The following is a 144,179-nucleotide window of genomic DNA, read 5'->3' as shown; positions in this document are numbered from 1 at the left end:
TGTGTGGTGGTGGTTGGGGGAAATGAGCAAAGTAAGTACTTGCTTCTGTATGATGCTGAGATACTTTGATCTTGTATAGTAACAGCTAAGTGATATCTCTATTTTGCAAGGCAATAATTCTCAATGGCTGTTAAAATCACAGAAGAAGAAGCAACTTGATGTGATATGCCTTCTGATAGAATTGTGCAATAGCACTTATGAACTAGTCTTGCCAAAAAAAAAAAAAAAAAACCAAACTTGACACAGACCAAGCCTCTAGATCTACTTTCTAACTTACAGGAATGGCAGGTAATAGGAGAACATATAAAATGATATTAAAATATAGATAATGGGAAACTCTGAGAACAAATGGACCAGTTTTTTACACAAATAATTTGAAGATGGCAGGAGTACAGAAAACCAATAGATTGAAAGACTTGAGAGAGAAATATAAAAATTAATTACTACCAATGGAATTTACTTAGATACCAATTAAAACAAAATAATTTTTTAAAAATGAGAATAAAGAATATTTGTAGCTGTGTGTGGTGGAGCATGCCTGTAAGCCCAGCACTGAAGAATGTGAAGCAGAAGGATCACAAATTCATGGCCAGCCTGAGTTGCATGTAAGATTCTGTCACAAATAAATAAATAAATAAGGGACACTTAAAGATTATTTGGGATTTGAACACAGGATATTTGATATTTTAGAGAATTACTGGTGATTGTTTTAGGAGTGGCAAGGTTTTTGTGGTTGAAGCATAATAAATAGCCCCAAAACATAGACTTAAAGCGGGACACAATTAAATTTCATGATTTTGTGGGCCAACACTCAGAACAGAACTCAGCTGAGTGACTTTTCTGCATCACATGGCATCAACGGAAGCCACTTGGTGGCATTCACTTGGCACATGGCAGAAGTAGGAAGTCCGGGATGGTCTTCTTTACATGCATGGTACCTTGGAGAGGAAAACTAGTCAGCAGGACTCCACTGAAACTTCTAACCAGAGCAGTCACATTGACCTGTTCAGCACGGGGGTTCTGAGCCATCAGACATGTTATATGACATCTCAGAACTCTCAGAATATGTACTGAGAGGTCCAGATTGAAGTTTCAAAGCTTCTTAAGATCTAACTATGGCAGTGCCAGGGCAACACTTCTGGACTATTATACTAATTAAGCGGGTGACTCTGGTCAGATGCAATCCAAGGTAAGGGGAACTAGATGCTACCTCTCAGAGACAAGAGTGAAAAATGAGAGGTCATCTATAATCTCCTTCAGGGTTTTTTAAGGAGATACCTCTGGGGGCATAGGGCTGGGGAGGGCAGCACAGGCCTGTAATTCAGGAGGATCATGGTTCTAAACTAACCAGGACAAAAGAGTGAGACCCTATCTGAAAAACAAACTAAAAGCAAAAGGACTGGGGGCATGGCTTAAGTGGTAAGCCCTAAATTCAATCCCTAGTACCACAAAAAAAGGAGAAATAGAGATTTCTTCTAGAGGTATGTACTAACTAAAGTATTTAGAGATGAAAAAATACAACATCTAGGATTTACTTCAAAATATTTGGTGTAGGAGGGGAATAGGAACATAAATGAAAATATAAAACAAAAGTAACTGAGAATTTATTATAGCTTGGTTGAACAATAGGTACTTAGGGGTTCATTACATTATTTCTACTTTCATACATGTTTGACATTTTCCATGAAAACACAGTTAAAAAATTAAAGATTGAACTGTCTTTTAGGCAAAAGCTATGGAATGTGAAAAACAAGGGCATGAGAAATACCTCTGGTACTACATATTGGATGTGGGTGTAAAATACATTTTTACTGACATTAAACATTGACAGAAAAATAGATTCCTACTATGGTCAGGTACTCAGATATTTGAAAATTGAAGGAGAACATTTGCATGCCTTAGGTTGAAAATGTGAGTATCTATCTATCTCTCTATTTATATATATACACACACACACACACACACACACACACACACACACACACACAATTTGAATTTACAGATACATTTGAAATACCGTCAGTCATTTTATCAGTCTATAAAGTGCTTTCAGTACCTACTACAGTCCACACCTCAACTGGGTACTTGGTGATGTGGTTTAAAAGCTTAAAAGACTTTCACTGGTCTTCCAAGAATACAGTCAACTATTTTTCAGTTAACAATTAGCATGCTTTAATAACCACATTTTTCCTTAAGGCACAATGGCATGACTAGGATTTTCCTTTCTGATAGACCTGCCACTTGCAAAATCTGAAATTCAACCACAACTCAGATGAGTTACTAAATGAAAACAAGCATTGCATGATATCAGAGTGGTCAAAGTGTACATAGTGTTTTCAGTTTCTCTGGTGTATCACCACTTAGTCTTACATTCACTGCAAACATTGACTAGTCTGTAACTCTACATAATCTGATTCTTGTTGCTCTATTTATGCATAAAAGCAATGGAGGCCAGGCCACTAACATTTACATTACGAATTATATGACCAAATATCCAAAACTACCAAGTTGGTATTGTATTTCAATGTATCAACTCTCTTCCCAAACCCAGCACCACTGCCCTGTACAGAAGATCCTCCTTCCTACAATGATTCTACATTACACTGAAGAAGGAAAATGAGAGAAAGAATTAGAAATCGGAGTCATGCGACCTTGAGAAGATACTTATTCTTGCTATACCTTAGTTTCATCCACATTATAATAAAGATAACAATCTCTGTTCCATCCACTGCATAGGATTGTTAGAATCATGCTTATAAAATATTCTATGAAATAACTGTGAAAACATTTTAGGTCTCTATAAGATATCCTTAGAGGTAGTATTCCTCATACATAAATAATATCTTGAACCAGGCTCCTATAATCCTAGCTAATTGGGAGACTGAGATCAGGAGATCATAGTTCGGAGCCATTGATGAAATAAAAGAGGAAATTAAAAAGTTCCTGGAAGTCAATGAAAATGAAAACACAACCTACCGGAACCTATGGGACACAGCAAAGGCAGTCCTGAGAGGAAAGTTTATAGCCATCAGTGCATATATTAAAAAGACTGAAAGATCCCAAATCAATGACCTAATGATACATCTCAAACCCCTAGGAAAACAAGAACAAGCAAATCCCAAAACAAATAGAAGGACAGAAATAATAAAAGTAAGAGCTGAAATCAATGAAATAGAAACCAAAAAAACCATACAAAGAATTAATGAAACAGAAAGTTGGTTCTTTGAAAAAATAAACAAGATTGATGGACCCCTGGCAAACCTGACTAAAATGAAGAGAGAAAAAACCCAAATTAGTAGAATCAGGAATGCAAAAGGGGAGACAGCAACAAACACCATGGAAGTCCAGGAATTCATGAAGATTCTTATTCGGTAGAACAAAAATCATACCAATTTGGCCTTCTCAAAATCCAACTCCTCAAAGTGTTGCCAAATGACCACTCATCCAAAAACCGTAGACCCCTCCACGTGAAGGCAAATACTTGACTTTTAAACAATATTTGAGGATCACACTCCCTCCAGGCTCAGAACAACCATGTGTGGTAAAAAATGTCAAGATAACCTTTGGAATGTGCTCAAGAATTTTGCCTATTAAATGATGGTAATGCTTTTCTCAAAATATCTAATTTTCTTTAAGGCAACAGATGTGTGTCCCAGGGTTCCAGAGCTTCTAACTGACAGAAACTTTAAACTCTCTGACTTCTAATTCTTCTATTTGGTTGGTCCCTGCTTTTCTTCAATTTTGGGCTTATATTTAACTTCCTCAAGACATCTTTCTTACTGTTCAACCCACATTTCTTTCCTCTTTCTTGTAGAGTCTAGTTCCTTTTCTTCATATCACAATGTGTTATGAATTTATTGCTAGCTTACTAACAAAATAAAAATTTAAATATGAAGGGAATCTAGCAAATGACTTAGTATCCAGAAATTTTTGTAAATGTGGTAAAAATTCCACTAATGTTGAATATTGAAAGCTAAGTCAAAACAAATGCAAACACACTGACTATTGTAATTAAATAAACCTAAAGTTTCAAAGCACTGTTATTTAGTGGTCCTTATCATTTCGGTGGGAGTAGGGATATCATGTTCCTCATATTTCCATCAGGTAGAAGAGCTCTCCAGTGGAGATGGTTTTGAATCATCCCTCACAAACTTAAAACACCATGTCTAGAATGCATCCCAATGAATTCTGTGAGCACTGAAACTCTTATCCCTCCAAAAAGTACCTCAACCAAGCTATTGGATTCTGTAAGAAACTTCTACCTTCAAGAAGACACAAAGCATTTTGGCTTAATGAAATCAACAAAAAACAGCAATGCAAACAACAACAAAGAAACATACAAATGGCCTCAATGAGATCATAGGTCTAGCCCAACATTTTCTTACCAATGGATGCAAGAGACTATCTTGGACTGTCCGAGTGAATATAAACCAACAAACAAACCTCAAAACTGTTGAGATAGGTCTGGAAGCATGGCTAGATCACCTGCATGGCAAACAGGAGGCAATGTGTTCAAAGCCCACTACAGAAAAAAGCAAAAACCAAAAAGCATTATAAGATCACTTCCACAAAAACAAACTCTCTTAGAAGCACCAGTAAAATTGTACAGCCTTTATGCTTAATGCAACCTTGTCATCTGACTGCATCTGGGCCAAGTTAGGCAGTTGGCTTCCACCCTGCATTTTTCAATCTATCATGAGACTATATTAAACTTCCCCTTGCCAATCCCTCATCCAGAGGTTCACTATGCCTCTCTTCTATGCTCCTAGCTTTGTCATTTTCCAGGTGACCTTGGCACTTCTGAACCTGTGAGATCATAGATTTCTCAGTTAGAGAACAGTCTCGGAAGGTTATGTTATCAGGTTAACAAATATACACTGACATTAATGACAGTGCTTAATGTCTTCATCTGATAATGAAAGGAACTTCAGTGTCACTGTCTCTCACTCAGAATGAACAACTTTTGAAAGTTCCTTTGCTGCAAAGCTTTCTATGAAGTGCACATTTAGACAATCTTTCTTACCTAGCTAGGAGTCAGTAAGCTTAAGAAAACCATAACATTCTTTGGAGAGATGCTGGACTGTGAAGAAGTGCTAAGATTCCCCTGAGACTGTTCAAAGTGCAAAATGCTTATTTGACAAAATTAATTGATTTTTGTAGCTGGGTTTTACAATGAATTGGATAATTACTGCAATGAAAAAACATACCTTCCATTAACTTGTAAAGACTCAAAGAAGCAGACTACCAGGAAAGAGAAAGTCAAGTGATTCATAATCTGTCATCATTTGATTTAATAATAGTGCCTAAAAATTCACATGAATTTCAGATTTAGGTTTTGGGGAGAATGATGATGTCATTAAAATAAACAGGAAGGAAAGAAAGCCAAGTCAGTTTTAAGGGAAGGTGATGAGTTCAATACTGGCAAAACTGCCCAGTGCTTAAAAGTATTTCACAATCTTACTTTGATATTGAAAAACTCACTCTAGTAAACTATGGAAAAACCTGAATTTGCCATAACCATAACCAATTTAATCAGTTTTCTATTTACACCTTCCTAGTGAAATACTGGTTCATTGTTTTAAGGGATATTCCAATTTTAAATGTTATAATTGAAAAACAATGAAATGCATTCTCAGGAAGAAGACTGAAAACTCATTTTTATAAGAACAAAAATCAATAATATCATGCCATGAAAATGAAAATAAAGGCATCTTATTTTACTAATTAGCAGCACAATTTCCCTATTTCTTAGACAGATGCCTCAGCAGACCAAGAAGCTATGTCATTTATTATCTGAAGGCTTCCCTTGACATATGGTTAAGCATTCAATAAATGAATGAAGCTTGGATGAATATTTCAATACGAACTTGCCAATGATTTTAGGGGTATTTCTCCGATATTCTAATTTTAAAAAGTATATCTTTCAATGAGTATAATGAAATAATATACTTGGGTTATAATTAGGAAAATGATTAAATAAATTTAATTCATAACAAGTAAATTGCAGAGAATAATTCGCTGAAATTTTAGGTTATTGAATGAGTATTTCAATTAGCAGAAACTCCGGGAATGGCTGATTCATTTTAGCTACTATAGAATCTCCCAGGCACCTTTTTGTTGTCAGCCGGAGCTCCTTTACTTATAGGAACACATTTCCCCAACTCATACATATTCCTCTATGAGCTACCATACTTGATAATATCTAAGTGTAAAATGAAACAGATAGTTTGACTTAGTTGAAAATTGTTTCTAAGTAACCCTACTCATAAAATAGTTCATGTTCAAAATATTGGTCCTTAGAGAAGGCACATTTAATTTGGCTTCAAAAAAAAAATACTGCCACCTCATTCACAAATTCATTTATTTCTTCAACAACTATTTATAGAGCTTGAGTAGTGGCTGTCAGGCTCACCTCTAGAAGTTACAGATAAAAGCAGTTTACAAAACTAACAAAATTTCTGCTTCCATACAGCTTACATTTTTAGTTGGCAATGCAGACAATAAGCAAAGTAAGCAAGCATTACTTCATACTGTTTAGCAGGGACAAATTCTATGAAGATAAGGAAAAGCATAAGTATGTGGATGAGGCTGCTCTTTAGATAATCTAGTCCAATTCAGAATGAATTTAAGAGTAGAAACAAAAGAGTTTGAGGGAAATAGTGGTGTCAAGGATGACTCCAGTGGTTTGGCATGAAAAATTGTATGAAAGAAGGTGATATTGACCAACACAGGGAATACTGAAGAAAGAACATTGTTATGGGAGATAATAAAGAGACCATTTGGGAACCTACAGAATTTGGCATTTCTGTTAAATACTCAAAGGGAGATATTGAACATACAGTTGAATCTGAGTCTAGGGTTTAGCAGAGAGATCAGAATGGCTGATAAAAATTTAGAAGTTTCAGTCTCCTAATATATTTCAAAGCCGTGGAACAGGGTGTGTTTTAAAGACATGATATACAACAATTGGACCTACAGAATCAACAAGGAAAAAGAAGATAGAAGATTGAGTTCTGAATCATGCAAAGTTACTGGCAAAATGAGGAGAGTGGCAACAAAATAACCGGAGGAAAATGCAAAGTATGGTATGGGCAAAAGTCCAAGGAAGTGGTGCTTGATTTAAAAAAGTATTCAAAGAGTAGAGAACTATTAGTTGTGTGCTAAGGTCAGTAACTTACTAATTAGGCAAATAGACGTCACTGGTGAAATTGCCAGTGGGTGTAGGTGAGTAGAATAATGTACAACCCATGGAAGTGGGTTCAAGACGGAAGGGGAAAAAGATGGGAGAAGAATACATCCTTCATGAGTATTTTTATTCTGGAAAGGGAAAAATGATGTGGTGGTTGGAAAAAAATGGAGTTGAAGAAAGTTGTTTTACATCATTTTCACCACATCTGAATGCTGAGGGGAAAGATCTAGAGAAAAGAAGGCATTAGTGATTTCAAAGAATAAAGATAATGGCATGACACTAATCTTTAAACAGTGAGAGAAGTTGCAATTTGTATGAAATGGCAGGATTGATCTTTGGTAAGAGAAAACTTAGTTTGCTCTTCAATTCTAGTAAAAGGAAGGTAAAACGGTTAGTTCTAGATTCATAGACTGGTGAATTAATGAACTTGGAGTGAGAAAGTTCTGTTTTAATTGCTTGTATTTTCTCAGGGAAATGAAGTAAGATCAGCCTTAGAATAAGGAGGAGGAAGAGAGATATATGAAAACTCATCTAAAAAAGGAAGCAAAGAAAGGTCATTTAATCTATCTCACTCTTTCTAACAGGGCTGCCAAAAGAAGTAAATATACAACTTATATTTAAGATCACAATTTTCTACACTGTTGTAAGAAAGTCAGGTTAAATAGTATAAGTACCCAATGATGATATATCAAACTTCTCCCTATATTACCAGATGTAGTCTTTGTAACTGAATTATGTATCGTTCTAAAACCCAAGGAGTATTAAGATATAATTTATCTAGTAACACGGTCAGGATTATATTTCATGGAAGGCACAGACAGTATGTGCACTATGTGACTGCTACTGCAAATGAAAACACTTAAACATATTTACAAATGAAATCAAGGCCACAGATTTTCCCTTCACAGGACTACAAGGACTCTGGGCAGCTTGACTAAAAGGAATATGCAGAATGCCAGTCATTCCAGCCAGGGAAAACATGGATGCCAGGGGGGAGGTGGGCCCACAGGGCTTTATCTAACTATCACCACTCCATATTTTTTCAATCTCTGTTGGTTACAATTGGTAAGATTCTCTGAAATATATTTTCTTATAAGAAAAAACAGCTATTCTGTCTACTCTTCAGGTTTTAAGCTGTTTCCCCCTCAAGATTTCAATAGCTATATGCTTCTACGTTTTTCCTCATAAATAAGGGAGTAAATGTTATTTACATATGTGTATTTTGCCTCATCTATTTAATCACTTGCAATATCTATAAAATTTTAATGTGACTCATTTAATTTCATTTCTCGTAAGATTTTTATAATTTCAAGATAAGGAAAGAGACTCAATTTTAGAGCATGATATAATTTCCTGAACATCCTAAACTGAGGATTTATTTACTAGTTTGGTAGCTATTCTACAAAAGTCATAAAGGATAAAGACTCTAAGTCTCCCCCAAAGTACATATGCCACCATATGAATATAAACACAAAAGCTCAAGTGTATGTACAGGGCTGGCACTAGCTAACTCTCCAGTATACCGGTCTCAAAGATTATAATTTAAATCCAAGCCCTAGCAAATTACAAAAGATTATGCTATGAGTCTTTGGCGTTCCTAAGTTAATTCATCTATAAGAAGCCTGTAAATTCCAAATATGGGAATAAATGAAAATCCAAATGTGAACGAACAAAGGGAATTTACCGTCTCTATTTCTATGGGTTCTGTATCCATGGATGCAACCAACTGCAGACTGAAAATAATCAAGGAAAAAATTGCAGCGTAAAAATGATTTACATAGTATTTACTTTGTATTAGGTACTATCTAGAGATAATTTAGAGCATATGGGAAGATATATATGGGTTATGTGCAAATAGCATACCCTTTTTATATGTGGTACTTTGGGTTTGCAAGGAGCATCTGGGAACCAATGCCCCAGGGTTTGTAGTCACGGCTTGCTATAGTAAGACAGACAGTCACCATCACTTGAATTGGGCAGTGACTCAAAGGCAAACAGGGCAATGCAAAAGTTTTATAGTGGAACAAAGAAAAAGATCAGGGTATGCCCTTCATCCCTGACTGGAGGTAAGCCAGAGGCAAATTACAAAGCTAAGTGTTTGGTTAGGGAGGCATATTTGGCTTTCCCTACTTTAAGTTGGAAATGGAACAACTAGGGAGACTGGCAATTTTTGGTCATGTTCTGGCCATTTTGGGTTGATTGCTGCAGATGTTGTTACCTTTCTAGTCTGGTTGGTGCACGTTATGGGTCACAGTTCTGTTTTCATATGTACTCTAGCTATTGTCTATGTACTCAGTCTCTCCCATGTCTACTGTATAACTTCATATCTCTGTCATACTTACAAGGATGCTGGGCACACAATCGGCTTGATAAATATTTGTTCATTTGATTTTTTTCCAAGACATAGTTAAATGGATTGAGATTCACAATTTTCAAAACGTTTGTACTGTGTATGAAAGACTTCTTTTGAATTAGAAGCTTACTGTATTTTATGGAGTAAATCATATGCTATAGTAGAAGTCATAAACTTGGGAAGTACTGAGATACCTAAGGTATTAAGTGTTATTATGCAATCAGACCCTAGACTTCATGGGATTTATGAGCAAGTTAGAGGAGCAAGATAGCAGCAGCGATTTGAGTACAAGTTCCAAACATCTATACAACAGGCATCTCTAAGCAGTGCATGATTGATACCTATTCATTGTGATGGCTTGAGGACATGAACCAGAGTTCTCAGGGCACAAGTTCTTCCTGTAGACATATAGAGAAGACTTCAGAAAAGAAGTGGAATGTGAACTTCTTTTTGTGGTGCTGTGGATCAAACCCAGGGCCTCAACAAGCACTCTACCACTGAGCTACATTCCCAGCCCTGAGCGATTTTAATGATGGGTAAGATTTTAATAAGGGGAGTAAAAGGGCTTTTCCTAAGTGAGTAAAAATGAATGCCCAAAAGAAAAAGGTGTGTTCAAAGGCAAGTTATAAAACTGGTTTGGCAGAGCACAGTATGTGCAATGAAGCAATGGCAAATGAGACAGCTCAAGTGAGTTCTGAATCAAAATGTGCCCTGAAAACTAGGCAGGAGAGTTTGCACTTTCAGTTTGTATGTGATGAGAGGCTAAGGGCTTTGGGATGAGAGAGAACCACTCATTATTTTATTAGCATGTAATAGTTGCACAGGGGAATGCATTTTGACATTTACATGTGCTTACAATATATCATAGATTTATCCCCTCTATCATTAGAGAACCACTTGTAGGCAAATGCTGTAACTAACTCAGCTAGAGAAACACCTAGTAAACCAGACCTTATTGAGTATCCCCCCCAATGTCTACCAGGATGGTGGTATTATAGGAGCACCTATAGGGCTTTCCCTCAAGGAAATCATTTTGTAAACAAAACTGATTCTCTAATTAGGCCAGGTATTTGCTAAGTTAGAAAATGCTGAGTTCAAATGCATTTCTTCAGCATTCTCTATACCATGCTGGACCACCAGATCAATACTTATGTTGAAAATACTCTGGTTTGAGTGTCACTTCCTTTTTGATCTTTTATTGGAATCATAATTGGACAAGAAAGTATGAGGCCTATCTGATTGGTTCTTGAGCAATTTAAAATAACACTGTCCATGTCTATCTCTTGCCTTCAAGCAGCTGATCCGGCCATAAGCCAGCTGAGTGGCTCATGTCAGAAAACTAAAATATAGTAATGAGGAACTCATTTTCAGCCACTGCCATTTGCCAACATGCTGTTGTCTCCTCAGCTTCTAACTTGTTCACTCATCTCCATACACTCTTTTCCTGATACTACCCAGTACAACCTTGGCTCTGTTCTCATTGGATCAACACCTGAGCTCTTATCTGCTTGTAGTCACTAAAAGAATAATCCAGCCTATGTCTGATAGTCCCTGGAACTTTTTCTACACCCATGTGGTCCAAGTACAGCCTGGATTGCTTCTTGCCCCAAAAGAGAAAAATTGAGGAAAAAAAAAAAAAAAAAAAAAAAAAGGACTGTGGCCATGATATATGCAACAGGTTGTCATTTGTGACTCTTCCTGTTGTGTCTTGCTTTGGGCCACAAAGCACACAAAAACATAGGTAGCAAAGGCAGTTATGGTCTAAGAGGAGGTATTAGACTATCCATGTGAGACTTACAAAGCAAGTGTGCCAATCTAGTTTTACCATCAGCACAACATTCATAACTAGGCTGTATGAGTAGATGAAGAATCCATGAAAGGGGTTGTAGAGATAAGCGAGTATGAAGTTTGGGAAGAGTCATCTTGTGATATGACTAGCCTATCAGCATTTTTATAGGGATTTGGGAACTGTGCTCTCCCCTCATTTCTATGGCCAAGGAAGCGGGGAGGTGGATACCTCAAAAGAGCAAAGACCTTAGTATGTATTCCCTTGAGTTTAAGGATACAGAGTTGGTACCTGAGGTTGGGGGTGAGAGGATCTGGGAGCCATAGGAGGCTTGCTGCTCTGACAGAAAATAAGGAAAGGGAACTCTGATGGCAACGATGACCTGTACTTCTAAGCAGGACTATAGGAAGGGAGCCATTTTAGGTTTCTTAACAGGAATTCTATCCAGTAGGGCTGCCTAGAGGGGTATGGTACCCTTAACAAAGAAATACTTATAAAATTTGTAAGTAGCCAGATAAACAAAATAAGATCCCTGTTTCCCAGCAGAAACATTCCATGAAAACATAGATCTGCATTTGTTGTTCTGAATGGTTTAAAAACTCAGATTTGTAGTGTTTCTATGTTTTGTAGCATGATTCCATGGTTCCTGACTCCCAGTATGGCCAATTTCAGATTGCCAATGTGACATCCTCAACAGTTGGAAAAAGATGTGCAGTACAACACCATCATAGAGTATGCTCACCATACGGATACACTAGACATAAATAACCTCAGGACAAGAACAGAGACAATAGTCAAATAATTAAAAAGTAACGAGTACTTATTACCTTTGAGTTTATTTAATAAGTTCATATATAATTTGATTTTTAGTGATGGCTGGATTTAACAACCCCATTGCAAAATTCCTGGTAATTTAGCCATCAGCTCTTATGAGTCAGTACAGGCAAATTTCAGCAGTACCACTGTATATTCCCAAAAGGCAAATTATCGCCAGACCAGTCCACTAAGACCACCCTTCTGCTTACTTGGCCTCCTTCCTCTACTCTATCCCCTACCTATGGAAGCATCAGATTTAGCCTAGTGAGCAAGGAAAAGGAACAGAACAAAACAGGGAATAAAGAAGTGAGCCAAGGTGGAGGGGCTCAAGCGGTAAGAGCACCTGCCTTCCAAGAGTGAGGCCCTGAGTTCAAACCCCACCAAGAAAAAAAAATCATTAAGAAGTGAACCAACTTTCCCTTTCAGCCACAGGTTTTCAGATCAGAACCAGGCCTAAAACTGACAGAGAAGTAAGGTTTACATGAGTGGTAGGAGTTGTAAGATCATTCGATTAAAATGGACTTGCAAATATCTAAAAGTACCTGGTAAAGCTAAACAGCATGCTTACTCTCTCATTGTAGTCAAGGTTTGGGCTGGGCTGCCACCCTCTGAAGGCTTAACTGAGGCTGGATGATCCATTTCCAAGAGTGTTCACATTGCTATCAGTAGGAGCCCTCACACCATTGTTCATGTTAGGCAGGAGGCCTTAGTTCCTCCCCATGTGGGCCTCTCCACAGGCTTTGTTGTTTTTGTTTTTGTTTTGGTGCTAGGGATCAAACCAAGGGTTTTATGAATGCTAAGCATGCATCCTGCCCCTCCACAGGCTTCTTAACTTCATAACACACTGGCTTGTTGGCTTCTCCCAGAAAAAGAAGTATGAGAGGGACAGTCAGCGGGAAACCGTAGCATCTTTTATAAACAAACCTCAGAAGTCACACTATCACTTTCTTCATATCCTATTTATTAGAAGAAAGTCACTAAGCCCAGCTCACATACAACAGGAGGAAATTAGTCTCCACTTTTTTTGTAAGGGAAAGTGTCAAATTTCTGGACATATTTTCTTGTATTTTGTGAAACTGGGGTTTCAGTTTGAACTCAGGACTTCACACTTGCAAAGCAGGCACTCTATCACTTGAACCCACCATCAGTTCATTTTGTTCTGGTTATTTTGGAGATGGGGTCTCAAACTATTTGCTGGGCTGGCCTCAAACTGTGATCCTAACTCCTGCTTCTATTTTTCTCTTAAATTTATAATCCTAATTCTTAAGTGACTTAAGACTTGAACTCCCCTAATCCTAGCTTCTTTCAAATTGGACATGTGGTCTTGAGAAGTTCACTACACCTCTTGGGACTTTGTTTCCCTTACTCAGTGAAGGAACTGGATCAAGGTCTCTTCCAGCTCCAACCTCCAAGGTTTGGAGATTCTGTGGTGATGAGTCACTATATAAAACAGGAAATTCACCCAAGGTCACCTTTCCTTCTGGAAAGGACCTTGAAAATACCCAAAGACCCAACCCCCAAGAAAGACTCATGCTCCCTTTCTTGCTTCTTTCCTTGAACACTGAAGAATTTTGAATTTTATCATGTCTGTTTAATCTTTTGTCCACTTTTTAATTGGGTTGTTAATTTTTTCTTAAAACCTTTTCTTTCTTTTTGTAAGTACTGGGGTTTGAACTCACAGCCTCATACGTGCTAGGCAGGTGTGCTACTGGTAGGCAGATGAGCCACTCCCTCTGCCCTGGGTTGTTTATTATTGAGTTGCGAGAGTTCCTTATGTATTCTAAATTCACATCTCTCATTTGATATAGGTTGGTTTTTTTACTTTCTTTATGGAGTACTTTGAATCACAAAAGCTTCGTGCTTTTATTAAGTCCAATTAGTCCATTTTTCTTTTGTTCTTATCTAAGAAACAAATGCCTAATCAGAGCTGATAAAAACTTACATCTATATTTTCTTCTAAGACTTTAATAGTTTTACCTCTTACATTGATGCCTCTAAGCATTTTAAGTTTTTGTATATAGTATAAGGTAGGGGTTCAATTCCATTCCATTGCATTTACGTTTAGCTACCCCATTACCCCACAACCATTTATGGACAGGCACAGTATTTTTTATCTTTGGATTTCTGTAAATAAAGTGTCTACTGGTCATAAGCTATAATTTCTTGTTGAATATCCTGAAATCATTTATAATAGTGGTTGTCTTGTTTTTTCTGAAATTTCTAGAGAGTCATGAAACTGAGTAACTCTTTAAAAACTGAAATAGAATACAGAAATATCAGATGGCCTATTGTAGTTAGAATACACACTATGCTGAAGAAAATTAATTTCAGTTTTATACGGGTGTGTGCTCACATATTCATGTATGAATGCATGTGTGGAATGAGTTGAGATACAGAGTGTAGTTTTTATATTTTACAGTTATAAGCTTACAAATAAATTTGGAAAATATTAATCTGAAACAGAGTTCCCCTCAAAACAGCTGAAAAATGAGTTAGTAAAATGAACTAGCACAGACTGCTTTTTCTTTGCCTAGAAGTGTTTAGCTTTCCCTAAGAATGCCCTTCTTGGATAAACATGAAATTAGAGTTCCAAATATCAAGAGTTCCAGTGAACTCACCTTCTAAGTTCAGAGCAAACACTCTTGGACCTCTGTCAGAGCAGGATTCTACTTGTTCTTGTCTTTAGCAATTTCAGGTGATAATGAACATAAGGAAATGCTGACTCCCAATGGGGACATTGTCTTGCCTCTTGTTCCCACTCAAGTGTAATTTGGATTCTACATATGCAGGCAGAATCACAGAGTTGACTTCTTTGACCTATAGAGTGAGTCTTGTCACTCCTCTCTTCTGGGCATAACCTCCCAATAACAATAACCCTCCCCAAAGAAAAACAGCCCTTTAATTAGTGAATGAACAATGTGAAGTTGTTGTTTAAAGTAGATGCATAGGTACATACATGACTATAAAAAAACCCCAGGAAGAATATTTACAACAAAAAGAAAGTGCTATCATTTTAATTAACAAGTGACACTTGATAGAACATAAACCAAAATTGAAATAGTTACCAATTCAACAGTATCTAACACAGGCCTTAGCATTTCATTGAAGAAATACGCTAACTATAACCAACGGCATCAGGTTTAGACCGTTTAAATGCACACATCTTAGAACTGCATCAACTGAATCTATAAGAAACCTTGAATCAGAACTAGTCAGAAATGAGGACAAAGCGTATGTCATCAAGTACTTGGATAGGACTTTAATTAGAACACAGACTTCAGAGAGGGAAAGATTTTTCGAGGTATTTAGGGACTTGCCCAAGGTTACACGTCACCTATTGAGGGCAAAGCTGAACACAGAGTCAGGCTCTCCAGACTCCTCCTCCAGAGCACCTGCTACCCACTGCTCTCCACTTCTTTCCTTAAATTCATCTAGAAGCTACTTTAGCAAGGCCTCAATTATTCACTCATAATTCATTCACTGAAAATGAGTTGAATGCTTACTGTATGTCTGACAGTCTTCTATGAAAGTGCCTTTCAGAACTTCACTTTTAGCAGAGGTGACAGCAAATTAATTATTCATGAAAAGTAATAAGGAAGATCTCACAAAGATTGTACATAATGTAGCAGGGATTTAAGTTTTTCATTAATAGGAAATTATGATCATGGTTACGCCTTTATACATAGAAAATGTAACTGGAGTGAAATATGTAAGTCCCAATACCTGCTGAACCTGTCTTCCTCCATTCCAGGTGCTTAACTGCTCCCAAAGACTGGAAGACACTAAAAATACTTAGGCTCTTGTCTGCTCTGGGGCTACTCTACCTTTTTGAATTAAAGGAGTTAGGGAGAGAAATTACATCATAGAACATGAAATGCCTCAGATGAGCTGGAACCAAACTTCCCCTGTGATTAGATTTACTATGCTTTAAAACCCCAAAGAGGAGAAAGGTTCGCAAACAGACAAACAAACAAACAAACACCTAATAACACCACCTCCCTCAACACACACATACACACAACCACCCATTTTCATTTTACAGTTAATGATATCATGCTCGCTCTGACAGCACATAGACTAAAATGGGAACCATACAGAAAAGATTAGCACGGCCCCTGAGCAAGGACGACACGCAAATTTGAAAAGAGAATATTCAAAACTAATAGTCATATCAACAACTCCTAAGAAGAGGTAAATACTACTTGGAGATACTGTTGTTTGTACATAGCATCCTTTAGGAAACTATACAATAATTTCAATTGATGTGGGCAAGCTCCAACACCAAAGGAAACAAGCAAAGGAAAAAGGCGAAAGAGGTCCAGTTCAAATTCCGAGTAAGGGTAGAGGTGAGAGGTTTACTGCCTGCCCCATAACTACCTCATGGAGGACAGGTGAGCGACCCAGGAACCAAGAAGCAGGTCAAACTCAACATTGGAAGATCAGGATCCCAGAGGCAAAGACTTGCCTTCTTCCTATGGAACTAAAGTCATTGAGGCTAGCAGGGCAAATACTTTATTCAGAATTGGTTAACAACAATTTTAGAACTTACAGAGAAACAAATCTTTTTTCAGCTCCAAATCCAAAGACAATCCCTTGGATACAAGTTCTTAAATTTGCTAAGCACAAGATTTTTATTTATAAAACAGAAGTAATATTCATAATACCTGCCTCACAGGTGTAGCACACGTAATTTAATATGTAGCTCCTTAACATGGTTCCTGGTACAGGAGTCATTCACTTGTACCTTTTTTAGTTGCATCAGTACCAAAAATAAAACAGATTCCCCGTTGGGGAACTGAATCATCCAAACTTCTTGAGAGCCACTCTGGGAAGGGCTTCTGAAAACTTCACCAGGCAGATTTCTTCCTTAAGAATAACTCTGATGTAAGAAATAACAGTTTCCGTGTACATACATCTAGGCCATGGAAATGCCTCTCTGACATCAAACTTTTTGTTTAAAGCAGCAGAAGCAAAATTTGGTGGGGGGAATTTTCTTTATTTCAACTTATGAATATAAAGGAAGATGTTAGTAATACTTTTCATCTTTCACTGTTTTAAATTTGCTAATTCAAATTAGTATGAAATATAACTGCACTTTTTATTCAGAAGCCACTTAGAAGCAAACAGAGGCTATTATAAGAAATGAGGCAGAAGAGAGTATATTATAGTAGCTCAAGATATATACTTCCAGTGAAGAGAAAACAGTAGGAACTGTAAAACCTGGAACACTCAAAAATTAAATTGTTGAAATTTCTTTTACAGTTGTGTAACCTATAAAAACATAAAATTTTATCTGCAAAGAAACCTGCAGAGGTGCATGGTGAAAAAACTACCCTTCTTCCCCTACTCCTAACACACTTCCTGTTATGGGAAGGGAGAATACAGAAGCTTGTCTGAAGCCCCCTAGCAACTGCCTAGGCAAAAAGCCAAATTCCTCTTTTTTTTTTTTTTAATTATTCATTTATTCACATGTGCATACATTGGGTCATTTCTCCCCCCTCCCGCCCTCGCCCCCCTTCCTCCCTCAGTTCCAGGCAGGTCCTTTTCTGCCTTTATCACTAATTTTGGTGAAGAACAGACAAGCATAATAAGGAAGACAAAGTATTTTTGCTAGTTAAGGATAGCTATCCAGAAATATTCCTAGCATCGCTTTCGTGTACATGTGTTATGATCCATGTTGATTCACCTCTAACTGAATTTTACCCTGGTTTCTGATCCCCTTCTCATGATAAACTCTGCTGCTTTAAGACTTCTGTATTAGCTCCAAAAGTCAAATTTCTAATGAAGATTTACAGGTGTGCCTGCAAGATGTGGATTCAGGCACTAAGGCTTCTGCCTTGTGGAGATAGACACCTGGTGACCTTGACTGCAGGTTCCACACTTAAAGTGAGATCTATAATCACATCCTTATCCAGTGATCACCGTGGGGCCGTAAGATTTTTGAAAACCAGAAATTTCTTCCAAATGAAATTTTAATATTTGTGGTTCTCCTACTTCTTTGTTCCTTCCTCTCTCTATTCTTCCTTCATCTAGCAACTAGTTTACATATTCATAAACAGTAGGCATTTAACGGTTTCTCAGTTGACCAGACGAAAAAGTCATCCTGTCAGTAGTTAATAAAGAAATGTATCTTCAGTCTGTCCTGTGTACTATTACTGTACTAATCTCTGAAGAAAACACAGTTGATAAATATGTGTCCCACTCCTAAGACAAATATAATAAAATACAATTGTAAGGCTATGCATTTCTTTATACTAAAAGCATATGGTAGTTATGGTAGAAATAGCGAAGAGAGCAAGCTGGTGTTTAAAGGAAAACTTCAAAATAACTTCAGTTTAAAAAATGATGTGGATTTCCTTAGACTAAAAAAGGGGAGGGTATTTCAGTTTAATAAAATAGTATGCTACAGGCATTGGGAGGACATACAGAGGTTTCATAGTTCAAGTAGTGAAATGGAGCAACAGTGTGTAAGAGCAAGTTTTGAGAGGTGAGTTTGAGAAGGTGCACTGGCAGCCTGAAAATGAAATAATTTTTATGTTAAATTAAAAAGCTATACATTACACAGAGACATTGGGAAATTCTTATCAGATGAATATAAGTGAGCTTTGCATTGTAAAGCTAAACAAACAGATGGAAAGTGGATTGGTAAATGTAAATAAGGGCTCCAATGCTAGTTTCAGAAAATAAGTTGATTTCAAGTCATTATTTTTTGAACTAAGACACCAGAAGTAGGAATGATAAAAGAGAATGGACTTAAAGATTTAAGGACAACAGATGGTATTTGAAAACTGCATGTGATGGCAGCAAGCGGTGGTTCAATTTTGAAATAGAGAAGGCAGGAAATATACCTTTGATGGAGATAACATGCATGGAAGGAGATAATGAGCTCTATTTGGTTATATTAGAATTCAGGCATACATGGGGCATCTTTGAGTGAATGTGTAATAAGTGACTGAAAATAGACTGATAACACACAATGACAGGTCTTCTAGGGTATTTAGGAATTAATGGCATATAAAAGTAAACTTTTAAAACCAGAAGAGGGCTATTTCCTACAGAAATAATTTAGAGTGACAAAGCAACATGGCTGGAGCATAATAATATCTATTACACCTTAGTAACACCCAAGTGGAAAGAGCAGGCAAGAAAAAGGAGCTCGTGAGCCTTCTATGTAAGGGATTGCAAGACTACTCTAAGAAGAAGTAACAAAGAACTCTTCAAGAATAGAGTGTTCTCATGAAGTTGCACTCATGAAGAAATCCAACAAAATAAAGACCAAAATTCCCTACTGGATTCACAAATTACAGTTCTGATTTAGTGTTCTCGGTGCAATGTAAGAACTCCTGTGCTGTAATATAAAACATTTCCTACCCACCTTTCAACAAATTATACTATATACAAAAATTACTTGGCTTGAGCAGATTTTACCATGTTTGAATAGAAACTCCAGGAAAAGACCCAAGTTCCAAATATAATCTCAAAATTATGCATGAATGGGAAGGTGAAATTTTTACACAATCTGATTAAGAACATAACATCTCTGGACACACTGAGAAGTACACTGACATCAATGATACTCTAAGAAAATCAGAAAATTCTAGAGAATATTATTGAAGGTCTCGGACAATGTTAACTAGATCTTAAGGTAAAAGACATATTTGCATCTGCTTTGCTTAAATTACGAGATTAGAAGCCAGGTAGCAATGGATGGAAGAATGAAGAATAACAGAATTGGGAAAGTAAATGCAGTCAATTATGAAAGATGTTGAATAGCAAGGAAAGGATGGGGACAGGAATGAGAGCTCTAAGAAGAAGCAAGGTCTAGAGTGCATGTTTTCAGTGACTCTTTTGTTTTTCTTTTCATCTATGTGGGAGAAACGCAAACACTTTTAAACTACAATGTGAGTGACCAAACAAGTTGTGTTTACCACCTCACCCGTTAGAATAGCCATTATCAGCAACACCACCAACAACAGGTGTTGGCGAGGATTCGGGGAAAAAGGAACCCTCTTACACTGTTCGTGGGAATGTAAACTAGTACAAAGACTCTGGGAAAAAATTTGGAGGCTACTTAAAAAGCTAGACATCGATCTACCATTTGATCCAGCAATACCACTCGTGGGGATATACCCAAAAGACTGTGACACGGGTTACTCCAGAGGCACCTGCACACCCATGTTTATTACGGCACTATTCACAATAGCCAAGTTATGGAAACAGCCAAGATGCCCCACCACTGACGAATGGATTAAGAAAATGTGGTATCTATACACAATGGAATTTTACGCAGCCACGAAGAAGAACGAAATGTTATCATTCGCTGGTAAATGGATGGAATTGGAGAACATCATTCTGAGTGAGGTTAGCCTGGCCCAAAAGACCAAAAATCCTATGTTCTCCCTCATATGTGGACATTAGATCAAGGGCAAACACAACAATGGGATTGGACTTTGAGCACATGATGAAAGCTTTAGCACACAAGGGAGGGGTGAGGATAGGTAAGACACCTAAAAAATTAGCTAGCATTTGTTGCCCTTAACGCAGAGAAACTAAAGCAGATACCTCAAAAGCAACTGAGGCCAATAGGAAAAGGGGACCAGGAACTAGAGAAAAGGTGAGATCAGAAAGAATTAACCTAGAAGGTAACACACACGCACAGGAAATTAATGTGAGTCAACTCCCTGTATAGCTATCCTTATCTCAACTAGCAAAAACCTTGTTCCTTCCTATTATGGTTTATACTCTCTCTTCAACAAAATTAGAGATAAGGGCAAAATAAGTTTCTGCTGGGTATTGAGGGGGTGGGGGGGAGAGGGAGGGGGCAGAGTGGGTGGTAAGGGAGGGGGTGCGGGCAGGGGGGAGAAATGACCCAAGCCTTGTATGCATATATGAATAATAAAAGAAAAAAAAAGCTGTGCTTAAACGTATGTAAGAAAGAGGGGGAAACTGATGGATTAAGTGACAAAAGTTAAGCAGCGAGAGTTTAAAGACAAATGGAAAAAAATGGGTAAAAGAAGGTAAACTCTTCTGAAATGCGACCTAGAAAAGCATGGGTGAGTACAAATGTAAATAATGAAAAGTAAAAAGAGCATGTTGAAGTAATTGATTCCAAATGGTAACAAAACATATGCTTAGAAATGTAAAGCTCTTGCACAAGACTAAAGGGAATAGGGCAAGAAAATGTATTTTAAGAGAACAAAGAATGATGTTGAGTAACTTTTGAAAGGGATGTTCGTGGGAGTTGTAGCAGGTATTGCTTGTCCATCTCCCTCATATAAGTGTGATTTTATACCTGTATGGATCTTCAATTGTATCCAAGGTCTCTGTAAACCCTCAGTTCCTCGCACGAGAAGTTCTGTAAGGACCCAAGGCAAATCAAAGTTCCAGGAGAGATAACATCATGCCAGCATACCACACTGTCCCTGCTTCCCATGTCCCTTATCCTAGAGGCTTCTGCCACACACTTTCACTTCACTCAATTTTCTGAAGCTTGTTAAATTCTTCAAAGGATTGATGGTCTTTCTCTTTCTGTTTCACTTCTCACTGCCATTACCAAAAGTGAAAAAGAAAATGCAGTAAGTAACAAACACTTTCAGTTGAATCATTGTTTCAGGGTTAGCTTCTGGGAAAACACAAGATAATTAAGGAGTTAACACGGAGAAGTAAAAAGTGCTGAGTAGTATAAGGGACTATTTAATAGGGGAAACTACACACATTCATGTGGAATGAATTTACACTATTTTTAGATTGCTTTTAAAGTCCTGTAATGAAGTGAAGTTATGGATGGTACTTCTGGGGATAAAAAGCGCAGTGTTTGAAAGTAAGTCTACAGTAATCCTAAAAGAAATTTAGTTTTTCCCTTCCTCCCTCCCTCTCTCCTTCTTCCCCCTTCCCATCCCTATTCATATGTGCATACAATTCTTGGGTCATTTCTCCCCCCTGCCCCCACCACCTCCCTTACCACCCACTCCACCCCCTCCCTCTCCCCCCCACCCCCTCGATACCCAGGAGAAACTATTTTGCCCTTATCTCTGATTTTGTTGAAGAGAGAGTATAAGCAGTAATAGGAAGGAACAAGGGTTTTTGCTAGTTGAGATAAGGATAGCTATACAGGGAGTTGACTCACATTGATTTCCTGTGCATGTGTGTTACTTCTAGGTTCTTTTTGACCTAACCTTTTCTCTAGTTCCTGGTCCCCTTCTCCTACTGGCCTCAGTTGCTTTTAAGGTATCTGCTTTCGTTTCTCTGCGTTGAGGGCAACAAATGCTAGCTAATTTTTTAGGTGTCTTACCTATCCTCATATCTCTCTTGTGGGCTCTCGCTTTTATCTTGTGATCAAAGTTCAATCCCCTTGTTGTGTTTGCCTGTGACCTAACATCAGCATATGAGGGAGAACATAGGATTTTTGGTCTTTTGGGCCAAGCTGACCTCACTCGGAATGATGTTCTCCAATTCCATCCATTTACCAGCAAATGATAACATTTCGTCCTTCTTCATGGCTGCATAAAATTCCATTGCATATAGATACCACATTTTCTTGATCCATTCGTCAGTGCTGGGACATCTTGGCTGTTCCCATAACTTGGCTATTGTGAATAGTGCCACAATAAACATGGGTGTGCAGGTGCCTCTGGAGTAACCTTGTCAGTCTTTTGGGTATATCCCCAAGAGTGGTATTGCTGGATCAAAAGGTAGATCAACGTTTAGCTTTTTAAGTAGCCTCCAAATTTTTTTCCAGAGTGGTTGCGGTAGTTTACATTCCCACCAACAGTGTAAGAGGGCTCCTTTTTCCCCGCATCCTCGCCAAACACCTGTTGGGGCTGGTGTTGCTAATGGAAATTTAATTTTTCACTTGGTGAAGACCAGCCCCCGATCACAGAAATGATTCTGACCTACTTTTACAGATTTTGTTTTGTTTTGGTTTTGGCAGTACTAGGAGTTAAACTGACGGGCCCACTTGGTAGGCAGGCACTCCACTGACATGCCCACAGTTACTTGTGAAACAGGATCTCTCTTTATGACAAGGCAGGCCTGGACCATGACCTGCCATTGATTGAGATCGAGTCTCCTTACCTTTCTGCCCTGGCTGTGCTTGAACTGAAATCCTCTCCAGGTCCTTCTCTCAAGTAGCTAGGATTACAGACTTGAGCCCAGCTGTTCACAGATTTTTAAACTTTAATATGATGGTATCTATTTTAGGTTTTCTGATATAAGTATGCTATCCAGGAGAAAAACATGATTAATGATGTCTTTTTTTCTTTCTACTTAGCCAGAATGTATTGCTGCGACACTGATACAACTCCACAAAATGGGCCGCAAAGGAACAGAAGTGTCATTGCCTGTGATGACGTCTTCTTTTTCCCCCATACAAGCAGAAAATCAACTAGAAAGTTTCACGGTGGCGTAGATGATTCTCAGTCCTGACGTCAAGGAGAGCAGAGAGAATAAAATGAAGTCCTTTTCTATTTGGTAACATTCAAACTCATTGCCATGCAATTACTTACTAATGTTCAATGTATAAAATCAACAATGGTTGTGCTAATTAATGCATTTAATTAAGATAGTAGGGGATCTGAGTTTCAATCTAGTTTTACCTTTACAACAGAATTTGCAACTGTTGATACGTACAGGACTGAGGTACAGTACATAAGTGAGAGGGATGCAGTAGAGATAGCCTGGCCTAAGGTGCACATGGTAAGGGCTGTTCTGAATTGCAAATTGCCTGCATGCCCAAAGACAACAGTTATAGTTGACACCATTTATGTCAAGCTGACTTGTGATTCTGATGGCGCTTGTGTTGTGATTTTCTCAGAAACTCTGAATTTTCGTGGGCTATCTATAAGTTTTGTGTAAATATAAGTTGTGATTTTATTTCGGTAAATCTGAGATTCTAAGCTCTCTGGTAAGTGAAGGTTTATCTTTAGAAGAAAGTACCAAAGTGATTTCCAAACCGGCTATACCTCTTCACATTTCTGCCATGAATATACTACTCTTCCAACAACTTTGTCTTCTCCCAGATAGATGCTTATTAGCTATAAAATTTTCTAGTCAATTTAATAAATATGTAGTGGAACGTCTAGCACCATCATTTTCACTTGTATTTTTTAATGGCTAATGTTATTGAAAACCTTTTGTTTTTTTATATTGTTGTTGTTGTGCTGGGTGGGGGTACATGGTTGCCGTTTACAAAAATTGTTATACTACATCAAGCAATTCGTGTTTGAATTCACTTGACAATTCTCCTTCATTCCCTTCCACCAATCCTGCTTCAACAGATACCATTTTTCCATTTACATACGTGTCTATACAGTATTTTCCCAATAGTCAACCTCTGTCACCATTCCCCTATCCCTTCTGTCCTCCCACTACCACTGACCCTCTCAGACAAAATCTGTTCCACCCTCATGTTCTCCGAAGTAGACAAAGTGAGATTTTTGGTTGTTCAGATAACTACATAGGGAGTTTCCTTGTGGCATGTCCATATTTATATGTATTACAGCCTGATTTGGTTCATCTCCTTTATTTTTCTTCTTTCTACTTTAGTCCCTTTCTTATGGTGGTCTCACCTGGTTTAAAAATTCTATATTCATTCTTGCATAGAGATCAACCATATTCACCTTCTTAACTTTTTTTTTTGCCCTCCCCCTCTCATATGTGAACTTCCTAATCACGACCTGTTTTATATTGCACTGCTGTACTTTATGAGCTCTATGTAACACATATGAGTGAAAAATATGACTGAAATTTTTTTCACATTCTTACTTGCAAATCACATATGACATCTATGGTAAAATCCTTTGCTGCCTATTTTTATTAGGTTATTTTCTTATTGACTTTTGAGAATGTGTGTGTAACACATACAATTATGAGTGTGTGCGTGTGTAGTCTACATATAAGTCCATAATCAAATATTTGATTTCGGGATATTTTCTTCTAACCTGCAGTTTTACTTTGCATTTCTTTATTCATGTTTTATCAAGTAGAGAATTTCTATGAAAAAGTTCTTCATCTTAGTTTTGATGAAGTCCAATCTCAACACTTTCTTTCACAAAGCTTGCTTTTGTAATTATACCTAAGATATCTTGGCCTAACCTAATTTAACCTATACTTCTTCCAGAAATTTTGTAATTCTAAGTTTGTGGTCTATTTTGAGTTAATTTCCATGTAGAGGGCGAGATACAAATCAAAGTTCATTTTTTGCACATAAATGTGAATTGTGCTAGTGCCATTCTTCAAGACAATTAACCTGTTTCCACAGAATCACTTTTGTGCCTTTGTAAAGAAACGATTGACCAAATTATTGCTATATTTCTTTTAGTCTTATGTTTCATTAACCTGCATGACTATTCTTTCTACAATATTGTGAAAAGAATACATCTTGAAGTCTGGCATGATAAATCTTCATGCTTTCTACTTTTTGCAACTAAGATCACTTCATATATTCTAGGGACATTGTATTTCCATTTAAATTTTAAAATCAGAATGCCAATTTCTGCAAAATGCTACTGGAATTTTAATTGGGCTTATGCTGGACCTTTGATTTTGAAAGAATGGTATCTTAACACTGTTGAGCCTCCTAACTCACAAAAATAGTTTTTTATTGTGGACTTTCTCTGAGTTTCCAAGGTATAGATCTGATATTTGATATTGTTCCATTTATGCTTAAGTGTTTCAAGGTTGTAAAGCTACTAAAATGTTATTGCTTATTCCAATTTCTAATTGGTCACTGCTAGCATTTAGAAAGGTGACTATTTACATATCAAGCTTGAGTCCTATGACCTTGCTAAAGGCAAAAGGAAGCAAATTACAATTATCACATTACAAGTTAAACAAATTATAAATATCAGCAAGGCAAAAGAATATATTACTACATACATATGCTGCAGAATTGAAAAGATAATAAAACTGAATGATTCTATTCTCATTAATTTGACAACTCAGATGAATTTGTAAGTTCCTTCAAAGACACAGATATCTAAAGCGCACTTAAGAAAGAATAGATAATATGGTGCTCTTGTCCTCTCTCAATGTATGCACATGTGAATAAATGATTAATGAAAAAAAAACGTTAAAAATCTTTCCTTAGTGAAAAGCATCAATCCAAATACATTTACTGTAATTATGCCAAATATTCACTGAAAAATAAAACAAATTCTACAAAATCTTCTAGGAAAGCGAACAGATGGAAATATTTTCTAACTAATTTCTGGGGTGACAATTACCCTAGTCTCCAAATGAAGGAACTCAGTTTTTATTTCCATCTTTTCTTTATATTGAAGAACAAACCAAGACACATATGGTAGTTTAAAATGTACTCAAGACCTTAAGTTAGAAGATACTGGTTCTCTTGTGCTAGCTCTACATGAATACCTGAAACCTAGACTTTTAACCTTACTGAGCCTTAGATTCTGAAATAACAAATGTCTTTACAAGTCATTATCACTATGAAATTAAACTGAGTGCAAACATGCTCTATAATTTGTGGAAGGACATTTAAATGCTTAGCCATGAACTACTATAAAGGTAGGTAAGAAAAAGCTGAGAGTAGTAAGTGCGTTGAACAAGCCAAGCGAGGGCGTTTGAGGGGAATATAATACAGGTTGTACTGGGGTTTTAATTTGATCTTCAATAAGGATGTATACTAATCCATTTTGTGTTACTATATAAAATACTTGGAAAGGGTTAATGTCATAAGGTAAAGCGGTGTGTTTAGCTCATAGTTTCTGGAGGTTCAAGAGTATGCACAAATATCAGCTGAATTTGGTGCGGCCCTTAGAACAGCTGACGTCCCAAGAGTATGTTTGGGACAAAAAGATCACATCCTCAAACAGGAAGGCAAAGAGAGACTCAGGGGTCAGGCTTAGCCTTCTCTTGAAACCTAAAACTCATGACAATTCACTCCAAGTGACCACTATGGCCTTCTGAGGACAGCTCCCTCCATGACCTAAAGATCTCTCCCTAAGCCCAACTTTTAAATGAACTAAGATCTGTCATTAGCCTGCAGCAGCTTCCAGCCAAGACATTGCTGAGATCACATTTCTAACACATTAACCTTTAGGACATACACTTAAACCATATCCAAACCACAAAGAACAATCTGCTAGATTCATTTATTTAAAAGTAAATAAAAGCAGGCCTTTGCCTCATTCAACGTGTTCAATCATGGCAAGTGAGAAGGATGCTTGCAGAAAATATGTCACAAAATTTACCACAAATGCGTGAGAAAAGTATAATCACTGAGTAGAAATTACACATATCCAGTCAGGTTGTTATTCATGTCTAGAGGAAAAGGATAAGAAGGGACTATTCAGTTAAAGAAAAAGTATATACACGTAAATTAGATTACATTACATAGCTCATGTGACTGAAACATAACAGGTAGAAGGCTGAAGTAGCAACTGGGTTAGACTAGGTGAGGGAACATGAGTAAAGTAATGTCTCTTTGAAAGGGAGTTCAGTTTTTCTAGCAAAATTTCTTGCTCTTCGTATTTAGTAAGTTAGAGGTACTTGTGAAGATAAAAGTCACCTTCCTAACAAGAACATCATTCTCTTCAATCTGTCTGAGACTCAAACCAGAATAGGCAACAATAAACTTGAGAAGGTGTTTGTATATCCACCACAGTGAGAATGAACCAAAATGCAGAGCCCAAACACAGTGCCTGGCACATGTTGGGTGAAAATGTGTTTTAGTAGAAACCCTCTATTAAACTTAGCAATTGAAAACACTTTCTCACCTATGCAGTTTCTTAAGACACCAAAAAAATGGTTAAAAATAAATAAGAAAAGCCAAACTTGTAATGACAAAAAGAATAGGATAGGAGAAGAGAACAAAGGACCGTAACAAGTTTTTGAGGCAAAAAAGCAATAAACAAATGTTGACCGACGTAGCTCTCTGCAGTATAAGAAAGTAAATCTAAGCTAGAGAGGATGGAGGGATGATGATAAGGGCTTCTGTGCTAGTCTGGGCACTCTGCAGTTCTAGGTGACACTAGTAAAAGTTTGGTGTGAATGGCACTCGATGTTGTGGAAAGCGTCGAAACTGGAAAAGTCTACCTTTGAAAATGGTAGAAGTGGGAGTGGGTTAGGATGGAAATGTAAACTAAAGAGATGGTTGAAAGAAAAGTCAAATTGCCTGGAGTCCTTCTACTTCCCATAAGAGAGAAAAATTGAAAATTTACTCTGTGATGAGAGTCAACTTCACAATTATGAACTGGAAAGGGTTTAGCTCAGTGGTACAGCACTTGCCTACCCATGCTTAAGGCCCTGGTTTGGATGCCCAGCACTACATACACAAACACACAAGATTCAAGTTTCAACAAAAAAATAATGAGATATACAAAGAAACATAAACATTTGACAGATGTAGAAGAGAAAAAAACAAAGAGGAAACAGAGGGGCTAGATGGGAAATTAAGCATGTAAAATAAAATTAACAGAAACCTACAACCAGCAAGCAAAAATCAATGTCAAATTATTAAAATTAAGAGTTAAAATAATCAATATTAACTTTACTTACAGAAATAAAGACAATAACTTGTTTCAAGTTATATACCCTAGGTGTAATGGACAAATTACTACAAAGATGCAATTTATGAAAACTCACCTTAGGAGATACAGAAAACCTGAAAAGGTCTGTAAGTAACCAGATCAAATTAAAAATTAAAACATTTCCTACAAAGAATGCTAAAACCAAAATAGCTTCACTAGTGAATTACACAATATTTTAAAAAGAATTAAAATCATTTCTCTGCAAGTTTTTCCAAACAAAGGAAACAGGATGAAATATAGTCCAAATTCATTCTAATAAGGCAATATTATTCTATGCCAAAGCTAGATAAAGATATGACAAGTAACAAAAATGGCAAGTTAATGTCTTTTATTGGCCTAGATATAAAAGTTCTCACACATTAACAAACCAAATTCAGGAATGTGGAAGGAGATTATGTAATATGACCAAATGACATCTATCCCATGAATGATAGGTTAATTTAACAATGGAAACTCAATGTAATGCATCTTATCAATAGAATAAAGAATAAAAAACCCATGATCGTTTCAAAGGACACAAAAGAGGCATTTGGCAAAATCCAGCAACACTTCACAATAAAAATGTTTAGCAAACTATGAGTAGATGTCAAGTCCCTCAATCACATAATGGTATGTATAGAAATTCCAGAGTATCATCATACCTGTGGAAGAGACTAAATAGTTTGCTGTTAAGAAACAGGACAGGGAAGTTGAAAGAGACTATGAAATAAAAGTTGCCAAAAATGAAAAGGAAGAAACAAAGCAATCTCTATCTGCAGAAGATATAGTGTTGTATACAGAAAATCCTAAGAACTCCACTAGAAAATTTATTAGAACTTACAAATGAACTTACGAAGGTTTCAGTGTAAAGCACAGGTATATAACAATGCAAAATATTAAACTGAGTTGTATTTCTACAGATGCACAATAAGCATTCTAAAAGTGAAATTTCATTTCATTTAACACAAACTCTGAAAGAATAAAATACTTAATGATTGTGACAAAAGTGTAAGCCGTATACACAGAAAGGTACAAAATATATCTTCAAAAATAAAGACCTAAGAAAGACATTTTGTGTTCATGAATTAGAATATTTAATATTCTTATGATAACAGCACTCTCCAAAATGATTTATAGAATCAGTGAAGTTCCTAAAAATCCCAGCACCTTCTCTCGGCATATGCAATGCAAAAATGTAAATGCAAAAGATACAAAATAACAAAAAGAAAAATCTCAGAACTCACATTTCCCCATTTCAAAACTCACTATAAAACTATAATTCTCAAAATGGTGTGGTTCTGGAATAAGGCTAGACATATAAATTAATGCAACAGAATGGAGTCCAAAAATAATCTTTCACATCTATGGTCAATTAATTTTTGACAGGATGCCCATGACATTCAATGGGGAAGGAACAATTTTTCCAATACGTTGTGGTAGGCAACCTGAAGTTTACACGGAAACAAGCGTGAAGTTAGAAGCTTTCTTCTACTATTTATAAAAATTAACTCAAATGGGTCACAGACTTAATATAAGAGATAAAATGACAAAAATAATTGGAGAAAATATTGGAGAAATCTTTGTATCTTTGTGTTGGGGAAAGGCTCGTTAAATATGGCATCAACATCATGAGTGACAACGGAAAACATAGATAATCTAGACTCAACCAAACTCAAAATTTTTATACTTCATAGAATACCATCAAGAAAGTGAAATGACAATCATTGCATGGGTAAAAACATTTCCAAATAACATCTACCAATTTTCAAACCTTTCTTCTCTGTTAACAGGAAGCAATTACTTTGCCATAGCCTGAAGGCGGGGCTGCCTTTAAAACTTCCTCTGTCAGATTAATTAGTACATCATCTTTAAATTCAGCCTTCCACAAAGTCTTAGGGCTTGGACAAAATTTACACAAATTCTTTGCCACAATATAGCATCACGCTCTCTAGTCAAATTGCCTATAGAGTCTTCATTTCCATCTGAAATCTCATGAGCATGGTCTTGACTGTGCACTTTCCTACCTGCATTTGATTTTCTGAGCTTCCCATCAGAATCATTCATTAAGTTCTACTCACAGCATTCTAGCCTTTCTCCAGCCCACAAGCTTTTCCAAACCCTTGCAGCAAACCAGTTCCAAAGATTTATGAGCTGCCACATGGGCAGATTTCATTACTTCAAACAACTCTGTTCCTCTTGTGCCTATTCTCTATGTCAATCAGAGTTATTATTGCTGTGACAGAATACCTAACAATACAACTTAAAGAAATACTTTTTTGGCTTATGGTTTCAGAGGTTTCTGCCAATGGCTGGTTGGCCCCATGCATGTGAGCACATCATGACTGCCAGAATCTTTAGCAAAGACATCAACACAGAGGCAAGGTACAAGCTACAGGCCCCATGACCTACTTCCTCCAGCTACGATCTGCCTCTTAAAGTTTCCAGAACCTCCACACATACTCCATTACTTGGGTACCAAGTATTCAATATGATTGACTTCTAAGGGGACACTTCATATCCTAATCATTATGATATATGTAACAATAAAATAGAAATTTTGTTAAGAAAATGAAGTGAGGTGGGTAGTTTCTCAAATCTACAATAAAACCAGATGAAAAGGAACAGTGACTTTCACAGTAGGCCTAATAAAGAGATCAACTGATTCAAAAGTTTACCAAATACAGGTGCATTCCATATTTATATTCAATCCTTATAATGAGAACGCCATGGAAAATTTCTCTCTTGCTGTTTGATATGTTCATGAATTTATCTGATCTTAACATAGTGCTATTCATTTTCAATTTTATTATACAATATTCATATTCAAAATACCAATGTCTAGGCAGACTTGATTATCAAGTACTGTTTGTTTTTCCTAGTTCATATTACCTGATTCTACACATATATTTCTTTTATGCATTTAGGTCTTATATGTTAAGTTGCCCTAGGCCTTATTTTCATAAATGCAGAACTTTTTTGTTTTCTTTTCTGCCAGAAAAAGAATACCATGATTGACAGAATTCAATCCCTGGAGTAAAAATAACGCAGCTGGCTTTTATCTTACATTAGTATGTGGAGCGAGCTTTTTCTCTTGTACCTTTGTTGCAGTGACCTTTCTCTCACTCCTGGTTATTACTGAACCTAACTGGGGCTAACTGGCGGTGACTGGAGATGCAGAACAGAACAGACACAGGGTAGACAGACAAGACAGACAGAAAGTGGGATCAGGTATGTTGGGCACTCTGGTGGAGAGGCACAACCCTCATTGTTTCTTTTCTCTATCTTTTTTCTTTAAGACCTTACTCCTTTACAATTCTTTAAAACTTTGCATCTAAAGTCTTCTTAAAATCCTTGCTTAAAACCTCTTTCCTTACACTTGCTCTGTCCCATGTTTCCTCTTAGCTGTTCTTCAGCATAATCTCTCAAAGTCTTTGCCCCCAGACTTGCTTTCTTAAAGCCTTGGTGCTCAGACTTGCAAACAACAGCCACCCCTTAAAACTGCATATGCATAACTACTGAAGACCTGGTCCTTAGATTTGCACTGTCCAATATTGTCTTTCGCTTTTCTTTCTCTTAGCATTTCTAAAGACTATGTATAAACTTCTTGGTGCAGACTTTCTATCAACGCCTCTTTAGCAATTCCCCTTTAGCAATTCTTTTCCCTTCCAAAAGCCTCCCACAGCAAAAAGCCAAAAGCCCCAGAGCCAAAGCAAAGAGCCCCCAAAGCAAAAACACTTCCTCCTGAAGTGTGTCTTATATCCCCAGTCTTAAACAGAGTGGAGCAGTAGTTCTCTGGGAGGGGCGTGACATCGTAACAGGAGAAATTTGTGTTCCTACTTCTCTGAATGTAAACAACATAGAAGAAGCAGCTGTTCTGCATTTCCCCTTTTGTATCTCGGCCTACAGATCATCCATTTCTTCTTTTACTACAATATATGATGACAATTGTCTCCTATGCTATTATTTCCTCTTGGTTTGATGGCAACATTCACTTTCCTTCATTTCAGCCCATACTTTTCCCGTACTTTTTTTTTTATCTTATGTTCATTTTCTAGACTTGTAACATCAGTTAGAAATGGATAAATATGAACAGGTGTACATGAAAGCAATGCTAGGAATATTTCTGTACAGCTATCCTTAACTCAATCAGCAAAAATACTGACTTCCTTATTATGCTTGTCTCTTCTCTTCAAGAAAATTAGTGATAAAAGCAGAACAGGACCTGCCTGGAACTGAGGGGGGGGCAGGGTGGAGAGGGTAGGAAGGAGGCAAGGGGGAGAAATGACCCAAACAATATATGCACATAAGAATAAATGAATAAAAAATGGATGAATATGTAAATAGTATTCATGGATAAACTTTCACTACAATACTTGAGTTAGAATAAGGTAAAGCACAAGACAGCACATCATTTCTCAATATAGCCCGTTGCTTCAGTAAGTAAGGTTTTATTGCAACACAGCTACATTCATTCATTATGTACTGCATATGACTGCTTTCATAACATAATGGTAACATTATGTAGGTTTAGAACGTCTTCATCCACAGAGCTTAAAATATTTACTGTCTCGCTGTTTAGATAAAACAAACCAAACCAAAAGAAAAACCCCAACAGGTCTCAGTTTAGGGAAAGTCAGACAACTCAACATACATATTAAGAATCGTAAATGTCCACCCTTCAGAATGTAGACCAACTGAAATATGTCTTTCTGATATAAAAGCAGTAGTCTTCTTTCAGCTACAGTGATTTCTTGCTAACTAATGCCATTTGGATTTGTGAGTCTATTGTTGCCATAGCTTCTGAGATTTAAGGAGAAAAAGATTATGTGTGTCATCAATGATAGGTATCATAGCATCTAAGAAATTTTACTAAAAAATTACTTTGAGAAGAAAATATAGTCATAAAGTATATTCCAAAGCATGAGAAGTTTAGTTTGTCTGGATTCTAAAACATGGACATTTATGACTCTTAATATGTATCCCAAATTGCTCAAGACACATTATCTAGTTCAATTAATACGCAAATTTAAGTATACTGCAATAACTAAAATATAATATGAACTACATTCCAAAACAATTTGTAAAAGTATCTTCTAACACATCACTGTACTGGACCCATTTTTTAATTTAGAGCAAAGAAAATCTGCTCAAGTATTAGCATTCCATTAGAGTTCAATTAAATTTCCCTCCTTTAGGAGTACCACATGCTTCTTTTACAACACCCCTTTCCTGTGCAGCTAATAGCCAAGTAAAAACTCATCGTAAAACCTGGCCTAATCTTACTAGTACCCTTACTCCTATGACTTGTGGATACAATCACACCTTTAGCCTCTTCGCAATTACAGGATACCTACCACTCTGCTAACTGTTGCCACATTAATCTTCCTAACACAAGGCTCAGATTAAATCATCACGATTTAAAGAAAAAGTCTAAATTATTAGCTTGGCATTCAAGGCTCACCTTGGTTCTCACCTCGCAATCCCATCTCGTCTTCCACCAATCTTTCACACATCTTACTGCATCTGTGTGAAGCCTGAGAGTTTATTGGGATAGAAAACCGCCAGGATTAGAGCTTCCAGAGTTGGGAGGGGTCCCAAGAGAGGGTGCCCAATTCTTTAATTGTGATGGGGAGGGGAGTTCATTCCGTATCTCCCAACCCATGTCTTTAAAGACCTAAACCCCACTCATCTTCCAAAAGCATTAAGGGCAGTCACAGCCTTTTCCGATTAAGTGATTCCCAAACTGCCACTTTCCTTTCTGCCTGGCACACAAGGATCACACTCTACATTGTGCCATTTGCTAGAGCTCCGCTTCTCTTGTCCCTCTACGCCCTAGTGCAAGGCAGACGGATTTACCTTGGCCATTTCCGGAGGAGCGGACAGACGCACACGCGTTCCCCGTGTGAAGGGTTCCTGTGGAAGGGAAACCACACGGCTGGTGACCTGCGCTGCGGCACTGCCCGCTACTTCCGGCGTCCCTCCCGCCGCCCCGGCCGAGGCCCGCGGTCCCGGGTCCACGCAGGGGTCTCCACACCCGCCAGGGCTGTCAGGCGACGGCCGCGCGAAGTTCGGGCTCAGGTGAGGGGCGAGGACGCGGACAAGCGCCCGAAGATGAACTCAGGGCGGCGGGGCCCCGTGGGAACGGGGACACTACCGGGAGCTGTGGCCCAAACACGAGGGAATGTGCAGGGGCTACCGGGGCCGAAACCGTGCGTTCCAGTCGCCGCCGCCACCGCCGCCCCCGTCCTCGCCGCCGCCGCCACCGCCCCCGTGCTCGTCACCGCCGCTGCCGCCGCCCACCTGACTGTTCACGCCGGCAAGATGGCGGCGGCGGAAGCCGCAGATGAGCGTTGGCTCGGCCGCCTCCAGACCGAAGAGATTGCTCCCGAGCGCATCGATGCACCGAGGGAGCGCCGGCCGTGGATGCGCACGCATCTCAGGTACGTCACGCGAGACGTCCTTGGATTGGCTAGGCCCGTATGGGGGTGGACCACTGGTGGGGGGACCAACTTGGGATGGGGGCGGGCTCCTGAGTTGGAGTAGGCGGGGCCTTTCATTCGGTTAATTGACTCCTTGATTCATTTGACAGATCTGTCTCCCGAAGCCTTCTTACTGCCTCCAGGAGACAGTCTTTGTTCTTTGTTTGATGGTTGTTTAGTTTTCATGAATCATTGCGTTTGAGCATAGGGCACTTGTCTTTTTCTCTTTTTGTTCTCAGCGCTAGACTCTCAATAGGCTTAGTTAATATAGCTGCCGCCTTATTTAGAAATAGCGTATTATTTTAATTCATCTAATATGCTTTTAAAATAGTAACTAAAGATTATACTTCGTTCACAATTCTTTAGTTTTTTATCTAGTGTCCTTTCAGTTCCAGGATTCAGAATACCAGTCACATTTAGTCCCCATATGTCGTAAGCCTGTTACTATGTGCAGCCCGAATGATAGGAGTCCAAAGTTATGCTCCACCTCTTCCAGGGCAGAGATTCTTCACAGTTTAGTTGAAGTTCTACAAGGGAGATTTGTCTGTTCTCCATCATGTGTGTATGTATTCGGCTCTTTATATTAATGTGGACTCGTGCATATTAATTTTACATTTGGGTCATAATCTAATACTACATTTTTGTTCAAAATGTTACAGTTTTGATAATTAGGATTTCTTTTACTTGGTATCTGTGCCTTTTTGACACACTGGCATAATTTTTTTTCTTTTTTTTGTATTTTATTTTCCTTGAGCATTTCCTTCATTTCTGACACTACAAGATGCCCTAGGATCATCTTGTATTTTGCCTGCCCCAGTCCTAGAATCAGTCATTTCCCAAGGAGTCATGAGTGAGAAACTACTCCACCCATCTGTACCCATGTACTTTCTTGATCAATTCCAGTTTACATGTACAGTGAGTTCAGAACTGTTAATCTATATTCAGTGTACGTGTATGGTGGATACAAAATTTTTACCAGTTACACCTTTGGGAAACAGATTTACCAACTAAAGCACAATGCTTTGTGTAGTGCTTTTGTTTTAGCCTTATAGACTCCACTCATTTCCAGAATTACTCAGGTCAGCAACCCCACTCCCTTCAATGAGATTGTTTCATACATTTATAATATAACTGAGTGTCTTTTCTCATAGTTCTATCATGAGATTCTTTAAGCTTTTAAGATTTCTTAAAAAGTCTTCATCTTAAAGATGAAGTTCTCCTTGTACACAATGTCATATATGCTCCATTATTATGATGTGCTTTGGAATACTTTTGCCTTTCTAAACAAAATCCCCTTTGCTTCCCCTATTAAACCTTCTCACCCCCACCCTGCAAGCACCCAACAACCACTGATGTATTAACTATCTCTGCAGTTTTGACTGTTCCAGAATGTTGTACAAATGGAATCATACGATATGAAACATTGCAAGACTGATTTGTTTTGTTTATAATTCTCACTGTTTTGGCTTCATGAAGCTCAGTCCTATCTTTCTTAATCCTGACTAATATCCTAATGTATGGATGTTTCCCTATTTGCTTTTCTGTGTACTGGGGTTTGAATATAGGGCCTTCATCTTGAGCAACTCCACCAGTCCTATTTTTGTGATGGGTTTTTTGAAATGTTTGCTGGGGCTGGGTTCGAACTGTTATCCTCCTGATCTCTGCCTCCTGAGTAGCTAGGATTACAGGTGTGACCACCAGCACATGGCAGTGTTTTATTTTCATTTATTAAAGACATTTCAGTTTCTTGTAGTTTTTGATGATTGTGTACAGGTTTTTCTGTGGACATGATAATACCTAGGAACACAATTACTGGCATATGTATTTTTATAAGATATTTGAAAACAAAACAGTTCTGCTAGATATCTTGAGCATTGTCCCTACAATCATATAAATAGTAAATGCAAGGAATCCTCTTCTGTGTTGGTAACCTAGAGCCAACTTCATTCTACCCCTGTCATAGAATAATAATGTCACCATTTTGTGAATCAGCCAAAATGGCAGCCCCGCCCTTAAACAAATTCCCGTGCTCTAAGACAGCCCCACCCCTACCAGAGACTACTGCGCATACCCCAACCTCCTTACCCTCCCCCTTCTATAAAAGCCACTGCTCGCCCAGGGTCGGGGCTGCGCCATCTTTTCCCCGGCCAGCCTGGCAGTCTGGGCCTGCCATTAAACCTTGCTCTATGGACGGGAGACTTTTCTCGTGAGCTTTCTTTGCGAGCGGCGTTTTTCCTAACACCCTGTCCAATGACTATAATTAGTAATTTCCAAATTTATGGGTTTTACAAACCATATGCTATCTGACACCCATGCAGCTGTTCAAATCAGTGAATACTCAATCCCAGGTAAAGAACAACATCCTACTGTCTTAGCTAAGGAAATGCAGGGAAGAAGATTCTGACTTTCCTGGGAAATGGCCATCTGATGTCTTAAAACCCCTCACTTTAGGAAATTATCGCTGCCCCAGACTCCTTATGCTACCTGTTTAATTTTTTTTCTTTTCCTTTTCACTGTTGGTCAATATTGGGATGGAAAACAAAAATTCTTAACTTCAAATTGTGTTTTTTTTAAACTGTTGCTGTTTAAAGCTGAGAATGTATAACTGTAAAAATAGGCCAGTGACTAATGTCATTAGCCTATGCTGAGATTTGAAGTCAAAGGAGAATACATAGCCAAACTTAGTACAGAGATGGAGAGAGAGAGAGAGAGAGAAAGAACACTTGCAGTAGGCTAGAGCACAAAAGGCTTCAGAGAAGAGATCACTAATTTGAGTGTTGAAGCTATTTACAACTCATTAATAATGTTTCTTGTGACTCATAATTCCTTTTCCCATTTGTCTTACTATATAGCAAAATTTCTGGTTGAATGATGATAGCAAGATTTTTGGCACCAGGAACCATATGTTATTAATCTTTGCTGTGATAGGAAATCAAACATAAGAGCAAAAAGGCAGTGATAACAGTATGGCAGGAGGCTTATTATCAGGAATAACTTCACAGTGAAAGTGATGCTTGAACTATGCTTTGGAAGCTGGGTAGGTGTTTACAAAAGCTAAGAAGAATTGTAGAAGGTTGAGGACTTCTAGGCAGTGAAAGCAGCATGAATAGAGGTGTGGACACTATAGATAGTGTGGACACTGTGGACAGTCACCTTTCAGTGTAATACTAAAGTAGATGTAATACAGAACCAATGAGAAGCCAACGGGCAGACTTATGCAAAGTCATGGCATCAGATTTGTGTTTTGAGAAGATCTTCTGGCTTTAGTATAGAGAATGGACTGGGAAGTTGTGGGGCTACAATTGGCTCAACTAAGTAGGAGACTTTTGCTGTACTATGAGAAAGATAAGACACTGAACTAAGGGCAGGAGGAAAGAGGAATCAACACATAGACATCTACTAGTTAGATGGAGAAAAGGGGATAGGTTGAAGATGACTTCTAAATTTTGTAGATTAAAGTACTTTGTGAATGGAGTTGCTTTTACTGAGATTGAGAATCAGCAATATTAAAATTTATAGACTATATGCTATGTGGCAGGCACTTGGATAGGTATTTTCCCATTGCCTATTTCATTAGAAATAACAATGCAGAAAAGGAAGGTATTATTATCTTTACATCATAAATGGCAAAATTAAGGCCCAAAGAGGTTAAGTATATTACTGAGTTTTCCAGGGCTGGATTTAAATCCACATCTTTTGGTTTAAAATAGTGTTTTCTTTCCCACAGGATACTGTCTCCCAGGAGGAGAATAAGTTTAGAAAGAAAGATAATGAGTTTGGTGTGGGATATTTAAGATGCATGATGGACAGTCATGTGGACTTGTCCAATTAGTTGTTTGAAAGCAGGCCTGTTGCTCAGGAAGTGGATTATGTGGGAAATGGGGATTTGAGGGTCATTAGCACAAGGGTAGTGGTAAAGCCACAAGGAATCTCTTAGTCTGGAGAACAGTGAGAGGTTTTGAGGGCTTGTAAAGTTTGTGAAACTCCTGAGATGTGTGTGAATTTGTCTGTATTTTTAAGTAGATCCATTTTTCCCTCTAAGAAGAAAGTGCATAGTTTCTTCAGATCCTTAAATGAGTCTGCCCATGAAAAGATCAAGGGCCACTATTGGAGAGTGTAAAAGGAAAACACAAAAGTTAGAACTATTAAAGGGGTGACCAAAGAAGGAAAACTTGCAAGAGAGACTGAGAAGTTTATCAGAGAATATAAGGAAATCAGAGAGAGAAAGAGAACTCTAGGCATCAAGATTACTGCACAATATTATTAGATGGAACACAGAAGTCTTATTGAGGACCAAGAAAAGTCCTCAATAAGAGCCCTGTCTATTTGATATGTAGGACAATGATGAGTTACTGAAGGAGTTTCAGTGCAGTAGTGGAGTATAGAAATTTGGTTACTGTGATATTCAGAAGATGAAGCATGAACCTCTGAAGACAAAGATTGTGTTCGTTTCCTCTCTGTTCCTCAGACTTCACTGTATTCTTACAACAGGTGATCAATAAATGTGTTGGAAGTTGACAGATGAAGACATGGTGGTGGCTACCATTAAAAACAGTTCTTTGTTACTTTATTTCCAGGCTCCATACTTACTTAGCATCTATCTTCCCAACAACTCTGCCAGATAAATAGTTTATACATTTCACAGACAAAGAAACTGAGCAGGTGTCAGATGTTAAGTAAACTGCTTGATGCAGTAGAACAGATATAGTGATAGGTGTGAGATTAGAAGTTTGATTTGTGTGGCTCCAAAATCTATTCTTTCCATGACACCAAAGCTGAAAAGAAGAGAGAGGTGACTAGCTGCCTTTCAAATGTAATTCCAATTTAACCTTATGCACTTGCTTTCTTCCTTTTACTCCCTCTTGTCTTGTTCTTATTCTTCAGAGCCAAAGCAGAGACTTCATAGAGCTGTAAAGGTTGATCAAAGTCCCAGATTATGAGATTATTCAGAGGCCAATATGTAATCCTTAGGGTTTTCTCTCTCACTCTCACAGCTGCCTGCATTAATGCCTTCTGATAAACATATGGGCTTCCTTTTTTTCTAAATACCAGTAGTTTTCTTCAACAAATGATGCACACTTAAGCAAACTAAGGAATATGTAGTCATCTTTAAGTGCTCAACCTGTAGACTATTGTATTGCAGTCTGATTTTCTGTAAAGACAATTATATTATAAAAGCAGAAGAGACAAGAGGAAATATTTTCTGCTCAGCTAAGCACAGCTAAAGCATATTAGCATAGCAATTTAAAGACAATATTCTGTGCTATTTTAAGGAAAGGTTTCTAGAGCTATTACTTGTTTGCAATAAAATAACATGTAAAGCATAACATCTGTTATATTGCCTGCATGGATGCTCCAGTAGCTTTTTAGTATGTGATGCATAGGGACATGCATATGCTCTGACCATTTACAGAACACTGAAGGTTGTTCTGGAAACCCCTTTGTATGTTCTAGTCATTCATTGCTAGATGGCAGCACAGGAATGTTAGAGAGAAATGTTCTAGTGAATGTTATACCTTTGGTACACAATGGAAGAGGAATTCTTGATTTAATATTTTACTTTTTAGTTTGAATGTGACTTGTACAGTCTGAAACTCAGCTTTAATTGATAGATTAGATATTAACTATTATCTGACTTATTTCTCTTCATGTCTCTTTTCATCATTTGAAATGGAGATAATGGTATAATCTATTTCAGGGATATTTTGAGAAGTACATGAAATAATCCATATGAAGAATTTATCCCAGTAAATGTCTCTTAGCAAGTGTCAAGTAAATGTTAGCCAATATCCTTTTCATTGACAGTATCATTATTGTCATCACTGAACTCCTTTGAACCCCTTTCTTATAGACAGGTGATAATGCAGTAAGGAGATTTGGTTCTCATGCATGTGCATAGCACTCATAGGAGATGCTGCTGTCCTTTCTGTCTGTTTGGGACAGAAAACTGTCTTGAGAGGAGCAGGAGTGGATTTAGGTGGGACTCACATCAGGATATTGGCCCGCTTTGTTTCTAGCTACATGGACTCTTAAGTGTTCAGACAGAATAGAGAACAAGGGGAGGAGATTTAAACTAAATATCTTTAACTACTGGAGGGAGAAATGTCAATCAGTCACAATTTTGAAAGCTCAGAGAATTCAGTCTCTGGGGTTCTAGCTACATAAAGAAGTGGAAATACTTAGGTTTAAGAATAAGAATACAAAGCTACTCAGGAGCTTGTGAAACTGCACAATCTCTGACCCCATCCCCAAAGTACTATCCCAGAATCTATATTTGAACAAGATTCCTTGCACTTTACACAGTGAAGTTGGAGAAGCATTGTGACACTCTGGGATGAGATTGAGTAGGAGAAAAGGGATAGTACCAGTGGGGCTAATGATATGTACATGGTCTCCAGGTATATATAGAACCAGACTCTATGAGAGTGAAGGCTTAGGAGTATGCGTCTTAAGATCCTTGGGAATTTTTATGAACACTAGAATTTGTGGATCAAATGTAAGACATAAAAACTGTACTAAAGTGAGAAGAGGTAATATGTGCTATGAACACCAGCTGTCACTAGTCTACAATTTAGTAGTTCCCAAAGAAGAGAATTATTACATGAACATTTTCTACATGTGAGGGAAAATTAATTCTAAATTAACACATTTATGTCATTTTGAGCTCCTACTAAAGATTTCTAGAACATATAAATGGGCTACAAAGAATAGTAGCTACAGAATTAGAGAGGTTGGGTGCATGTGAAAAGGCCTGTGTCAGAAGAATAATGTCAAACTGTACTTGGAGAAATAAAGCAAATACTTTGGGGCTTAAAACCCAAACTGGACTAAAAAGTTTGAATGTATATGGGGCAGATCAGAGAGTAACTTTTTTATTTTCCTGCCACAATGTTAGTTTTATATTGAGTTTGCCAGATGCTTAATGTTCATCTGCAGCTAGGGATCACAAGTCTTTTGTAGAGTTCACAGTCTTTTTCTTTCTTTGTGGATACTGTACCTCCTGAGAGAGGTGGATTCAAGTTCTGGCTTTTCCATACAACGCTATGTGGATCATATGGCTAGAGGTGTGGCTCAAACGGTAGAGTGCCTGCTTAGCAAACACGAAGCCCTGAGTTCAAATCCCAATCCCACCAAAACAAACAAACAAAAAACAGCTCTATGTGGATCACAGTGATAATTCCTTGAAGTGGTCATAGAAATGCCACACAAGGATCCAGAAAATAAAATAAATCTGAAATGCTTTATTAATCGTAAATGATTAAATAAGTGCAAAGTATTTTGATGCTTGGGACTTGGCTTTCATAGTTAATCTTGGAATTCCATGAAAGCACCATTTTCATGCATAAAAATGTCTCTGACTCTGTCAGCCTCATTATTTTTCCCAGTAGCATTTGTTCCACTCCAAACAGGATTGTCCAGTGAACTATAGGACATTCAGTTATATTTGAATTTTAAATAAACAATGAATAGTTTTTAAGCATAAGAATATCCCAAATAGTGCATGACAATACAGCACATATAACTCCAAGACCAATTTAAGAATGCTGTCTTATTCTTATGCTTTATATATCAACTTCATTTAAAGATTCACATCTTCTGTGTTACATGATCATGAAAAAACAATAACTTGAAGATGAGAATGTAGGTGTAAAAATGCTTTCAGAGAAATTGTTGCTATCTGAAAGCTTAATCTCCAAAAGATTTTCACAATTTCTCTCTAGAAGTGGCTCAAATGTATCTTCAAAGTTGCTTAGAAAGAAATGAGGGGGAGGAGGGGAGAGGGTGGGAGTGGGGGACGGGGGGAGAAATGAGCCAAACAATGTACACACATGTGGAATAAGTGAATAATAATAAAAAAAGAAAAATTGTAACCACCAGACCACTGAAAGCATCTTCTCTTGTCCTATTTGGAAAATTTATGTCATAAATAATTAAATAATTGTATTAATATTAAGTAAATTTCATTCTAGAGGATGAATTAAATTAAATTTATTTAATTTTGTTTTATTTTTAAGCCTATGCAATCCCCAAAATTGTCATTTTAAATTGAAATAGTGATCTACTTAATCATATTCTAAAGTCAAACATATTATACTATGAAGTGATTTTGAATTAAATCCTTTAGTTGAACAAAAAAAGAAATAGGGCCTCTTAAGTTATGAAGATTTGGGATAATTTTTATTTCTGTTGTATTCTGTTACTCTGCTTATTCCTTCTCTGTCTCATTCTGAGATTGAGGGAATAAGAGGGAAAAGGTGAACTTCAAAATGAAACAATTGTAAAACCTCTCAAATGTTGTTGCTATGAACAATTCTTGTGCATTTCTTATGCAGACTTTCTTTTATTTTTCATGTAGAAAGCTAAAATTAAAATAATCAACTTTATATAGAGATATGATAATAATGAAGGAAAGTAAGGAGAAGGAAAGATGGGAGTTTAATGCATGCCAAGTGGAATAATCATCCTGAGGAACAGTTTGTAATATCACGGTACTTGAAGATAATCCATCAAATGCAAGTTTAGCTACAATAAATAAGTCTCTAATTACATTTTCACAGATGTATCCTGAGGTAGGGTGAGAAACCAGACTAAGGATCCTGACAGAGGATGTAGTGAATGGGCAAGTCTAACAGGAACTCTTTGGTGCATGACTGAGGAAAACTGTCCTAAGAAAAAGACCCTAAAGACTCCACCAAAAACTCCTAGATCTGATTAACACCTTTGACAAAATAGCAGGTGATAAAATTAATACGCAGAAAATCAGTACCTTTTCTACATATCAACAATGAACAGGCAGAGAAAGAGATTAGGAAAGCAATTCCATTCACAATAGCCTAAAAAATATGTAGGAATATATTTAACTGAAGAGTTGAAAGCTCTTTACAATGAAAACTCCAAAACACTGAAGAGAGAAGCTGAAGAATCTCATGGCTGGCAGAATTCATATTGGGAAGGGTTTGTGCTGAAAGCAATCTGCAGATTCAATGCAATCCCTATCAAAATCCCAATGTCATTCTTCACACATACAGAAAATTCAGTCCTAAAATTAATATGGTTGCATAAAAGACCCTAAATAACCAACGCAATCTTGAGCAAAAACAACAATGTTGAAAGTATCTCAAAACAGGACTTCAAATTATATTACACAGCCATAGAAACAAAAACAGCATGATACTGGCAAGAAATCAGACATAAAACAAAGGTAACAAAATAGAAATAAATTCATAAAGCTACAGACATTTGATTTCTGACAAAGAGCCTAAAACATACCTTGGAGAAAAGATAGCATTTTCAACAAGTGCTACTGGAAAGACTGGTTATCTATCTGCATGTAAAAGACTGAAAATAAACTCCTATTTCTTCTTGTGTACAAAAATCAATTCAAAATGGAGCAAAGATCTTAACGTAAGACCTTATACTTTAAAGCTATGATTGGAAAATTCTTGAAGATGTTAGGCATAGGTAAGTATTTTCTGAATAGGACTCCAATCACCCAGAAAATAAGAACAAGAATTAACAAATGGTACTGCATCAAATGAAATCATTTCTGCACATCAAAAGAAATAATTATTTTAATTTAAAAATTAAAATATAATTTATTTTAAAAGGGAGGGAGGGGAATTAAGGGAATAAAATAGAGGGGATGAAATTTCTTAAAATACATTGTATACATCTATGGGATTGTTACATGAAACCCACTTGAGCCATTAATGAATCCTTTATAATAAAAATAAAGGAAAAAAAGAAAAAAGAAAAAGAAATGTCACTATTGGGCTTACCTGACTCTGGCCACTAGATGTCGACATACGATTTTAAAACTTAGGATGGTTGAACTGAACTAGTGGGAGAAGTCTCAGGAGATAAGGTTTTGTTTCCTGCTGTTAACACAGCAACTTATGGTAGAATGTTCTTTCAGCTGTGATTTTATGAATCTTCAGTAGAGACAGGAAATATTTCAGGCTCTGTTTGGATTTTATTCTCTTTTCCTTTTCTTTCATTCTAGGACTGGTCACTGCACGTTTCCTTAAAGGACTTAATCAGTCTCATCCAGAGATGGTGAGATTGTTTAATTGGCAGTTGGGACCATTAGAAGGAGCCAGGAGATCAGAGGGACACTGAGCTGAGGTGATTTGAGCATGAGGGTAAGATTATATCCCTAGCCTATACGCCATCAGCAAGAACATTTGCTAATTTGCGGACAAATTGCAATGGGAATATCCCGGAAACATTGAAGGCCTGGTGACTTGCCATTTGAGGAGAATAGGCACTTCTGTAGCCCACAGGAGTATTAATGATCATGCTACTCTTTTGTATAAAGTTCTTGCTTTCTATGTAACTTGATAATGGTTATTAATTGCTTAAAGAAGCTCTTGGCTTTAAAAAAATTATAATCTTGTATCAGGCAAAGTTTTAATTTTTGCTGGCATTTCTAAGTTCTAAGGAAATTATATGCATATCAAATGAACTTTGAAACTTTTTTCTTATTGTTTTGGGCATTTTCTATACTTCCTCATGTATTTTACCCTTCTCCTACATAAGTAAAGCAGAATTATTTAGTTAGAATTTGCAGATGGGAATTGTCAAGCCTATGTTCTCAGAAATAGCCTTGGATGCAAGTTAACTTTTGTGATGCAATTGGTGTATCCCTCCTGCTTTTGTTTGCTTGGTTTTATCTTTACCCATCTTTTCACATTATCTACCCATAGCCAAACTGAAAATACTTATTCACAATTCAGTATTTCTTACTTTTAAAAAAAATCACCAGCTGGTATGCCCTTTCTCCCTCCTCTACTTATAACAAATGTGGCTCTTTCAAAATTTTGCTGTCTCTGGGTAAGTCACAAAAGTCTCCTGCTGCCTGGAACTTGTATACAATTTTTCCTTAATATCTTCAGAGGTTTGTTCCAGGATCCCTGTGAATAACAGTCAATGGATGCTCAAGTCCCTTTTACAAAATATATGTGTAGTACTTTCATGTATTCTATATACATCCTTGCCTGTATTTTAAATCATCTCTATATTACTTATAATATCTAATACCATGTTAATGTCATGTAAATAGTTGTTATACTATCTTGTTTAGGGAATGACTAGAAAAAATGTCTGTACATGTTCAGTACAGATACAATCTTTTTCAAAATATTTTCTATTCATTGTTGAATCCATGCATGTGGTACCCATGGATAAGGACCAAATGTAATGTGCTCACTTTAACTTTTGATTGTAACCTAATCTTTGTTGCTTTTTTTTTTTTTTTTGGTTTTTACACATATGTTCATAATTATACCCCTAGCTGTTTGAGGGTAGGGACTATACCACAATGACATCAAGCAATTGGTATTTATTGTATGTACATTCTTAAGATAACCATCTTTTATTCATTTAGTATAGAATATATTCAAGAAATGCATGTTGAGATAGTTGAGGAACTGATTTAAAGTACTCAGCTGAAGTCTTAGGTCTTTGATAATATTAGAATGTGACACCTATTCTGAAAAACCTGGTAGTCATCAGCAAATATCTTATAAAAACTAGCTCAAGCCTTATCACTTCCATGACAATTTCTCTTAGTCAACACAATACTTATTTCTCCTCTACAACTGATTCTCCTGATTCCAGATTACTAAAGTGTCTCATTATATGGACATTGCAGAAGTACTTTAGGATTATATCTGTAGATTGAGGATAATAACATATTACCTACCTACTTAGGGCTATGGTGATTAATGACTTAATATATATAAAATACTTTGAATTATTCTTTCATATAATAAGTGACTGATTGATGTTTCTAATTATTACTATTGGTATGATTAAATAACATTGTTCAATTGTTTCCTTCCTACCAACTACATTCTAAATTCTTTGGTGGCACAGATCTTCTTTCTAATGTGTGTGAATCTGTTGTGAGGTCCTCTTTTTATTCCCAATGTAGGTGATTTGTGCCTCCTTTTTTTTTTTCTTTTTCCATTTACTCTAATTAGAGATTTATCATTTCATGATTTTCATCATAGTATTAGCTTTTGGTTTTGTTTATTTTCTACTGTTTTGTTATTTTCATTACATTGATATCTACTTATTATTACTTTCTTCTGTATACTTGCTTTGGTTTTAAATTTCCATTCTTTTTGTAGTTTCTTAACTGCAGAAATTCGTTTGAGATCTTTCCTTTTTTCAAATGTAAGAATTTACTATAATTTCTCCTCTAAACTATCATTTAGGTGCATTATACCCATTCTGATGTGTTATGTTTTCATTTAGTTCAAACATTTTCCATTTCCTCTTGTCATTTCTTCTTCAGCCATGAGTTATTTATAAATGTGTTTAATTTTCAAATATTTGGAGATTTCCCAAGTACCTATTGATTTCTAGTTTAACTCTTTTGGAGAAAGGGAACAGATGTTGTATAATGTCACTTTTCCAAAATTTATTAAGACTTGTGTTGTGATACTGAATTTCATGAATGCTTAATATGTTCTTAAAATAGCTGTGTATTGTTTTTGCTGGGATAGTGTTTTGTAAGTATCCAATTAGGTCAAGTGAGTTGACACTGTTGTTCAAGTCTTTTATATCCTTCAGAACTTTGGATTCCTTACTCTATCAACTACTGAGAGAGAAGCATCAGTCTCCATGCACAGTAGTTCCCCCACCTTAGCCACAGAGGATATGCTCAAAGAGTCCTACTCAATGCCTAAGACTGCAGATAGTCTCAAACGCTACGTATACTGTGCTTTTTCCTATCATGCATGCCTCTTAAACACTTTCATCTTTTCACTTTTTGGCTTTTCTTTGTCATGTTCAAATGGCCAGCATCACTTTGGGCCATTATCAAGTAAAATAGGTCTTACTTGAACCCAAGCATTGCAATCCCTGGCAGTCTGATAAACAAGATGGCTATTGCGTGACTAATGCATGGGTAGTGCACACAGCATGGGTATGCTGGAAAAAGGGATTCCTATATTGGACACAACAGAGTGGGGCAGTGTGAGATGTCCTCATGTCACTCAGAACGTTGTGCTATTTAAAGCCCCTGAGTTGTTTCTTTCTGGAATTTTTCATTTACTATTTTCACACCATGGCTGACTGTGGGTAACTGAAACTGAAGATAGAGAGACTACAGATAAGGGGGAAATTCTCTATAATGGAATATTTCCTGTGTCTTCTTTCAAGTCTGTCAGTTTTACATTTTGTATTTTTGGTTTGGGTACTATGGCCTGAACTCAGAGCTTGTGCTTGCTAGGCATGCACTCAGCCATTTGAACAATGCCCCCAGCCCTACATTTTGTATTTTGAAGTACTTTATGTAAGAATTATATTAGTTATTCAAACTGACATAACACAATAATATAGACTAGGTTACTTAAATACCATATACAGCAAAGAAAGAAAGGTGTCATGTTTCTTCCTTTTTTATATGAGTACCAGTTCTAGGGACTGGGAAAGTAGTTCAGTGGTAGAGTGCTTGTCTAGCTCTGGGTTCCATACCCATCACAGACCCCCCTGAAAAAAAACAAAAAAAGAAAAAGAAATAACAGGTCTAACAGAACAAGGCTCAACACTCATGACCTCACTTAATCCTGATCACTTTTTTAAAGGCCCTGATCAGTATAGTCACACAAATGGGTACATGATTTCAACATATGAACTTTTGGTGGGGGGGGTCACAATTCAGTACATTGCAGGTGTATAAACAGAATTAATTATATGTCCTTGATGAATTAACTTCTTAATTGCAATGAAATATCCTTCATGATATCATTCCTCGTTCTGAGGAGTTTCTGAAAACTCATAGAACTTAAAGTACTGCTCTCAGTATTTCAGATGCAGTAACTGAAGTTCAGTCAGGTTATTACATTTGTGTCTGCCAGGCGAATGGCAGGAAGGGACAAAGTACAATTCTTTTGCCAAGTGCCTCAATAGTTTGTGTAGTGGGATAGGTAAATGAAAGGCAACTTTAATTTTCTGACTTCAGATCACAAGAATTTATGTTTAAATTCCTAATAGATAAACACATAATTGCCTTTCAACTCATTTTTGCTTAAAGACCGTTTCTCCTTCTCTTACAATTTTGCTTTGGTACATTGCTTTAGCTTTGATACAAATCCCTAGAGATTCATTGCAGAATTTAGTATCTAAATCTTCCTTTAAAAGAGTACAGCATTTTTAGGAGTATAGTAATACCATTCAGAAATGAAATAAATGTACACACATGAATATGTGTATATAGCTTCAATTTCTATAAAGGATTATAATTTTAATATTTGTCTTTTAACGTGTCTTGAATTTTCAGATAAAACTACTTTCTATCATTGTGCACTTAGAGATATTTTTCTAAGAAATAATATGTAAAAACTCTGCTGTTTCAGAGTTTGCTGTGGTTTTCCAATGTTACAGGGAATATATTGCAAGAAAATTTCTCTTTTGTGGCAGTTTAAACTGTCTTTAAAAAGTGTTTTTTATATCTCTGATTACTATATCTTACTGTTAAATAATTTTTAAAAATTCTGTAAGAAAATATTCAGGATTGGTAGAATATTTTCATTTATTGGCCAATTACAGATTCTAACCATGATTCTTAATAAATGTTTCTTTGACATGAATTTTCAAATAGGAATGAATTATAATGAATCTGCTTCTCTAAATTGAAGAAGCATTTAAAGCCAAATGATCCAATTACAGGTTTATTTTAAAAATGAATGAGTTTGAAAGCTTTTTAGCTCTTTAAGATGCTATTGTTCCCTTTACAGAATGTCAGGAAGGTAATCAATCTTACTTTGATTAGCCTTGTACCTTGTCTTCTCTTTCTATCAAATCTCTGAAGACTTTTTATTTGGCAGGGAAAAGTAAGAAAGTTACAGAGCAGTGAGAGATAACAGCCAGGGGTTTTCACCGAATTTGAGGATGGAGCAACAGAAATGACTCAGCTGGCTGTTGCACTATGAATTTCATTGTGCAGGATGTGCTTCTATAGCGTTATGATTCATGCTGGATTCCAGGCTTGCACAAAAGCAAAGGTGAAGACATTCTGGTGTGTTTAATAAAAAAAATTCTTATCAGCAGAAAGAGCTGTGAGATTTTCCATGGCTTTTGTACTGATTTCTGTTTACTTTAATTGACCACCCACCAGAAAATATACTGAGATGATATAATCAGAGACAACAGTGATGTAAGGGAGACAAACACATGGACACTTCCTGTGGCTTCATGGGACAACTCTGCATACCATACTCAAATGATGTGTTCTTTTTAATTATATTCAAAGCTTATGTTTTTCATATATTGTAATGCTTCTGTTAAGATAATGGCCTAAGCTGGTAAATGGATGGAATTGGAGAACATCATTCTGAGTGAGGTTAGCCTGGCCCAAAAGACCAAAAATCGTATGTTCTCCCTCATATGTGCACATTAGATCAAGGGCAAACACAACAAGGGGATTGGACTTTGAACACATGATAAAAGCTTTAGCACACAAGGGAGGGGTGAGGATAGGTAAGACACCTAAAAATTAGTTAGCATTTTTTGCCCTTAACGCAGAGAAACTAAAACAGATACCTTAAAAGCAACTGAGGCCAGTAGGAAAAGGGTACAAGGAACTAGAGAATTCTTTTTGGTGAGATCAAAAAGAATTAACCTAGAAGGTAACACACATGCACAGGAAATTAATGTGAGTCAACTCCCTGTATAGCTATCCTTATCTCAACCAGCAAAAACCCTTGTTCCTTCTTCCTATTATTGCCTATACTCTCTCTACAACAAAATTAGAAATAAGGGCAAAATAGTTTCTGCTGGGTATTGAGGGGGTAGGGGGAAGAGGGAGGGGCCGGAGTGGGTGGTAAGGGAGGGGGTGGGGGCAGGGGGGAGAAATGACCCAAGCCTTGTATGCACATATGAATAATAAAAAAAAAAAGAAATTGCTGCCTTCCTTCCTGCAAAATAAAATAAAACAAAACAGAAGCCTAATGATGGAAGATTTATAACAAGAAGTCTATTTGCAATTATACAGAGTGTAAGCAGGAAAAAGGTGGTTTGTTGATTCTGGAAGGTGTGCTGGACATTTTATTTGGGCGTTCTGTCCATAAGAATCACTGGAGGAAAATTTGGAAACAGGGCTTGATAAATAGGTTTTATTATGCATACCTAAGGTATACATAATGGCGTTATGGGGTGCATATAGATAGTAAAAAATACGGGACACTGCAGATCTATACATCATATCACATGTATCATAATTGTTCCAATCATGATGTATGTATTGCTGAAGCAAGCTCTAAATCACTCTTATTTTCCCTGCTGGCTGGAAGTCTTGATATGGGGAAGAGAGGAAAGGAGGAAAGGAGTTCTTTTCACAAACTTTATTGGTTTAGCACCTGGGCTGCTCTTTAATAAGCCCCAGACTGCCTTGGAGACCATAGGGTGAGAAGATGCCTTGGCCACATTATTCTCCACAGATGGTGAAGGAGCTTGAAGGACCGTAATGGGTCTTTGAATAGGAAGCAGACCTGTGGCAGGAAGGGACACTTGTCAGGAACTATAGCTTCTACATGCATCACAGGACACAGAAGAAGATATGGGGAAAAGCTCTAGCTGTTTTCTTCCATATTCTCCCCATTTCCCAGCAGTTTTTCCCATATGCTTAAGCCAGAGGGTGAGAGTCTAGAAGAGTCAGACCCTAAGTTTAAGAGCAGAGCAGGGCAAAGCAGGCACAAAGACAGGCACAGACTGGCAAAAGACAGGCACATTGAATACATTTTATAAAATTAAGATTATGCAGATTAATTTCTTATTTTCCCCACATGCTCATTCACTACATTCTCAGTGAATGTATGTACATGCATTATTTGCCTATGCATGTCTGAGATCTTTGCTGAGTTTATATCCTATTCATGAGAAAAGTGTACCTGCTCATTTTAAGGCTATGCAAATGACAGCTAACATTCCTGTTCCAATTGACACTGAGAATCTACATAACACTAAAATATCTGGTCATTTCCATCAATCCAGTCATGAAGTTCATCCAGTTGATTGCTTGGCATTTTGTACAGAAACCAGCTGACTGGTTCATTGGATCTTTGATTATGGCTGAACTGGCTGAATGTTTAGTATTGTGTAGACTGATGTTATAACTGGTTAAAGATGAAACAGAGCCAGTCACAGGGAAACAAATTTGAAATGGAACTTTTGTATGGAATTTCACTGGACAACATGGTTATTTGTTTCCAAGATGGATTCTCAGAAGCAGTTAGACTAGCCATGTTCATGTCTTATGTCTCTCCTTCCTGTTTTAGCATTCTGTGACCAGGTGTCTCCTGTCTGTGGACCGAATACCCTCAGGCTGCCCTTGGCCATTCACTCTGCAGGCACTTGGTCTTATCTTCCTGGTTCTTTACTCCCTGAGCAGGACCTCCAAACTCCCAATACTTTAGCCTTTATCTCTTTCTCCCTCTCATCAAATCACATTTGTCCTGTTGTTCAGAGATCTGCTCTCTGTTCAGGGCATCACTGATCTCTAATCTAATTCTTATGAAGATGTTTATGGATGATACTGGGTCAATATTTAACTTTTCATCTCCCATATATGGATATGGTCACAACTGAGACTTTAGTTCAGGCATACTTGGCAAATTTTTATCTTGTGCTTGCCAGAAGCATGCTTATACAAGCTGAGGAATTTCTTGGAAGAAGGTGGATCCAGGTCAGTGCACTCTCTGCAAACAGCCTTGGCATTCAAAGGTATCATGGCTTAGTCACCTAAAGCTATCTGCTGGCTCTGCTGGAATATACTTAAGAGAGAAGCAGGATGATAACCAAAACTTTAAGGGATGTTGTGGGGAGGACCCTGTAAGATCTGGGACTAAGATAACAGGAATACCTCTCCTAAGCAAAAGTAGAAGTGAGCTATTCTTTGCTGTAACACAGTTGCTTGCACAGATTTGATTTCCAGAGGGCTCTATCACTGACTAGGATACTATGGGTGGGCCTAGCAATGGTTAACATAGAAGCTGGTGGGAATGATATTATTTAGGAACAGGTGTGAGATGCCCTCTGAAGACCCACTAACATTGGAAGGAAGTTTGTGGGGAATGGAAGAGTGAGGGGAATGGCTGAAGACCTAAGAGCCTGGCAGCACAAGTGAATGTACAAGACAGGAATATTTAAATTATTCCCTTAAATGAAGCTTTTATTTTTGTTATTTGGTCTTTGTGTGACAAGGTCTTGCTGTGTAGCCCAGGATGAACTCAGACTCATGATCCTCCTGCCTTAGCCTCCTGAGTATGAAACTTCATATTAACCCACATGTGTTAGGGCCTAAGAAAATTCAGATTCTGGCTGTAACATACCAGAACCTTTGAATGCTTCAAGTCCAATAAGTAGACAATAGTGGCAATTTCAGATCAGACTAATGGTAAATTGGTGAAGGAAAAATACTTTTAGGCAATCCTTTAAGTATTCCTCAAATAATACTTCATATGTTTGTTTCTTAGCCTCCTGGTTTTATTTGTTGTCTTAAGACTCGAGGACCTGAAGTATTGCTAAGTGATTATTGACAGAGGCTTGGTGACTGCCAGGGAAGATGGTGAAATCTGAACATATTTATGAAATCTAAGTGGATTTTTTTTTTGTGGCACTGGGGTTTGAACTTAGGGGCTACACCTTGAACCACTCCACTTGCCCTTTTTTTGTGATGGGTTTTTTCAAGATAGGGTCTCATGAGCTGTTTGCCCTGGCTGACATCAAACCTCGATCCTCCTGATCTCTGCACATGAGTAGCTAGGATTACAGGCATTAGCCACCAGCACCTTGCTTGTTTTTTTTCCTTTTTTTGGTAGCTGAAGCTGGCCCCACACTCACTATATTGTCCAGATTGACCTCAAGTCTCTCAGCTTGTAGAGTGCTAGGTTTATAGTCATGTGCCACCATACCCAGCTCTGTAAGTAGATGTTTACTAGCTCATAACTAGCAGTATTGCAGTGAAAATTATTTTAGTTTATGCAAATAATGAAAGTAAGACTGCTAAATGATGGGTTTGCTGATTGGTGTGAGAATATTCGTTAATTCATTTAACAAAAATTTGCTTAATGCTTACTATGTATACTGCACTCTGCTGGGCTCAGGGTAGACTGGTGAATTCAGCAGGTTAAAAATCTAATGTTCGTAAATCAGGCTGATTTCCTTTGCTGTCTAGCTGAGGTACCAGCTGAAAAATGTAAGACAAACCTATGTCATATTTATAAACCAAAAAAGAAAACTCTCCCTTAGAAGGATTATGCTTTGTACCATTGGACAGTAACTTCCTTTCCCCAGATCTGGATAAATGAGCGTGTCTCGGTGTTCAGTATGTGTGTGCATGTGTGCACACGCATGTGTAGTATTACTTGTGCCCCTATCTACCGGAGCCTTATATGGGTAAAGATGAAAATCTCAGATTTTTTAAGTTAAATGACTCCCAACTAGGAATGTATATAACTAGAGTCTTAACTTGTACTTGGGGCAGATTCAGCACACCAGTGTCAATGTGTTTACTGAAATGAACTTCAGTCTTCTATTTTTGCCACGTTTTTACTAATTTATATTTCTATTTCAACAGAACTGAATCAAAAATTTTTATAGTGTCGTCAACTAGGCAAACATGGATAGGTAAAACAATGTCCTGCAACCCTACCTAACAATTCTGAAATGTGCTGGGTTTTATTGTCACTTGCTTTATGGGTATTAAATGAACCAGATGGTGTCTGAAAAGATTTCATAACACAGAGCTCACTTTTCAATGTACTATATTGAAAAGTCATTTTAAAGACTTAAAACGATGAGTAATGAAACAAAAGAGGTAAAAATAAGATGGTTCAAGAAGCCAATACAGTTTTGAAATCATAAAGGATAATAGAAAAAGAAAACAGAAAGGACTGAAATGGGAGCAATAAAAGCAAACAAAGACAGTTGTTTACCTATCATAAAGATTAAGTGAAAATGAACATAAAAATCCAGATGTTTCCCAAATGCAAGAACTTAAATTGAATTGTAACAATTAAAACAATTAACTGGTTTTATACCCAAAATTATAAAAATGAGAAGCTTTATAAAATAGAAATAGACAATGTGGTGAAAATTCACTGGGTAGGCTTAAGATCTTAGCCTCAGTTTAATCACTAGACACTTCTGTGACATTAGGCAAATCATTGAAATTCTGTGGTCACATCTACCTTAGTAGCAAAACAAAAACACTGATCAAACATCTTAATGCAGACAAGATCAAAGTTTTCTCTCTTAATACTACTAAACAATGATCACACTTAACAGATATTTAACATCAACAAAAGGTTACTTTCTTTAGACAAAAGCCAGGAAAAGTACAGCTCAAAGGAAAACAAAAGAAAACAAAAAAATTTTAGCCTTCCTAACCTCTATGTTCTGTACATGAACAACATGAAAAAGCTGTGGCTGTAAAAGGCATTGCAGCAATTGTCATGGATGCAATCTTGTCTTTCACCTTTCTTGTGTGTCCTTCTTGCACTGAGTCTGTGGGTTGAATTGGGACTTTCTTCTCTTTAAAGAGACAGCTGTAAAGAGATTCCGTGAAGTAGTCTAATGGCAGAATTCTGATTCCACTCTTGTTCTACGGGAAAAATAAGGTGCCCTTCCCCATGCAGCAGATGCAGGCAGATCTCTGGCTTCTATCTCCCCTGCAGTAAATATGTGGCTATCTTACCCTTAAGGGTTGCTGTTTCATGTCTCTTACTAACCAAGCACCAGGGGAATTTCTATTAGACTAAATCATACAGAATTTGGAATTATAGGACATGACATATTTTAAAACAGCTGTTTGAAAAATGTTCCAATGAAAAATTACAAAAACCCTTAAAACAAATAAAATAGGAAATATGAGGAAAAAAATTAAAAGACAGAGATGAGCCAAAAGGAAATGTTAGGGCAGACAACTACAAAAGCTAAACTTAAAAACTCCATAGAGCTGCTCAAAAACACAACAGTAATGTTAGAAGTATCTGTTAAAGTGAGGTGAGAACAGAGGAAAATACCTGATCTGAACAACACAGAGACAATGTATTGAAAACCACAAAGCCTGAGACTCAGGTCATGGTGACTCAACACCAAGAGAGCTCACAGTTGTCCCACCTGAGTCCAACCATCTAGAAGGAAAGGAAAAGAATGTGAGATTGAAAAAAATACTTGATGAGAGAATAGCTGAAATTCAGCCATCTGCCAAAATGCATTCAGACTAAAGAATCCAAACAACATAACCTATTTACAATAAATTCTCTGAAAACTAATAAATAAATAATAAAAATTTGTGGAAAGCAGGCAGAGAGAAAACCTCATTACCCTTGGGCACTAACAAGACACATCACAGCAGACTTCTCACCAGAAACCACAAAGGCCAGAAGCACACATTTAAAATGGTTTGGTGCAAGAACTGGTAATATGGAATCCTGCATCAGTGAATATATGCTCAGAATGAAGGTAAAATTAGATATCCTCAGATGAAAGAAAGCTAAGAGAATTGTTTGTTTTTGCTAGAATTCCTCTACATGTCTGGCTGTGATTAGAAGGGAAATTATAAACCTGGAATACCAGGAAAGCAGAAAAAGCAATGAAAAGGGTAAGTAAATGCATCAATACAATAGGCTATTTCTCTCCTCCTGAATTTTCAAAATTGCATTTGTATTTAAAAGCAAAATTATAGTGCTGTCTAATGTTGTTCTTGGTGTATGCAGAGACAACATTTAAGATAATTATATGAAGAAGGAGAGTAAAGAGCCTTGAATGTTTGTAATTTGTGTAGATTTCACTTGAAGTGGAAAATGTTGGCATTAGCAAATTCCAATAAGCTACATAAGCATATTGTAATCTTTATTCCAACCACTTGAATAACAATACAGAGATACACTCCAAAATACCCACAAAAGATGGGTAAAGGGAAACAGAAATGAAAACTGAGCAAAAGCCCAAAAACAATAAAATTATAGAACTCTATAAACACATTTAGTAGAAATTGCCTACATTTTCCAAAGGACAGAAAGGGAAGTAATTTAAAAAATGACCCAAGTATATGATCTCTAGAAGCATTCATTTTAAATCTGATGATATAAGCTGAATAGAGTAAAAGAATTAAAATATATAATTCAAATACTAATCAAAAGAGAGCTAGCATGGCTGTATTATATCCCCTAACATCAGGTTGGGGCAAAGAAAATCACTAGCTATAAAAAGGGACCTTACATGGTAAAAGGGTCAATTCATTAAAAATAAGTGTCAGTCTTAAATATGCATTATGTACAAAACAGAGTTTCCAAACATGTGAAGGAAAAGCTACTAGAACTGAATGGAGAGAATGAACAAACTCACACTGGAGTTGGCTGTTGGAACATGTATTTGTCAGTAGTTGACAGAATCAGTAGGTAAGAAGTGAGCAAGTATATAGAAGAAATAAACAATGCTATTACCCAATGAGATTGAGTTGATATCTGTAGAAAATTCCTCCAGAAGAGAGTAGAATATATATTTTTTTAAAGAGCATGGTTCATTTATCAAGATATACTATATCTTGTGTCATCAAATCGACCTTGATATATTTAAAAGAATTGAAATCATATCGAGTATGTTCACTAGCCATAATGAAATCATGCTGGAAGCCTGGGCTTCATAGTAAGAGCTTGTCTGGAAAACAAACAAAAAAGAGAGAAGAGCCTGGCTCTGGTGGCTCACACCTGTAATCCTAGCCTCTCAGGAGACAGAGATCAGGAGGACTCTGGTTTGAAACCAGCCTGGGCCAACAGTTCCACGAGACCCTACTGGAATAAACCCTTCAAGAAAAAGGGCTGGTTGAGTGTCTCAAGGTGTAGGCCCTGAGTTCAAGCTACAGTACTTCAGGAAAAAGAAAAAGAAGAAAAGAGAGAAGGAGGAAGAGGAAATGGAGGAGGAGGAGAAAGTAAGGAAGAAAAGGAACTCACATTGGAAATACTGGGAATCATTAACATAAAGATAACAGGAAAATTCCCAAGTATTTGGAAATTGATCATACCATTTTTTAAATCAAGAACGCAGGTTTAGGGCTTTAGATTAAAAATTCTGTGATGAATTTTCTAATATGACCAGTGGGTGCTTTTGTTCTAGAGTATAGAAGGTTGTCCACCTGAACTCAAGTGCACAAACAGATGTTCAAAACACCTCAGGAATCTTGCAGAGAGAAGGGAACTACTATGGTTGGTACCAGCTTTAAGTGGTGCTCCTGTAGATCATTCACTATTAAATCTTCACAATCACCTGACACAGTGTGGTCTCCACTAATGGCAATGTTTAGTGGCAAGGAAGCCAGCTGAAGATTCTTGAGAACGTTTGGATATTTGAGAGCACTTCCAAGAAGCAGAGTCCTGGGAGTTAGGAAGCTCTAGAGGGAGAAGTTTATAGAGGTGGACAGCGGCTGAGGCAAGGAATGTGAGTTCCACTTGTAGACAGTGAGTGCACTGAGAAAATTTAAGAAGTCTGAGATTTTAAATCATTACTTAGTGTGAGTACACTGCAGGGGCAGGAGTCAGAAGGCTAGGGGGCTCAGTGTGGCTGGAGTCGGCCTTAACCAGCTGAGAAATTATAAGGATTTAGGTGGCATCGCCATCATTTTACATAGATGATGGAGTAGCCCAGAAGGAAAGTAAGCATTTTTAAGGATAATAGTATAAAACAAAGATAAGATGTTTCAACTAAGATAAATGTGTCAACAACACTTAAGAAGATAACATACAATTAAGTGAGCTAAGGAACATAACATACCCAATAAACTAATAGTAGACATTGAATTTATTTCCAGGGCTAGAAGGGGCAGGTAGAATGATGCCGGTTGACAGGTAAGTTTTAAAACAATTCAGAGTGGGTTTGGCAGTTGCCAGTATCAGCCTTAGAGCCACCCATCCTCCTGCCCAGGTTAACACTGCAGGTCAAGATTTACAGATACCTTTGCCTCCTCCTACCTTCTGAATCTCAAAGTGCAATTGCTCAACGTTCACGTGAAAAAGCTGCCTAGGGAGGGCAGGCGCCAGGGCCCTGGAGGGTTGTTTTGGGGGCGCCAGCCTTTGAGGAAGTCAACAACGAACAGAAAGAAGACAGCAGCCAGCAGGAGCGTCCGGAGATGGAGCGTCGCCCAGAAGGCGGCCACCAGGGAGCCCACCGCCGCCAACATGGCTCTGAAGACCGCTGGCTCTTCTGTGGTCTGAACAGGGGACCATCCCTGTGGGTCAGCACCTAGTGCGCTTAGCTTTGCTCCTCCCTCCGCCCCGCCCTCTCCAAGTCCACGCCTCGCCCCTCCGCCCCGCCCCTCCCTGGCCCCGAAGCCAACCACACCACGCCCTCGCCACGCCCCTTTCCCTCCCCCAGGCCCCGCCTCCTCGCCGCGTCCGTCACTGCCTCTCAGCGCTCCTCCTCTGGCCCCGCCCCACCCCGGCCTTCTCCGCCCTGCCACGGTAGTCTGTCATCCTGTTTGCTGCAACTCCTGGCCCCTCGGCGGGGACCTCTCTGCAAGGCCCCTCCCAGAAGCTTCTCGCTGTCACCACTCTTCACAGAGCCCCTTCCCCACAGCCCTCCCCGCCTCTCCGCAACCCCTCCTCGGCATATTTCCCCAAGCTGTCACAGTGCTTCTTCCATCCACTCCTGGGCCACTCTTTGACCCTCTGCCTGCCTCTTCTCCCAGGAGTCTCCTTCCTAGTGTAGCTCTGTAGCTTTTGGTCACCTGCTGCTACAGAAAAGATGCCCAAAGCTGGATTTGCAGGGAAAAGGTCAGGCTAAAAGAGGCTATCAGTTTAAAAGTCCTTGTTTCTCCCACAGAGTTGGGACCTTGGGTTTAGATGCTCAAGCATCTCAGAAAGTGCCTCAGACATTTGAGTTCCTGATTTCCGGTCCCCTCTCACCTGCAGACTGCAGCCTTCCTGCGTCATGACTGGAGCTTTTCTGGAACTTTTACTGTATGCCCTGCAGCACACTCAGCTCTTTACGTGAGTAACTTCGCTTTCACAGTTTTGCAGGAGGTGATCTTGTTAGCACCATCTTGAGTTGAGAAAACAAAGGTTAAATATGAAGTACATGGTGGATAAGTGAATCCATGGGTCTGAAACAATCTAACCAAGTTCCTCTAATTGGAAGTGTTTTAAAGATTCCAAGGCATTACGTCAAAGCTCCTAGCCCAGAGTGTAGCCAATAAAATAGATGATTAGTTAATTTTTGTTACAGGAATGTCTTGGTCCTGGTCCTTTTGCTGTGGTCACCTGTGAATTGGAAAGTTTAATTACAATGTTTTCCCACAGAGGCCTTGTGATCTCTTCCTCCTGTGGTCACTGCTTATATTTACCTGATACATAATATTTTACCCCTAAAGGACTGGAGTTCTTGAAGAATCTTCCATTTTAGGTACACCTAACAAATACACCAAATCTTGATAAAAAGCAGCCAGAGTTTGAGTCATAATTCTAAAGCTCAGCAATGGTTTCTTCATTCTCTTTTCATTTATTTGATAGAATTGATAATTTTACTGACTTCACTTCAAATTTACTGAGTCTCCATCTGCCAGCTCAAATATACTGCTAGGCCCCTCTAGTAAATTTGAAATTTCAGTTATTATATTTTTCAACTCTAGAATTTCTAATTGTTTTCTTTTCAAAATAGTTTCTATCACCTTGTTATGGCTTTCCATTCAGTGAGAAATCATTCTTATCCTTACCTTCAATTCTTCAGACATGGTTTCTTTAGGTTCTTTGAACATACTTATTTTAGGTTCTGTCCCGTAAATCCGATGCCTGGGCTTCTGCTGGGACAGGTTATAGCAACTGCTTTCTCTTAGTCTAATGTATGGGTGACCTTTTCCTGTTTCATTGCATGGCTAATAATTTTTGTTGGTAACTTGATATTTTAAATGTTATGTTGAAATCATACACACCACACACACTCTCTAGAGCCTGTTCTTGCTACTGATATATTTTTATTGCTTCCAGTTCAGAAACTTACTTGGACTATTTGTGTAGCACTCCATTCTTGTTCATGTGAAGCCACTGGATTCTCTGTTCTACTAGCACAGTGTTTGACTGATTTTGGACAGTTTTCCTTACCTGCCTTGAACTGATAAGTCACTCAGCCAGGTACTTGAGTTTTACCTTCAACCCTACAGCAGCTTTCTCATGACTCATGATTTCCTGCTTACATAGAACCTCAGGGTCAACCATGGGGGAGAGGTGAGTACTTCCTCAGGACTTTTCCTGGGCATATACACAGCCTGTGCGCGTGCATGGCCGTTTTAAACCTAGTGGACATATCCTTTCCCAGTTTTCCTTTTTAATCCTCTAGTGAGCAACAACTAGAATTATCCCTTTGTGTTACCACAGCATCATACAATAACAACTGATTTCTGAAAAAGATCCTCTATAGGGATCTTGGGTAGGTCAAGTGCAAATCTTGAGAAAAGAGTGAGCCAAAGCACAGAAATTCTCTTGGACTGTAACCTCAGAAAAGCCATTTCCTCACATTCTTTTAGTCAAAAACACATCAATTGCTCAGTTCAGAGTGAACACAACTGTAAATAGATTCTATCTTTTGTGGAGAATTTTTTTACTTTACAGTACTGCAGTTTCAATTCAGGGCCTCACACTTGCTAAGAAGGGGCTATACCTCCACCAGCCCAAAGAGGATTTGTGAAGTCACCTGGAAAGTGGAACAGATACAAGGAAGGGAAGCATTCTTAGGCTGCCTTAATTTCTGTTAAAAACACAACAGCATAGCAGAGCTTGGTGATCCCAGATACTTGGGAGGCTAGGACAGGAGGATTGCAAATTCTGGGACAGCCTTGGCAAATTAGCAAGACCATGTCTCAAAATGAGATGTTTATAAAAGGCTATGGATGTAAGGATGTATGGACATGTTCTCCTAGCATGTGCAAGACACTTGATTCAATTTACAGTAGCAAAAAGGAAAATAAAGCAAAAACTCAACAGATTGATGAGACTTTTGTTTCATCATATCATTATCTAGTACTGGAATAGACCTTCCACAATAAACTATCAGAAAACTGGACAAAGTAGCCTCACAGATACTTTCCAGATATTAGAAAGTGGAACTGCAGGACTGTGATTCTCTGAGAAAGGGACAAATGAAGTGAGCTCCACAATCATTGACTTTCAAGTTGGAGGCATTTAATACTCCATTTTAAGATGAGACATGAATCACAACACACTAGTCTTGAAAGGATGAGAAAATATAGACTGGGATTTTTTTTTTTGTAACTGATATGATTGGAATTGGTGGGACAGAGAAGAGAGGAAGATATACCAAAAAAGAGTTCCATAATTCTTCATAGATAACAGCTAAATACTGAACCCTGTATGTGTAGAGTAAGACTCCCTGAAAATTGGCAAATAACACCTGCAAAGGAAAAGGAGCTAATAGAGGCCTAAAAACATAATGATGGCCATAGCTTTATCAGATAGAATTATATGAATGCTGATATAATTATATGAAAAGTGGAGAGACCACTTTGAAAATCTCGAGTGACCAGTAGAGACCCCAGAAAGGTCACCTTGGGGAGCCATAGAATGAAGGCTACTCTAGACCTGTTCTAATGAACTTTAAAAGAAACCTTAAAAAAGATCCAGGTATTCCACAAATTTGCCACAACAGCCGGGTGTTGGTGGCTCACACCCATAATCTTAGCTATTCAGGAAGCAGAGATCAGAAAGATTGGGGTTTGAGGTCAGGGTAAATATTTTGAGAGACCCTACCTTGAAAATACCCAATATAAGAAAGAAGTGGCAGAGTGTCTCAAGTGGTAGAGTGCCTTCCTAGCAGGCATGAGGCCCTTAGTTCAAACCCCATTACCACCAAAAAAATTTCTTTGCTAGAACAAAAATCAACAGTTTTTAAAGGAAGACAACATAATCAAAACACTAAATAATGAAAAGCATAGTCATTCCATAATTACTAGACATTTGAAGAAGTGGAAACATATGACCTATAACAAGGAAAATAATGTTAGTAGAAACAGGCACATTATTGAAATGATGTAATTATCACCTTGGGACTTTCATATGGTTAAAAATAGTCAAAGATTTAAAGGAATTCATGAAAATAATTAAGAGAAATGAAAGCTATAACATAAAGACCACATCCTAGGGTAAAAAAAAGTCATAAAAATTAGTTAATGGTTCAATGGGAAATTGTGATGTTATAACAGAGTACCTAGCTGTAACAGTGAATGAATTGGTGCCACATGCATCATTCAGGATAATAACATAACAGTCCCTTAGAAAAGAGTTGTAGAAAATTTCTTCTAACACTGAAAACATTGCAAGCATTGTATAGATGCATAATGACTATACTAAAACAACAAATGTGGACTGGAAGGACACAAGCTAAGCTCTGAATCATCTTAGGTAATTTATGAAACTGAAGATCAATATGCTAAGCAAAATAAGTCAGACTCAGAGAGAAAAGTATTACATATTTCCTGTCATATGTGGAATATAGTGGTGGGGGAGGCATTGAAATAAATGAGGGATGAGTAAGAAAGAGGAAAAAGTTTAGGGGAGGTAGATAAGAGAGGTTAAGAGGGGAATGAATATGATCTAAGTATTTTATATACATCATGAAAATGTCCCAATGAAACCAATTATTTCATACAATGAGTATATAGTAAAAAAAGTATTTTAAAAAATAGAAGGAAGAAAAACAGAATTCAAGGCACAATGTACTGCATTGGTTTTCCAATGGAGGTAATGTGGAGAGAAGTCACCCTGGGGGACTTTGTCAACCTTATCCCTGAAGAATGTTATACAATGATAGAAGTGAGGAAAGATATTAGGGAGCTATCGGTACTACTGATACCAATTTTTTAGCATGTTTATAATCCCCATTCCCCATTCTATCAGTACTGGACTGTGAACTCTGAGATGCAAAGGTGTAGGGCCATCTAAGAGTTCACAGAATAGTGCTGACAGAATGGGGAAATGGACATTATAAACATGCTAATAAATTGATATCTGACACATAGTATATAGTCAAGAAATACTTGTTGGATTGACTTGAAACTACTCTGAATTTGAGGCTCAGTTTCATAGTAAATCTCCATCAATTCTTTGCAAATAGAAGGAACAATGACTAAGGTTTGTTTTCTTCCACATTTAGAGAGACACTACCAGCATATATGGGTATTGGGAAAAAACAGTGCAATTTTACTAATAAGAAAAATGATAACTGAGCAGCCATATTGTAGGATGCTGTCATCTTCCCAAAGCCAATCAGAATGAGACAACAGAGCATCTTGCCTTACAAGTATATTGGAACTTGACTTTCAGAGTTTTAAGGATCCCTTAGATAGATGATCACATTTCTCATCCCCTGCTCTTGGTATCTGATCAGCCTGGCCCGACTTCGGTAAGAATTACATAAAGTTGGTTTAGTCAGAATGAATGTTTCATTTCAAATAACTTTCTATCCACTGATACCCACACCCTGCTCCTGCTACAAAAAAGCCACTTGTTTAGGCTGTTTTTGGTATTGAGCCCAGTGCTATTCTGAGGGTATCTTTCTATTGTTCCTAATTAAAATCTGGGTTTGTGGCTTCAATTCTGTTTGGATTTTTGACTTGAGGGTCCTCCTGAAGTCACACGCACCTCCTGTGAAGTGGAGCACAGACTAGTCTTTTCCATATCAGGTAAGAGGCTTAAGCCAAGAGCAATTTCCCAACACTTTGTAGTCTCCGAGGTGCCACACCAAGGCTTGAAACTACCAGCAGGCAAGAGCCTGTACGAGCCCAGTTGTGGTGGCTTGAGGAGGGAAGGTTCTCTAGGGTGAACATTGCATTGTACTTAATGCTTTGGACTGGGTGTGAGACTGTGGTCCTGTGAGTGCAGCCAGTACAAGGCCATCTTGGATTCCTGTAAGGAGCTACCTGGACAGAAAATGTGACCTGAAGAGATCAACTAGCAGAGTCCAGGAGTGGGAGAGGGGCTTTAAAGAAAATGCACTGACAGGTCCAGGGCACTGTACTTGGAGGGCTCTAGTGTGATGGAGGTGGCTTGGAGGGTGATGTGTGGGTGGGTGGTCATGAAGCAAGGAGCACACAGTGTGGAGAGAAGAATTTACTGAACCGATGTTCGTCCTTCCTGGAAACCTCCCAACTAGGATGAGATAGAGATGTTAATTGATTGAGTTACATATACTGTATACATATTAAATTTCAAATTTTAAAGTCCATGTAACTCTTAGGTATGAATGTAAGAAGAGGAATATTTGTTGCAAAAGAATTATGAAAAAATGGTGCGCCTGGCTTGGAATTTTATCTGGAGACAAGAAAAAAGTGGTCCACATAATGTTTGTGGATAGAAATACTTTTCTTCACTCCCTACTTAGTCCCATGTTATCCATGTGGCACACAGACAGGATGTTACATTTTAGAACCTTATGTTTTTAGATACATAGTGAGGTTTCTGCTTTCACACTCACATTGGGAAAGAAAACAGAAGTTTGCAGATTTAAGTGTTTTGCTGCAAGTCACAGGAGTAGTTAGAGGGGTGACCAACTCCTACCTGCTTCTTTGGGTGCCTTACACAGGTGCTAGCTTGGCAGCCTTGACTGAGTTCAAGGGGAGAATAGCTGACACCAGCAGTAGAGCTCTGGAGTTCCCTGATCTAACAGTTCAGGAAGTGATCCTTGCTACTTAATCACTTGGTCAACCCCTGCCTTGTGTAGATGAATACGTAGAGAACTGGAAGTGGTCTCTCTCCTGGACCTACCCTTGGTGCATCCAGTCCAGCTATGCCTACCCAGGCTATTTCCTTAATATTCAGATATTGTGTGTTCCTCTCTTCCTCTGCTCAAAGTCCCTCCACCTCCAGGTTGCAGCATATCTGTGTATACAACTCTGTGTAGGAGACTGATGGAGAGAAGATTCGTGTCCTGGGTTGCTCTGGTAAAGGTACTGCCCCATCCACAATGACTCATATTGTATCTTATGGTTTGCACACTAGGTGACAGATAAAAAGGAAGAGGGTAAGTATCTTGGAGCTTCCAAAATCAAAAAGGAACAAGAGAGTTATAAAAGTGCCTTCACAGAATATTTGTTTAATGCTTGGATGGGAAGAGGACTCACATTTATAGTATCTACAACAAACTTTGAGAAAAGAGAGAAGCCATTTTTTATGGCTGGAACATAGTCAACTACTTCCCAGGTTTTCTGGTTCATTTTGCACACAACCTACTTGACCCTGAGTTCCACTAAATCTGTCAGAACAAGATGAGTCCCCAGTGGTTTTACCCATGCTGGGAGTACCATCATCTTATTCCTGCCAGTGCACTCCTGCCTCTTTCTGATGCTTCTTCAGTCACTTTTGCGAAAGGGAATATCCCTTCTCTGGAACTCACTGACTGCTCCTCTATCCACAGGACCTGGATTTTCTAGGTCACTGTTGACACCAACATTTGGTCCCATGTTCCCAAAGTCCACTTCCACAATCAGCCTCTGAGGGCCTAGTTTTGGTTCAGAAAGTGTGATAATAGAGTTCTCCAGCTCTTGGAGCTGACTGTCACATGACATGGGCCTTTGACCTTGGCTAGTTGTAGACAAATCTCCCAGAGGAAGGGTGTGGGTAAGACGAGTGAATGAAGGAACGTATTTGCTTCCCTTGAATGGCAGGAACTTCTCAAAGACAGGACCTAGCACAGAGTAGGTGATGAACAAATATAAGACGTTCAGTGAACGCCTCTCATTCATCCTGGAAGCTACCAGGTTGACAGGCACTTTCACTCCATTATTCAGGGGCATAATCACAGTAAACCTGAGGCAGAGATCACAACTGACAAATGCTTATAAAGCAGATGCTGAGACCAGAGTTGACAAGTGACCTGTCCAAAGCCACACAGCAAAATAATAATATAGTTGAGTGCTAAAACCCACATCTCCTGACTCTAATTGCTGGAATCATCATCACTTGTCACCCTGACTGCCCCTGTGTCTTGAGGCAGGTACTTTAGGAAAGAAATTGTTTTGTTTTGTTTCCTTGCAGAGATGGGATGGAACCCAGGATCTTATGCATGCTAGGCAAGTGCTCTACTGCTGAGCTATGCCCTTACCCCCTTGCCACGAGCTTTACAGCATGACTTCACCTACTTCTCAGAAGATTGATGGGGGCTCCACATCCCCACTTCTCTCCTGACCACAGCTGCTTGCTGCAGAACTGGAGAACAGCACTGGACCAGGTCCAAGGATGTAGCACGGAGCCCAGCAGCCGCAGCCACAGCCCCGTGGAGCCATTGGCATCCTCTCCAGGGCATGGGGTACCCTGTTCAGTACTACCTTATCTGGGCGTTCACTCACTGGGCAGTGCTCACTGTGGCTGTGTTGACTACAGAGAGGGTGGAGCTGGTCTCTGCTACCTCTAAACCTCTCTGCTTACCTCCTCCAGGAAGCTTCTCCCATTGAATGCCTCCTGATTGCAGAAAAGGGCCTCAGAGATCATGCAGTTCCCCTTCCTGTGCCCATTTCACAGATGAGGAAACCACAGCCCAGAGAGAAAACTCCACTGTGGAGTTTTCTGCAGCTACAATGAGGCTGGGGCCTCCTGGCTCTGCACCCAGACCTCTTTAGACATCATGCCACTGCTGTGACCTGTGGCCACAACCACGCTCAACACTTCCAGTGCTGACCATGCCATCTATGGAGGGAGGCAGGTCATTCAGGGCCACAGGCTCCGGATTCAAAACTGGAGGTCTGGGTCCCTGCTGGCCCCATGCAACGGTCACATCTGCACCCGGCTTGAAGGAAGAGGAGGGGAGATAGAGGTTCACCTGGGACCCTGCCCATTCCTGCGCAGGCTTGTTCTAGGAGCTTTCTAAATATTAACTCTTAATTATGACATCAGTCAACTGAGTAGTGTTCTGGTTTTACTGATGAGGACGCCTATGACACACATACCATCTATCCCATTTCACAACGAGGGAAAGGACGCTTAAAGAGGCTGAGCACAAATCAGAGGTGAGAGCACGGGGAGTTGGGATTTGGTTCTGGGCCATCTGACCTGGAGTCTCCTCTCAGCCTCTACCCTGCACTGCTGCCCAAGGTCAAGTCCATGCCCTCCAACTTGAACTTCCACATTTCCCTTTACAGAAGCCAGAAGCTTTGGTGGAAAAGGCACGAGGAGGAGTGCAGAAGCTTTGCGAATGGAGATATACTACCCAGGTGTGAAGGATTGTTGTTATTTAAATATCACAAATCTGTTAGCAGTTCAACTCTGCCTGTGCCGTATCTTCACAGAAAAGTCATGGTGCCCCTCTTTTACAGGGGAGGATCACACCCTCTGCGTCAGTCTCTCACCATTTGATGCCTGGTGTGGCAGGCAGCTGAGATAGTCCCCAGAGCCCACCACCTCATGGTATTTGTGACTTTGTGTAATTCCCTCCCTTGGAGTGTGGGCTGCACATAGTTACTTGTTTCTAATGAACAAAATATGCCACAGGTCACAAGATGTCAGTCAGCAGCCAGTGAGGAAGTGCCATGGTAGTTGGCCATAGCCATGGGAGCTAGCATGGAAGCAGATGCCCTACCCACATCAGGTGGGCCTTCAGATGAGATTACAGCCCCAGGACACTGAGCTGAACCACACCTAGGTGGCTGCCCCACAGAACTGTGCCATAATAGATGCTTTTTGCTTTAAGCTGCTGCGTTTGGGGGGTACTTGTTAGGCAGCAATAGACAACTAGCATATCTATTTGTCTGTTTAGTGCCAGGTACTATGCTGCACAGACATCCAGTCAAGGTACACTGTTGAGAGCCACTCTGTGACAGGCATTGGCTTTTCAGTGGTAAACCAGATGGACATTGTCCCCACTCCCAAAGCCCTGGAGGTTGAGCTGGAGAGACAGACTTATAGGCAGACAGTAGCATCAGTACTGTGGGAGCCCAAAGAAGGCTCTGACCAGCCTGGGAAGTTAGTGGATGCTTTCTAGATGAGGGGAAGTCCCAAAAACACTGGACTGAAGAGAGCCTTCCAGGCAAAGGTGGAACAGAAGGGCACCCTAGGAAAGGTCGAGAAGGGACAAGGTGAGCTGTAAAGAACCTGACCCACTGGGAATTGAGAGGAAGTAGAATGTGGCAAAAAGCCAGGCTTAGAAGACGGACATGCAGAGGAAGAGCAAAGAGGTGGATCACTGAGGGCCTCAAATGCCCACCCAACACCTAGGGTTCATCTGCCAACCTGTGAGGAGTGGACTGAGGGCCTGCAATGGCAGGAGAGCTGGGCACCATAGGAGCAAGAGGGTCAAGCTGGAGACCAGGAACCCAGGGAGGAGGAAGGCAACTGCTGCATGCAGGCAGGAAACTATGGAGGCTGGACTGGCAGAGGACAGCTGGAGAGGGGTGGGTAGACCTTGGAGATGAGGAGGTGGAGAGAATAAGATTTAGGGTCTGAATGGATGGGGGCTAGGGATGGGAGAAAGTAGGTAGGAATGCTGCTTGAGTTTGGGGGGCTGTCTGGTTGTGCCTTTATTAGGCAAAGTGTGCATCATCACGGGGGCAGGCACTTGCTGAGGAGCAAGAAAGAGGGATGAATTAGCAGTGTAGTGGGAAGAGAGACTTAGGTGGGCAGCTCTGCCAGGGTCCACTCCATAGCCCAGGGGAGCAAAGCTACAGGCGTAGTCTGGGACAGGAATGGGAGTGCACATTGGTGAGGGGCTGTCTGCAGAGAAGGGTCATGAGCACAGTCCTTCCAGTGTGGGGCCAGGTAGGTGTCACTCACCTGCTGTCCGTAGCTAAGCGCCTTGTCATAGAGGGCGATGCCCACCGCCAGGACCCGCGCGCGCTCCTCTAGGCTGGTGCAGCCCACGTCGAAACCGTGCGCATAGCCCTGCTCCGCCAGGCAGCGAGCCGCGCGGAGCTGGGGGTCTCCGGCGGCCTCGGGGTCCGCCGCCAGGCCCATGAGGCTAGCCAGCCGCGCGGCGCATGCCTCCTCTTCTTCCTCCTGGCCCAGCCGTCCATATACGTGCGCCAGGTTGGCCCAGGCGTTCAGGTTGCCCGGGTCCTCGCCGGCCACCTCGAGGAAGCGCTCTCGGGCCTCGTCCAGCTCCTCCAGGTAGAAGGCGAAGGTGCCCAGAAGGTGACACACGGCGGGCCGCTGCAGAGTGGCCTCCAGATCGAGCTCCTGCCTCAGGCCTTCCCGCTGCAGCTTCAGGTCCCGGGCGCGCAGCGGGGCCGGCGAGCGCGGCTCGAAGTTCAGTTGCATCTCCAGGTGGAAGTGGCCCGGGAGGTAGTCCAGGTCGTCGATGAGGGCGTCCAGGTCGTCGGCTGCAGCTTCGGGCTCCGCCATGGCTTAGCCCCCGAGGCTGCGGACAGCTGTGGATGGGGACGCCCCCCGGAGCCAGCCGGAGCCCAGGCACAGGGCGCGGTCGCCTCCCGGTCCCCTGCGTCTCTCGCCGGTGGGTGTGTCCGAGCGTCCGCCCACGGAGCGTCCTGTAGTTGTTTCCGCTTTCGCTGCTCAGCTAGACGTGGGCATTGCACAACCAGGTGTGCCAGAAAAACTGGTGCATTGCTAAATGAGGGCCGCGCAAAGCCTGGTGCGAAGGAAAAGGAGGATTTTCACTCTGCTCACTCAGCAGAGGAAACAGGCTCAGAGAAGGAAAAGAGCTTGCGCAGGTCACAGAACTGGGGCGTGCCCAAGGAGGCCTGGAGCCCCAGTTTGCCCAAGGCTGGTCCTTCCTCCATGGGCACTGACTGCTAACTGCCCGCATGAGCTGTCAGGACTAGTCCATCCAGATGCAGAAGCCGCGCTCACTCCTCCTCTCGTCGCACCCCCTTCGCAGCTCCTGTATTCTTCCTCTGAACAGAGCCCACAGCCTCTCCCCTCTCTTCCTTTGGCCGTTATGCCTTCGCTTCCCATTTGGGATTTCTCGAGTCCTCTCTGCTCGGCACTGGGCCCCTGTGGAAGGACTATGGCTTCCATATGCTAGTTCTAATCAGTTGCTCCAACTCGACTAATGTATGAGTCATCGTACTTCCTACTTTCCTCCTCCGTGGCATGAGGATGCCAATCTCTCCCGTGACAGGGCAGAGAGATACCACAGGGAAAGAGATAACTGGCCACTCTGGATAGATGTCAGCTCCACTCCTCCCCCTTGTTGGGCATCCCGTCCTGTACCTACCTGTAGTCCCAGTTTCCTTGCTCTAGCCAGTCTTCCTCCCAGGCCTGGAGAGGTCCTCTGACCTCTAGCCTGCAGGCTTGAGTGGTGATGCTCCCGGACTGCAGGGTGGAGTCCTCCTAGACTGTTCTGTAGCAGGTCTAGACTTTGACCCCTTCTCATTTCACCTGGGTCTGGGCTCCTGCTGCCCTTACCGCCTCATCTTGAAAAATAGACCAATGTTTTCAAAAGAAGAATAGAGCCAGTTAGTGAACTTGGGAAAGATAAATCGAAACATTTTGGTATTTCTCACCTGCTATTTTTTGTTACCATTATTATTACTATTTGGTGGGACTTGTGTTTGAATTCGTGGCTTCAAGCAGGTGCTCTGCCACTTGAGTCACATTCCTAGTCCTCACCTGATATTTTTTGGTATCAAATTTAATACATGTAGTAATTTTTAATAAAAATCTTACTATAAATTGCTGTTGATCCTTTAACAAAACTGTCTCTCATCTGCTTTAGAGTATCAGGGATGGAATCCCAGAGGGTTTGGCTTTTTTTTTTTTTTTTTTTTTTTGTGGTAATAGGGTTTGAACTGTGGCTTCACAATTGAAAGCAGGCATTCTGCCACTTGCTCTGGTTTATTTTTGTAGATGGGGTCTTGCAAACTGTTTGCCCATGTTGGTCTTGAACTTTGATCCTCCTGATCCCAGTCTCCCAATAGCTAAGATTACAGATGTGAGCTATCTGCACTGAACTGGTTTGGCTTTTTTCTTTTTTTTAATCTTGGCAACATATTCTTAAGATGAAGTTTGTCATTTTAGCTATTTTTAAGTGTACAGTTCAGTGGTATTATGTACAGTCACATTGTTATGAAAACTTCATCACCTTTCATTTCTAGAAAATTTTTCATCTTCCCAAATTGAAACTCTGCATTAATTTAAACAATAGCTCTCCACTTTCTCCTCCCCCCAGTGTCTGGTAACCTCTAATCTGCTTTCTGTCTCTATGTGTGTGAATACTCTAGTAGTTCATGTAAATGGAATCACATAGTATTTTGTTCATGCATGTCTGACTTATATCCTGAACATGTCTTCAAAGTTCATCCGTGTTGTAACATGTGTCAGAATTTCCTTCTTTTTAAGGCTGAATGATATGCCATTGTCTGTATCTATCACATTTTGTTTATCCATTCACCTGTGGGTGCTCACTTGAGTTGCTTCTGTCTTGTAATAACCATCCTGATTGATGGACTTAGCTTTCGATCTGACTCTAAGAAGATGAGTAGAAGTTGGGAGGGGAAGGGAGGTTTAATGAACACATGTTTCAGAAGCAGGAAAAGTTTGAAAAAGCCAGAGGCTGCCCAGTGCAGGGTGTGCCCAAGGAACAGAGCTGCCCATGGACTGGAGCTTATGAGCTGGGAATGAGGTAGCAGGTGATGTGGAGTAAAGGCCGCAGCCACAGCTCCCCCTATCCAAGGCTGTGTCCTGGCTGAGAAGCTTGACTTGACTCCACTGACATGACACATGCCTCCTGAGTCTGAGTGGGTTAAACGCTCGTAGCCAGAGAGCTCTCTCAAATGTTCTTGAGTCCTATCTGTGCCTTTTGACCCTGTGCCTTACTCGATGTGACAATTTATTCTCTGTCTGAGCCTTAGTTTCCTTTTCTGTACAATGAAGGTGGGGAGATTAGCTCCCCAGACAAGGAAGTTGCTTCAATGGGAGGCACTGGGCAGGTGACCTCGCTGCAGAGTGACTCACCCTGGCCTGTTCTGGCCTGCCTGGCAGTACCTTGGCTTTTATCCTTGTCATTCCTCCATGAGTCCCCGAGCCAAGGGGACAGCAGCAAAGCAGCTGCAGGCAGGTTTGGGTCCCGAAGACCCAGGCTGGTGGTGGTGGTGGGGAATCCAGTGTACAGGACTTAAGAGTGTGCATGTCCACACCTCCTTGGCACCTCAAAAGCATTTCTTCAGGAAGCTCCACTCATGTGTCCCTGTCATAGGTGAGGACATTGAAGTTTGGCCAGGATTCCTTGCCCAGCTAGGAAGCAGCAGAGCCAGGATTCAAGAGTGAGTCCTTTTGAAGATTTGTGTGTGACTGGGGAGTTGGACTATATTCATTTATTCATTTACTTGTCACTCAACAAATATTTACTGAACACTTACTACGTGGCAGGTACCACACAAGGAAAGGATAAGATATAGTCTCTGTGGGCCTCTTCAAGGTCCCTTTCCAAGGGCTGGGAATGACCTTAGCTCCTGCTATGTATGGCATTGTTACCTAAATTGTGTCATTTCACCCTCACTGCAGTACGGAGGCCATTAGTATTATCTTCCAGTGAAGAATGCTGAGATTCAGAGAAGGAAGTGACTTGTCTAAGGTCCCTATCCTGGGGAGGGACAGAGGCTGTGTTCAGATGACCCAGGGTGTACAGCTGACCCAAGGTGTAGGTTCTGGGTGTGTTCCTGGGGCCTGATCCATGACAACAGCCCAGTGGTGTACTATGGACACTCTACCAGTCACGGTTATGTGAGCCCCCAGGCCTGAAACCTAAAAGTCTATCTCTTGACTGTGCTGTGAGGCCGTACTTATTTAAATGCTAGCTTGGGATGTCAGAAGGGCATTGGGAGGGGCCTGCAAGGAGACTCGCTGTGCCTCTGGTCCACTTTGCCACAAGTGGGATACAGTACTAGGGCACAAACTACTTCTCTCTGGCTTCACTCTTGTCACCATGGAGCAGGGGTGCATTTTCTGAAAGCCCTTAAGGGGATAGGAGGCGATCACAGAGATGCTATTAGACAGTCTCAGCACAACCGTGGTGGGGGGAAAAGTAGGAGGAAGCAGGAGCTGACCATGCCCTAGTGGGGGCACATACCCTCAACTCCTTTCTTCACCTGGCACATCATACATGCTTCAGTATGAGCTTGGAATTCTCCAGGAAGCCTTTCCTAACCCACCTACAGGCTCAGTCAGAGGCCACCTCTCTCTCTTGGGCCTGAGGATGCTATGTAGTCATTGTTTCTGCCACTACAATCTCAGGACAGGTACCACATTTGGGTCCCAGGTATGCTGCACAGTGTCTGTCCAGAGTGGGTGTCCAGATGTCTGGGGGTCAGATGAGTTCTGACGTCCCTGGAACCCTTCTCCCACCTTTCCAGCTTTACTCATGCTCTCCATGCTCCCGCCCCTCAGTCTGTCTCCCTTATTCCTCTCCTCCCCACTGTACAGAAGGAGCTGGGATGCCCGCTACTCAAATCTGCCCTTTGGGGAGCCTCGATTGCACTCCAACGCAAGGTGAGCGCTAAGAGGCCCTCCCGGGCGGGCGCAGAAACCAGAAACAAATCCTCAGCAACTGACTCTAAAGCCCGACCAAGCAGCTCCGTATCAAACACCAGCAGGGGCCATTACGTCTGCAGGGAAGGCTCTCTGGCAAAGTAGCATGGAAAATACACAGATGAATGAAAACTTCGGGGAGCAGCCAGAGCACGCCTGCGGGGGGCGCCACGTGGCACCGACGCAGCGCGGCTCTAGAGAATCACAAGGCCGGGTTGCCGTGGCAGCGCGGGGACCGCGAGAGCGCGGGCGAGCCTGCACCCGCGGCGTGAAGGTCAGGCTCCGCGGGACCACGCTTCAGGCCCCTCCCGCGCAACAGCCATGTCCACGTCCGCATCCAGCAAGTGGTCCAGAGGGGCGCCCTTTGGGGTGCAGAGCCACAGGTGCCGCCCGTCGCCCCTCTGCCTTGGGGGGGAGAGAGATCCGACACCCCCCCCAGGAGGGCTGGAGCCTGGGAAAGGACCGGAGTGGGCTGGCAGTAAGGGGGGGGGGGCGCTGATTCTCTCTCCCTCCCGCCTGCTGCACTTCCCTGCTAGCCTCTTCTACCATCCTATTTTCTTTCCCACGACCTTCATAAATTCTTGAACTCCATCTACAGAGCACCTACTATGTGTGGGGTTTAGCGAGAGGCTACATGGCCTAGCCCATAGTAGGTCACTCAGGTAAAAAGTCGTGGGTGAGAGTTCAGCCCAGATGTCTTATCTTTGTTCATGTGTATTATCATATTTAATATATTTAAGTATGACCTACTATGCACCATGCACAATTCTAGGATTGCTGGGTTACAGCAATGAACAAAACCTTGTACTTATGGAGTTTGTATTTTTATCGGACAGGGCAAGGTGGATAAAAGCCATATATATCATATGTAAAAGTATACACAAGCCAGTTGTGGTAATGCATGCCTGTAATCCCAGAGAATGAGGCAAGAGGATCTGAAGTTCAAGATCAGCCTGGGCTACATTGTGAGACCCTGTCTCTAAAAACACATATATATATAATCGTGATTGATGGTGCTAAGGCCTTTGGAGAAAAGCTAACCTGGGAGGAGGAGCTGGAGAGTGCTGAGGGACAGGTGGGGTGGAGTCACCCTGGGATGGTCAAAGTCAGCACCACCTTGCTGTTGAACTTTCATGGGCCAGCTCCAAAGTCACCTCCCCTGGGCAGGTGACTTTCCCCAGTACTGTCCAAGCCAGGAGCAGGTGACAGGCATTGGGCTCTCATCCCTCCCTAGGTTTGATGTCTCTGGTGTATATCCCGAAAACAAGAAATTCAGCACCTTCACGCAGGCCCCATATTCCAGACATCATTCTACAGAAGTGGTGAGTTTGAGCAGCTGCTCTGCCTCTGCACACATGGTCCAGCCACTGCTCCTCCAAATGACCCCCCCGTGGGTGAGCTGAGTGTGTAAGCGGTGTCCCTCTACATCTCCATGCTGGCAGCCCCTGGCATGAGCTTGGGGCTCATATGTTTCTGATGTGTTTGATAAATGTGGGTCAGGAGTGAAAACAGTGTGAGTTTGGGGGCTGCAGAGACCTGGTTTCTATTCCAAGCTCCTGTGTTGGCTAACTTCGGGCTCTGATAAGTTACTCTGCCTGCTGCAGTGTGATGGAGCCAGTGACAGAGGAAGCCATGATTGCACCTTAAGTGCCAAGCCCCTAGGTGCCAGGCTTGGTGCTGGGGGATAGCTTGGCCTCCATCCCCAGGCCAAGGGTGGCTTGGTGAGGACTTGCTCTGAGGGTGGATGGTGGATATGGTTGGCTCAGCTCTGACCATGCTCTAACTCAGTCCAACATAGGACCTGGGGCCTACAATTCCAAAGAGACCTGCTTCAGCAAGAAGAAGCTGAAGAAAGAGGTGGACACAGGCTGGGCCCGGGCTCAGGAAGCTACTCGGCTGACTAAGCTGCCACACTTCCAGTACCAGGCCATCATGAAATACAGGCGGCAACAGGTGAAGCTTCTGGGCCACACCCTTCTCCATCTTTGGGGCCAGGCTGTTTGGACCTCAGTTGTTCTTCCAGATTCTGGTGGAACTAGTTGGACACCACCCAGGCCCCTTCCTTGGGCTCCTTGTCCCCCTTCCTGTGTGGACATTCCCTGGTTTCCAGTTTTCATCTCATGCTCTCTTCTCTTGGGACAGGAGCAAAAGCTGGGGCCTGGCTGCTACAACTTCAAAGACTTCTTACAACAGCTACAGCAAAAACCTGGTAGCACTCGGGGACTGCTCAGCTCTGGGGAGGCCCGCTTCCGAGGCTTCATCGGGGTAGGTGTTCTCATCTGTGAAGGAGGATCCCTTCCATCCTCTGCTCTCTGTGGGCAGAGCATACAGCCTGATGCTAGAAATGCCTTTCTTGTGCCTGCCTCTTCCCCAGGTGTGGTCCTCAGGACCTGTCTGCTTTCCTGTGTCTCAGCCTTGAGCTCACTGGTTATTGTAGATTCCAGCAGAGATGGGCTGGTTCATCTCTAGGGCCCAGCAAACAGCCCAGCAAATATTAGGTACTCAATGAATTCTTTTGTCTATACATCCAGCCAGCCAATCAGGAAATAATACCACATACCATCCTAGACCTTGGGGATCTGGCAGTGACAAAGCCAAGATCTCTGCTCTGATGGAGTGGATATCCTAGTAGTAGAAACAACAGTGCAAGGAAGGAAATGTATATATATTCAGGGATATGAAGATAAATGGCACAGGAAAAGGCTAGAGAGTACCGGGAGGGCAATTTACAGAGAGCAGTCTGGGAAGGCCTCTGGGAGGAGGTGCCGTTTGAGTAAAACCCAATGGAGACTACTGATACCTGCACTAGAGCATTCCCAGCAGTGGAACAGCAAAGGCTAAGGCCCTGAGACACGAGCACGCTTGGTCAGTTAGACTGGCAGGCAGGAGGCCAAGTGACTGGGAAGGAGGGGGTAAGGGCAAGGAGACGAGAGAGAGCAGAGGAGTGAATGGTGGGATCATGAGGACCTTGCAGCCAAAGCAGGGTCTTTGACTGTCATATCAGTTGTGGGAGGACACTGAAGGTTTGGACAGGCTAAGGGCCTGCTAGACAGTTTTGGAGGAGCACCTGCTGTGGGTGTCAGGGCTGGGAGGCGGCAGCAGGTGTGCAGGTAGAGATGCTGGCTGAGGGGTGGGGTGGCAGGAGGGCTGCAGGGCAGAATGGGGCAGGATGATGATCACTGTGCGTGTGGGAGGACATGAGTGAGGCCCAACCTCAGAAGGCCAGGAGAGAAAGCAGCTAGTCATCCCCCGACCTCAGGAGTGACTGCAGCTATTTGTTGAGCACCCTCCTCCCCCTGTCCTTGAACTCTGTGCTCGAGTGGCAATGTCCTTCTAGCAGCTAGCTCCTTGGATGTGCCGTGCGCTTTCTAGGAGCTCTGCTTCCGCCATGCCCTCTGTTGGGTATGACTTTCCTCCCCCACGGCACTCCTGCTCATCCTACAGCTCTCAGCTCCAAGAAGCCTTATGGACCCCCACTAGGCACTCTCTCCCCTCCTAGGAGTCCCTGCTATGATTGTGCCCCTCCCCCATCTCCCACCGCAGCCCCAGAGAGTGGAGCACATCTACACGGTTCATTCCCTGAGGCATTTTGAGGTCCTCACAGTGCCTGGCACACAGTTGGCCTGCAACGAGTATTTGTGGACTGAGTAAAATGCACACGGGCTCCAAATGCTCCAAAAGAAGGACATTCTCTCCTTCTTTGCAACAATTCCAGACAAGGACCTGGAGGATCAGAGAGGATCAGCAATCTGCCCTGGGCTGCCCAGCTGGCCAGTGGGTGAGCTGGGATGCATTTTTCCTCACTCCTTACCACTGTGGACTGAGGAGGTCAAGAAATCACTCCTTGACATGTTTGGGGAGCAAACAGGTGCATCTTCAGGTGCAGAAGCTGGAGCTGTCAGTTAGGGAGAGGGGCTGTCTGCAGGCATTTAAAATGAGTCATTACCTTCAAGTCTAAAGCAATAACAGCCGACGCTTAGCACAGCGCTTACCAACTGCTTATTACCTTAACCTCACAGTAGCCCTATGAGGGGCACTGTATTACGGCCACTTCACACATGGCAAAATTGGAGTACAGAGGTTGAGTAGCCAACCATCCAACGTCACAGGGCTACAGCGTGGCAGTGACAACATCAGAATTTCAGATGTCCAGCGTATGGCCACTGTGTTACCCAAAGGCTGTGTCCCTTAGTTCGTGGGTTTTGTTCCTTGGCTGTGGAGGACGTGTAATGTCAGGGCTCAGCCCAACTGTTGGCAGAGAAGTTGATGGGAGGGGACACATTTAACACCCTCTTTCCTGTGTCTCGGCCACTCACACTGGGGCATCTGCCTTTGCTCCTCCTGCCTGAGTGACCCTCACCTCTAACCATCTGTGTGGGATCCTTCTTCAAAGCCCAGCTTTTTAAAAGGTGCCTATTCCCCTGTTTCTTCCTCTGAATTAATTATTCTTGCCCCCTTCTGAATCTGATAATTTAAGTTAAAATTCTAGGTTTTCACATCAGCCAAATATGATACTAAACCTCTGAACTTGAAGGTCTTAAGAGCGAAAGGATATTGTGCCAACAAAGTGCCCAGTGGGTCTGGTGCCATCCCTGAGCTCCTAGATCCAAGGCCACTCTAGGACTTGTGATGCTTGCTGTCTACTCATCCCGGAGCCTGAAAAACGGGCTCCAAAAGAACATGGATTTTAGAGCCAGACGCCTTGTGCTGCCCCTTTCTGGAGGTGGGTGTGCGGATGTGGTTTGCCTCTTTGATCAAGATAAGATGTTAAGGATTTTTCAATACATCTAGCACACAATTTAGGGGCCCAGCTTCCAACCCTGGGGGGTTTTCTCCAGAACACCCCGAGCTCTGAAAGGAGGCAAGGCCTAGATAGTCCCATTGCTGTGGGGACAAACCAATCGGATGCCCGCAGTGGCCTGACTTGCCCAGCAGAGGTCCCTGCCTCCTTACCTGGCTTGGCTTCCCTAGGGCCAGGTTCCAGAGCCCAGAAATGGGTGGGGCCTAGCCATCCATGGAATAGCAGTGACCCCGTGTGGCTAAAAGGTGCAACTCAGCAGCAAAAATCCTGCCTGGTTTCACTCAGGAATGCCCACACCCACCCAAACTACAAAATGGCTCAGCTCACTTTATCTACAAAGACTCACTTCAAACCCAGGCAGTTAGTCCAGGCCCCTGATGGCCATTCCAGCCACAGTCCTTAATCTCTTCTGCCCCCAAGACTCTCCGTCACTCCACACTGACTTATTTGTGGGTGCCCACTGTGTACCAGGCCCTGCAGGAAGCTTTATAGACACTGTTCAGTTTCATCATCATTTCCTGGAGAAAAGTACAGCCATTCCCATGTTACCAGGAGTGAGGAAACCCCTCTCAGAAGGGCAGGTGAGAGCATAGAACTGCTGAGGCCTCAGAGCAGGCAACTGCCTGGTGTGCTGGGGAAAGGAAGGTGTCATCCCAAGAGAGGCAGCGTTTGACAGGCTTTGCAGAATTATTAGGGTTTCTAAGGCAAAGAGGGCAGGAAAGGATTCTGGGTGTTGGTAGAAGCACAAGCAAGCAAGGGAGGGAAGTCGGGCAGGATGGCATGCCCTCAGGCAGCAGCGCAGAGCTCACGTTGGCCAAAGTGTGGGGCATAGGAAGCAAGTGGTAAGATGCAACTTGGGCAGGCTAGGGGGACCTGGTGATGAGGCCAGACTTGGAGTTGAAGGGGTAAGCAGTGGAGCAGGCTCACAGGTGCCAAGGTTGTGTGTTGGGTGTGGGCAACATGTACATAGCCTGAAAATTCTGCTCCCCTCTTGGGAACGGGGATCCCAGGTGTCCCTCCCTTAGATGAACCAGCACTGAGAGTGGGACAGATGGCTTTTAATCCCTGCCTCCTGCCTTACAGAACTACTATCCAGGCCCTGGGAATTATGGGGAGAAGGGCAACCCGTACACGCGGCTGGAGGAGAATGCCTGGAACCGGTCGCACTCCGAGGGCCTCATGTGCAGGATGTCCAACAAGCCACGCCCCTTGGCACATCAGGTACCCCTTACTTGGCCAGGGCTCCCCGCAACAGTGCTGGCAGTTGGGAGGTTGGGTGGGGAGACCAACACCCTGCCTCTGCAGCTCTCCTGCAGGCATTATAACCTCTGTTCTCTTTAGGGGAGTGGTCTGGGACCTGGCACATACTCCATTAAAAGTGGCATCGAGACATACCTGGCAAAATCCGTTGGCACCCGTGGCCCCTATGACACTTTCTCTGGTGATCGAAGCAAGCCTCTGGCTTATGGACATTACTCTGTGCAGGTGTGTCCCTGGGTGGCTTGTGGGGACTCTTTCCCCCACAAGATGCTAGACACTGCCTGGGACTTGTACCATACCCTTCTCACTTCACCTCTTGGCTATGGCTAAGATGTGTTAGATGAGGAAACAGGTTGGCCACATAGCTGGTGAGGGGCAGAGCCTGGATTTGAACCCCAGCACATACATTCAATTCCACAGCCAGTTCTCTCCTGGCTCGGTCATGAACTGCACTGCAGGTGCAGATGACCTGTGGTGCAGGACTGGGTGGGAACTTGGAGGTCACAGGGGAGGTGTCCTTCTGTTTTGGAAACACTTCATAGATTCAGCTAGGCTGGCTGTGTTGGTGGCGGCATTCTGTTAGTGAGGTGGAGAACTAGAGGCTGGGAAGGAGACAGGTCAGATTTTAGCTTGGCAGCCTCCTTCCTGCCCTCATCAAGAGCCTTTCATGGGATTTCATAGCTCTAAGCTTTCTTCATGCTTAGAGTACCTGGAACTTAGTGTGTATCTAATGACCAGGTTTTTCTGCTCTGCTCTGCAGTCACTCAGTGTATACGATTAAGCTTACAGTCTAAGTGTAGGGAACCTGGTGCTTGTGGGACTTACATTCTAATTAAAAGAGAAACAATCATCAATGAGCAGGAAAAAAATTCTAGAGTGTTAGCAGGTGATGAGTGCGGTGGCAGAGGGCACTGGGAGAGCTAGAGAGGTTAACGTGGCCACTTGAGCCTCTTGGTAAGGAGCCACTGGCCCCTGCTTTGTGACCTGGCTGCTTCCCCAGGACCTCAAAGACCTCTCCTTGAACAGCCACAAAACCATTAGCGCAGCAGGGACCTTGACGACCCTCCACGGGTACCACAGCCAGCCCACTCTGGACAGTGTCAGCCTACACTGTTTGTTTTGTTTAGTAGAATACTTTTTAGAACAATTTTAAGTTCATAGCAAAATTGAGAGGCAATTACCATCCCACCTACTCCCTGCCTCTCCCTACTGTTAAGATACCACACCACGGTGTATATTGGGTACAGTCGATGAACCTAGTATGACATGACTTTGTCACCCCAGCCCATGGTTTAAAGAAAGAATTGAATAAAGGCAAGCTGGGTGGCAAGGTATAGCACGTATGTGTGTGTGTGCATGTTTGTGTGTGTGTGTGTGTGTGTGTGTGTGTGTGTGCATGTAAAAGACCAACTCCACCCAGACCTGCTGGTGGGCAGAGACGTCTGTTTCTGCCTGCCCATGCCAGGGTGGATCTTGGGCCTGTCCATGGGACATCACAGGGCTGGGTAGTGAGTGTTACCTCCTTGTCCCTGCCTCTTGCTTTTCTCTGAGCTCTGGTGAGGGTTAAGAAAGGGAGCTCTTGGTTTCTCTGGCATAACATCTATCTCTCTCTGTTTCTCAGAAAAAAAAGTCCAGGGAACTGGTGAATTTCAAGAGCTTCGTGGAAGAACTTAACTCCCGTCACAATAAGAAGCATGGGGTTTTCTCAAAAATTCCCCGAGAACCGAAAATCCCCACAGAGAGGATTTATTGGGCTACCCTTAGCCAATGCCCCCGAAACCTAGTCAGTGTGCCTTGTGGTTTGCCTGCCTTCCTGGAAGTCTCTTATAGGCAGGGAGGTGTGGTATAGTGGGTGTTTTGGTTGGGAGAACTTGGTCTTAGGGATCAAACCCACTGGTTTGCAATCCTGGTCTTGTACTTACCAGTCACTTGGGGTCAGGCCCTCCGACTCTCTGAGTCTCATTTTGCATACTGGGCTTCTGAGGTAGTGAAGGAGTGCTTGTGAGTGTGGTGCCTGGTTCCCGGAAGTGCTAGCCAGTACTGATCTCCACCCTGCCCTCCCTCCCCTGTCCCTCGAGAGCTGGAGAGAGACCAAGGGAAGATTGTGCCAGGGCAGAGTATGGTAAGGGAGATCTGCCGTCTGCTTTGTCCAGAGAGTGGCAGGCACCCTCTGCCTAGTTTAAGGCAGTCTTGTTTGGAGGCAGTGGCCAGGGCTCCAAGTAGGCCCTGGGCTGCATCAGGCCCTGTAGGCAATCTGCAGTGTGGGAAGGAGTGGAGTCAGGAGAGGAAAAGGGTACCAGCACTTCCCAAACACCTGTTAGCTATGTTCCAGGCTCCCCCCTCCCACTCCAGGGGTCAGCATTTGCATGTCACAAAGGAAACTGGGCTCAGATCTGGGGGAGAATTTGCCCTGGTTCTCCAGGGGGGATGGGAAGAGCTTCATTGGAACCCAGCTGTCTAGCTCCAGGGCCTGTGTGGCATCACTCCCCTGACCCTGCCAGTCCATGAGGGCCCCTGGGAACCTGAAAAGGGGGGGGTCAGGCTGGGGGAGACAGGGTTAGAGTGGGCAGCATGGGTCCTCAGGGCACTATGTGCCCCTTCACCTCCTCTGTCTGTGGCTGAAGGCTCAGCATTGTTGGGCAGGTGGGGTCAGCTGCCAGGAACCCTCAGCTGCTCTGCCCCAGGCTGAGTGTTGCCAGTGCCTCTCCAGCTCTCAGTTTTCCTTCCTCATCCCTAGGCCACATCTGGTCCTAGTTCATGGATTCCTCAAGAGACGAAATTCAAATATGTCAACCAACCACCATTCCTCCTGGCTTCCAAGCGGTCAGGCATAAAGGCCTACCAGATGGTCTTGGGGAGCTGGGTGAGTGAGTAGGGCTGGGATTTCATGGTGAGGCAGGGAACTCTCTCCTGCCTCTATAAGCAGCCACAACCCTTCCTGCCCCTTCTCTCTTTCACCCACTCACTGTCTTATTTCTCCAAGGCATTGGTTCTCCAAACTTGAGCAGGTAGTAGCATCACTGGACGGCTTGTTAATGCACAAACCATCGGTTTCCATGCTGGGACTTCTGATACAATAGGCCTGGGTAGAGGCATGGGATTTGCATTTCTAGTAAGTTCCCAGGTGGAGGTGGTGATGATGCTCCAGGGACCACACTTTGAGAACCACTGAGCTCAGAGAGCTCACCCTGCACTCAGCACCTATCCCGTTCCCTTACTCTCCAGAGAAAGCCTCCCTTGTTCCCTCTTGCATTTGTCTTGGGACCTCCAGGGTAGTTGGTGGAGTTGGCCCATTTCTCATCCCTAGCTGAGCAATTCCTTCTCTGTTCCCTGCCCTCTTCTGCTCTCTTTTGTCCCCACATGTGTGATGTAACCTTCAGGTGGCATTGTTTTTGTAGAATAGACCAGCTCTTGGGTTTTGTGTGTCTGCTTCCTTAGTGTCCACAAATGGCCTTAGGCACAGACCTCGTTCTGTTCCTTAACTCCTCCCTCTCAGGTTCTAAGTGCACCTGCTATTGGAGTCTAATAATTATACAGAAAGGTGCACCAATCTTGGGCTGGAGTGGTAGAGCACTTGCCTAGCATGCACAAAGGCCCTGGCTTCCATCTGCCAGCATCGCAAGACAGCGAAAAACAACCCCTACCCAAAAAATAAGAAAAGCACATGAATCTTAAGAGAACAGTTCCATGAATTGTCACAGAATAGCCTCACCTTGTAAATCATCCCCAGAGCACTCAAGAGCACATTCCCAGCATCCCCGGATTCTTCCCCTCATCAGGAAGAATCACCCCACCTCTAGCAGTACAGATGAGTTTTGTCTGCTGTTGAATGGTTCGCTATTTTTAAGGTCTTTCCTGGTCACTTTTTGTCGCTGTGACAAAATACCTGAGAGACATCAATTTAAAGGAGGTAGGGTTTATTTTGGCTTACAGTTCCAGAGACTTCAGTCCATGGGCAGCTGGCTCCATTGCTTTTAGGTCTATGTATGGCAAGGTAGAAACACTGTGGTGGAAGGGCATTGCAGAGGAAAGCTGCTCACCTCATGGCAGATGGGGTAGGGAAGGGAGACCAAGTCTCAATATACCCGTCAAAGGCATGCCGCCTTTGAAGTGCCTACTTCCTCCAGGAGGCACCACCTCCTAACACCCGTTCAGCTTTGAACTTATCGGTAGGTTCACCCACTGACAAAGGTAGAGCTCTCCAGACCCAATCACCTCTAAACTGCTGCCAGCTGGGGACTGAGCCCTCAGCCCATCGGCCTTTTGGGAAGACATTTCATGTCCAAACTATAACACAGCCTCTCAGGGTCTATGTTGCTTGTAATGTGCCTGCGTCCCATTATGCTCTTGCCCCTCCCTAGCTCACCCCACACTTGAGCTTTTGGACACCCCAAGTACAGTTTAAACCAGAGCCAAATGGTCATGCTGCCATCTGAAGTGGAAGTGCTGATGTGAGAGCTGGCTCTAGTGGCAGGACAGGAAGGCCCTCTGCAGGCATCCCACCAGGATGCCCATCCCTCTGTAGTCCAGCCTCTCCCTGTGGAAGGCTATTTGCTTGACCAACCCCTCCCTGCTCTCTCATTGGCCCTGCTTCTGCAGATGGTGGGGTTCCTGACCTGCCTTTATTCTGCCCTTGCTACATTACGTTGACAAGTTTCATTTCCTCTCTGAACCTCTGTTTGCAGACATCGGGTGGGATGGTGGACCACGGACTAGGTGGCTTAAACAACAGAAGTATACACCCTCATACCTCTGGAGGCCAGAGGCTGAAATCCAGGAGTCAGCAGGGCCAGGTTCCCCCTGAAACTTGTGGGAGACAATCCTTCTTTGCCTTTTGGCAGTTCCGGCAGTGGCCCATGATCCTTGGCATCCCTTGCCTTGTGAGAATGAATCTTTCTGATCTCTGCCTCTATGTATGGCCACCTCCCCCGTGTCTCTTCTTATAAAGACACCGGTCATGTTGGACCAGGGTTCCACCCTGCTCCGGCATGACCTCACTTTAACTATACCTGACAACAGCACAAATAAGGTCATTCTGAGGTACTGGGGATAGGACATCAGCATATCTTTTTGGGGACAGAACTTGACTAGTAACAGTTGGAGTAGGCTGGGGCCAGAGGGCAGGGAGGAGGCCCGAGGTTAAATCTCTAAGCATGGCTTGCATACTAATGTCCTGCTACTTCTCCCCGGCACAGAACCCGGTAGGGGTGGGCCGCTACCTCAACACCACGCTGATGGAGACCAAGGACAGAAGGCAGCGATACCGGTCCCTGTATCTGGTTGATCCCAAGCGCTATCCCTTCGACCCGGTCCGTGACAGACTCCTGCAGTGAGTGCAGCTGGAGCACCAGGAGAGGGTCCTAGGGCAGGGAGGGATGACCCTATAGTGGGCTGGAGGTGTGTGTGTGGGGGTCCTTATTTTGGGTACCATAGGAACATGGTTGCTGCTCCTTATACCAGTGGAGAGGTGTTCAAGTTCGAATCCTGGCTCTGCCTCTTAGTGCCTGTGTGAGGTGGGGCATGTTGCTCAACTTCTCTGAGCCCATTTCCTTCAGCTGTCAGGTGAGCAGATAGCTGAGGAGACCCAAATGAGATGAACTGTCTGAAAAGGTACTGCTTCAACTCTGAGTCCTCCCCCAGAGCCCACGGGGTCTGGGCTCTGCCCTGGGTGGTTTCACCCCAAGGAATCTCAGGTTTTTAGTACTGATAATAGGGTTGGTAAAACTCGTTTTGGGAAGTTGTGAAGCCTAAGGAAAAAAAGGTACAAGAAATACATGTAAGCTATGGTAGAGCTACTGCCGTATTTTATTGACCTAAGAGACCATCAGTTGCAATATTATCTCAATTTTAGAAATGCTAAAATGGGACTAAACATGTACTTTAGAATCAAGCATTTTGCTTTCTGGAAATTATGGTGAGGACATGAGGACCTGACGCTGGGGACCAGATTGCTCAGGGAAAACAGCTTTTGTGTATAATTTTTTTAAAATGTTTTCTTTTCATTGAAGTAGTCCTGTGCCTCCTCCTTCTTGATTTCTCCCTTGCTTTGGTGGATTCCTGAGAGAGGGCAGTGGGAGGTAAGCTTTTTGGTAAAGGGCATGCTGGACAATGTTTTTTTTTTTCTTTTATTCATATGTGCATACAATGTTTGGGTCATTTCTCCCCCCTTCCCCCCGCCCTATCACTTGCCCCCCACCCCTCCCTCTTCCCCCCACCCCTCCCTCTACCAGGAAGAAACTATTTTGCCCTTATCTCTAATTTTGTTGAAGGGAGAGTATAAGCAATACTAGGAAGGACCAAGGGTTTTTGCTAGTTGAGATAAGGATAGCTATACAGGGAGTTGACTCACATTGATTTCCTGTGCATGTGTGTTACCTTCTAGGTTAATTCTTTTTGATCTAACCTTTTCTCTAGTTCCTGGTCCCCTTCTCCTATTGGCCTCAGTTGCTTTAAAATATCTGCATTAGTTTCTCTGCATTGAGGGCAACAAATGCTATCTAGTTTTTTGGGTGTCTTACCTAACCTCATACCTCCCTTGTATGCTCTCGCTTTATCATGTGATCAAAGTCCAATCCCCTTGTTGTGTTTGCCCTTGATCTAATGGCTGGACAATGTTTTTATTTTCCCCACCTGCACAGCTGATCCCTAGTCTGGTAGGAAGTAATGTTCTAGGTTGGGAATTCTTTTCCCTCTGAATCTGAAGGGCTTTGTGCCATGCTTTCTGGCTTCCTATAGGGTTATGGAGAAGTCAGATGCCATTCTGGCTTTCTGTCCCTTGTATGTGACTTGCCTTTCTCTTTCTGGAAGCTTCCAGGATCTTCCCTCTGTCCCTAGCATTCTGGAATTTCTTGATGATAGGACTTAGTGTGGTCTGTTTGCATCCATTGCTCTGGGAACTTAGTGGACTCCTTGCATCTAGAAACTCAGTAACTTCTGTTCTGGGCAAATTTGATTTTGAGTTTTTGCCTTTGATTATTTCCTACCCTCTGTTTCCTCTCTTCTCTCATTTATTTATTTTTTAGAAAAGGTCACCGTACTATAGTTCAGACTGGCCTTGAGTTCAAGGTCCTCCTGCCTCCACCTCTTGAGTGCTGGGATTACAGGCATGTGCTATCACCCTGACCTTCTCTTCTCTCTTTTAAATGAATGTTAAATATACTGGAGTATGGGTGGGAGGGACTGGCCATTCAACTGTCACCTCTAGGGCTTTCTCTGGGACCATTTGGCTTCTCTAGAAGACTCCTGGGTCCTGGGTGAGGGTCAGTATGGCTGCTGATGGTTTGGGGAAGGAGTTTGGATAGGCTACTATAACCTGTACCCCTCTTCCTACTGTCTCCGTCCACTGTGCCTGGTCTCCTGCCTACAACCTCTTCACAAACTAAACCTCTGGTTTCCTGTTGTGGGTGAAGAGTTAGTGGGATTGCGTCTAGCTTTCTCTTCCCGCTCATTTTCAGCCATTGGTCTTGGGTGAGCTTTTTGAGATACTGATTACTGATTGGCGCTTCCTGGGCCCTTCTGGGGTTTGGGGCAGGAGCTGGCCTCCCTGCTGCTTGCTTTTCGGCCTCCTGGGCTCTGCAGACCTTCCCTGCACTTTCCATATCCCCAAGCATCTTAACTCTGTCATCCCTAATACGCCTCTCTCTTTCTTGTTTGTCTCTTTTTAGAAAATTCCTTCATACAGCTCTTAGCAGGTTGCAGGAAAGAGTAAGGGAAAAGTATGTATCGTCTGCCTTGTGTGATGGTGATTCATAAGGAACACTTCGCATGCAAAAGCATCTCTCCCCCCCCCTTTACTGTCCAAGGTGCTTAGCCTTACTTTACAGATACGGAACCAAGACCAGAGAGGGGAAGAAGGGCAACAACTTGCCCAAGGTCACACAGATGGCGAGCAAGAGAGCAGGGCTTAGAATCCTGTCCTTCCCCTTTCAGGGCTGGGTCTGTTTTTCATACACCAGGGCCCATGTGGAGATTTGGGGTTCTAGGAAAAGAACCCTGCAGATGTTGCAGGGCCATTCCTCCCCAGCTCCCAAGAGAAGGACTCTAAGGAAAGGAAGGATGCTCTATTCCTTCCCAGCTCTCTACCTTCTCCCCCTGGCCAAAATTACCCCTCACCACTATTCCCACAACCGCACTCAGTCCTGTAAGAGTTATAGGATTTTCTTTGAAACTTGGCTTAGAAGCCTTGTCTGCCACTTACCTCTGTGACCAGGGCATGTTAATGTGCAGACAGACTTTGCTCATCCAAAAAATGAGGGGAGTAACTACCTCGTAGAGTCTGTTACAAGGATTAAATGAGATGATGCAATGAATGTGCTCTGCTCTGTGGATGCTGTTGTAGGAAGGTTACAAATGCCAGCTTCCTTTCCCCTTAGCAATTTATTCTGCCTTGGCAGAATTCTGTGTTTTGTATCTTTATATGAGGGGAAGTTCTTTATAGAGGCCTAAAATGCACTTCAGCTAGGGAAAGAAAATATAGTGACTTAGATCACCCTTATCAAAGATCCACAAGAAGAGTTTTATTAAACTGAAAGTTTTGTAATAGAAGGAGAAAATGGAGATAGGGAGCATTTGAGTTCTGGCTGAGAGGTGGGGAGGCTTTGAAATAGGAGACTAAAAACATTGAACATAACTAGATGGTTCTCCTGAAGTCAAATATAAGACATGGATACTTGTATTGGTAGCATTACTCAGCAGTGTTTGGAGGATCTAGCAAATGTACTAGACAAGAAAAATAAATAAGTATAAATATTGGTAAGGAAAATCAAAATCATCACAACTTATAATAATATATGTATTTACTAAAAAAATCACAAGATGAAAAAATAAACAAGATCGACAGACCCCTGGCAAACCTGACTAAAATGAGGAGAGAAGAAACCCAAGTTAGTAGAATCAGGAATGCAAAAGGGGAGATAACAACAAACACCATGGAAGTCCAGGAAATCATCAGAGACTACTTTGAGAACCTATATTCAAATAAATTTGAAAATCTTAAAGAAATGGACAGATTTCTAGATACATATGATCATCCAAAACTGAACCAAGAGGATATTAATCACCTGAATAGATCTATAACACAAAATGAAATTGAAGCAGCAATCAAGAGTCTCCCCAAAAAGAAAAGTCAGGACCTGATGGATTCTCTGCTGAATTCTATCAGACCTTTAAAGAAGAACTGACACCAACCCTCCTTAAACTGTTCCACGAAATAGAAAGGGAAGGAAAACTGCCAAACACACTTTATGAAGCTAGTATTACATTTATCCCAACACCAGGCAAAGACACCTCCAAAAATGAGAACTATAGGCCAATCTCCTTAATGAACATTGATGCAAAAATCCTCAATAAAATAATGGCACACCAAATTCAACAACACATCAAAAAGGTCATTCACCACAACCAAGTAGGCTTCATCCCAGGAATGCAGGGGTGGTTCAACATACGAAAATTAATAAACGTAATAAACCACATTAACAGAAGCAAAGATAAAAACACTTGATCATCTCAATAGATGCAGAAAAAGCCTTTGATAAGATCCAACACCATTTCATGATAAAAGCTCTAAGAAAACTAGGAATAGAAGGAAAGTACCTTGACATCATTAAAGCTATATATGACAAACCTACAGCCAGCATTATACTTAGCGGTGAAAAACTGAAACCATTCCCTCTAAAATCAGGAACCAGACAAGGATGCCCACTATCTCCACTCCTATTCAACATAGTACTGGAATTCCTAGCCAGAGCAATTAGGCAAGAAGAAGGAATAAAAGGAATACAAATAGGTAAAGAAACTGTCAAAATATCCCTATTTGCAGACGACATGACCCTATACCTTAAAGACCCAAAAAACTCTACTCAGAAGCTCCTAGACACCATCAATAGCAAGGTAGCAGGATATAAAATCAACATAGAAAAATCATTAGCATTTCTATACACTAATAATGAACAAACTGGGAAAGAATATATGAAAACAATTCCATTTACAATAGCCTCAAAAAAAATCAAATACCTGGGTGTAAACCTAACAAAAGATGTGAAAGACCTTTACAAGGAAAACTATAAACTTCTGAAGAAAGAGATTGAGGAAGACTGTAGAAAGTGGAGAGATCTCCCATGCTCATGGATTGGTAGAATCAACATAGTAAAAATGTTGATACTCTCAAAAGTAATCTACATGTTTAATGCAATTCCCATCAAAATCCCAATGACATTCATTAAAGAGATTGAAAAATCTACCATGAAATTTATATGGAAACACAAGAGGCCACGAATAGCCAAGGCAATACTCAGTCAAAAGACCAATGCTGGAGGTATCACAATACCTGACTTCAAACTATATTACAAAGCAATAACAATAAAAACAGCATGGTACTGGCACAAAAACAGACATGAAGACCAGTGGAACAGAATAGAGGACCCAGATATGAAGCCACACAACTATAACCAACTTGTCTTTGACAAAGGCGCTAAAAATATATGATGGAGAAAAGACAGCCTCTTCAACAAAAACTGCTGGGAAAACTGGTTAGCAGTCTGCAAAAAACTGAAACTAGATCCATTTTTATCACCCTATACCAATATTAACTCAAAAAACTAAATTCTCCCAAAATTAATGAACCAATAAAGAAATGGGCAAGTGAACTAAACAGAACTTTCTCAAAAGAAGAAATTCAAATGGCCAAAAAACACATGAAAAAATGCTTACCAACTCTAGCAATAAAGAAAATGCAAATTAAAACCACACTAAAATTCTACCTCACCCCTGTTAGAATAGCCATCATTAGCAACATCACTAACAACAGGTGTTGGCGAGGATTCGGGGAAAAAGGAACCCTCTTACACTGTTGGTGGGAATGAAAACTAGTACAACCACTCTGGAAAAAAATTTGGAGGCTACTTAAAAATCTAAACATTGATCTACCATATGATCCAGCAATACCACTCTTGGGGATATACCCAAAAGACTGTGACACAGGTTACTCCAGAGGCACCCGCACACCCATGTTTATTGCGGCACTATTCACAATAGCCAAGTTATGGAAACAGCCAAGATGCCCCACCACTGACGAATGAATTAAGAAAATGTGGAATCTATACACAATGGAACTTTATGCAGCCATGAAGAAGAACGAAATGTCATCATTCGCTGGTAAGTGGATGGAATTGGAGAACATCATTCTGAGTGAGGTTAGCCTGGCCCAAAAGACCAAAAATCATATGTTCTCCCTCATATGTGGACATTAGATCAAGGGCAAACACAACAAGGGCATTGGACTTTGAGCACATGGTAAAAGCGAGAGCACACAAGGGAGGGGTGAGGATAGGTAAGACACCTAAAAAATTAGCTAGCATTTGTTGCCCTAAATGCAGAGAAACTAAAGCAGATACCTTAAAAGCAACTGAGGCCAATAGGAGAAGGGGACCAGGAACTAGAGAAAAGGTTAGATCGAGAAGAATTAACCTAGAAGGTATCACACATGCACAGGAAATCAATGTGAGTCAACGCCCTGTATAGCTATCCTTATCTCAACCAGCAAAAACCCTTGTTCCTTCCTATTATTGCTTATACTCTCTCTACAACAAAATTAGAGATAAGGGCAAAATAGTTTCTGCCGGGTAGCAAGGAGTAAGGGGGGGTAAGGGAGGGAGCGGAGTGGGGGATAAGGGAGGGGGCGGGGGAAGGGGGGGAAATGACCCAAACATTGCATGCACATATGAATAAAATAAAAATTAAAAATAAATTTAAAAAAATTTAAAAATCACAAGATTATTAATTTTAAAACTTTAAAGCTAAGGTAACAAGTGCAGTAAAGTCTATAAATGAGTAGATTTCTTTTATGCCGTGACCATAACAAATAGAAAACCTACTTGAGAGAGAAAGAAGGCCCCATTCTCATTTTTAAAAAGTGAATGATGAAAATACATTGGAATAAAATCAATAAGGTGTATTTAAATACAAATGAAGAAGTCTTGTATAAACAGCGAGAATACCATGGTCACAGACAGAAAGATTCAATATTGAAAAAATATTTATTGTTCCCTTGTTGTACACATTTAATACAATTTTAAAAAGCAAAACCTCAAAGTGCTTAGCAGAGGGGGATAGGATAAGTGAATACGGTAGTTGCTTCATGAATGTAAGCACGTTTATAACCAGTGGACCAAATTTTCCATCTGGTTACCTTTCTGGATCTTCCAGCTAGGTCTCTTTGAATTCTAGAGTACCTGCCCTCTGGCCATGTGCATCTGAACTCTGCTCCAGTCGGCCATGCTCTGCACCTACCTACCTGCTCCTCTAGGCCTAAGCATTGGCTGCACTATGACTGTGCTTAAAACTTCCTCCCACTGATGTCTATTTGTTGGTACTGGGATTTGAACTCAGGGCTTCATGCTTGCTAGCTAGGCGCTGTACCACTTGAGCCACTCCACCAGCCCCTCTGATATCTATTTGGAAAACTATTCATTACAGCTGAGCATAAATACAAAACCTTCCCTGGTCTTTCTAGAGTGCGTCTCTGTTCTCAGGCTCTTGAGCACGCTCAGGTTGAAGCACTTCTCCCCAGGGCACTGTAATTCCTTCCTCACAGGCCGGTGGCCCTCCCAAACAGAACCTCTGCTCTCCAGCTCCAGCGTCTCGTGGGCACACACAGGAGTCAGTGAATGCTTGTTAAATGATGAGTCAGCTCATTCTCTAATGACATGGGCTGGGGTCTGGATAACTCCATGAAAGGAACACTTAAGAAACTTCCAGCTTGATCTCGTGGAAGTTCATTTTTCTTTTTAAGTTTTTTTTTGCCTGACAAAAAGTTCAAACTTACAGAAAATTTGGAAGGACTTTACAGTGCACACTTCTATACCCACCGCTTAGATTGCATTACTAACATTTTACTCTTCTTGCCTTATGACATATCTTTCTGTCTGCCTGTCCCTCTATCCATCTATTAATCATCTTTTTGTTGTTGTTGGGGATCGAACCCAGGGCCTTGCGCATGCTAGGCCAGTGCTCTACCACTGAGCTATAGCCCCAGTGTAATCAACTTTTATTTTTGGTAAGTTTCAAAGGAAATGTCAGACATCAGTTCACTTTCTTCTAAATACTTTGACATGCATACTGTCTTTTTGGCAATTTAATCTAAAATCCATACTCTTTATTCCTAAATCTAAAATTAAATTCATAAATGTCTGTTCTTTGTAATAATAATAAATAATAATAAATCCCTATGTGCTTGGAGTGTGTGTAAAACATATATGGGGATTTTGTAAGCACTGATTTATGCAGTAACATTAGGGGTGGGTGTTTTTGTTGGAGACAGTTGAAGTTTGGAGTGAGAAGGTGATTTACCAGCTGCTGTTAGCATGTGGATTGGTGTGTGCATTCCTCAGAAATACACTGAACACTTACTATGTGCAGGCATCAGCCTGGTTCCAGGGACACTTTAGCAGTGAAGACAGCCACTCTGCCCTAGAGTGGCTCTCAGCTTCTTGGGGATGCACTCACCCTGCTCCCCACAGCTATAGGGAAGCATGAGAAGAGGGAGGAGGGCAAGGACTCTCTCCAAATGGCCAGATTGCTTTCCTATTCTTTTCCCGAAGCTTTCTGGAAGATGAGACTTGGTGGGAAGGCTCTTTGAGTGCAGGAAGATGAGTCAGAGCTGACCTTCACCCTGACCCATCTTCCTGGTCTCACCTCACCTGCTCGTTCCTGATCACTTTCCATTTACCTCCTAGATATTTGTGCATGCTATTTTGGTGAGAGATTTGCAAGTTTGGGTCAAAAGTGGAACTCTTAGGAAGTTCAACCTGCAGAGTCTCCCTCCTCTGCCCCTGTGCCCCCACTAACACATTTGCTGTGCAACACAGAAGTCAGGTGGTTGTCATAGAGACAACATGGTGCGCTCTCCCTCGAAAAAGATAGGACGTTAGCTCCAAGGGAGGCTGAGTGGGGAGAAAGCTAAATTTCCTCTCTCTCTCCATCCTTCCTCTCCTTCCTTCTTTCTTTTTCTCCTCCATTGGTGGAGTGTGTAGGGGTAGAGATGAGCATATTTCTGGACTGATGGGCAGTGAAGAAGTGGGCATTGCACTATGATGTGATGGGATGTGCTAGAGGCGTGGTCACCCTAAGCATGGGGGAAATGGTGGCCATAGATGGGGACAGGGGTTGAGACAAAACAATGGATGACTCAATTAAATTTAGTCAACACTGTTAGGAGCCAGGGGTCCTGCCCTCAGAAGGTCTAGGCAATTTAGCATCTGGTATAGCCAGATCCTGTTGCGAGTGTGAAATGCAGAAAGACAAATCCCAAGTCTGCCTGGAAAGATGGTACAGAGAGCTGGAGGATGTTCTGGGCTGTCAGCGGGGGCATAGGGGTGACCAAAGCTGGTCTGTTTGGGGGTGGCTGGTAGGTCAGTGGTGGGCATGGGAAGGGATGTGGAAGAACAAAGCAAGATGGATTCTATGGGGTGGTGTCAGCAGAGTCTTGGTGTAAGTCTGGCCTTGCTGACACACACCTGCAAATCAAAGTGCAATTGACACAGGAGGAGATCTTTGGAGAGGTCCACTTTGAAGATGTGGTATTAGGAAATGTGCAAGTCAGTTTCTGATGCTGTGACAAATCAACTTAAAAGAGGAAAGATTTATTTGATCTCACAGTTTCAGAGGTTTCAGTCTACAATTGGTTCACTCAGTTGCTTTGGGGACTGTGATGAGGCAGTATATCATGGTGGAGAGCCTGTGGGAAGCAAAGCTGCCCACCTCGTGGTGGCCATGGAGCAAAGAGACAGAGAGAGGGAAGGAGGGGCCGTAGTCCCATATCCCCTTCAAGGGTCCGCCTCCCAGTCACCTTATTTCCTTCCACTAGGACACACTCTTAAAGGTTCCACCTCCTTCCGATAGGCTGGTGACCAAGTCTTTAGCACATGGCCTTTGGGATAATTTAAGATCCAAAGGACAACAAGGTGGGACTTGTCTTTGCCTCATCATGTCTGAGTTACTAGTTGCTCAGGTAGGGAATCCTTAAACAGTTATGAAACTTTATGATAGACCCTGGAAAATGAGCCCTGGATTGAGGGAGGAACATGGGGTTCTGTTGTTTCCAAATCATGTAGCACTGACAAGTCACACACCTTGTGCCCAGTGGACTACAGCATTTATAGCGTAGGTTGCCGTGATGAGCCTGGACTTTGCTCTGTCCAGGGTGGTTGGCTCAGTGGCTTTTTTCAGATCAGCCTAGACTTCCCAGTCTGATCTGACCTGCTGGAGGCTCCCACAAGTTTGTGGACTTCGGGAGCAGCTGTAGGTCTAAGTCTTGGCTTTGCCATCTCCTATCCTGGTCTATTAAGCAAGACTGTCTTTTCTCAGCTATAGTATGGCAATAATAAAGCCTGCCTCACAGTCCAATATCTGTTAAAGACTTGCCATCCCTCTCTTTTCCCATACCCAGTGTTCCTTAGCAGGGTGCTGTCAGCCTGTGTTAGGGGTTCTTCTTCCTAGTGCCAGACTCAGTTGCCCAATGGCAGGAGGTTAACATTCTGGTGCCTGCCCATAGGTTGCCCGAAGTGGTTCCTAGTCTTTCTGACAGCTCCAAAACTCTCCTGCACATTTTCATTCCCCCCACCCCAAGAAGGACAAGTGCCACCTACAGTTCAACTAATTCAATTCAAGATATATTTACTGGGAGTCATCTCTCAAGTTGTACAAGGATGGATGCTAAGTTTGCCCTTAAAGGGGGCTGTGTGTATAGTGGAAGGAACAGCAGCCTAGGAGGCAGAAAAGCAGACTTTGTGCTTCAGGTCTACATAAATCATTTAAACTTTTTCTCAGTTGGAGTCTACATCTGCACTGGACAGCTATGTTTAAGGCGATGTTTGTATTTCTAAAGTACTTACAGTTGAGGACAGAGCGAATTGGATGGGGAAAACATCCTATCAGAGTTCAAGGATAAAAGATTACATCCAATTTGTAGATTCAGAAATGATGGCCCAGAAGAAGTGGCATCTGAGCTGGCTTTCAAAGTTTGGGTAAGAGTTGGGCTTGGGAAGGCACTTACAACCACTAACCAAAGGTTGACGTGTGCCAAGCACTTACTCAACTCTACATATGTCATCTCTTGTGGGTCTCACAAAGCCTCACGAGGTTTTGATTATTGCTTTTATTACACAGGTGAGGAGGCTGAGTAATTTTCTAGGGCCACAGTGAGTTTGACTGCATCAGTTAGCTATTGCTCTGTGTCATACCATCCTGAAACCCAGTGGCTCAAAACAACATGAACCTATGGGTTGGCTGGGCTAGGATAGTCTTGGATGGAACAACTAGACTCTCTTCCACATGGACTTGCATTCCTCAAAAGTGCAGCCCCGGCTTGTTCTCACAGAAGAGGCTGAGTTTGGTAGGAAGTGTGTGCAAACCTTTTGCAGCCTGAACTCAGAATGACACATATCACTTCTACCACTTCTGATGCCCCAAGCAAGATACAAGGCCAGCCCAGATTCCCCAGAGAGGGAAGGTATACTCCATCTCTTGATGGGAGCAGCCGCAAAGGCACATTGCACAGGGTGCTGACGGGAGCAGTGCAGGCCTGCCCCATAGTGGCAGACTGTACAGTAGCTAAGCGCAGTTGGATCTCTGGTCCAGTTGCCCTAAGCTGTGCTCTTTCCAAATGGATTCACTTCTTCCAGGGATGAGGGAAATATTTAGCACACAGAGAAGAGTATGAGTAAAGGAAAGGAATCACTACCTGGTTCATTGTGGACGTGTGTGAAGGGTGATAGTGGAGAGTAAGGCAGGTGGGGCTGTTTAGTCAGTCCTTGGAGGCCTTGGATGTGAAGCCAAGCTCCTTGGACTTTGTCCTGCATGTGAGAAGTCACAGAATGTTTTAAAAAACTCAAGTTTATAGTAGTATAACTTATGTGCAATAAAATTCACACCTTTTCAGGTATACAGTTCTATGAGTTTTGACAAATGCATATAGTCATTCAAATACTACAAACAAGAGAGTTTTCTTGTGCTGTTTTTGGTCAACCTACTCCTGTTCCCAGCCCAACCCCTGGCAACAACTGGCGTGATTACCATCCTTAGAGTTTTGCCTTTTCCAAAATGTCATGTAAATGGAATCATCCATTTGTAGACTAGACATCTGTATCTTCCTTTCATTTTATGGAGTGCTCTTGAGACATGCTCATGTTTTTGTGTGTCTAGATAGTTGGCTCCTTTTGATGCTGAGTTGTATTCCAAAGAATGGATGTGCTGCAGTTTGTTTATCTGCTCTTGAATTGAGGGACATTTGGAGTGTCTCCAGTTTGAGCAACTTTTTTTTCTTTTTTTTTTGGGTGGTACAAAAGATCAAACCCAGGGTCTCATACATGCTAGGTAAACACTCTACCTCAGAGCTATATCCCAAGACCAGTTTAGGAAACTTTTAATAAAGCTACTATGAATACATGTATACAAGTCTCTGTGTAGACATAAGTTTTCCATTTCTCTTTGGTAAATATCTAGAAGTAGGATTTTTCCGGTCATTTGGTGAGGACATTATATCTTCATAAGAAACTGCCTGCTGCTATTTTGAAATGGCTGTATTATTTTGTATTCCCACCAGCAGTGTACGAAGGGTTTAATTGCTTTGCATCCTTTTCAGCACTTGATACTGTTAGGGTTGTTGTTCTTTTTCCTATTCTTCTTCTCCTTCCCCTGCTCTTCCTCCTCCTCTTCCTCTTCCTCCCCCACCTCCTCTTCTTCCTCCTCCTCCTCCTGTGCTGGGGTTGAAACCCATGGCCTGGTGCATGCTAGACAAGTGCTCTACCGTGAGACACATCCACAATCTTGGTTTTTTTGTTTCTAATTTTAGCCATTCTAATAGTGTATTTCATTGTGGTTTGCATTTACCTTTTTCCAATGACAAGATGTTGAATGTCTTTTCATGTACTTCCCCATATCTCTTTGCTGAAGTGTTTCCAAATCTTTTGCACATTTAAAAAAAATGAGTTTTTCTTTTTTTTTCATTTTTCTTTTATTATTCATATGTGCATACAAGGCTTGGTTCATTTCTCCCCCCTGGGTTTTTATTTTCTTATATCAAGTTTTGAGAGTTCTTTATATATTCTAGGCATATGTCTTTTATCTGACATGTGTTTTGCAAATATTTTCTTCCATTCAGAGGATGTTAATGGGTAGTAACTCTTGTGTTTTAAAAACGTACTCTGGGCATTATTGGGTGGGAGAATGGAGTAGAAAGGGATAAAGACAAGGAGGCTGTCTTCAGGACCAGATAAGAGATGAGGCTCTGGGTTAGGCCAAGGCAGTGGGGCAAGTGGGACACAGAAGAAATGGAGACTCATTGGATGGTCTCTTTACTCTGGTGACTCCACCTTGCCTCCCTCCCACCTTCCTTCTTTCCTTTGACCAAATTTATGGAGCACTGTTGCAGTAATCTGCAGCACTATGGTGGGTTTCTGTTATCCCAGTGGGGAGGAGGACGACTGAGAAAACACTCAGGGAACAGATTCAGAGATCAGGTTCAACTTTAATGTGTAATAAGCAGCAGTTAAATACTCTGTTTAGAGGAAGTTTAGCAGGTTCAAAAGTTTACTAGGTGCACAAGCAAGATTTGAGGTAACACAGACACCAGCCTGGGCCCCTAATGGTCAGAGTGTTTATGCAATCGCCTCCATTGCAAGCAAGGCTTTATCGCAAGTGAGCAGGTTGCTCTACTTGTTTTCAGCCAGGGCAAGATACAATTGCCTTAACTCTTTCCCTCCTGGACCAGTGTGGCTGCTTGCTTGGGAATCCTCCACAGAGCACCTATTAAGCACAGGGTGACGATCGAGGTGTGAGAGAAATCCAAGGAAGAATCCAAGTCTTATCTTCATGGAGTTCACATCTTGGTGGGGAAGATAGACAATAAACAAGTGGGTGGGCTAGGGCTGTAGCTCAGTGATGGAGTGCTCAAGGCCTTGGGTTTGTCTGCACCACCAAAAAGAAGGAAAAGAATGAAGTGCATAAAGCATGTAACGTAACAGCTGGTGGATGCTGTTGGACATACGCAGTGTGGGTTCCTATGGGAGTGCCACCTTCCAAATGGCTCACGGGATGGGCACTAGAGTCCTCAGGCGTTCCACTCCCAAGACAGAGGCCAAGCAGTGGGAGGCACATGGGGTTGAGGTTAGGAACTCCAGGCCTGGATTCTGGCCCTGACCCTGGCCTTCAGGGTGATCTCAGGCAAGTTCTCTCTCTCTGGCCCTCCATCTCCTCCCAGGGTTGGGCTGAATGATATTTCCGGTGCTATGATTTTTTTACTGGAAGTTCTTACAAACCAACCAGGGTGCTCTGCTAAGCGAAGTAGTGCTAACCAGAGGGTCTCCCCCTTAGAACGGGGCCCTTTTGCTGTAAAAGGTCTGGAGGTCGCGAGGTTTGGCCTCTTACCCAATGTCGGATTCCTTGTGAATTGTAGCTGATAGGCTGTTGTGGACAGCCCTCCAAGACAAGGAGCCTTCTGCCTTCCAAGGGATGATTCCAGTTTTTCTTTCTCTCTGTCTTTTTAAAGGGAAAGGATCACACCTTTTACGAAGGGCAAGTGCCATCCAACTGTGGATTACAATTCGGATCCTACTCCTTAAAGCCACATAGGAAGGACAGCCTATGATGACCAGAGGGGCCAAAGCCTGAAGATGAATCTGGGACAGGAGAATGGGAGTGGGAGAAAGCATGCATGGAAATGCTAGAGAGAGGGAGAGGTTTGGAGGGCTGCCTTTACTGGAGCCATGTGCCCGAGGTTACAATGTCTGTTGGGATAGCTTTTGTTACAAGTGATCATTTGTCCTGAGAATTCCAATCAGTGATGCGAATGCGGGAATCAGATAGTAGATAGACCCAAGTGGATGACTCTCTGCAACTTCTCTTCTTCTAAAGCCACAGTGATGGCACCCTGCCCACCGAAGGCCAAAAGGAGGTGGCAGAGTGTGACACAAATCATAACTCAGCCCTAGGCCTCCAGGAACACCCCATCTCCAAGCCAGAGCGATTCTGGGAAGCTCATCAGAGCCTCATACTAGGAGGAGTGTCTAGCCATTGGGAACAGCCAGCTGTACCCGAGTCTGTCCTGTAGGCGCCCCAGTGTAGCCCAAAGGTGGGTCTGTGGGGTTTGGTGACAACACCCTGAACTTTGTCCCTCACTGTTGCTTGGCAGTGAGAGATTTGGTATGAGGGAGTAAGTAGGTTGTCCCTAGAGAAGAGGAGCCCAGGACCCCAGAGTCAGCCACAGAACTCACATAGCGATTAAACATTGCAAACACCCTTTTCAGAGCATGTCTTACTGAAAGCACTTGCTTTCTCACTTGTGACAAAATGGCTGTGTGGAAGACATAAAACTGTCTTTATTCATAGGCAACAATATCATCTATGTAAAAAACCCGTGGACTCCTCAAAAAGCTGCTAGGTCTGAGAAACCAGTTTAGAAAGTTACTGGAAATAAGATCAATCTATCAAAACCAACTATTCAGGTATAGCAACAAAAATTGGAAATTTAAAATATTGTTTGCAATAACATCAAAACTACGAAGCACCTAGGTACAAATTTGACAAAAGAGATATAAGATCTATACACTGAAAGTGAGGAAACACTGCTGAGACATTAAAGAAGGCATAAAGGGGACCATGTTCATGGACGAAAAGACAATATTTTCTTTTTGTCTGTTAAGAAATTGATCTATAGATTCAATGGTATCCCAGTGGGTTTTTTTTTTTTGGTTTTTTTTTTTTGTGGTACTGTGGCTTGAATGCAGGGCCTTCACCTTGAGCCACTCCACCAGCCCTATTTTTGTGAAGGGTTTTTTGAGATAAGGTCTTGCGAACTATTTGTCCAGGCTGGCTTCAAACTGCAATCCTCCTGATCTCTGATCTTTGCCTCCTGAGTAGCTGGGATTACAGGTGTGAGCCACTGGTGCCGGGTCCAGTTTTTAAAGTTGACAAGCCAGGGAGCTGGCAGAGTGGCTTAAGTGGTAGAGTGCCTGAGGTCAAACTCCAGTACCACAAACAAACAAAAAAACCCAACACAACAAAACAAACCTGATAAGCTGGGACTGGGTGTGTAGGTCAGTAGCAGAACATTTGTTTAGCATGCACGAGGCCCTGGGATGGGTCCCCAGCACTGCACACACACACTTGACAAACTGATTCCAAAACATATATGGAATTGTAAAAGACATAAAATAGCAAAAACAACTTAGAAAAAGAACAAAGCTATATGAATAACACTACTTTATTTCCAGAGTTCTTAAAAAGCTAGAGGGACCAAGAGACTGTGAAATTGTTGCCAAAATAGATCAAACTATTGGAGTAGAGAATCCAGAAACCAACTCACATATATATGGAGAGGTGACTTTCAACAATGGTGCAAAAACAATTGGTGGGGGAAAAAGTCTTTTCAACAAAAGACTGTGCTGGAACTATTGCATATTGATATACAAAAAGGTCAATTATGTTCAGTGACTTCCATCATGTACAAAAATTAATTCAAAATGGATCTGTGATGATCTGAAACACAGAATATACTTGGTCTTCATCCCATTCATGACACACATCTCTTAAAATCCTCCAACTCTCCAGTGGATTTTTTTTTTTTTTTTAATTCTTGGGTTTGAACTCAGGGCCTTGTGCTTGCTAGGCAGATATCCTACCACTTGGGCCATACCTGGAGCCCCTTTTTGCTTTAGTTATTTTTCAGGAAGGTCTTGCATTTTGGCCCAGAGCTGGCCTGGACTATGATCCTCTTACCTACATCCTCCCACATATTTGGGGTCATTGGCATGAGCTTATGAATTGAGATGAGGTCTTGGTAACTTTTTGCTCTAGCTGTCCTTGAACCAAGATCCTCTCAATCTTTGCCTCCTGAGTAGCTGCCATCACAGATAAGAGCCATCATGCTCCATCAGTAATGTCTTTTGGTGGTTGGGGGTCCCTAAACTACTTTATGATGGGGACTGGTCACCATAAAGACTCTGGAGGGTTGGAAGTTTCAGTTCCCAAGGAGGGGAAAGAACTTGATCATTAATGGCCAATAATATAATCAGTTATGCCTATGTAATGAAACTCATAGAAACCTAGGACTAGGTTTGAGGATTTTCCAGATACCTGAGCATGGGGTGGGGGGTGGTGCCTGGAAGGGTGGTGCACCCAGAGAGGGCATGGAAGCTTTTTGCTCCCTCCCTTGCTCCCTGCCCTATCCCATCTAGACCATGATCCTCCTTTTATCTGGTTGGTGATCTATAGCCCTCCTAACATCCTTTGTGAAAAATGGGTAAATATTTTATAAATGTTTCCCTGAGTTCTGTGAGCCATGCTAGCAACTTAAGGCAACGATTGTTCTCTTGGGCCTCTAGTTTGCTGACTATAGACTTTAAGACAGCTCAGCTTGCATAGCCATGTGAGCCAACACCTTATAATCAGTGTGTTTCTTTGCAGAACCTTGACTAATACAACACCAGAACAAAAAAAGCCCCATCATAATGTTTATTGATTTCCATGTTGTAAATGAGTGATTTTAGGCTACACCAGAGTCACTCAGTACGGAAGTGGGAAGAGGTGTGTACAACAGCTCTTCAAGTCTGTACAAGCCACTCCCAGCACACCACTGTTCCCTCCACACACACAAACACACACACACCTGTTTCACACTCCTTTAGGCTTGTGGGTGAGGCAACTAGGAGTTCCAAGGTCACACACGAGTTCTCTACTTCCATGAGTTCAGGCACTGAGCGGATGGCTAGCCTGACCACCTTGTTCTTACACCCTCCTGCACATGGCCAGATTAATAGAGCAAGACAAGGTCCCTTAAGCAGCCCTCTTGTTCCTTCTCTGGCTTTGCCACACAGGTGTCAATGTCTAGTCCCTGGCCTCAGGCTCAGGAACCCACTGCTTTGAAGATCCAGAACTGGAATTGGAGGAAGAGCAGCAATGTACAGACTGTCCAGGCCAAAGCCCCAGCCCCACTCACTAAGGAGCTCTGGGCTTGACTCCTAGCATCAGCACAGACAGGAAGGGCCCCATTAAATAAATAAATAAATATTCCTTGGACCTACTCTAGGGAAGTCCTTGGGGAGGAGGGTGATGGGCAGAGCAGGATTCTGTCATTTCTAAGTTGTTTGTCCCAACAATTTGCCATCATCAAAATACCATCTTCCAGAGCTCAACGAAGCTTCACCATCTTTACACAGCATCCAGGGCAGTGATGGGTGAACATGTAGGCTAAGAGCTGTGTTGACAGAAAACCAAGAAGTAAATTTTTGGAATCTATTCCATATAACTTGTATAGTGCATTAAGGCTTTTCCAACACTTTGGACATTCATAGCTCTGGCATGAATGTCAGTGTCTGCACACTGCCTGGGTGGGCTGAGTGTCTGGTTGGGAAGGAGGGGCCCCTCACTGAAGGAACTGCTCAAAGCATAACACCCCTCTGACTCCTGAGGGACTCCCTTCTGGGCCAAGTCAGTGAAGTAAACCCTGACCACCTGAGAGCAGTCCCCTCTTTGCTGTTCCAGATCTGGAGGGTCATATCCACAGGCACGTTGATGTGACTGACGATAAATCTGCGTCCTTAACTCACTGACAGTCTCAATGTGACTTTCAAGCAACACACTTGACCTTTCTTGAGCCTCACTTTGCTCATCTGTAAAACAGGGGAAACTGGCCCTTTTTGGTTACAAGATTGTGAGGATTAAATAAAATACTGCATGTTGTGTGCTATTCAAATACAGGTGTACCACCTTAAATATTAAATATTTTAGGGCTTAACCTGCAAAAGCTCTTTTAATGAATACTGTAGTTTGGATTGGGAATGTTCCCAAAGACCCATGTGTTAAAGGCTTGGTCCCCAGCTTGGCACTGTTAGAAGGTGGTGGAACCTTTAAGAAGTGAGGCCTAGTGGGAGGCATTTAGGCTATTGGAGGCATGCCCTCAAAGGGGATTTTGGGACCCCAACCCCCTCCTTTTCTCTTGCTCCCCAGCTTGTGAAGTGAGTTTTAATTTGCCACATGTGTTGCTCACCACAGCCCAAAGCAATAAAGCAGTTGATCATGGTCTGGAACCTCCAAAACAGAGTCAAATAAACTTTTTCCCTTTATAAGCTGATTACTGCAGGTATTTTCTTAAAGTGATAGAAAGCTAACACAAGGAACACAAGGAACATTCTCCTTTAAAAAGAATACACAAAATATGATTTGTGAAATTGAATTGGAAAAGGAATTTCCCAAAGGGATCTTTGCTGATAACGCTGGAATGAGACAATGGGAAATTGTCCAACATGCATCTTCGCATTTGTATAAAACTATATAGCATTATACTCAGCTCATACTTCTGTTGACTTAAGCCTCATAATTGTGTGGCAGTTGGGGTGAGCTATAGCTCACTTAGTATAGCTGCATACTAAGTGTGCAGAGGCTCAAATACAAGAGAAGTTTATTGTCTGCTCCATGGGAGCAGGGATGGTGGGAAGCTCTCCACACAATGACTCAGGGATACAGGATTTCTGTTCAACCTAAGACTTTCTCACCATCTATGGTGTTTTGTCATTTGCCTCCAGCTAATGTGAAAGTCAGAATTCATGTGGACTTTCACCACTTCCCTTCATATCCACTTGAGAAAATGCTTAATGTAAGGATGCATCTGAGTGCAAGGGAGGCTGGGAGATGCAGTCTAGCTGTATGCACAAAGGGAGGAATAAATTTTGGTAGACAGCTAATGGCTTCCACCAGTTGACTGCTAAGAATAATCTGCTGAGGATTAACTAGATGTTTGCAATCAACTGACAGCCAGAACTGCAGTCAGATATCCTGATGACCGTGTCGGGTGCCTTAAAAGACAGTACCCATCCTGATCTGAGCCACTGTCATCTCTCACTGCAACTGTGCCTCATTGGTCTCACAGCCTCCCCTCTACTCTCCAATACCTGCTCTCTTCTTTGTAGAGGGACCTTATTAACACCTGGGGACAATGACAGAAAGATACTTGTCATTCCCCATGTTCTTTTAGCCTCTGTCCATGGGTACTTGGATTTGCAGAGGCTATCTGAGCTAGGAAGCTGCACAGCCTGCACCTGAGCCCAGTTGTGGCTCCACACTGTGGTCCCCTGAGCAAGAAATGACGAAGGTTAGCTTCCAGGTCATATTTTATTTTTATAGAAGCAGCAAATTTACAGTCACAGGGACAGGTCTTCTAGAGTAGGCACAGTGCCTGTGGCTGCAAGAGCCTAATAGGGGAGACTCATGCCTTTCTCCTTGGTCCCCATGACCAAAGAGGGGTGGGGCAGAACACACATCATACACTGCTACATCCATCCCACCCTTCTTCCCTTTCAGTTAACAGTCAAGAACTCATTCTTCCAGCCGAATAAAGTGACCACAACTCTGATTTTACAGAAACCTTCATTCAGCCAAGAACCCAGGAACTCTGGAGGGGAGAAGCTTACTATTACTTTCCTGGCACAATTTGAACCTCACCTAAAGCCACCTCATGGATAGTGACATGACAAGGAAAAGCTGGAATTCAGCTTACTGCACTGAAAGACAGCCTCTTTCCAGGCAAGATGTTACTGGAGCCAAACCTTAACCTGAGGCTGGTGTGAGTACAATTTCTTCCCTTCCAAGCCCAAGGTTCTGGGTAGGGTCTGTGAAGGGCTGATTTTGGTTATAGGACTAAGGTGCAGGCATCTTTGAGCAGTGGCTTTGGGATAGAGGCTCTACTGGTGGATGGGTCGCAATTTCATTGTTGGACGAACCTTGCTCAGGTTAACCATTCACCTACAGCAAGTAGAGTCATCAGTCTAGCACTGAGCAGGACATGTGTGCATCTAACCAGGAGAGCTTGCGCCAGAATCTACAGGCTTTGCAAACTAAAGAATGATGTTTACTTTTCCTTCTGTCTCCTCCAGAGGCCAAAGGGGTAAGATGGTTCCTTGGCCTTTGAATGCCACAAGTGCACCAGCCCTCATGGGACCAAATGACACTATGCATATGCCAAGTCCTGCATGGCACAGAACATACTTCAGTCAAAGCATGATTCTAAGAATTTTGGTACTTGGAGAGACTAGATGGGTGCTTCTTTCCCCAGTATAGATGAGCCTTTCTGAAAACTTAAGGACCTTAAATGATGATCTCTAAATGTCACCTAGATTGTTTATTTTTCCTTTGATTTTCAACACAAACAAGGCTTTTCATAGGTTTTGCAATCCTAGTGTGAGACAGAAAGGCTCCAGGGACAAATGAGGAAACTGCAGCTTAGAGGGACAAATGGACCCATGGCTGTACAGCTTGCTGAAACAGAGCAGGGACTGAAAACTAGGTCCCCTGACTCCAATATCATCACCGCCTGACTCAGCTCTTGATTTCTGGCTTCCTTTCAGGACTTGGTTCCCTCTGAGACTCTGGGTTTTCAGCGTCAGGCAGTTCTTAAGTGGAGTTGCACAAACAACCACGCTTCAATAACAAGGCAGAAGGACCTTGGAAGGTCCCTTCCCTCTGGAACGGAAATGGAGCTAACTTTCTCTGAGCTTGGGATTTGTAAGGCACTGAAATTAACTTACAGCGGGGGCAGGGTGAATGAAAACGGGGATGAGTGGCTGGAGAAATCCAGTGATGCACTTTCCTTCCTGCCCCACAGTCAGGCTCCTCACAGAAGCACAATGGTGGACTCCACTTCCCCAGTTAATGTAATGGCCCCACCCCCATGCTGCAGAGTGCACACACCCCCACCTTGACTAATGTGGGTTCTGGGACAAGAGAAGACCCGGAAGGTTGGAGCCAGGAAGAATGAGCCTAGGCCAGGCTAGGCTTCCATCTTGAGATGTCTTCTCCAGGACGATAGTCCTGAGTGGACTTGTCAATGAGTAGGGTGGCCTGAGGGCCTGAGTGCACAGGAGGAAGGGGCAGGACAGCAGAGGGAACTTTGGAATGGACCTGGCTTTGGCACAACACATCTTGGGTCTATTTGCCCCACATGTGGCCCTCCTGAGACCCAGGGGTGGAGAGGAGCCTTTCTTCTTCCCATGAGAGGCTCTTCTGGCTGACTCGGGCAGTGGCCCTGCTACTCCAGGGTGTCTCCATCATTCCAGACAAACCTGTGCGCAGGTGACCTAATGGAAAGCCTTTCTAGGCTCAACCGCTGAATCTAAAGCACTGTGATATTGAATGGGAAGCAACCAGAACAGCTCTGCCATTGAATAGGTGTTTGACTTACGTGACATCCTGCAGGTAGGTATTACTGCCCTGTTCCCCTTTCCCCCAACAGCTGAAGAGACTGGGGCACAGAGGGGCTAAGTGACTCGCTTCAGTCACACAACTAATGAGTGGCTAAACTGGGACCCAGACTCAGGTTTTGCCTGACTCCAAATCCCAAGTTCTCTCCACTAGGCTGGCTGCCCTGGAAGCCAGGGGAAGGCCATCAGGGTTGTCTGGGTAGGACTTCTGGAGGGGTTTCTTTCTAAAAATGTGGGTCTGGGAAAGCAGCCAAGCTGGAGCGAAGGGAACACATGTCCACCCACAAGAGTCTGCCTCTCCAGGTGACAGGCCCTGGCTCAGTGCCTTGCGGCCTTGCAGATCTTGTCGTATACCTCGGGGAAGGCGTCCTGGCAGCCAAGCTGCTTGCGCAGCTTGTGATACAAGGAGCCATCAAACATCTCCCAGAACTCCTCTCGGTTCATGTAGCAGTCGGCATACAGCATTTGGAATCTGCACAGGGAGAGACACGGTAAGAACACAGGGATGCAGCATCAGGAGACACAGGGAGGAGATGTTGGTGAGAAGAGCCATGTGGGCCCTCCACCCTGGCCCACTCACCCATGCACACTCCGCACGAACTTCTCTAGCTGCCTCATGCAGGACCTGGCCTCGAAGTGCTTCACATGTGGCTCCCCATATGCTCCTATGTCCACGTATAGCTCAGTCTCGTCGCCCTTGGGGTGCACCAGGCCTGGCTGGCTGGGCAGGATGAATGGGCACAGCCAGATGGGGTAGACCTGGAGAGGTAGGAAGTAGGTATTGGGGATTTTTCTTCAGCAGGTCCTACCCCCACCTATCCAATGGGAGGCTTTGCAGCATTCTCTAAGGGGCCTCTCCTGGCATCAGCTTCCCATCCCAGTCCTGGCTGAGACACTCTAACTCCACCACTTGGAGGGTGTACTGAAGCAGTTCATGGAAGTGTTTGTCACCAGGTCCTATGACCCTCACTCTAGGGGCCATTGCTAAGCAGCTGAGGCCACTGCAGGCATGGGGACAAGGTCCTCATTTTATAGTTGGTCCAGTGTGCCAAGGGGCCCACGGTACAGGGGAGAAGGCATGGATTCCATGGGCCCATGCCCACCCACTCGCCCAGCTCACATGGATGTCATTGTGGAAGGTGTGCAGGGCCTGCGACAGGCACTTCATGGGCACCAGCATGTCTTGTACCACATGGTGCTGCTCATACAGCTTACGCAGAGTCTCGCCCTGGGTCAGCTTCAGGAGGGAGATCTTAGGAGGCACCATCCACCCAAAGAGGTAGCGGAAGATGGGGTTGTTCCCAAAGGGGATGATGTCCTGAAAGATAAAGGTTGGGGATGGAGAGAAGGAACAAAGGGTTGAGTGCCTCCATGTGTAAGGGCTGGGTCAGATCCTTGGTCTATGCTAAACACGAGGACTCTAGGGCACACTCCTTCCATTTGGAGTGGGTGAGGATACCCAGCACTTTACCAGATGATCTGGGTTTGATTGCCAGCTCTGCCATTTACCAACTGTGATGACCTTGGGCTAGTTACTTAACTTCTGTGAGTTCATTTTCCTTATCTGTGAAAAGGGACTTGAGGCTAATGAGATCAAATGGAAGCCACCCCGCTCAATGCCTAGAATAAAATGATAAGGTGGCTATCATTCCTATTCTCATTATTGAGGTCAGCGTGGCTGATACCAAACAGGCATTCCATGAATGTTTGAGAAATGAATGCTGCTGAATGAGAAGAGGAATACTCAGCGAGATTAAGCCATTTCCCTAAGGTCACACAGCAGGGAAAGCTCCTGGTAGGTGAAAGGTAGATGAAGTTTGGCAAAGACTCAAGGAGGGCACCACCTCCTGGTCCCTGGCTCATACTCATCCTCCTAGCTTTAGGTCCCAATGTCTTCCTGAGTCACCAACATCCAGCTGGTACCCCATCCCATAGCTCCTAGAGACCTTGAAACCAAGGATGCTCTTTGGTCCATAAGGTCAGATGCCAGTTTCCATGCTGAACACCAGGGATACCAGGGTGATGGAGATGCAATTCCTCTCCTCAACATGTGCCCCCATGGATGAAGGCGACAGGCCACAGAACTGTAGTGTGGAGGAGCAGGGACAAAGAGGGGCAGAGACAGCTCCTAAGAGCGTCCCATCAGACTTGGGACCCAAAGAAGTCCCACATGCCAACATGGAAGGCGAGTGACTGGAATCACAGACCACTCCCATGAGGGCAGGGACCTGTCTCTCTCTTTTCTGCCAGATCCCTATACCATACCAATGCCCGGCACAGCAGGAACTTGGTGTGCAATAGCACAGCATTGACTCTTCCTTTGGATGTTTTTGGAAAAGTTACACAGCCCAGAGCAGAAATCTCTAGAGTACAAAGGTGAAGTCCACCTTCACATCTCTGATCCTGCTCCCTCCTACACTGACCTCCCCCCACCCAGGAGCAATCATCAGTAGGAATAATTTGTGTACACGTCCAGAGATCTTAGGTGTACGGACAAGCAGATGGGCTTTTTGAAAAATCGAACCCTGGTGGTATTTTAGTGCGCCCTGCTCATGACTGTGTCCTGCACATCAGAACACAGAATGCTAACACATTCTGTCATGGGCGCCTGGAGCTGCACTATGAGGACCACAAAGTCAGCCTACCATAGTCACGGCCGTCCATTTACGTGTCTGTAGTCACTGTTAGGCTATGAGGGAAGAGCAGTTGTTAGCGACACTGTATCCCTACTCTGGCCCTTTCCACAAACTGTACTGAGCCCTGTTCTACTGCATGGATGCAGCATTATTTATTTAATCAGCTCTACACTAACGTTTACTCAATGTAGATTATTTCCAGATGCTTTTGCACATGTGTCATTGCCCACTAATACATAAATTATTGGTAAGATAAATTCCTAGAAATGGAAAATCCTAGATCAAACAGTGTGTGCATTTTAATGGAAATTTCATGAGTTTGTATCATTTTATACTCTTCTAAATAACAGTAGACCACCACTCCCACACCCCCACCAGTACAGTGTGTCATCACACTTCTAGATCTCTGTGAGACCTCCACTCCTCGCTCTCAAGACTGCATCACCTTTCAGCTACTGAGTCAGCTGAAACTCCCCCTTTTCCTGTTAACCTCAAAAAGCCCTCTGCCCTTTTTGCAGTACTGGGGTTTTGCTAGGCAGGTGCTATACCACTTGAGCCATACTTCTAGCCTTTTATACTCTGGTTATTTTGGAGATAAGGTCCCCCATTTTTGCCAGGCTGGACCACAATCTTCCTACTTTACACATCCTGACATAACTGGGATGACAGGCAGAGAAATGCTACCATGCCCAGCTTTTTTTTGTTTAGATGGAATCTTGCAAACTTTTTTTTGCTGGGGCTGGTCTAGAACTGCAGCCCTCTAGATCTTAACCTCCTGCACAGCTGGAATGATAGGCGCATGCCACCAGGGCCAGCTATTAGTTGAGTTGGGGTCTTGTGAACTATTTGCCCAGGCTGGCTTCGAACCATGATCTTCCCCATCTCAACCTCCCAAGTACAGGCATAAACCACGGGCACCCAGCTTTTCTGAAAGTCCATATTTTAAACACTGTACTCTGCCCTCTCCTTTCCTGCCTCTGGCCACCCCATTACTTATGCTGTCCCTTAGTGACCTGGGGTCCAATTTCCATGTCCATTTTCACTCCTGGTCATGTCCTGCCAACAGGCTAGGACTACTCACTCCAGGGACCTTTCCTGTAGCCTCTTCCCTCCTCAGCCCCCTGCTCACCTGCTGCCCTTGACTGGTATTTGTGTCCAGCCTGCTGCTGGCCACCTCTGCTCTGGTAGGCTGCAGGGCCCTACCACATCCAAGGGACCCAGCCCACCATAGATCCAGGGGCCCAGCTTGAGCCAGGACCCCCAATCCCAAGGCAGGCCCTTTGGCAACAGCTTCCTACAGAACATAAATGAACATGGACCCCAGCAGCTCCTTTCTCATGGGAGGAAGGCTGCCACCCTGGGTGGGGAAGCATGCATTTGAACTTGTGTGTTACTCCTCTCCAGATGTGTTTCAGCTTCTACAGCCCCACCTTAGATGGCAGTACTCCACCCATTCCCCAAGCTGTGGGGAGTGGTGGCTGCTGATAGAACTAACTCCCTTTCAGAACAGCTGCCCCTGGCAGAAGGGAGCAGCCTACTGCCAGGTCAGGCAGAGCACAGGCTGCTCGAGGGGCCAGGGTGTGGTATAAAGTCCAAGCCCGCTGGCCTCAAGTTGCACAACTCTGAGGGTTATCTCATCCCATCCCAAAGCTTCCTGTGGGGGTTGGCTGAGGCCTTTGTGACTGCACCACAGTTTGACTTTGCCCAGTCCTACTTTCTTGTTCCTCCACACTTGTAAGTCCAAGGATAAACTTCTGTTATGCAAACACAGGCTTAAAACATCTACTTTTCCAGATTCTTCTTAAATGAAGGCAGTGCAGACTGCTGTTTATTTCAACAGCACAAAAATATAAGACGAACTTCACTTTGAATCTTGGCTGTGTGTAGTGGTTTAAAACCTGTCCAGATTCTTCACTATGCCTTCCTGAGGAGGTGGAGTTTAATGACCCTCTGCTGGAGTAGGCTTGGCTGAGTGACTGGTCCTCACACATGGGAACATGGCAGAAGTGACTTGGGCCTTGGTCAAAAAAGGCACAGCAGATTCCACTTGGTCTTTTTCCTGGGTCACCTACTCTGGGGGAGGCCAGCTACTCTGCTGTGAAGTTACTTGAACTCAGGTGGTCAAGCGAGCTTAGCCTCCTGGAAGCAGGCCTGCTTGTCCTGTCATGCCTCCCAATGACTGCTGCCCCAGCTGCCCCCATGAGGGACCCTGAGCCAGGACTACCTATGAGAGTCACTTCTAAACCCCCGACCCTCAGAAACTGAGATCATAAATGTTGGTAGTTTCACCCCTCTGAATTTTAAGTTAGTACATTATGGAGTAATAGGTGACTCATATATTTTAATTTGGATGACCTGTACCTCAGTTTCCTCATCTGCAAAATGGGTCAGAAAAGGTAAGATTAAGATAATGTGGGAAAGCTAATGGGAGTCAAGGGTGCAGCGCCTGTTCTCATCTTTCCTATGTTTTTCCTTAGGGTCTGCTCCTGGCTCCTGACAAACCTCACCTTACAACCTACTCTGCTCTGGGCAGGACAAGGGACTCAAGGTGTCTTCTGCCTTCAGTCAACCTGGCTCTTCATGGGCCTAAGGTAGAACTGCTCCACGAGTGGGACCCAAAGCCCCCAGGCCATGATGCCCCATCCCTGCCACCTCCTGCAAGAGGTTTGGCCAGAACTGACCAATTATCTGCTATAAGCGCACCATGTGTTACTCCTTCATGCCTTTGCTCTGCTTCTTAGTCACCATGGACTTCTAGGTGCCTTACTACCTGCACTATATCCTGCCCTAGAAAAATGGCTCCCTGAAATGATCCTGTTTACCACTGTCCCCTGACTGCCCTGTGTTCCCAGGATTGACTATAGCAAAACTCATTCCTTCATTCTCTTCTTGTAATGTTCTCCTTGCTCTTAACTGACACCTGGCTGTCCCCTGTAGCCTTCTGAAGTGGCATCATTCTCTCTCTCTCTACCTGAGAGTTGACAGGTGATGTAGAGTCCTCCTGGCCCCTCATTCTGCTTCAGATCTCTGTTCCTCTCTTCCTTCCATAAAAACCACCTATAACTACCTTGAAGGAAATGTCCAATCTCCACCAACCCCTCCCCCTCACCAGATCCTGGCCCATTGCATTCTCCCTCACCTGCACACTCATGGTCCCCCTCACCAGATCCTAGATCCCGGTCTCCCTCTTCTGCAAATATGGTCTTACCACTCTCTGGTCTCTTAGCTCCCCAGCCTCCTCTCTCTATCTTCCAGTGGTTTTACATTCCACTGACCTCAGCCACCGACCTTCATGTCATACCCCAGAGCAGTGGACAACACTACAGCCCATGGGGAAACAATTTCAAAGCCAGCCTGCTGGTCAAATCTGACCTACAGCTTATTTTGTAGATAAAATTTTCCCAGAGCCAGCTTTTTTAAATAATAGAGCTACACAGCTGTGACAGACACTGTGGCCTGCAAAGCCTGAAAGATTGGCTATTTGTCCCTTTAAGAAAGTTTGTTGACCTCTAGATTGTCATAATGTGTATATTCCCACTCTCCACAGTTCCTGTTGCAAGCATTTGTCCTCTGACCACCACCGTTTCCTGACTTCGGTTCTTCACATGTAGCCACCACAGCAGTCCTGTTAGTCCCTGGGAGTCTCTGCAACCGCTCTCCCTCCTTGTCTGGCTCCCCAAGGACTTCACTCTTGCCACATTCATCCTATCACCTGCTCAATCTCCCTGTCACACGCTGGCCTGTGAGCCTATGATTATGAGTCTCTGCAAACCTAATGCTGCCCTGGTGGTCCTGGCATGTCCCCAATAAATGAACATCTCACTCTGCTAGGGACAATTCCCATGTCCTCTCTCTTTGGGCCTTCAACAACCCCCACTCCAACTGAAATTCCTGTTTCCCATTTCCCTGAGAAATTACAAGCAATCAGAAGAATGCCTACTCTCTTCCATAGCTGAATCTTCCTCTTGCTCTTAGCGACTGTTCCCACTTGTGCTGCTTCCTTCCTATCCAAACTCCCACTAAGAGGCCACCTCTGCATCAAAGAAGAGGAGCCATCCCACTCCCTACAAACACATCTTCTCCCCTGCACTGGCCTTTCCGCTTTCCTCCACCATACTGACACAGACACACAACCATGCCTCTCCTCTCCCATCCTAAAACAAGACACCTTCCCTTGGCCTCACACCCCTTCCAGCTGTCACCCTATGTCTCTGTTTCCTTCAGAGGGAGCCTCTCAGATTGGTTCTCATTATCTCCACCTCCTTGTCTCCTATCCTATTTTCCCTTGAACCCAGTGGTCAGGGTCCTCTCTCCCTCAATGTCACCAATGACACCTCCAGGGCTAAACCTGAGGTTGATGCTCTGTCCTTGTCTTACCTAGAAGCATTCGATACAGTTGTTAGTCTTACTTCTTCAAAGTCTCACTTGGCTCTGGGGTGCCATGTTTTCCTGTTCTTCTCCCCTCTGACTGGACAGCATTTTCTCTTCCACTCATTCCTCTCTGAACCTGCAGGGCACCCAGAGATGGGTCCTTACACCTTTCCTTTCTGTGTGCATCCTCACTCATCTACTTCCAGGGCCTTATATAACATTTCTCTGCTCCTGGGACCTGCATTTATACGCGTGGCCTCAACCTCTGTTGAACCCCTTTAGTCCTGACACATGGAGCAGGCTGCTTATTCAACATCTCACCTGGGTGTGCAGAAAAGCATCTCAAATGAGACATGCCCCAGACCAAGTTTTGATGCCCTGCTCAAGCCCTCCCCTGCTTCCCGGCAGCCAGAGGTAACTTATCTGCCCACTTCTTGGGTCCCTGATGTTGGACTCCTGCCCATGGCCAATCTGTCTGTGAATCCCCTCGGTCAGCCCAGCCTTCAGTCTCTCCCAGCTCTGACACTGACACTTCTTCCCTCCTCCATGAACCCAGCAGAAATCTTTCTTTTCCTCTTCTCCCAACCACCCCAGCTCCATCCACTCTTTTTTGTTTCTTTATTGTGCTGGGCACAAAGGTTCTTATAATGTATCAAATATATCATACTTGAACTCATCCCCTCCACCACTCTCCTTCACCCCTCCTCCCCCGATTCCTGGAACAACTTCAACAGGTATCAGTTTTGGATTTACATACATGTATACACATTATATGCACTGTATTCATCCTCCTACCCCACCCACTCTTCATCCAGCGGTCAATTTTATCTATCTATCTGTCCATCTGTCTATCTATCTAAAACAATTTTTGTTGGTAGTACTGTGGTTTGAACTCAGGGCCTTGTGCTTGCTGGACAGGTGCTCTGCCACTAGAGCCATGCCCCCAGTCAAAAGATATTTTTTGAAACAAAAATCAGGGCATCATGGGCTAGAGTGGCTTTAGCAGTAAGAGTACCTCCGAGCAAGCAGAGACCCTGAGTTCAAATCCCAGTTACTATCCCAGTATCACAGAAGAAAAAAAAATCAGGACATGCCACTTCTCTGATCAAAGCCCTGGCTGACTTCCTACCACACTTAGAATAAGATATAAAGTCCTTGCTTGACCTACAAGGAGTCATGTGATCCAGCCTTCAGCTGCTGTTTGACCTCATTCCACACTCTAGCTTAGTGGCCTTCTTGCTGCTTTTCAAACACATGCACCCTGCTGGGACAACTGGATAGCAAGGTGCAAAAGAATAGAGGTAGGCTCCTGCAAACTCCTGCCTCACACAGTACATAAATATTAACTCAAAATGTTAGACAATCTGAGCAAGAGCTAAAACCTTAAAGCTCTTAGAGGAAAACATAGGCGTAAACTTCACGACTTTGCATTTGGCAATAGATTCCAAGAAAGCAAAAGGAAATGTACAGAATGGGAGAACATATTGGCAAATCACGTATGTGACAATGGTCTAGTATCCAGAATACATACATAATACTTACAACTCAACAACAAAGACAAACAGCTCTGTTAAAAATGGGCAAAGGATCTGTACAGACACTCTTCAATCAAGAGAGGCAAATGGCCTAAACACACGGACTGATGGCTCAAATCATGAATCAATAAGAAATTACAAATCAAAACCGTATCAACCCCCTAGCTGGGATGGCTGTAATAACCACAACTTACAAATTAGAAAATAACAAGTGTTGCTGAGAATGTAGGAAACTTGGAACATTCATACATTGCTAGTAGAAATGTAAAGTGGCACAGCCACTGTTCTAAACATTTCAGGAGGTCCTCAATAAGGGGAGGAGAGGAGAGGGGAGGGGAGGGGAGGGAAGCAATTTCATTCCTAGGTATGTATATATGTGTGTAGACATACATACATACATATATATGAATGTGTGTGTTTATGTGTATGTATATCTCCCCAAAAGAACTGAAAATTGCTTAAGTGCTTAATGAGTATGAGGTTTTCTTTTGGGGCATAGAAAATGTTTTGGAGCCAGATAGACGTGGGGGTTGCACAACATGGTGCATGTAATAAATTCCTGTGAACCACACAGTTAACAGTGGTTAATTTCGCTGGCTCATTTCTGGCTGTTTCCCTTCCTGGGCACTCTCCTGTGGTTCTGTGTGGCCTGCCTTCTCCATGGTCAGGACCCTGATCATGAGTCATCTCCCGAGGGGTGACAAAGAATGTCACTGCTCCATTCCTCCCACCCATCCCTATATATAATGACAGATTCTTGCCCTCCCACAATTGGCAGAACTAGCCACGCCTTCCTCTTGTTCTTTGGCCCTATACAGAGCCAGAAGAGGAGAGGCTCTGTGCTCCCCAGGGCCTGGCCCAACTCCCAAAACCCTGGGTGAGAGCCTGTTGCTCTCACTGCAGGTGGCTGGCATTGCAGCTTAAGGCATATGGGTCTCTCAGTACAAAGCCATTCTCTTACCCTGGTTTTCTGCCCACTGGCCAGGAGCCAGGACTGCAGGAAAGCTGAACCTTACCTGGAGCTCCCAGAAGATGCTGCGTGTGTGGCGGTGGTAGTACTGCCTCAGGGGAATGTATTCAAGGCCCTCCCGGTTTGTCTTCAGGTAGTTCTCCACATGCTTGAAAAACCACGGCTTATAGTAACTGCCAATGCTATTCAGCTGAAATGACAGAGGCCATTGTGATCAGCCCCCGGACACGCGCCAGACGCCACCAGGGAGTAACAGCGATACTAGCTGTTCTTCAGCACTCCTGACCTTTGCAAAGCTCTGACATGTTAGTCACAGCCTTTGAGACTTTGAGAGTTTTGAAAGCCAGGCAGGGTTGAGCCCAGCAGGCACTCTCCAGCAGAGAGCAGTTGCTCAAACACCTTACGTGGTGTGCACAGGGTCATGTGGCTGGCTCCTGACAGCCTAGAGGACTTAGTGACTCATCCCTACCTGGTTCTCTGTCCTGATGAGAACACAGTGCAACAATGGGGCTCCCTGCAGGTGAAGTCCCCCCTCCCACCTTCATGAGGCAATCCCCTCACTGTCACTCATTACCACAGCTCTCCTGGCCCATGGTCCACAGTCCTCTGGGCACAGCACTCCTGCAGCCTCCTTACCTGAAGGAAGCTCACAGATGAGCCTCCATCTCCCTGGCACTGGACCGTGTGCCTAAGTCTTACACTGAATTGCTGCAGTCTTCAGTCTGTAATGATCCAGGACTCAGTCTGCTGAGGGCCCTGAGGTGACCTAGCTTTCTGGGCCTCAAAGCCTTCATCTATGAAATGAATTCTGGGTAGATGCTCTTTGGGGAGTGGTAGGGAGCATTCTGGAAAGGGCACAGGCACTGGGTCACCCCTAGCTCAATGACCTTGGGCAGGTCAGTCACTCTCTAAGCCTGTTTCTTCACACATGAAATGACAATAAAAGCATACAGTTTATGGGAGTTTTTGGTGACTTTTAGGTATTACACACACATACACAATTTTTATAAAAACAGACCTCCCTATATACTATACCAGTTTGCTTTTTCACTGACCGTTCACGTGGCTGACCTTGGGTAGACTACATGGTCTCTGTGTGACTTGCTTTCTGTACAGACACTGCTCCCCACTGGAATGGCTGCAAAAGCCAAGAAATAACACCAAGCAGGGTGCCTGCTCACAGGGCTGCACAGTACCAGTTCGCTGCTCTCCCTGGGGTCTGTTCTGCCATCCCTCTTGCCACACTGTACCCTAGAGTCAGGCAACCCTTCACCTTTGCTCTCTGCAGCCAGTACTTACCTGGTTTATCCACGTACCACTCTTTTCAGAAGCCCCATCTGCTGGTGGGCCACTCTGCAGGGGGCTGCGATGGGCCAGGAAATTGGGGCTCAAGAGCTATGGGTTGTATGGGGCCTCTGACCGGTAATGAAAGGAAACTGAAACTCATCAGGATACAGAGCAACTTGATCTAAGCCAGGTGAGACCTGGCCACCCGCCTGGCAGTGGCACCTGTTAGGTAATGAACTTGAGACTTGGGGTACCTGGATATAGCTGCTCCTGGTGCTCAAACTCAGGAACCATTGTGCCAAAAAAGCCCAGAAGATGATAAATAAACTGGATAGTCTGTCTCTCCCAGGGCATGTGTCAGCCAGGGGCTGTGTGAGGTCCAGTTCTGGTGCTTGCATTTCCACAGTAAGCCACTGCCTACCTGGGTGTTCCCCTAATGAAATGGCCTTGCCTAAGGGCTGCAGTGAGCCTCACCTTGGATATTGCTGGTAGAGGTCCCATCACAGTGCCTGGCACACAGGGACAAATTCTTAAACTAGAATGTTTGGAAGAATTGTTGCTAAAATGAAATGTCCACCCATTCAATGGTACCTATCACTCTATTCCCATTGGTTACCTGTGCCTTGCGCACGCGTCTCTGACCTCAGGGCTTCTCTGCCACTAAGCCAAGGAGAACTCTGGGAAGGCCCTCGGGGCCTTGTCTCCTCCTTGGGAAATAAGGGAATTGGGTCAGGTATTCAAACATTTTCAAGGCTGTACAAACTCATCTGCCAATCATCACATACGTTAACAGCTGGGCTACTTTGGTGTGGTAGGGCGACCACTCCTTTTGGTCCCTTCCCTCAGTTTATCACTATGGACAGCTCTAAGAAAACACCTTGCCGAAGCTGGACAGTCTCCTGTCTTGATGTCCCTGCTAGACCATTGGGCATGGGGACAAATCTGACTAGGCTTCATCTAGGGAGGGCCAGAACACCTCGGCTCCATTGTCCAGTGTTGCACTGCTGCTCCAGGACCACTCCAGGTTCACCACAGTGTCCCCTTGGAAATCAAAACTCGTGGATGATGCTAAATTCTACAGGTGGATATACTGAGGAACCCACATCAAGCCAAGAGTTAGATATCAGAATTAAATGTGCTTTGGGGGCTTGAGAGTGAGGCTCAATGGTACAGTGCTTGCCATATACAAGCCCTAGGATCAATCCTCAGCACAAAGAGAGAGAAAAAAAAAAATCTGTTCTGTACTTGATGTGTGTCCTCAGAAGTCTTTAATTTTTCATATTCTTTTTTTTTGTGGGAGTGGGGTTTGAACTCAGGGCTTCACATTTGCAAAGCAGGCACTCTACCACTGGAGCCACACCTCCAGTCCTCCTTGGTAGTCTTTTCCCCCCTCTGGACCTTGGGTTCTTAGGTGGAGGGAATTGTTCAGATGACTTTTGAGTCCTTTCCAATTTTAAAATGTTTTAAGCATATAGGGGCAGATCAAGAGCCTTGGTCCTGTTGTTTGATCTACTATTACTTTAAGAGAGTCTTTAAATTATAGACAAAGACATTCATCGTTTCATGGATTAAAATAACAATAAAAACTGGAAGCAACTCCAATTTCCAACAGCAGGGCAGTAGTTTAGTAAGCAAGAGGAACTGTCCTGCAGACACCAGCTAAGGTAGTTATGGAGGCCACAAAACATGGGAAAATGCTTATCACACAAAACCAGACAAATTTGAATAGCGATGGCTGATGAAGACAGACAAACTGGAAACTGCAGAGATGTTCAACCTCACAAGTCACCCAATAACTGCAAAATAAAACAGAGGCACTATTTTTAACCTTATCAGATTGGCAGAAACGAAAGAGTGATACCATCACAAGAGCTGGCTAAAACAAAGGGAGAAGTCTTTTCCCACGTGGCTACTAGTAAAGGACATGAACACGAGCCTCCAGAAGGCTCTGTGATCTCCTCCGTCAGTAGTCAGTGTGCTCACACACCCTTAGGACAGGATTCCACTTACTGGACTCAATCCCACAGGAAAGTCTGAATGAAAGGGCAAGGATAAAGTCAGGTGTGGTGGTATACACCAATAATCCCAGCACTTAGGAGGCACAGGCACGGCCAGTCTGGGTTACATAGCAAGTTTCAGGCCAGTGTGGGCTACATGAAACCATGTCCCAAAAAACAAAAGCAAAACAACAACAAGAAAGGACAAGATCAGATTATGTAAAAATATTTGGGTTTTTTTTTGGTGGTGCTGGCGTACCTTGCTCTTGCTAGGGAGGTGCTCTGCCACTTGAGCTTTGCCTCCAGCCCATGTAAGAGAATATTAAATCTTCTGTGCAATCTTATTTGTAACAGCAACACAAATACTCATAGTAAGTTCCAAGCTAGTCCATTATATACATGCAGAAATGGGAAGTACAGAATCAAATCAGCACGCACACATCCACACGTCTACACAAACAGAAACGATTCTCAAGAATTGCACAGTAAACGGTTACAAGTGGTCACCCCAGGTGAATCGACAGTTTAACTTTTTCTTTACAAATTCAACATTGTTATACTACTTTTGTAATTTAAAAACGGGGGAAAAAACCTTCTGTGCACAGGGAGGAAATAATCAGTAATCTTTGGCTTTGGATCACATTTTGCAGGTGGAATCTTTTCTTTTACTTGGTTATACCTCCCAAGTATTTTATAATAAGCACAAGTCCGTTCTACATGGAGAAAAAACTGCTGTTAAAAATTAAATGGGGACTAGGCAAGGTGGTGTACATCTGTAATCCAGCACTTGGGAGGTGAAGATTGGGAGGATGGAGGTTCGAGGCCAGTCCAAGTAAAAAGTTAATGAGATCCCAGCTCAACACACAAGCAGGGCATAGTGGCTCTTGCCTGTAATCCCAGCTGGATGGAAGGCATAAGTAGGAGGTCTGAGCCTAAATCAGGCAAAAAAGCAAGGGATCCTATCTGAAAAATAACTAAAGCAAAAAGGGCTGGGGACATGGTAGAGTGTTTGCCTAGCAAGCACAAGGCTGAGTTCAAACCTCAGTATCACCAAAATAATTAAATGGTAAACTGGATATGGTGATGCATGCCTGTAATCCCAGCACTTGGGAGGCTGAGGCAGGAGAATTGTGAGTTCGAGGCCAGCCTGGACTATGCAGCAAGACTGTCTCAAAAAACAAAACAAAATAACAACAACAAAAAAAAAATTGCATGGTATAAATTGAAACAGTGCCCATCTGGATTCTGAGGCATCAAATCAACTACGCAAAGTTGGCTTCATCATCCTGTGGAAATTTCCTCTACCCCTTGGAGCCTCAGTTTCCTCATCTATGAAATGGGGCTACTCCTATCAAGAGAGAATGCATCCCTGCAGGTAGTCAGAGCAGAGGAGACAGCAGCTTTTACTGCTCTAAGACATCTCTGAAGGTGACCATACCTCAGGTAGGCTGGTCTGGGAGCAGTCCACCCCAGCTCCCCACTTCCCCTGCTCTTGGTCTGCATCAGCTGATGCCCTGACCTACCTTGGTGGGCTCTGCTTCATCTGTCATGACCCCGGTCATGATGACAGCCTCATCTAGGGAGTAGAGCAGCCCTTCCACAAAGTGGTTCTCCAGCCGCTGGGACTCATGGGTGAACTTGTCACAGATGGCCGCCAGGCCCCGCACTGGCTCAAACCGCAGCTTGACATACTTCTTTGCTGGGATGATGCGAATCTCAGCAGCCACCAGGAAACCCAGGGTCCCACAGGACCAGGGCACAGCGTAGAACAGATCTGAGTTTTCAGACTACAAGACAGAATTGACATATGTGGAGACCCATGCCATGGCACGGGATCAACAGGGAAACCCAGCCCAGGCTGACTGCCTCTCCTGTCACCATCATGCACAATCTGAATAGGAACTTTACAACTGGTAGTGCTTTCCTGTTGCAACTTCCCTTGGTGTTTAACCAGACTACCTTCAGTATCAGGAATGCTCTGATGTTGATGCTGCCCCAGTATCAGTGCCCATTCTCTTCCACCTACCCTCAGTCCCAGCCACAGGCTATGCAACAAGGAGGCCACGATCAGAACTGTTCAGAGGCCCCCAGATGGGGGACTAAGGGGCAGGGGTTGCAGGCCAGGCTAAATGACAGCTGAACCCTTGCTAACAGTTAGGGAAGCAGGGAACATGAAAATGTGAAAATGCCTCCCTTCAGTACCCAAAGTGACAATGCCTTTCCCAGTCTGCTGGCTTGCAGACTCCCCCACTTACTGTCTTCTCCCCCCACCCGCAGCCCAGGGAGGGCACCTTCCCCTTCTGACAGGTGAGGAAAGTGAGTCTCCAAGAGGTGACATGCCTTGCTCAAGACTCCCCAGAAAGTCAGCTGTACTGCTGCTGGGCTCAGGCAAGATCAGCTAACTCCATACTCAGAATTCTTCCTGCAGTACCTCTTCTGGTTCCACCAATCTCTAACTGTACTGTTTTCTCATTTTAACATCTGTCTCAGAGACAGACCACTGCCTTTCCTTTGGCCATTCTAATTCAGATGCTGTATATATTGGCCGTATCAATGCCCTGTGCAGTCTCTGACACACCCGCACACCCTTGGTGCTGGGCAGGGTGGAGGCTGGGCAGGAAGCTCCTCAGTATACTAGGTCAGATCTGAGGTTAATTAAAGTTTTAATTTAATCCCACTCCTTAGATAAAATGCCTCAAATGTTTGTGTCCCACTTTGGGTGGCAGAATTTTTTTTTTTCTTGGTGGGATTGGGATTTGAACTCAGGGCTTTGCACTTGCAAAGCAGGTGCTCTACAGCTTAAGCCACACCTCCAGTTCATTTTGCTTTGGTTATTTTGGAGATAAAGTCTTGAACTATTTGCCCAGGTTGGCCTCAAACCATGATCCTCCTGATCTCAGACTCCCAAGTAGCTAGGATTATAGGTGTGAGCCACCAGCGCCTGGCTAGAATGGTATTTTAACAAAACAGCCCTTCTAATGGCCTTTAGTCACACCTCATGCATCTGATGTAGAGCTCTGATACCACGGCCTGACTTTTCCAGACTCATTACACCAGTCTGGTGTAATGAATGGCTAAGGGCAAAGATGTGGAGGTTGATTACCTGGCTTTGAGTTCCAGCTGTGTAGGATTTACTGCCTATGTAACCTAAGGCAAGTTTATTAACCTCTCTGTGCTTTAGTTTTTTTTCTGTAAAATGGGGATAATAGTAAGAACTTACCGCAAAGGTTGTTGAAGGATTAAATGCCTAATATCTGCAAAGCATTCACAACAGGGCAGATGCACATATAAGGAGCTATATAAGTGACTGTTACTAGAATGGATTCAGACTCAACAGGTGTATTTGGAATGAAATGTCCCCAGGGGAGTCACTGCCCTGACCCCATTATCCTCAATGCCCAGGAGGCTGGTACAGATGTCACCCATGTTGGAACTCACCGGTGTACATCGCACAAAGCTGCCATCAGCGAGGACCAGTTCATAGGCAGTGCAGATGTGCTGGAACAGGCCGTACTTGTGGGATGATGACTCGATTCCTGTGCCCATGATCAGGCCCCCTGAGGAGACATGTGTCAGCCAGGGAGAGATGGGTGCAGGGTGGAGTGATGGAAATGGGGCTGCTGACTTAAGGGACAGTCCCCGTCTCTGTCCATTTGGGAAGAAAGAGTGAGAAGGGGGGCTTAGATGGGTGCATGAGAGCTTCCTCAGAGGCAGGGGCTGGACAGATGCTCACTCCCTTACCTCTGGTCAGTCTCAACTTAGAAGCCCGTGTGCATTCACTTTAAAAGGAACTTCAACGAAGAAGGAGGATGCTGGGGTGGTGGGGAACTGTGATTTATGGGAAGGTGTTCCCCATGGGTAAGAAAAGGTTTTGGGGTACCCAAATCCTATGGGAAGATGGACTAGACTTATTCTGTATATTCTACAGGTAGAACTAGAGCAATGGACACAAGTTACAGGGAAGGAGATTTGAGCTGAAAATGACCTGAGCTGCTCAGATGTGGAACAGCAGACACTAAAAGTCCCCTGATTGGCCTAAGCAAGTAAGACAGGGCGACTTCTGCACCAGATGGAAGAGTAGCCACCCCTGGACTGGATGGAAGGTCACCAAAACCCCTTCACTTTGATCCTGGGACCGTCTGACTCCTTTTGTCCACAAAAATGGAGTCCTCACCTACTGTGAGGTCATCGAGCTCAGGCAACACAGGTAGGGTCCACCCAATGGAGGTCAGCAGAGCCGTCACCTGACCCATGGACACCAAAGGCTCCACGCGGACAATCTGGAGACACAAGAAAAGAGAGGTCTCAAGGAGGTGGCCAGCTTAATAAGGGCTTCTGCACCCAGAAGTTGTCACCTCAAACCTTCCCAAACACTCAACCCGGGGATTGCTCTGCAGTTTGTACGGCTCCTTGTGGAACATTCCATCGCTGTTAACTACAGTGTGATCTCTGGCTGGGGTTGGTTACCTAGTGTTGAATCTTATCGTGTCAACTGTTTTATAATAAATGCTTCTATTCATTCATTTGGAAGACACAGCAAAAATGAAGAAAATAATCATCTACCTTAGTTCTTCAGTTACCAATGTTAATAACAGAGTGAGTTTACTTTTTTTTTTCATGTTTGTCTCTATTTTGTATGTTTTAACATAACACTTACACACAACACTGTTGTCCTGCCTTTTAAAAATTAGCACTACACTATGACTATCACCTCTTATCATTAAATATTCTTGGGAAACATGATTTTTAGTGGATATGTTAATATGTCATCATGAGGCAGAGCAACAGGGACCAGACTTACCCTGCTGTTAGTGATTCCTGAGACGGGGAACAAGACAGTTAGATGGAGGACCCAGGTAGAGCACTAGTACCAAGCTGTGCAGATGAAGGTAACAGCCCCGGAGAACCAAGGGGAGTAGACTTTGTAGGCCAGAGTCCTGGAGAGGACAGTGCTGCCAAGGGAGCCTGTATATTCAACTGAACAGGGACTGGAGTATACTCACATGGGCATTGCTGGAGGCCCAGCCAGGCAAAAAACCTTAAGGAAAAATAATAGGCAAAGGCACCAGGGGCTCACGCAGGGCAGGAAATAGCATCTGTCTCCATAGCCAGCCTGGAAAATCTCATGATTCACAGGGCTCTAGAGTATTTGGAATGTCTTGTCTCAGCAGTGGGGAGCAATTAACTCTAGATTAAATGCTGCTCTCATCCCACCTAAGAAAATCAAGACCCAACAGGATCAAACTATTTCCAGCTAAGTTAGCTGCCTCCTAGAACAAAGTTTAAGAGCCAGAAACACAGAAACATAGTAACACCCAGCACCCTAGTAAGAATCTCACAATGTCAGAGTTTATAAGCAGGAAAATTCCACCCAGAATAAGGAGAAGTACCAATCAAGCCAAACACACTCAGAGCTGACACAGCCACTAGAATCAGGCAACAGGATCATCAAAATAATTATTGGAACTGTATTTGCTATGTTCAAGTGCTTAAGTTCAGACATTACAATGATCTGACAGACCCAAATCAAACTTCTAGAAATGAAAACTACAATGTCTAAAATGAAAGATACACTGGATTGGATACTGCAGAATAAAAGGCTAGTGAACTTTAAATGCATGGCAACAGAAATCACCCAAAATGGAAAAGAGAGGAAAAAGGATTTTAAAAGATGAATAGTGTAACAGTGGGCACAGCTGTGGAACAATTTGAAACAGCCTTACATACATGTGACAGTAGTCCCTAAAGCAGAGGAGAAAGAAAAGGACGGGAAAAAAATATTTGAAGAAATAATGGCCAAAAAATCTTCCAGATTTGATGGAAAATTACAACAAATTTCAAACATAAGAATTATGGAGACAACTATACCAAGGAACATCATAATAAGACTACTTGACACCAGTGATAAGAAAAAAAATCTTAGGAATGGAGATGTGGCTCAAGAGATAGAGTGCTTGCCTAGCAAGCATGAAACCCCAAGTTCAAACCCCAGTACTGACCAAAAAAACAAAAAATCCTGTTTTCAGGGAAAAAAAAAACTTAGAAAACAGGAAAAGAAAAAAAAACAGCCAGGCACCAGTGGCCTATGCCTATAATCCCAGCTACTTGGAAGGCCGAGATTGGGAGGATCACAGCTCAAGACCAGCCTGGGCAGATAGTTCATGAGACCCTATCTCCAAAATAACCAATATTCATGTATGAAAATGGAAAAATGACACCTGTTGAAACTATTTCAGGAATGGGGGAAGGGAGAGATAAAGGAGAATGATGGGGGAGGGGTAAATTCAACTATAATATATTGTAAGAAATTTTGTAAATGTCACAACATAGCCCCAATACAACAATAATATAATAATAATAAAAAATAGCCAGAGAAAAATGGACTGGAGGTGTGGCTCAAGCAGTAGAGTGCCAGCTTTGCAAGTGTGAAGCTCTGAGTTCAAACCCCAGTCCCACCAAAAAACATTACATACAGATGAACAAAGATAAGGACGACATATTTCTTGCCAGAAACAATACATACAAAAAGACAGTTAGAGAAACATCTTTAAAGTTACTGAAAGAGAATATCTGCCAACCTGGAAACACAGACGTGTGTGTATGTGTGTATGTGTGTGCATGTGTATTAAAGAAATGTTCCTTTCAGCAGAAGGAAAATGCAACTGGACAGAAACAAATTTATATGTGTAAAATATTTTATTAAAATAATAATGATAGCGTAGGGTTTGTACATATATAAAAGTATGACAACTATAGTACAAAGGATAGAAAGAAATGGAAGCAGTTTATTTAAGAGCCTTCCTGTGTATGTGAACTGAGACAATACCACTGGTAGGTGGACTATCATAAATAAAATAGAAACTGTAAACCTTAAAACAATTGTGAAAATAGTAAAACAAAAGGCTACAGTTAATAAACCAACAAAGGAGCCAAAGTACAATTATAAAAGTTATTCAGTAATCTGAAAGAAGATGGGGAAAAAAGAGAACACATAGAACAAGTAGAAAACAAATAGCAGGGCCAAAGACTTGAATCAAACCACTAGTAACATTAGGTGCAAATGGTCTGACTGCCTCAATTAAAAGGCAGACACCGGGAGCCTGTGGAGTGGCTCAAGTAGCAGAGAGCCTGCTTAGCAAGCATGAGGTCCTGAGTTCAAACCCCAGTGTCACCAAAAAAAAAAAAAAGATAAGAGACTGTCAGACTGGATAAAAAAGCAAGATTAGCTATATGCTGCCTACAAGAGAAATACACTTTAAATATACAGACATATTAGGTTAACAGTAAAAGGAGTAAAAAATATAATCATGTTCCCATTAGTCAATAAAAACTGGATGGCTTTATCGATATCAGACAAAGTAGATTTCGGATCAAAGAATTTAACCAAGGATTTAAAAAAAGGTCTTTTCAAATCAAAACAGGATCAGTTAATCAAGGACATGTTAAACATATTTGTATCTAATAACAGAGCTTCAAAATACAAGAAGCAAAAACTGATGGAACTGTTCAAGACATAAATCCACTGGGAGACAGAGACAGAAGGAATGCAGTTCCAAGCCAGCCCAGGCAGAAGTTAGCAATACCCTATCTCCACAGCAAGCCCAGGGTGGTAGCACATGCTTGTGGTTCCAGTTACTCAGGAGGTGGAGGAAGATGGATCAAAGATTCAGGACCATAAAGGAGAGAGAGGGGGAAAAGGAGAGGGAGAGAGAGAAACAGGGGCTGGTGAAGTGGCTCAAGTGGTAGAGCACCTGCCTAGCAAGCGTGAGGCCCTAAGTTCAAACCCTAGTACCACAAAAAAAAAAAACCCCAAAAAACAAACAAAAAAAAACCAAATTAGCAGTTATAAGCAGAGACTTCAATATTTCTGTTAATAGCTGATAAAATAAGTTAAAGACATTTATAGAACATGTCACCTGAAAATAGCAGAATATATCTATTTTAATGCCCATGGAACATTTACCAAGATGTTGGAGGCATTCTAATCTAAGATTATAGTTTCTGATAACAATGGAATTGAGTCAGAAATCAGTAATAGAGATCTCTGGAAAACTCAACTATTTGGAAACTAAACAACCCAGGAGTCAAGCACACATCAGAAGGGAAATTAGAAAGTATTTCAAAGTGGATGAAAATAAAACATACTGAAATTTGGTGGGAGCACTAAACAAGTATATTAGAAAAAAAGAATGACCCGAGCTTTAAGCTTTTTTTATTTGTTTCTTCATATTTGTTTGTGTTTATTTGAGAAAGGGTCTTGCTATATAGCAGTCTGGCCTTGAACTCAAGATCCTCCTGCCTCAGATTCCCAAGTGTTGGGATTATAGGCGTGTCCCACCATGCCTGGCTTCTAAACTTTTTTTTGGTGGTACTGGGGTTTGAACTCAGGGCCTCATATTTGCTAGGCAGATGCTCCACTGCTTGAGTCACTCTGCCAGCCCTTTATTGTGTTGGATTTTTTTCAAGACAGGGTCTCTTGAACTATTTGCCATGGCTGGCTTCAAACTGTGATTCTCCTGATCTGTGCCTCCTGAGTAGCTAGGATTATAGATGTGAGCCCCCAGTGCCTGGCAGAGATATCTTAAATATGACATCCAAACACAATCTGCAAAAGAAGATATTAACAAACTGGCCTTTATCAAAATTTAAAACTTCTGGTTTTCAAAACAAGCCACAGACTAGGGGAAAACATTTGCAAATCATTGGTGAATGACTTGTTTCCAGAACACCTAAGAAAACAACCTTATTAAAAAAAAAAAAAAATGGAGGTGAAGGACTGGCGGAGTGGCTCAAGTGGTAGAGTACCTGCAAGAAGCTCTGACTTTAAAACCCAGTACTGCCAAAACCAACCAAACAAAAAAGGCAAAAGATTTGAACAGGCCTCACCAAAGAAGACACACAAATGGCAAATATGCACATGAAAAATGGTGACCATCTCTGGTCATTTGGAAAATGTGAACTAAAGGCACAATGAGGCCTATTAGGATAGCTAAAACCAAAACTAGTCACACCAAGATTATGGTGCTGTGGACCAACGGGATACTCACACTGCTGTGGGGGTATAAAATGCTTCAACCACTTTGCAAACAATATGTGAGGTCTAAAAAAGCTAAGCATGCATCTATCATATGATTCAGCCATTCCACTCCTATGCATTTTCCTAAACAGTCTTTTGCCTATAAAAAGACTATTCATAAATGTCTCTACACACTTCATTTGTAATAGCCCCAAAATGGAAACAGCCCAATGTCCATCAGCAGGTGAACGTAGGCAAACTGATAATATCCATACAAAGGAATACTACTCTGCAGTGTACTACTGACACACGAATCAATATGGATGAATCGTTTAATTACCAAGGAACCCAGACAAAAACACAATACATACTATTTGATTCCAATTAGATCCAACTCTAAATGCAAACTAGTTTATAGTGATGAAAGCAGATCATTGCTGGCTTAAGGGTGTGGGGAAGAGGCAGGTAGAGGATTAAGGTAGGGATTGCCAGGAAGCATGAGGAAACTCTGGGGGTGATGGGTATGACACTGTCTTGATTCTGATAATGGTTTCTCAAAAACATACTGTCAAAATTTATTAATCAGCTGGTTGCACACTTTAAATGTGTGCAGTTTATTGTATGCCAAGTGTACATCAACAAAGCTGCTTTCATGGGGAGGGAATATGACCTAAGCACTTTAGGTATTTATATGACAATACCATAATGAAACCTATTAACAACTGCTGAAAAGGGGGGAGGAGGTTAAGAAAGAGTAATATAGATAGGGTGAATGAATCAAGGTACATTGTACACGTGTATAAATATAACAAAACCCCTTTGTATGATTAATTTATGCTTATAAATTTTTTTCTAAAACCAAAGCTGTTTTTCAAAAAGGCACAGAACAATTTAAGTAACTTGGCCAAAGTCTCACAATAATAATGAAATGCCATCAAGTGGATATACCATATTTAACAATTTCCCTATTATTGGACATTGCAATGTCTTCAATTAGAAATAAAGGTGTAGCTGTGCATGGTGCACACGCCTGTAATCTCAGCACTCTGAAGGTTCAGGCAGGAGGATCATGAGTTTGAGGCCAGCCTGGGTTATAAAGGGAGGTTGTTTCAACAAAATGAAGGAAAAAAAAAGAGAGAGAGAGAGAAAGAAAAAAAGCTGTGACACAATCTCTCCTTTTTCCTCAAGCCAGGTTTCAAGAAGTAGAATTACTAGGTGGACCAAAGAATACGTGTGTTTCTGGGCTTGTAAAAAGGTGCAGCCACTTTTGTAGCCCATCTTTCTCAGCACAGTTACTCATCGGGAAGGGGTAAGTGGGTTCCCTTTTGTTTCTCACTTTGGCCCATGATGTCCCCATCCTCAACTTTCTGTAGAACTGAAGAGTCAAAGGACACCCTGGCTTCTCGGTTTGGCCTGACTGTGACCAAAGGAAGGCAGTGGAAGGCAGAGCCTCCATGGATGACCTTGGCCCTTGGTTCCGTCCACTCGTTGTGCTGCAAGTCACTGTACCCGGGCAATACCTCACTGCTCCCTGAGCCAGGGAACTTATGCTCTCACCTGCTTCTTGGTGTCTACCTCCAGAATGTCCATCAGGTTGATCATGATGTTTTTGTGTGTCTTCTTGTATTTCCCAACCCGCAATGAGACTGTGAGCCAGCCGGGGCGTCCTGTGCACATGAAAGTCTTGCTGCCCTGCTCCTTCCATTCTCGCACCTGCAATCGTGGGACAAGGCTGAGCTGGCCGCACCAGGGATACCCAGAACAGCTCGCAGTCTTTCTTTCAGGGAGAGGGAGCTGGGAAAGATGGCTCCACCCAGACTCTGGGAGGCACAGGATGGTGAAAAGGCACGCTGGCCCACACTGTGGCATCTCCCCAGCTGGCAAGGACAACAGAAGACCAACACATTGCTACACCGCAAGGTAGAATGAAGAAATAGAATACAGGATCAGAGTGCTTTAAAAATAATAACTGACATTCAGAAGATTTTGTAATGATGTTGCAATTATAAAAATGATTATCATTTACTGGGTGCTCACTGTGTTAGGTGCCTATTCTATACTGGTTAATTCTCACAACAAACCTGGGAGGTTGGGGTGATCCCCTTTTGGAGATGAGGAAACTCAGAGATAAAATAACTTGCCTAACCAAGGTCATACAACCAATGACTGGCAGAGTCCAGATTTGCAGCCAGGACTCTTTTAACTACAGGCCCAAGAGGACAGATGGGCTTGTAGTCATAGTCCACAGAAGAACAGCTAACATTTGCCGAGAACTATTCTGTGACAAGCTTGTTTTAAGCATTCACACGTGCTAACTCATGTGCTATACTGACAGGGAGAAAAGGGGTAGGGAAGGACCAAAACGAATGGAAGGAACACCTTTGGCAAATCCTCAACTATAAGTGACCAGAGCACATAGCACTGAACAAAGGGTACAGGGGACAGGTCAGGAACATAGGAGGAACACACACAGGTCAGGAACATAGGAGGCACTCTGTCCCGGCTGAGATGGATGAAGGTCCCATGGTTTTGACCTGAGACCATCCATTTCCTCATCATCTATTTCTAAGAGTCTACCTTACTTTGATCCAGGTGAGAATGATTCTCTTCCACTCCAGGAAGTGGGCACATGATGAGGTCTGCTTCTACTCTGGACAGATGGACAGCTTTAGGGATGGGGATATGACCCCAGTCAAGCCAATCAGACTGGTTTTAGGAAAGACACTCTGTCTTTATTGAGGTGGCTAACATGGCTGGATCTAAGCCAGAAATTGTTGGGAGCTCCACAGGGAGATGACAGATGAAGGGAAAGATGGGAATAGGGAATAGAGGACACTAATAGAGCCACACCTGAGTCAGTTTTACTCCTGGGTTTTTCAGGACCTGAGCCAGAAAATTCCCTTTTTGCTTAAACCTGTTTAAAATGGCTTCTAACACTTGCAGCCAGTCTTCCTGGGGGAGGTTGCACTGGAGGTGGTCAGACAAAGTGTTCAACACATAGAAGGTTTTCCTATGATTAGATCAGAGGCTGGACTGCCACATGAAGTAGTGTCAAGGCATGGGTGAAACTGAGAAAGGGATTCCTGTAAGTTGAAGGTGAAAAGAGGAAATGGGATTCTATGACCATACAGTGACTCTGCAGTCCAGGACTTGATGAGCTGTGAGGGAGCAGATTAGGGGTGCTGTACTCAAGCTGGAGGGTGGGCCACACAGAGGGTAGAAGCTGTAAAACCTGAAACACTGATTGGACTGGATCTTGGTGGGAGCCAAACAAGATTTTGAGGAGGGAGGCAATGCCAAGAAAAACCACTCTTGGGACTATGTGCAGGCCAAAGAGAGGTGGGGAGGGTCTGGAAAAAGGAGAACTGGCCAGGCAGTTAGTATAATTAGCCAGGCATGAGGCCACAGAACCAGACTTACAGGATGGAATGGAAGGGATGGGAAAGAAAAAAATGGCAAGAGTTCAAGCTCTGAACTGGAGCTAACCTGAGTTCCAGCTCCATTTATGAGCTACGTCATCTTGGGCACATGACTCAAAACTTAAGCCTCAATTTTTTTCCCATCAGTAAAACAGATAGGTGTAAGACCTACCAGGATTGTTGTTAGAACTACAACCAATGGTAAACAGTGGCACAGGATATGACCCATGGAAGGGGGGCTGGTCTGGCTGCACCCCTTGTTGTCTGTCCACAGTGAGTCCTTCTGTTTAATTTATGTTAATAAGGCTTTGAGCCTCATAAGCCAGGGGTGAGTCAGGTAACAGTCTCTGCCCCCAAGAGCTCACAATCTGCTGGGGGAGAGCAGCAGCTACCAGCAGGTAAGTCTACACCAGAGGAAAGAGCTAGGAAGGAGGGTGCAGCTGGAGAAGCAGGGCAGACTGCGCTCTAGAACCTTGGTGAGTTGCAAAACCCAAGGCAGCAGCTCAGAGCACTTCCAGACTTGCATTCTCCTTCCTTCAGGCCATAGCTTTCTGTATCCATCTTTGGGCTCTGGCAGCTGGAGGCACCCAGCACAGAGCACACAGATTATGGAGACTGCTCCACCTGCCTCCAGGGTGGCAGCAGCAAACAGAAGCTTTCTGTAGCCTGATGCTAGTAAGACAGGAACATAAGGAGAGGCAGAGGACTGAAGCTCACATCACCCCGGGATGGGGTAAAGGAGGCTCCACTTTACAGGGGAGCAGGGTCCCAGATTCCGTGGGCTCTGGCATATGGAAGCACATCCTGTTACTGGAAAGTGGACGACTGCATCTGCGAGCCGCACAAATGAGTGAGTCCTCCTCCATCAGCAAAGGCTGCGAGGCTCTTCTCTCCGGGTTGGGAGCTGCATTCCACCATCTCGCCTTGGTCCTCTCTTCTAAAGACCTCAAATGAACTTTAAACCTGTAACCTGGCATCAAGGCCCCCCTCCAACTTAGCTCCAACCTACTTTCTTCTCCTGGATGCCTATGCTTACCCCTCCCCCCCCCACACTCCCTTTTTTGTTCACTCCAGTCCCTCCCCCTGAGGCACCTTCCCCAATCATTTCCCCCTTTATTTCCCAACTCCACCTCCCGGAAGCCTTTCCTCCTCGGGAATGCTGGGGCCTGGTGAGTTACCTGACTGTAGCGCGTCTTTCCCTAGCTTGAGGTGATCAATCTCTCTCTCCAAGTACCGCACATCATGCAATGCACCTAGTGCGCACTCCAGACACCCCAAGGCAATGTTTTGCCGTCCCCAACGCCATTGCTTGTTTTGTTCCCTTCCCAGCAAGCTTCTCCTCCTCCCCCATCACATGTTGGTTCGGTTGCAATCCCCCCTCCAACGCCAGCTCCTCCGCTAGGTTCCCCAGCACCCCACGTGCCTTCGCCATCTCGCGGACCGCTACGGTACCCACGCGCGCGCCGCCGGGGCCCGGCTGCTCACCTGCTTCTGGATGTCCCGCACGCGCTGCTCGTGCAGGCGCGGCGCGCTGCTGAGCTTGAACACCACCCAGGCACGCACGTAGTAGTAGATGTCGAAGATGAGCGAGAGCGGCAGGAGGAAGAGGCACACGAACACCCAGCGCTGGTGGATGAGCACGAACTCCAGCCCCTTCACGCGCACCCAGAGCAGGAAGAGCAGCGCGCACACCGCCAGCGACACGGCGGGCTCCATGGTGCCGCGCCGCGCTGCGCGGGGAGGGTGCGGACTCGCGCCGCCTGTCACCGCCGTCCGCCCCGCGCCCTGCCCGTTCCGCGCCGGCCGCCGCCGCCCGGGGAGCCAGTGGGTCGCTCGCCTCCTTGCGATTGGTTTAGGTCTCCAAGGTTCGGTGGGCCGAGACCCGAGAGGCGACCAATGGCGAGCCACGTTGGGGATCGGACCAGGAACCCGCTACTTTCATTGGCTGCGGGAGCCAGGCCGCCCCACCCTCTTCTCCTCCCCGACGCGCGAGGAGGGGCTGAAGGGGCTGGGGGCGCTGGTAGGGTCGGAGTCTTGTGTCGTGTTTGGGGGCAACCGCCAGGGGGGCCCGGATCTAGGGTTCTCCGCCTTGGGGGCAGCGGGGCCGCCCCTCCGCTTCCCCAGGGGTGGCGCCTCCTGGAGATGCGTATCAAGCGGTTACCTCCGAGGGTGGGAGGTGCTCCTGGCCCTGAATCAGTCACCCTGCCGCCGACCATGAGAGTCCCCTGGCCTTGACCTGGGCAGGTCCTGGCACCCCGATTGCTCAAAGCCACGAGGAGCGCGTTTTCATTTTCCCACGTGCTTTCTATAAATTCATTTAAGCTACCCAGCTGTGCCGGGCGGTGGGGAGTTATGAGCCCCATTTTCTACACGAGGAAGCAGTCCCGAAAGGTCGCGAATCCCACGAACTCCAGAGGCCTTGTGAAGCTCAGAGGCCATGGTTGGCATTCTAATCCCACCCAGAGGAATGGGGGCCTGGAGAAGAAGGAAGGAATTCGAGCTAGTGTAAATCTGTTAGGCCAGGGCGGTGGTGCAGACCCTGGGTCAAGGGGATGCATGATCAAAGCAAATGGCCCTGACCCAGTGGACAATCAGGCTCCGAGCAGCCACTGAGCCCAGATCTAAACGCTCGAGTCCACTGCCACCTGCACTTCCGAAATTACAGAAAGTTTTCAGAGTGTTTTATTGTAGAAGCCCGACACGACATACCAGGCCCTTCTCTGGCTGGCTTTCCCGTTCCCTCTCACCTTTACCCTGCGTGTACTTTTAGGAGGTTTCCAAAGGTGCCCTTTCCCTTTCTTCACAGGCTACCAGTTGCACATTCTGGGAGTCAGCTCGAGGCCACCACTAAAGCTACATTTATGTCACTGCCCTCTCCTTTGGGTGCTCATAAAATGGGGTGCATCGATGTCACAGCGCTTTCATATTATTTTATGATTGTCTTTCACACCCACAGATTGAGCTGGAGGGCACACATCTCCTTTGCGTTTCTATTTCCAGTCTCTAGTGCAGTGCTGGGTGCATGGGGAACATGCCAGTGTGTGTTGACCGATAAATGAACGCAGAATGTATGCAGAGGCTCAAATATTCAAAAAACAAGTTTACGGATCGAGAGGCTGTTTGCATTGGACTTCTAAAGGAAATCTAAACCTGTACTGTCTTACACAATCACTATGGACTTAAACACAGCTGCTGCTGGGTGGCTACTCCAAATTGAGATGCTTTTTAAATTTAGGTGATGTGCACGCTGGATTTCACAGACTTAGTACGAAACAGAGTGCCAAAACAGCGCATTCATAATTCTTATATTGATTATATGTTGGAATGACATTTTGATATGTTGGTTTAAATTGAATGTCTATTAAAATTTTTATCTGTTTAATTGGGTTTTTTTCAGATGGCCAATGGAAAATTAAAAATTACAGATTTGTCTGTGTTGTATCCCAGAAGTTCCACTCAAGAGTGGGCACAAAAACGGAAGCCACTGCAGACCAATGCCTTTCCTGTGGGCCTGTCTGCTGCCAGATGTTCAAGCCAAAGCTTTGCCTTGGAAGTTAGCTGTTCTGAGTAAAGCTGGGGTATGTGGTCATCTGGAAAGATATTCAGCCGGGTGCTGGTGGCTCATGCCTGTAATCCTAGCCATTCAGGAGGCAGAGATCAGGAGGCTCTAGGTTCAAAGCCAGCCGGGGCAAATAGTTTGCAAGACCCTATCTCGAAAAACCCTTCATAAAAATAGGGCTGGTGGAGTGGCTCAAGGTGAATGCTCTGAGTTCTGGTTTTCTCTTGGACTATCTTCCTTGGACTTCAGATACTTCTTTTCATTTCCACAAACTCCAACCCTTTGAGTTTCTATTATCTTGGCAAGGAAAACAGACACCCTGAGTGGGGCCAATTAATTTATTTTTATTTACTGTATTAACATATAGTAAAACAGCTTACCTTTGTGTCTCTGTGTATGATGTATGATTGTTAGAGCATATTAGGTTTCCTGTAACCACCCACAACGAGGGTACAGAGTAGTGCCATTCCCCCCCCACCCCCGCCCCAACCTCCCTTCTGCTGCCTCTTTGTAATCACAGTCTCCTGGACTCTGAGCCCCTGGTGGCTCAATCCAGTGAGTTTTGTTCTTTCCGGAAGGTCATAGCAATTAACAGGAGAGGCAACCTGGAGTCGATTAACTTTTTGCTGAAGTCAAAGCAGCTCCCTTTCATGGGGAATCTACTCATAACTAATTTACAGAGTTGATGACCCATGAAAAAATTCAGTTAGAACGTGAAGAAAAAGAGTGCTCGGGCAACAACTTCTCTGATTAATCAAAAATTAAGGAGAATCCCTTTTATAGTTTGACCACAGAGCAATCTTTTTAAAATGTGAGTTTCCATTTCTTTATCAATAAATACAGCCTAATGAACATAGCTTTTTTTTTTTTAATTAAGGTTCTCAATAAACAGAGTCCTAAAAAGGCTATTTTCTTATATGTGTGGAATACAGTCACTGAGATTATCTGGTCTTTACACCAAACCCATGGAACAGCAATGTAGAGAAATGTTAATCTGTGTTATTTTAAATAAACAGGGACATTCAGACTTAGGGAAGTTAAGTGACTTGTCTAATCAGTGTCTTATCTGGTGAACAGTGTAGCCAGGATGTGGTCCCAGTCTTCTGGATCTTTCCATCATTTGAATCTGATCCCTTGATTTGTGTGAAACACCACTTCCCTGTGATTCCATTCCATTAACATAAAATGGAATAGGGCCTTCTTGAAGTGTGGTTTGCAGACCAGTTACATCAGAAAGTTGGCTGCAATGCAAAATCTGGACCACAACCCTCTGAATCTGAACCTCCAGTGGTGGGACCAAGAAACCTGTTTTGTTTTTTTTTTTCCCTCTGTGCCAGAGATTAAACCCAGGGTCTTGCACATGGTAGACAAGCAAGTGCTCTCCCACTGAACAATACCCGCAGTCTTCATTTTCCTATCTGTGATGACCTTGGGTGAATGTCCAGCAGCCCCTACAGTAAAGGTGCTTGTTATCTCTTGTGACAAGTGTTGAGGGACCCAGAGTGGGCCAATCCATCATCTCAATGACAATTTGAAAGGCCCAGCTATTCCTGTCTTTTGCCTGTTCTGTCTTCTCAGGCTACCTCCCTGGAATGTAGCAGAAGCAGCTGTGGTTCTAGGTGCATCAGGTACAGCAACTTACAGCAGAAGGGAGGGAATCAAGTTTGGATAGAAGATAACCATGTCTGTGTAGGAATTGTGCAAGGTGCTAAGGATATAGTAGTGAATTAGACACAACTCTTTCCTGAAGATCACTATGGAGGGTTTAGACAAATCAACAAATAATTGTTACTCAATGGCTAAGGACTATGATAGGAAATTGTAGGATATTACAGAAGCTCATTGGCCAGGCGCAGTGGCTCACACCTGTAATCCTACCTGCTTAGGAGGTGGAGATCAGGAGGATTGTGGTTTGAGGTCAGCCAGGGCAAACAGTTCACAAGACCCCATCTCAATCAATGACAGAGTACAGTGGCATGTGCCTGTCATCCCAGCTGTGTAGAAAAGCACAAATAGGAGAATTGTGGCCAGGCCAGTCCATGCATAAAATGAGACCCTATTTCAAAAAATAACCAACACAAAAAGGGTTATCAGAGTGGCTCAAGTGATAGCACACCTGCCTAGCAAGCTCAAGGTCCCAAGTTCACACCCCAGTACCACAAAAAAGAAAAGAAAAGAAAAGAAGTACATATGTGTGTGTATGTGTGTGCTGTATATGTGCATGCAGTCCTGGAGGGCTTCAAAGAGAAACTGGTGGCAAAGCTGACACAGTGGGATAAGTGGGAGTCAGTCAGGTGAAGTAACAAATTGGGTTTAAAGGATTAAGAGCATTCCAGGAGAGGCAGAAAGCACCAAAGGGGGCAAAAGGATTGCTCTTTGAGGAGCTGAAGGAATTTACTCTGTACAGAGAACAAAGGGCAGATTTTAGCATAGCCAGTGCCACAGACATCCCAGTGTTTGAAAGAATAATTCTGACTATAGGAAGGGAAATGAGTCAGTGTGGAGCAGGAGTGAGACCAGGAAGAAAATGCAGGTGAGAAGTGATTATGACAGGGGTTCATTTGAAACTAACCCTTGCTCCCTATCTCTAATCTCTTTTGCTGAGAAGAGGCCCTGCCTGGGGTTCTGGGTAACCAACTGCAGGAAAGCTAAGTCCTCAGAGAAGAGGTAAGAAGACATATCTCTGGATGACAAAGTCTGCCCTTTTGTCTCATTATAACCCATTGTATTCTCCCAAAAAGCCCTTGGCACCCATGATACCCCCAAAGATGGAGATTCGAGACAGAGAATCTCTTCTGTTTTCCTTGGGGTCGTCCTTAAATAAATCTATTTCCTTCCACTAACTTCTGTCTCCTGGTTTCAGTAGAGTAGCGAGCAGTAAGAACCTTAGACTCTGGTCACGGGAGGAGGTTACAAAGCTGAGGCAGTCTGGTAGAAATGGAGAAGAGCGGAACAGTTTAAAAGCTACTGAGTAGGAAGGTCAGAAAAAAGGAGAAGAGAACTCCAAGATAATTTCTGGTGTCTTGCTTGGATGCTAAGGTGGATGGTGATGTTTACCGCAAGACAGAAAAAATACAGACTTCAGATCAGTCTTGATGGTGGAGTTGGAGGCAAGATGAGTCAGAGGTCACCAGGTCTGGTGCAAAGAAATGTGAACTGGGCATCATGAGAGTGAAAGGACTGTACAAAGCCATGGGCGTCCATCTCCTGTATCCTTTCCCTTTGGGGTGCTCTTGCACCCTCCTAATCCATCAGTGCTGCAATCTGACTGTCTGACCATTAACATTTACTACAGCATGGCTGACTTAGAAGGAGCAAAATTTTAAGCTCCTTTAAGGAGCTTAATAACAACTAACATTATAGTTTATATACCATCATAGTTTGCCCATAAAGAAGAATGAAATTATGTTGTTGCAAGGTTGTAGGGAGGAACTGCAAAAATCAGGACAAATACAACCTTCACTGAACATGCTGGTATTATCATATGTATATTCCTAATTATATCAGATGGTCAATAATCTATTCCACAAACACTTAGCAAGTGACAGCTATGTGCCTAACACTGCTGGGTTTGGGTTCAGAGAGGAAATATGGATATACCCAAGAGAACCTCTGTCCCACACATCATAATTTGGTAAGTAAGATGTATATGTAGAAAAAATAATGTCAATCACAATGATGATAACTGCTAATGTTTTTTGAGCATGTATCGTTTGTCAGGCACTGTGGTGTTTGATTTCAGGTGTCAACTTGACTGGATTAAGCTATACCCAGAATGCTGGTAAAGTGTTATTTCTGGGTATGTTTGTGAGGATGTTTCTGGATAAGATTGGCATTTTTGTTTGGTTTTTTTGAGACAGCATCTCACTATGTAGCCCAAACTAGCCTTGAACTCACAATTCTCCTGTCTCAGCTTTCTGAGTGCTGGAATTATAGGTATGTACCACCATGCCCAGAGAGACTGGCATTTGAATCAGCGGAATGAATGAGATTTAACCTCACTCAGTGTGGGTGGCCACCATTCAATCAGCTGTGGCTCCCAATATAACAACAGAGAAAAGGTGAATTCTCTTTTCTGGAGCTAGCATATCCTTCTTCTCCTGCCATCGGTCATCAGAACTCTAGGTTTTCAGGTCTTCAGACTTGGACTTGAACTCAGCTATGCCACCAGCTTCCCTCATTCTTCAGCATGCAGATGGCATATTATGGGATTTCTCAACTTCCATGACCACATGAACCATAAATCCCTATCTATCTATTTATCTCCTGTTATTTAAATTTCTCCAGAGAGCCCCAATTTAGGCATTAAATGCTTTACATTTTGATATAATTAAATGCAATACAACAACACAAAGTTGAACTCGATAAATACTTCATGGACCATGGAATGGTCCAATACTGTGGAAGCACTTAAAAGGAAAGGGAATATTGAGCACCTGATGTGTACAAAACTCAACACAACTATCATCTCCATATAGCTCTCAAGACAACTCTACAAAGTGAACATTATGCTGTAGTTTGGATGTCGGCCATCCCAAGTGTTCATGTCTTAAAGATTTGGTCCCCGGCTGGTGTTATTGGGATGGTGGAACTTCCAAAAGACAGGGCTTGTGAGAGGTCCTTAGGTCATTGGTGGCATGCCTCCAAAAAGGATTGTAGGACTCTGGCCCCCTCCTCTGTTTTCCATTTCCTAGTTGATGAGGTGAGTGGTTGTGTTCCTCCACATGTTCTTGCCATGATGTCTATTTGTCACAGGCCCAAAGAAATAAGACCAACTAATCATGGAATGGATGCTCCAAAACCATGAGCAAAAATAAACATTTTTTCTTTATAAGTTAATTATCTCTTGCATTTTGTTATAGTGGTGGAAAGCTGACTAATGCATACCCTTAATATATCAGTATTCAGATAAGTAAGGGAACTGGTCCAAGGTAAGTGGTGCAACTAAGTGCTTATATCTGACTTCTAGGGAAGATGTCATAAAACAGGCCCACACAGTCAGTGTATATCTTCTTTATTCAACTTTAACAAAGGATGCAAATATGTAGTTCCAACAGGTCAGAGAAAACTAAAAGGTTTAAACAAAATAGCAGTTTTCTGCTTCTCCTTTTCCATATTCTGGACCTACTTTCTTCTCTTATAGCTGGCTATGAGCCCCAGGAACTGTTTCCTAATCTCTGTGCAACCAGCATCCAACACAATGCCAGTGCCCTCATGTCAATCGATCCCCTGCTTGGTTTTTGACTCAGAATCATATCAGATTTTTCCTAATAAAGTTTTTTTTTTAAATACTACTAGCATAAGCCTAACACACATATGTAATATTTTTATATTTTCACTCATTTACTGATCAGACTTCTAACTGCTCACTACTGAAAACACTAACAAAGCCAGGTAGAAAATTTAGCTATAGTTATAGCAAAACCCTTTCATGTAGGGATTTCTGGCTTGAATCCTAACTCTTCCATCTATTCATCTTGGGCAAGTTATTCTCCTGTTCTAGATAAGTTCTGACTTCTGTTAGGTTCAGGATGATTCTTTGTCATTACCATTTTCTAACGGAAAGGGACAAGCCTCTAATCACTTATTAAGCCTATGCCCTTAATCCTTGATAGAGATAAATGGTCCCCAAGTCACAGACTATTGATTTAAATTGATGTGCACAATAAAAGCACTGATTTAATATGCTCGGCCGCCTGCCCCTCGGGAGTGTGGGTGGAGGAGAGGCTGACACAAGGACAAGAGATGGCTAATGGGTGAGTGCAAACTGCAGAGGTAGCAGAAAAGCATCCGGTATAGTTTAATGAGGGGCAAACAGTCCTTCTTACCTAAGTAGCCTCCTGGAGGGCATGACTGGGGGTATGGCAGCTCTTGGAGCAATAAATACACATAATGATCTCTAGAAGCATTCAAAAAAAGTCAAATATGTTCAAAGTAAGCACTCAGCCAGATAAAAAAGTATGCAATGCTTTTTTATTTTTTTTTTTTTTTTTTTATTTTTTTTTTTTTTCATTTTTCTTTTATTATTCATATGTGCATACAAGGCTTAGTTTATTTCTCCCCCCTGACCCCACCCCCTCCCTTACCACCCACTCCACCCCCTCCCGCTCCCCCCCTCAATACCCAGCAGAAACTATTTTGCCCTTATCTCTAATTTTGTTGTAGAGAGAGTATAAGCAATAATAGGAAGGGACAAGGGGTTTTGCTGGTTGAGATAAGGATAGCTATACAGGGCATTGACTCACATTGATTTCCTGTGCGTGGGTGTTACCTTCTAGGTTAATTCTTTTTAATCTAACCTTTTCTCTAGTTCCTGGTCTCCTTTTCCTATTGGCCTCAGTTGCTTTAAGGTATCTGCTTTAGTTTCTCTGCATTAAGGGCAACAAATGCTAGCTAGTTTTTTAGGTGTCTTACCTATCCTCACCCCTTCCTTGTGTGCTCTCGCTTTTATCATGTGCTCATAGTCCAATCCCCTTGTTGTGTTTGCCCTTGATCTAATGTCCACATATGAGGGAGAACATACGATTTTTGGTCTTTTGAGCCAGGCTAACCTCACTCAGAATGATGTTCTCCAATTCCATCCACTTACCAGCGAATGATAACATTTCGTTCTTCTTCATGGCTGCATAAAATTCCATTGTGTATAGATACCACATTTTCTTAATCCATTCGTCAGTGCTGGGGCATCTTGGCTGTTTCCATAACTTGGCTATTGTGAATAGTGCCGCAATAAACATGGATGTGCAGGTGCCTCTGGAGTAACAGTCTTTTGGGTATATCCCCAAGAGTGGTATTGCTGGATCAAATGGTAGATCGATGTCCAGCTTTTTAAGTAGCCTCCAAATTGTTTTCCAGAGTGGTTGTACTAGTCTACATTCCCACCAACAGTGTAAGAGGGTTCCTTTTTCCCCGCATCCTCGCCAACACCTGTTGTTGGTGGTGTTGCTGATGATGGCTATTCTAACAGGGGTGAGGTGGAATCTTAGTGTGGTTTTAATTTGCATTTCCTTTATTGCTAGAGATGGTGAGCATTTTTTCATGTGTTTTCTGGCCATTTGAATTTCTTCTTTTGAGAAAGTTCTGTTTAGTTCACCTGCCCATTTCTTTATTGGTTCATTAGTTTTGGGAGAATTTAGTTTTTTAAGTTCCCTGTATATTCTGGTTATCAGTCCTTTGTCTGATGTATAGTTGGCAAATATTTTCTCCCACTCTGTGGGTGTTCTCTTCAGTTTAGAGACCATTTCTTTTGATGAACAGAAGCTTTTTAGTTTTATGAGGTCCCATTTATCTATGCTATCTCTTAGTTGCTGTGCTGCTGGGGTTTCATTGAGAAAGTTCTTACCTATACCTACTAACTCCAGAGTATTTCCTACTCTTTCTTGTATCAACTTAAGAGTTTGGGGTCTGATATTAAGATCCTTGATCCATTTTGAGTTAATCTTGGTATAGGGTGAT

The 144,179-nt window shown here is 42.8% G+C and overlaps 3 protein-coding genes and 1 non-coding gene across 6 annotated transcripts; 2 read left to right on the top strand and 2 right to left on the bottom strand.

The window, feature by feature from the left end:
* Positions 1-16,197: 16,197 nt before the first annotated feature.
* LOC141425217 (U6 spliceosomal RNA) lies at positions 16,198-16,308 on the top strand. The gene has a single exon (XR_012450305.1). It is a non-coding gene; the product is annotated as a U6 spliceosomal RNA (small nuclear RNA).
* A 30,075-nt stretch (positions 16,309-46,383) lies between these two features.
* Positions 46,384-71,401, bottom strand: LOC109676188 (tetratricopeptide repeat protein 22-like). 3 transcript variants are annotated; one of them, XM_020152691.2, is made up of 4 exons: positions 69,922-71,401; positions 60,061-60,196; positions 59,128-59,366; positions 46,384-48,649 (listed from the first exon to the last, which is right to left on the bottom strand). In XM_020152691.2, exons 1-2 carry the CDS (start codon positions 70,486-70,488, stop codon positions 60,161-60,163), a joined length of 603 nt encoding a protein of 200 aa, XP_020008280.2. In that variant the 5' UTR covers positions 70,489-71,401; the 3' UTR covers positions 46,384-48,649; positions 59,128-59,366; positions 60,061-60,160. The 3 variants fall into 3 exon arrangements, with proteins under 3 accessions (XP_020008280.2, XP_073936123.1, XP_073936122.1); XM_074080022.1 differs by having other exon boundaries at positions 59,128-60,196; XM_074080021.1 differs by lacking the exon at positions 59,128-59,366 and having other exon boundaries at positions 60,061-71,401.
* On the top strand, positions 68,257-101,723 carry LOC109693819 (ciliary microtubule-associated protein 2-like). The gene is made up of 10 exons (XM_074080019.1): positions 68,257-68,366; positions 75,866-75,953; positions 76,420-76,584; positions 76,774-76,896; positions 80,516-80,653; positions 80,774-80,917; positions 82,314-82,475; positions 83,430-83,555; positions 85,888-86,021; positions 100,233-101,723. The coding sequence occupies exons 1-10, from the start codon at positions 68,257-68,259 to the stop codon at positions 100,303-100,305; spliced, it is 1,263 nt and encodes a 420-aa protein (XP_073936120.1). The 3' UTR covers positions 100,306-101,723.
* A 4,108-nt stretch (positions 101,724-105,831) lies between these two features.
* Positions 105,832-134,967, bottom strand: Dhcr24 (24-dehydrocholesterol reductase). The gene is made up of 9 exons (XM_020157189.2): positions 134,651-134,967; positions 131,304-131,459; positions 124,905-125,010; positions 124,169-124,287; positions 122,254-122,517; positions 117,493-117,636; positions 109,055-109,252; positions 108,515-108,693; positions 105,832-108,406 (listed from the first exon to the last, which is right to left on the bottom strand). The coding sequence occupies exons 1-9, from the start codon at positions 134,879-134,881 to the stop codon at positions 108,253-108,255; spliced, it is 1,551 nt and encodes a 516-aa protein (XP_020012778.1). The 5' UTR covers positions 134,882-134,967; the 3' UTR covers positions 105,832-108,252.
* Between the last annotated feature and the right edge of the window lie 9,212 nt (positions 134,968-144,179).

Source organism: Castor canadensis, chromosome 7 (assembly GCF_047511655.1).
Source record: "Castor canadensis chromosome 7, mCasCan1.hap1v2, whole genome shotgun sequence".
In the NCBI taxonomy this organism is placed as follows: domain Eukaryota; kingdom Metazoa; phylum Chordata; class Mammalia; order Rodentia; family Castoridae; genus Castor; species Castor canadensis.
The sequence above is the reverse complement of the archived record's forward strand: the minus strand, read 5'-3'. Positions and strand labels throughout refer to the sequence as shown.

Excerpts from the sequence above, each read along its gene's own strand:
- Dhcr24 (XM_020157189.2), bottom strand. The coding sequence starts at position 134,881 with ATGGAGCCCGCCGTGTCGCTGGCGGTGTGCGCGCTGCTCTTCCTGCTC. Across the intron at positions 131,460-134,650 it reads TGCGGGACATCCAGAAGCAG|GTGCGAGAATGGAAGGAGCA; the intron begins GTGAGCAGCCGG and ends CCACGATTGCAG. Across the intron at positions 109,253-117,492 it reads GCATCTTCTGGGAGCTCCAG|GACATCATCCCCTTTGGGAA; the intron begins GTAAGGTTCAGC and ends TTTATCTTTCAG.
- LOC109676188 (XM_074080021.1), bottom strand. The coding sequence starts at position 70,488 with ATGGCGGAGCCCGAAGCTGCAGCCGACGACCTGGACGCCCTCATCGAC.
- LOC109693819 (XM_074080019.1), top strand. The coding sequence starts at position 68,257 with ATGCCCTCCAACTTGAACTTCCACATTTCCCTTTACAGAAGCCAGAAG. Across the intron at positions 75,954-76,419 it reads GACATCATTCTACAGAAGTG|TCCAACATAGGACCTGGGGC; the intron begins GTGAGTTTGAGC and ends GCTCTAACTCAG. Across the intron at positions 80,918-82,313 it reads ATGGACATTACTCTGTGCAG|AAAAAAAAGTCCAGGGAACT; the intron begins GTGTGTCCCTGG and ends TCTGTTTCTCAG.